The sequence below is a fragment of the Crinia signifera genome, chromosome 1, assembly GCF_055691185.1.
Source record: "Crinia signifera chromosome 1, ASM5569118v1, whole genome shotgun sequence".
In the NCBI taxonomy this organism is placed as follows: domain Eukaryota; kingdom Metazoa; phylum Chordata; class Amphibia; order Anura; family Myobatrachidae; genus Crinia; species Crinia signifera.
Genome location: NC_139217.1, coordinates 474,971,224 through 475,115,402, shown reverse-complemented (window position 1 = coordinate 475,115,402; position 144,179 = coordinate 474,971,224). Strand labels below are relative to the sequence as shown.

Here is a 144,179-nt window from a genome sequence, read left to right as displayed (position 1 = left end):
TGGATCTGACTGATCTGATGGATCTGACTGATACAGTATTATGGATCTGACTGATATGACGGATCTGACTGATATGACGGATCTGACTGATATGACGGATCTGACTGATATGATGGATCTGACTGATACAGTATGATGGATCTGACTGATATGATGGATCTGACTGATACAGTATGATGGATCTGACTGATATGACGGATCTGACTGATATGACGGATCTGACTGATCCGTGCAGGCTAAAGCCAAATACGCCTGGAAAATTCAATGTATTTTCCAGACGTATTTGTCCCGCTAATTAGCAGCCATATTGAAAATTAGTAAATTAGAAATCACCATTCTTTTCAATGGTGATTCCTATAAGTATTGTTTCGATGGCGTATACATTCGTATTTGTAAATACAAATACGAATGTGCCATGAATACGAATTAACGTATTTTCAGGATAATAAATCCTGAAAATATGAATAAGAATATTTTTGGGGGTGTATTTGCCTTAGTAAATCTCCCCCATTGAGTGTACTTTAATATTACCATAATGCAGTGTGAAGTTGGATTACTATAATGTTTCACACCACACAGCGCTGTCTCGTATGTTGGCATCTCCTTAATAATACAAATACAGTAGCGTTTGGCTTTTTTTTTTTTTTTAATCTTGAAATACTTCAAGTGGACTCCAGTGACATCTAGGGGCAGTAAGGGAGTATAGCACCCACCCAGAGGCTAGGACTCTACGATAACATAATTTCTGTTCTATTTACACTTCAATTGCACAAAAGGGAGAACCAATTGTCCGTGCTTTCTGGGTGGAACAGAACAAGGTGCAACTGTAATAATGTGCCCCGGTGCTGGGACAGCTTCCATGTTCCCAGCACCAGAGCCCCACTGGCAGGCAGAGGAGATGGAGCTGTGACCCCAGCGGGACGCAGCTCCAGATAACAGTGGGATCAAAGAACCAATCCCAGCGCTGTCAGTCCGAGCGGGGGAGCAGAGGAGAGAGGCGGCGATTTGAAATTGGCACCTTTGTGGCCGCCAATGGAAAATGCCGCCCTAGGTGTTTAAACACTGGTGCCATTTGGGAGCCAATTACGGCTCCTGAATGGCGAGCCAATAGGAAACGGCCGCGGCGAGCCAATCAGCGCTCGCCGTGCCGTACTCCGCTCCGCCCACGGCGTCTGACGTCAGATACCGCCGGGAGGCGAAGGTGGAGGGAACCACGCCGGTGGAGTGCAGGAGCGCCCCGGCTGAAGCAAGAAGACGCCAGGAGAAGGAGACCGCGACGGCGGAGGAGAGAATAGGAGAGAAGAGGCCAGAAGACGCCTGGATCAAGAAAGAAGATCTCCGGCGCCTTCTGCAGGAAGAGGAGAAGCGCCGCCGCCGCTGGCCAGGCCAGCAGCAGAAGATGGCGGCCGCCCACGGAGAGGCCAGCGGGAGTGGGAAGCATCAGAGATGAGGAAGCTCCCCCCCCCGCAGCCTCTCCCAACATCAGGTAGGCGGCCCCAGGCCACCTACCCCTACCCTAGACCACCAGGTATCGGGCATTAGGCCCGTGAGTACTTTTAGGCCCCTCCGGCCTGTGGGCAAGTAATTGTTGGGCCCTCCAGGCCCCTGGGCTTCCCCCCCAATTAGCCGGGCACTAGGCCCGTAGCCCCATCACCGGGCACAAGGCCCGAGGCCCCCCTATAGCTTGGGGGCTAATTGATTCAGGCATAAGCCTGTGGCCATTGAAAGGCATTAGGCCCGGGAGCAGCTAGGAGGGTGGTAAGTAACCCTGCCACTAGGCCAGAGTCACTTGTGTAATCGATTAGTCAGGCTCTAGGCCTGCGCAACTGCTAAAGGCTTGTTAGTTAATTTAGGCCTCTTGAAAGAAAGGGTGATTATCACCCTCTTGAGAGGTCCTGCCCCTGGGAACAGTGGGCTCCGCAGTCGCTCTTCCCTGGGCCCGGACCTAGTAAAGAAAGGGGGAACGGCTGTTCGCGAATATTGCCGGTTCTAGGTAAGGGGAGGTAGGTAAGTAAAAATCTATTGTATTCTCTGTCCCTATTGTTACTGTTTGGGTGTTTTTGACGGGATGCAGTTAAAATCCCGGCGGTCGGGATCCCGGCGTTCAGAATCCCGACGCCGGAATCCCGACACATTCTCCCTCCTGGGGAGAATAAATTAGTGTGCCGAGCGTAGCGAGGCACCGGGCCCGCTGCGTGGCGAGCGCAGCGAGCCCGCAAGGGGGGGCGATCCACGTCCCTCCCTTGTCGGGATTTTGGCTGTCGGGATTCCGGCGTCGGGATTCTGAACGCCGGGATCCCGACCGCCGGGATTCAATACTGAATCCGTTTTTGACATGTTACTGTTTTGCCTATTAGTCACTAGACTAGATACCTGAGGCTTAATGTATTGTTGTTGAGTGATCGTAGGGCAGTTATGCCCCTTTCCCACTGCAGCTCAAAAACGGTAAATTGCTGATTTTTTTTTTTAAGGCTGCAGTGGGAAAGCGCCAGAGTTGAAATACCGTTTTAAAGTTAAATGGTATTTCAACCCGTTTTTAAAGCAGAGTCCTACATGGCTAAATAACGTTTAAGAGGCAGTGGGAATGCAGCATTAGAGGCAGTGGGAATGCAGCATTAGAGGCAGTGGGAATGCAGCATTAGAGGCAGTGGGAATGCCTCTTAAACGTTATTTATCCTCCAGGCAGTCCCAGTGCCTGATGAGACCTAGTAGTTCTCACTTTGTGCATGTGTAATGAGTGCACGTGCATAATAAAGAGCCGCTCATTACATATGCGCAAAGTGAGAACTACTAGTTCTCATCAGGCACTGGGACTGCCTGGACCCCGCATGGACCCTGCATGGACCCCCGCTGCCTCCCCACTGCCCTGCATCCCCGCCTGGATCCCCGTGCAGGTAAGTACAAGAGGAGGGGAGGTGGGGGCACAGGGCAGGTACGGGGGGGGGGGGTTGGGGTTTAGGAACTCTTTACACTGGGGGGGGGGGGGGGGGGGATTAGGCACTCTTTACACTGGGGGGGGGGGGGGGGGTTTAGGCACTCTACATTTTACACGGTTCACTGCAATGGGAATGGTACTTAAATGGTATTTAAAACGGTAATCTGCTGCAGTGGGAATGCTAATACTGTTTTAAATACCATTTAAGATTACCAGTACTTTAAACTGGTCTGCAGTGGGAAAGCAGCATTAGTCTCGTGTTAGGGAAAGTTATAGGATAGGGAGGTTGTGTTTCCCCTACAGGTGCTGGAGAGGTGACAAGAGCCCGGGAGTGAGTAGTCTTTACGTTTGTCTGTCTCCCCTCCCCCTACGTATCGGCTTAGGGACTGTACACAGACGTCTGAGTCCCCTATCTAAGCACCTGGGTGCGCAAGCGCCTATAGGTGAAACTGGGTGACTGAGGCTCCGGCCAATGATGACATTCACCCAGCCGGTGAAGGTCACGGCCACCCATAACCCCCTCCACCTTCACCTCCCTGTGAGTATGACGGTGGAGCCTTCTTTACCACCCTTTTGTTCCTGACAGTACGGCGAGGAACATCGGGAGAGGAATCCATCGGGAAGAAGATCCATCGTGTCCGGGTGCGGGAGAATTCCAGGACCGTGGTTTGTAACGGCCTGAAGGTAAGAGGGTGCGGCGCCAGGTAAGTGATCTGATGACACCTGCACGGCAACAGGCACCACACCGCCCCTACACCCCTCTCACACAGCGCCAACCACAGCATCATGGAGGTATTCAGCCGACTTAGCCATCCATGTGAACGCTACAACATACCATACAGGCTGGAATAACACTTGGCGGAGAGGTTCACTGAGAAGACTTTAAAATAAAGTTAGGACACTTTAGCTAAATGAGGACCATAAAGACAATAATACTCATGAGTCGCCCGAAGCTGTCCAACATCCTGAGCTGTCCGCGTCCTGATCTGTCCAACATCCTGAGCTGTCCGCGTCCTGATCTGTCCAACATCCTGATCTGTCCGCGTCCTGATCTGCTGCTATGGTTTAGAATATAATTCATGGATACTTTACCGTACAGAAGGCCTCTGTCCAGAGTAGCAGTCTGAAGCAAGTTGCTGCCAACTCCCCGACACAAGGCGGGCATCCTCCCTTGGCATGTGTAACGATCAGATCAGGTGATCGATCAAATTAACGTATGCCTCCTGTTAGGATTATCTGTCCGGTCAATGTATGTCTGATATTGGTGTAATAGTTATGTCTCCTGTGAGTATTGGAATCAGGACATGTCTTGTATGTAAACTGTAGGTGACCCTGGTTTGAGTTTGAGGCCTGTATTCCCTCAGTGTGACATCTGTGGACTCCTCCGGAGTTAGGATGTAAGATAAGATCTGAGCCCCTCATAAACCATGGTCCAGAAGAAGAGGTTAGAGTTTGTCCCCTTCCTTAACATCTCTTATCAGTGGGTCTGCTATGCAAGGAAAGAGGATCAATCACTTTGAAAACAGCAGACTGTAGATTGCCAGGGACCTTCCACACTCCTTCAGCATGGAAAGAGTGGAATCCCAAGGGTGGGAGGGATGAGGGAGTCTGCAAGGTATAACTAAGACTCTTCTCCCTATAGTCAATGTCACTACCTGGGGGTCTAGCAATCAGGCTGTAGGCGACGAGAGATTTCTTGTGGAGAACCCCCCCACTTCAGGATTGTAAGATACGGTTCTGTCTTTTTTACCTTTTTATTTTATTTCTGAAATTTGCATTTAAAAAACTTGTGTGTACTTTTAAAATCATTGTAATGTCTTGTAACCATTTTGTTTAAAGCTCTGTAGTATTTCTAGGAATAAATAATACATATTCCCAGTTCTGGTTCTGTGTTCTTAAGACTCATTAGCCTCAGGAGAGAAAGGCTGGAAAGCGTTACCATTGTTATCTTGTATTGTGTGGTCAGGGGCGAGCCAAGCCGCCCCTTGCGCAGTTTCAGGCGCTAAAATCAGGTTTTGGCTGGTGGCAGTGTACCTCAAGGAAAGGACCCGAGTGTCCTGAGTGAACCCCAGTCACGGCCGGCGCTGCTCAGATTGACGTATCGGAGCAGGCGACCGGTGGGTCCGTGACATTTGGCGGCAAGCGGTGGGGTGGAGAATTCATTTTTCTCATTAAGAACTTAAGTGAGTGTGGGTAGAATTTTGTGAGAAATACCCACATCACCAGAATCAGAACTCAGAGCTTTACTATAGTTTTAAAAGTCACACAGTGGATGCAATTTCTGTTCCCTCCCTTCTCTTGTTTTTCTTTCCTATCATTTTATTTGACAAGTGTGAGACTCCGGATGGCTGATTACCAGCAGATGAGGAGAGATGACCTGGCGGTCGTGTGTATGCAGAGGAATATCCCTTGGTCTGGCCAGAGTAGAAAACGTATGATTCAGGCACTAGTGGATGCCGATCGGACTCTAGCTGCTGGAGGAAACCAGTCCATGGACAATCCTACCCCAGGGGCTCAGTCAGCACTGGACAGTACTAACGATTCCGCGCCAGGGTCAAACACTTCTGCTGGACCCAGCAAGTCTACACTGCAGAGCGACCTTCTAGCTGCTAGCAGGCAATTGAAGAATGTGAACCCCGTATTCGCTTTGCAGCTGGTGCAGTTCTGCCAAGCCATTGTCGACAGAGAGGCTGCGGAGCGCAAAGCCACTGTGGACAGAGGGGCTGCGGAGTGCAAAGCCAGACGAGAGGCTGAGGAGCGCAAAGCCGTACGTGAGGCTGCAGAGCGTCAGGCTGAGCGTGAGCACCAGTTGGTGCTGGGGAGGCTCAGAGGCCTGATCGCTGTTGGTGAACCAGTGGAGGATGATACAGGGCATTATGATGGCGAACCTTTACGTGAGACTTTATCTGCCGTGGCTACTGAGTTAGCAGGAGATGGGCTTCGTACTGAACTTTTACTGTCTGCGGAAGTAAATAATGTGTTGGATCATGATGTGGACTCTGTTATCAATCATGGGGAGCCTAACAAGGGACAGAGGTCCCAAATGATCGCTGACGCGAATTTCACCGGACCGCGTCATGCACAGTTTCCTGTCTTGGAAGCAGACAGAGGAAGCCAAGTGAGTGTCAGCTTGGTTGTGAGTAATGAGCTGGCCCTGGACACTACAACCGATGCTCAGAGAGGTGACATCTCTGCTAGCACCAGGGAGACTGTAGGATGTGTGGCAGTCAGGGAGACTGCAGAGTACCAATCCCCTACAGCACCAGAAGAGCCCAGTGGGTATATTGACCCAGTGGAGGATGATGATATGTTTACCCTACTGAGCACAGAGGAACTAACGGAAGAATGCCAGCTGCAAGGTATCTCCTGCCACAACCATACTCGTGGGGAGATGATCACGCAGCTCACCCAGGCCAGGGACGATGAGTGCAATGCCTTCAGCCAGTATCGTGCAGCATTTCGTTTCTGGGGTCCATCCGCGTCTCCTTGGGTGCTGCTGAGAGAACTGGGACAATGTTACAAATTTGCGCAGCAGGAGGTCGATGCTTGGAGGAAGCTGGATACCCCATTTTGGGGAGATCAGTGCCGCCGGATAGGTGTGGAGTGGCGTCGCCTAGAACAGCTGTTGTTACCAGCTCTGGAAGCAGAGTTCCAGTTTAAACGGTTGGGAGAAGCAGAATCTGAGAATGTCAGCAGCTTGCTCTCACCAGGGGTGCCCCACCAGGGCAAGGTGCCTCTGCCTACTACAGCAGTCATGGAACCTGCTCAGGAGACCTCACATCACAAGGCCCAGTTTAAACTGCTGGAAGATGTGAGCAGCATGTTCCCACCCGTTGCTCCAGATTTGTTGCCGGAAGAGGCTGGCTGCATAGTGAAAGTATGCAGGGGAGAGACTATGTCGGAAATAGGAATGGGACTTTCTGACGGTATGCACACAAGTATGTGTGGGACTACTGATGTGGGACTTTTATTAACTCCACACATATCTGTCACTAACCCTTCTGAACCATATGATGCATCTCAGGTAGTATGTAACCATGCTGAACATTGCAATGTTGGTATTTTGTGTGAAGCCCCTGGGATGATCTGTGATAGTGCCGTACCTTCGGTAGAGGTGGAGGGTGAGTTAGAGACAGGTATAGTGGGTAATCCTTGCCAGTTTGTGGGGTTAAATGAATGCCCTAATCTAGTTGGGAATGAGACACCCTCACTCACCAGTGGTAGGAGTGCTGCTGGTGATGTCATTAAGGTTGCTGTGCTAGACGTTAAAAGAGAGTGAGCTGCAAATAGCAGCGAACGAAGATAAAAACTTAGCCTGTGTCCCACAAAATAGAGACATAGGTGCTGCAGGGGGGGGAAGGGGACAGATTAGGGCAAAAAGGAGATAGGAAAAAGACAATGGAATAGGCAGCCCACCCCCCAGGGCATAAGCCATACTTAAGGAGGGGGGAGGACAGGGGTCAGCACACTCAGTCATCTCAGCAAGGATTGGAAGCAGGTTGAAGCAGCAGCGTTGTTTGAGAAAAATAAAATTTCTACAATGGAGCGGCCTAAGAGATCCAGGGAAGCCCCAGCGAGATTCCGCTTACCCGTGGATCAGCAGAAGGAGAAGAGGCCAGCAGCAGGAGGTCGGAGGTCGGCGGCAGGACGGGGACCGGAGGAAGCACCCAGAGAAGAGGCGAAGAGAAGGAGAGGCGGGGATACGGAAGACGGCGGCCAGCGGCGGCGGGGAGAGACAGCGTCGCAAGTCCCGGTAATTGCCAGCACATCCCCGCTCTACCCGACACCCAGCAGCAGCGGTCAGGAGCAAGCCACCGCTCCCCGCAGCGCCCACACTAACTTTCGCCGCCGACGCCAGGATCAAGGCTCTGCTCACCTCATCACTCCCCCTGAAGGTGAGGCAGAGCCCGGGCGGCAGACTGAACGCCGTACAGCCGCCTTCCCCCGCATCACGGCACTTACACAGCCAGAGTCCCGGAAGCAGAAACCGGGCACCGCCCCCCCCAGCGCCCGCACTGATCCCCTGCATCAGCCGGAGCTCCGGCAGCAGGACACAGCCACCGGGTCCTGCAGCGCTTCCCCAGAGCTCAGCCAGCATGATACTGCCGCCGTCCCCCATAGCTCCCCTGCTGACGGAGAGCCAGAACTTCTCAGTCAGCCGGGGCCCCAATACACCACTCCTTTTGGGGGACAGGGAGACGGAGGCAATTATCAGCGCCAGCTCCCATCCTCAACCCAGCACACCAGGGACCCCCAGGCAAATTACCCTCCCCCAGGGGCAGCTTCACCCATCCCCAGCCAGCAGTCCCCAGAACTATTCACACACCGGGACCCAACCCCCCCCAGCAGCCAACTCAATAACAGGCAGCAGCAACATACCCAGCTGCAGCAGCATACCCCTTCCCCCCGTATTCAGGTGCCCAGTCAGCAATATCTGCACACAGTGGGGGAGGTCACTTTCACAATGAACCAGCCCACCAGCCCGCCCCTTACACCAGTAACAACCAGTTGCTAGGCAACCCCCACCTGCAGCCCCCACAAAGCGACTTGCAACCAGTTATGGCTGCAGGTGAATCCGCTGAGCCCCTGCAGCAAACCCAACCCCCACAGCAGGGACACCCGTACGAGCAGCAGGGGCGGGTCCCCCAAGCACAGTCCGCGCCCATTCCACATGGACACAACCCCAACACCTGGCCCACGCCCACATTACCCATGCAGCAATCCACCGATGCACTCGGGCGCAGCCCGGCAAATATATGGCCTCCTCCCATCCACCCGCCATGCCCACAGGGAAACCTCCCATACCCCACCCAGGCAGCAAATTACCCCCCGCAGCCAGGATTCCCCAATTACGGGCAGCAAGGGTATGGACACCTTTCGCAGCACCCAGGCCCCCAGTATCAGGTGGCCAACTACCAGGGACCACATTACCCAGCCCCAACCCATTCTGAGCCACGCTACCCTTATTCACACCAGCCCCACAACATATACCCAGGGCAGGGGTATTACCCCCAGCCATGGCAGCATTACCAGTCAGCGCAGCCATCGCTTGCCCAACAGCAGTGCGCACAGCAAGTAGTGCCACCCAGAGGGTACCCACTTCAGAGAGACACTATGACCATGGATCGACCGCCACAAAGGGAACAAGGACAAGCCACAGGACTACAACCAAGGGGGGAGGCCCAGGGGCATCTGGCTACAGGACAGACAAGCAAATCAACAGACAGCAATACCACAGTGCCAAGCACCCTTCAGACACCGGCGGGCGATCAAGTTGGACAAGAGAGTGGAGCAATAATACAGCAAAGAGAAGAGTCCCAAACACGTCACGAAGATGGAAATACAAGCGGGAGTAATGGTGAGTCAAACGCAGGGTCTTCGGACTCCGACTCTGATTCAAGTGACAATGATAGCGATGCAAACACATCTAACCAAGGCCAGGCCAAGCTCCTTAGAATGGTCAGGCAGATCAGGAATGGGAAAAAGGGCAGCCGTAAGGGACGGGAGAAGAAGAGGAAGAGCAAGGAACTAGATGCACAGGAGTCACTTACATGCGCATCCACCACAATCGACACGGGTGTACGCAGCGCAGTAGTAAAGGATATAAAAACTGGTAAATACGTGGACATCTTCGCCATGACAAAGGAGACCAGGAAGGCAAGTGAGCTGGCAGCTACCAAAGGCCCAGGGGCGGAGGCAGCTTATAGAACATACAACAGATGGTTAAGCGGGATGTACAAATTTGCAGCATGTTACCTTAAGACCAGACCTGGGGAAAACATGAATGTTTTAAAATACATGAATATGATACATGACATGGTGGAGAACAGTAAGGCAAACACCTGGAGGGAGTACGACGAAGCCTTCCGTAGGAAACACAGCGGGAGGAAAGTGCTAACATTGGGGGCAAAGGATGTGGAAATATGGCTGGTGGTTACACAGCCCAAAGAAGAGGAGCCGCCCAGCGATTGGGGGAGTCGGGCGGGGAGGCCTAGTTTACAGGAAAAACCGGGAGGAAAATGCTTCGCGTACAACAACACATACTGCACCAGGGGCCAGTACTGCAAATTCCGACACACATGCACACACTGCGGCAAAGGACACCCAGCAAAGGAATGCTACAGGAAGGCAGGAGGTCTCACCGTGCCCAAAAAGGAAGGGGAAAGGCGCAATAAGTAAGGCAGCGTCTCCAATACAACTAAAAAACATGCAAAAATGGCTAGGATGGTACCACAACAAGGAAGATGCAGAGTTTCTAGAAAAGGGGTTCAGAGACGGTTTTAAGTTACCCATTGAAGGAACAGTCAGAGGCGCAGTAATAACGCGTAATTTAAAATCAGCCACAGAATTCCCCCACATAGTAAGAAAAAAATTGTTTAAAGAAATAGAAGCGGGTCGCATAGCAGGCCCCTTCCAAGAACCCCCTTTACAGCAGCTAGTAGTGTCCCCCTTGGGGGTAGTACCAAAGAAGGCGCCTGGAAAATTCAGGCTAATACAGCACATGTCATACCCCGCAGGAGGGTCGGTAAATGACGCCATAGAAAAACAGCAGTGCAGCGTGGCTTACCAGTCCTTTGAGGATGCGCTCAAAATAGTGCGCAGCTGCGGGGAAGGGGCCCTCATGGGGAAGGTAGACATTGCATCGGCATTCAGGCTCCTTCCACTTCATCCCCGGAGTCAAAAATTCATGGGCCTCAAATTTGAAGGCAGTTATTTCATTGACCTATGCTTACCGATGGGCTGCGCCATTCCATGCGCTTTCTTCGAAAAATTCAGCACGTTCCTGCACTGGTGTGTGGAAGCAGGAACAGGCAGCAAGACTATGGCACACTACTTGGACGACTTTCTGCTGGTCGGCCAGGCTAATACCGATAGATGCGAGCAGCTGCTCAAATTCACCCAGGCACTATTCCACACATTCGGGGTACCAATAGCAACGAAAAAAACGGAAGGACCAACAACAAGGCTCTCCTACCTGGGCATTGAAATAGACACCTCAGACAAGCTATGCAGGTTACCGGAAGACAAGGTGTCCAACCTCCTGGGGCAGATTAGCGAGCACGCAAAGGCAAGGAAACTGACACTAAAACAGCTCCAATCATTGCTGGGGTCACTAAACTTTGCCTGCAGGGTGATCCCCATGGGCAGAATCTTCTGCCGCAAACTGGAAAGGGCCACAGCGGGGGTGAAGAAGGCGCACCACTTGGTGACGTTAACGGCAGAAATTAGAGAAGACATGCTCATGTGGGAAACCTTTTTGCAAACATTCAACGGAGTACGGATCTGGACGGCACCGTCGGTGCCCAACAAGAAGCTGCAACTATACACCGATGCAGCGGGGTCATGGGGCTTCGGTGCTTACCTAGAAGGAGAATGGTGCGCGGCGCTGTGGCCCCCTAGCTGGGCAGAGGAGGGGCTGACAAAGAACTTGCTGCTATTGGAGCTTTTCCCAATAATAGTAGCAGTGGAATTGTGGGGCAGCAGGTTAGCCAATAAGGAGATAACTTTCTGGTGTGACTTGGGGGTGGTGCAGTCGGTCAACAAGCAAAGTGCCTCCTCCCCGCCAGCGATTAACCTGATCAGGCACCTGGTTTTGGGTTGCCTACAAAACAACATAAACTTCCGCGCCAAGCACGTGCCTGGGATAGACAACACAATAGCCGACGCCCTCTCCCGGGGAAAATGCAAAGCCTTTAGGGAGGCGGCACCGCAGGCTCAGCTGCAAGGTCTAACCTGTCCTCCTCACTTATGGCAGATTGTGAAGACGGGGTGAACAAGATGGTGAGGGATTCACTAGCGCCGGTGACATGGAGAAACTACAATGCAGCTTGGGAAAAGTGGGAGAAGCATAGAGAAACGCCAGCAAGAGAGGGTAAGAAAAAGAGGGAGGAGAACGAATCGCTAAAGGCATTTCTGTGGGACATGTACAAAGACGGCAAATCCAGAGCGCAGGCAAGGGTGGCGCTAGCCGGCATCGCCTTCTTCTCCAAGATGTCGGGGAGAGCCGACATAACTAAGAACTTTACCATCAGCAGGATGATGAAAGGATGGGGCAGGCGAAGACCAGCCGAACCGGACTCCAGACGGCCCATTACAGAGCCCATGTTAGAACAGCTCATGTCGGCAGCGAGCGAAGTTTGCAAGGGTGAACACGAAACAGCGCTGCTGAGGGCGGCTTTTGCAATGGCTTTTTACGGGGCTTTTAGAGTGAGCGAGCTGGTGGCCGCATCAAAGAGGTGCAAGACATCGGGCATGTTGGCAAGCAACGTATCGATTAGCGAAACAATGGTGATCTGCAAAATTCACAGGTCCAAGACGGACCAGCAAGGGAAAGGAAAATGGGTGACGCTGAAGGAAGGAAGCAACCCAACAACATGCCCAGTCAAGCGGGTAAAAGATTTCTTGGGGCACAGAACGGGGGAGGGCACATCATTCCTAGATCATGCAGACGCAACTCCACTCACCATTTACCAGTTCAGAACATTGTTCAAGCGCTGCGTGGTAACAAGCGGCAGGAAGGAAAAGGATTATGGCACGCACTCTTTTAGAATTGGAGCAGCCACGTCGGCATCCGAAGCAGGGTGCTCAGAGAAAACTATAAAAGACATTGGCAGATGGCAATCGGCAAGTTACAAAAAGTATATACGGTCAACAAAGGAAATGTTACACAACTAACACCCATCTGAGCATCCCATAACCCAACCCGGATTACCACGGCAACAAGCAAGAAACTTCTGGACAGCGAGTAAACAGGGGATTAGGACACGGGCAGGCATCAGGGGACAGGAAACCAAATAGAGTAGGTCCCAGGGCGAGACAGGGTCACGGTTGGGTGGCGGGCTACGGTCATAGGACCTAGCGTTGGCGGAAGTACTGCGGGCCAGCCAATGGAGGGCGCCAGGCCTGGTGTCGGGGGGCAAAACGGGATCACCCACGGGTACAAGTCGCCAGTTGCGAGAAGGGGATCCCGGTCTCCAAGGCGGTTACATGATTCAGTTGATAAGGGGCTGGTGGACCGCAGTGCTATCTTTGCCACCCAAAATTAAGTAACAGAGAATTTGTAAACAAGTTAATAAATTGTGACCAATTAATTCGCCAAATTTACTTGACTCCGAATGGTTATTTCAGGTACAAGGGGAAGGTTACAAAAGGGGAAGAATTGTGAGGAGACAAGTCACGGGGTTCAAGGTGTTGAGTGGTGAGGGGCATCAGGCGATCAGTGGTTTACCCTGTTCCTCCAGTGATGTCTGGTTGTGACATGGTGCCCGGGGACGCTAACTACACAAATGGGACCGATCTGAGTTGGTTGCAGGCAGCGCATGTACCTGCCAATAAGTTACTGGTGACAACATGCTCAGATAAACCCATTCCTGCTCAGAGACAATGGGATCCAGATATAGATGTTTTGCCATGGTGCAATTGTAAGCCAGCAGGATGGGCCCCATGTGTTGTGGAAGATGCACAGGCTAATTTGCAGGTATTGCAGGATGTCTCCCCAGGTTATGATAGTGATGTTGCTGTTGATAATGTGATGTCTTGCGCTACTGTGGGAACTGTGGTACCAGGTATAATAAGTGACCTGGTGGGCCCTGTGTGCACTGTAGACCTGTCAGATAGGGAGAGAGTGTCCCTTACTGCAGCTTTCCCCCCAAACCCCCCTCCTTACTGTAGCCACACAAGAACAGATACAGGAACACAGCAGGGGTTCCCTCCAGACACTGAGAACCCTCCAGAGAGTGCATTTTTCCAGCGTCACTGGATAACGGATGCCTCTCCTGAGAACCTCAGTGGCACCACCCCAGCCACAGAACCTGCGGGTCTGGGAGGGAAGGTCAGGCTCAGGAAGGTGTCCTGGACTGCCATGGAAAGCTCGGCTTTCCACGCAGAACTGAGAATCAACCCTGCACAGGCTGCCCCATACCTGGGAAGTGGGAAAGATACCCCTGGGTACAGTGAGAGGGTTGTGTCAGGAATAGAGCCAGTGGCTAGTAGGGAAGCTGCTGTGTGTAACCAGAAGGGTGGGAGGGCCCGCGAAGCACAGGTAAACTCAGCTATATTAACCTCAGAAAAGCTGAGCTGGGATGTTCCCAAGACAGGGGACAATGACCTGCTGGTATTCCCCCTTGCAGAAACGTGCCCCCCTTCACAATTCACACACACAGGCACAGAGGGCGAATCTCCTCACAAAAGGATGAGGTGTGAGGTGTTGAGTGAGTGGACCTTCCCCCCAGTGAAGGGGAGGGGGGGTCAGTCAGCTCAGGAGAGGTGCTGGGAAGACATTTTTAAGTCTGTATATAGTGCTGGGAGAATGCCCCACACCTGTGGTATAGTTAAACGTGCCGAGTTACGAGTCCCAGGGGGATGGCCGTTTGGGGTGTGGAGGAATGGTCTGGTACTGATCTCAGTGAGTAAGGCCAAACTGCCAGCTGCAGGGGAGAATCCGTGCCCAGGAGTCCGACGCACAGCTGTGGTGGGCTGTGTCAATACCAGCCGGGATGGACACAGCTCCCCCTATATCAGTGTGCTCACAGACTATGGGTTCGAGGACACCTGTGTGCTTTTAGTTTGCCATCTCCTGCGAGAGGGACAGGGACTATGCCCATTGCCCACCCTAGCCACGGCTATGGCGTCAGGTGGTGCCATGACAGACGTCAAGTATAGTGAAGTGTTAGTACAGATCCCGCAGAATCAGTGGCAGTCTGTCTCAGCACAGAGACCACTGCTACCTGTCCAGGTGATGTAGTTAATAGCGCACTGATGAGACGGTGACGTGGGTCACCGCCTCTGTGCGCCATTTTAAAAGGGGGAGGTGTAACGATCAGATCAGGTGATCGATCAAATTAACGTATGCCTCCTGTTAGGATTATCTGTCCGGTCAATGTATGTCTGATATTGGTGTAATAGTTATGTCTCCTGTGAGTATTGGAATCAGGACATGTCTTGTATGTAAACTGTAGGTGACCCTGGTTTGAGTTTGAGGCCTGTATTCCCTCAGTGTGACATCTGTGGACTCCTCCGGAGTTAGGATGTAAGATAAGATCTGAGCCCCTCATAAACCATGGTCCAGAAGAAGAGGTTAGAGTTTGTCCCCTTCCTTAACATCTCTTATCAGTGGGTCTGCTATGCAAGGAAAGAGGATCAATCACTTTGAAAACAGCAGACTGTAGATTGCCAGGGACCTTCCACACTCCTTCAGCATGGAAAGAGTGGAATCCCAAGGGTGGGAGGGATGAGGGAGTCTGCAAGGTATAACTAAGACTCTTCTCCCTATAGTCAATGTCACTACCTGGGGGTCTAGCAATCAGGCTGTAGGCGACGAGAGATTTCTTGTGGAGAACCCCCCCACTTCAGGATTGTAAGATACGGTTCTGTCTTTTTTACCTTTTTATTTTATTTCTGAAATTTGCATTTAAAAAACTTGTGTGTACTTTTAAAATCATTGTAATGTCTTGTAACCATTTTGTTTAAAGCTCTGTAGTATTTCTAGGAATAAATAATACATATTCCCAGTTCTGGTTCTGTGTTCTTAAGACTCATTAGCCTCAGGAGAGAAAGGCTGGAAAGCGTTACCATTGTTATCTTGTATTGTGTGGTCAGGGGCGAGCCAAGCCGCCCCTTGCGCAGTTTCAGGCGCTAAAATCAGGTTTTGGCTGGTGACAGTGTACCTCAAGGAAAGGACCCGAGTGTCCTGAGTGAACCCCAGTCACGGCCGGCGCTGCTCAGATTGACGTATCGGAGCAGGCGACCGGTGGGTCCGTGACAGAACTCCTTTAGATTTGCCATCAGCCGCGGCTCTCAGCTTAGAAGGAACGAGCATGGAGTAGCCGAATTCGAGATACAAAAGTTGTCATTTTAATTAGAAGGAACTTGGTTTGCGGCACCTGAACTGTAAAGTCATGGAATACCAAAATGATCACCTCATTGCATTGTACAGGTCCCTTAGTATGGGCCGGAGAAAGCCCCAAGCTCCCTAGCAAGCACATAAACTGAACCTCCTCGGTACCAATGTCAGGGGATGTACGTGAACACACCCCGCGCATGTGGCTGAAGGGGAGAGAAATGATACGGTGGCCATGTGACATCTGCAGCTCGACCCGAGCAGGCATCGGCCTAGGGGATTGTCCAGCATGGGGACTCCCATAAAACATTCCTCTGCTTCGGGCCGTAGTTTTACACATTTTTTAAGGTGTCATACGCCAACATGGACACCGCATAAATGTACCGCTTCGCTCGCCATGATTCCGCCATGATGCCTCGCTACGCGCGCCACTCTATTATATCCCCGCTCTATGTCAACTTACATAGTAAAGAATGAAAGAAACATGTTTTGGGGGAGAAAATGTGAAAAACTAACTTTGACCTTTTTCACGTCGACCATTCCCATGTCAACCTAAGGCATGTCGACATTTCATGTGTTACCCTATTGATTGTTGCCCTTTTTATTGTCAACCTGCCAACCGCATCCCATGGTGTGCTCCTCAGGGGGCCCAAAAGGAACTGAGAGCCAATCTATAATTGGGGTGACAGGACAGTCCCCTTTCTCCAGCTCTCTCCAGGTGGGAAGATCCACTTTGATATAGAGAGATATTAACCCATTTATGGATATCGGCAGCTCCCTAGACGCCGATTCATCCTTAACTATTTCATATGGCGCTTGTCTGAAGGCCACAATGGCGTCCTTATTCCAATGGAGCTTGGAAGCGACAGAGCCACGTAATGTACAGGATATTAGCCCATGGATTGGTGCTGACCTCACTCACTAGAATCATCTCCCCCCATAGAGGGAGGACCAGGCTGAGGCCTGTGGGGACAACAAGGAATTGATAAAGGCCACCAGACGGGCGATACCAGGGATCAGAAGAACAGTCAGTGTCAGAAACAGGAGAATCATCAGAGGGACTGGATCAGAAGATTGGGGATAGACTGGAAAGAGAGGCAGGTTAGCCATTACCCAGGACGACATCATCATCATAATCATCATCATGGTCCCAACCTTTATGCATCATGGCCATCAGGACGTTCCTCAGACACCAGCAGGCGGTCTGGCTTCTCTACCAGCAAATGCATTGTAAAAATGGGTGGGACCGGCAGAGAGGAAACGTGGTCAGAGCGGCAGCCAGCGCAGGGAGGAAGGAGCCAAGTTCACAGGTCCGGGGGGGCACCTCAGGGACGGGGGGCACCTCAGGGACGGGGGACACCTCAGGGACGGGGGACACCTCAGGGACGGGGGACACCTCAGGGACGGGGGACACCTCAGGGACGGGGGGCATCTCAGGGACGGGGGACACCTCAGGGACGGGGGACACCTCAGGGACGGGGGACACCTCAGGGACGGGGGGTCACCTCAGGGACGGGGGAGCATCTGAAAGTGCAGCAAACATTTGATCAGATTTACATTGGGCAGGGTTATTGCTCCGTTCCGCTGGGCCCATTCTACAATTACCATAAGTGCAGGGTGGGTGTGGATCATCTTACTGCCCCATCTGCAGTGCAGTATGGCGTTACCAAGGTGCGCATTTTAAATCAGTCCCACCTGCAGTGATGCTACCCAGGTGCATATGTTACATCTGCCCCACCTGCAGTGCAGCATGGTGTTACCCAGGTGCACAATACATCTGCCCCACCTGCAGTGCAGATTGGCGTTACCCAGGTGCACATGTTACATCTGCCCCACTGCAGTGCAGCATGGTTTTGTACATTAGAAAAAACATTTGCTTTGTGATCTGGTCTAAATCAGGCCCCAAATGTGAAGAATAAATGTTTGTGATAAAGACAGAGAATGTAGAATACCCACATAATCGTATAGTACATATGAAGTGCACAATGAGCATTATCCGAGAGCAACAATGGCTTACCTGAGCTAGGAGCAATGCTTGCCATGTGACACTGAGGCCGGTAGGACATCAGGACGGGGAGGTCCTACAGCAGGAGCAGAGCACGCCATATGACGCTAATGCTGGGAGGACATCAGGACTGTGAGGTCCTAAACTAGGAGCAGAGCTCTCCATCTGACGCTGAGGCAGCGAGGACCTCAGGACTGTGAGGTCCTACACCAGGAGCCGAGTTCGCAATCTGACACTGAGGCCGGGAGGACATCAGGACTGGGAGGTCCTACAGCAGGAGCAGAGTTCGCCATCTGACGCTGAGGCCGGGAGGACATCAGGACTGGGAGGTCCTACACCAGGAGCAGAGCTCTCCATCTGACGCTGAGGCCGGGGGGACATCAGGACTGTGAGGTCCTACACCAGGAGCAGAGCTCTCCATCTGACACTGAGGCCGGGGGGACATCAGGACTGTGAGGTCCTACACCAGGAGCAGAGCTCGCCATCTGACGCTGAGGCCGGGAAGACATCAGGACTATGAGGTCCTACAGCAGGAGCAGAGCTCGCCATCTGACGCTGAGGCCACGAGGACATCAAGACTGGGAGGTCCTACACCAGGAGCAGAGCTCGCCATCTGACGCTAAGGCCAGGAGGACAACAGGACTGGGAGGTCCTACACCAGGAGCAGAGCTCACCATCTGACGCTGAGGCCGGTAGGGCAGCAGGACTGGGATGTCCTACACCAGGAGCAGAGCTCACCATCTGACGCTGAGGCCCGGAGGACATCAGGACTGGGAAGTTCTACACCAGGAGCAGAGCTCTCCATCTGACACAGAGGCCAGGAGGACATCAGGACTGGGAGGTCCTACACCAGGAGCAGAGCTCTCCATCTGATGCTGAGGCCCGGAGGACATCAGGACTGGGAGGTCCTACATGAGGAGCAGAGCTCACCATCTGACGCTGAGGCCGGGAGGACATCAGGACTGGGAGGTCCTACTCCTGGAGCAGAGCTTGCCATCTGACACAGAGGCCAGGAGGACATCAGGACTGGGAGGTCCTACACCAGGAGCATAGCTCGCCATCTGACGCTGAGGCAGGGAGGACCTCAGGACTGTGAGGTCCTACACCAGGAGCAGAGCTCGCCATCTGACACTGAGGCCGGGAGGACATCAGGACTGGGAGGTCCTACAGCAGGAGCAGAGTTCGCCATCTGACGCTGAGGCCGGGAGGACATCAGGACTGGGAGGTCCTACACCAGCAGCAGAGCTCTCCATCTGACGCTGAGGTCGGGAGGACATCAGGACTGTGAGGTCCTACACCAGGAGCAGAGCTTGCCATCTGATGCTGAGGCCGGGAGCACAACAGGACTGGGAGGTCCTACAGCAGGAACAGAGCTCACCATCTGACGCTGAGGCCGGGAGGACATCAGGACTGGGAGGACATTAGGACTGGGAGGTCCTACATGAGGAGCAGAGCTCACCATCTGAAGCTGAGGCCGGGAGGACATCAGGACTGGGAGGTCCTACTCCTGGAGCAGAGCTTGCCATCTGACACAGAGGCCAGGAGGACATCAGGACTGGGAGGTCCTACACCAGGAGCAGAGCTCGTCATCTGACGCTGAGGCCAGGAGGACATCAGGACTGGGAGGACATTAGGACTGGGAGGTCCTACATGAGGAGCAGAGCTCTCCATCTGATGCTGAGGCCAGGAGGACATCAGGACTGGGAGGTCCTACACCAGGAGAAGAACTCGCCATCTGACGCTAAGGCCAGGAGTACATCAGGACTGGGAGGTCCTACACCAGGAGCAGAGCTCTCCATCTGATGCTGAGGCCGGGAGGACATCAGGACTGGAAGGTCCTACACCAGGAGCAGGAGCTACCTCCCAGCATGCCCCTCTCCAGGAGGACACAATGCTCTCTTCCTGGGCTTCCCTGGTAATGTATGATTGCCAGCACCTGTGGTGACACCTTTCTTATCAGTTACCTAAATCCTCACAGGTGCTGGCAATCATACATTATCCATACCTCCCAGCATGCCCCTCTCCAGGAGGACACCATGCTCTGTTCCTCTGTGGGGAGCTGGGTAACTGCTAAGAAAGGTGTCACCACAGGTGCTGGCAATCCTACATTACCAGGAAAGTCCAGGGATAGAGCATTGCGTCCTCCTGGAGAGGGGCATGCTGGGAGGTATGGATAATGTATGATTGCCAGCACCTGTGAGGATTTAGGTAACTGATAAGAAAGGTGTCACCACAGGTGCTGGCAATCATACATTACCAGGGAAGTCCAGGAAGAGAGCATTGTGTCCTCCTGGAGAGGGGCATGCTGGGAGGTATGGATAATGTATGATTGCCAGCACCTGTGGGGAGCTAGGTAACTGATAAGAAAGGTGTCACCACAGGTGCTGGCAATCATACATTACCAGGGAAGCCCTGGAGCAGGGCATTTTCTCCCGCATGGAGACGGTCAGGTAGGCAAGTATGTTCCCAACCCTGGTCCTCACGTACCCCCAACAGTGAGCGTTTTGCAGGTCTCCACACAGAATCACAAGTGACATAATTAACTCCTCCTGTGGATCTTTTCAAATGTTCCTGAATAATACCCAGTTGTTTACTATTATAAAGCACAACGGAATCTGCTGCGCTATATAAGACACTGTAACGGAATCTGCTGCGCTATATAAGACACTGTAACGGAACCTGCTGTGCTATATAAGAAGCTGTAACGGAATCTGCTGCGCTATACAAGACACTGTAAACGGAATCTGCTGCACTGTATAAGACACTGTAAAGGAATCTGCTGCGCTATATGAGACACTGTAACGGAATCTGCTGCGCTATATAAGACGCTGTAACGGAATCTGCTGCGCTATATAAGACACTGTAACGGAATCTGCTGCGCTATATAAGACCCTGTAACGGAATCTGCTGCGCTATATAAGACACTGTAATGGAATCTGCTGCCCTATATGAGACACTGTAACGGAATCTGCTGCGCTATATCAGACACTGTAACGGAATCTGCTGCGCTATATGAGACGCTGTAACGGAATCTGCTGCCCTACATAAGACACTGTAACGGAATCTGCTGCGCTATATAAGACACTGTAACAGAATCTGCTGCGTTATATAAGACACTGTAACAGAATCTACTGCCCTATATAAGACACTGTAACGGAATCTGCTGCCCTACATAAGACGCTGTAACGGAATCTGCTGCGCTATATAAGACACTGTAACGGAATCTGCTGCGCTATATAAGAACGGAATCTGCTGCACTATATAAGACACTGTAACGGAATCTGCTGAGCTATATAAGACTGTAATGGAATCTGCTGCGCTATATAAGACACTGTAACGGAATCTGCTGCACTATATAAGACGCTGTAACGGAATCTGCTGCGCTATATAAGACACTAACGGAATCTGCTGCGCTATATAAGACACTAACGGAATCTGCTGCGCTATATAAGAACGGAATCTGCTGCGCTATATAAGACACTGTAACGGAATCTGCTGAGCTATATAAGACACTGTAATGGAATCTGCTGCGCTATATAAGACACTAACGGAATCTGCTGCACTATATAAGACGCTGTAACGGAATCTGCTGCGCTATATAAGACACTGTAACGGAATCTGCTGCACTATATAAGACACTGTAACAGAATCTGCTGCCCTATATAAGACACTGTAACAGAATCTGCCGCGCTATATAAGACACTGTAACGGAATCTGCTGCGCTATATAAGACACTGTAACGGAATCTGCTGCGCTATATAAGACACTGTAACGGAACCTGCTGTGCTATATAAGAAGCTGTAACGGAATCTGCTGCGCTATACAAGACACTGTAAACGGAATCTGCTGCACTGTATAAGACACTGTAAAGGAATCTGCTGCGCTATATGAGACACTGTAACGGAATCTGCTGCGCTATATAAGACGCTGTAACGGAATCTGCTGCACTATATAAGACACTGTAACGGAATCTGCTGCGCTATATAAGACCCTGTAACGGAATCTGCTGCGCTATATAAGACACTGTAATGGAATCTGCTGCCCTATATGAGACACTGTAACGGAATCTGCTGCGCTATATGAGACACTGTAACGGAATCTGCTGCGCTATATGAGACGCTGTAACGGAATCTGCTGCCCTACATAAGACACTGTAACGGAATCTGCTGCGCTATATAAGACACTGTAACAGAATCTGCTGCGTTATATAAGACACTGTAACAGAATCTACTGCCCTATATAAGACACTGTAACGGAATCTGCTGCCCTACATAAGACGCTGTAACGGAATCTGCTGCGCTATATAAGACACTGTAACGGAATCTGCTGCGCTATATAAGAACGGAATCTGCTGCACTATATAAGACACTGTAACGGAATCTGCTGAGCTATATAAGACTGTAATGGAATCTGCTGCGCTATATAAGACACTGTAACGGAATCTGCTGCACTATATAAGACGCTGTAACGGAATCTGCTGCGCTATATAAGACACTAACGGAATCTGCTGCGCTATATAAGACACTAACGGAATCTGCTGCGCTATATAAGAACGGAATCTGCTGCGCTATATAAGACACTGTAACGGAATCTGCTGAGCTATATAAGACACTGTAATGGAATCTGCTGCGCTATATAAGACACTAACGGAATCTGCTGCACTATATAAGACGCTGTAACGGAATCTGCTGCGCTATATAAGACACTGTAACGGAATCTGCTGCACTATATAAGACACTGTAACAGAATCTGCTGCCCTATATAAGACACTGTAACAGAATCTGCCGCGCTATATAAGACACTGTAACGGAATCTGCTGCGCTATATAAGACACTGTAACGGAATCTGCTGCGCTATATAAGACACTGTAACGGAATCTGCTGCGCTATATAAGACGCTGTAATGGAATCTGCTACGCTATACAAGACACTGTAACGGAATCTGCTGCGCTATATAAGACACTAACGGAATCTGCTGCGCTATATAATACACTGTAACGGAATCTGCTGCGCTATATAATACACTGTAACGGAATCTGCTGCGCTATATAAGAATATGTCACAGGAGCAATGTGTGTAGTGATGTCACAGGAGCAATGTGTGTAGTGATGTCACAGGAGCAATGTGTGTAGTGATGTCACAGGAGCAATGTGTGTAGTGATGTCACAGGAGCAATGTGTGTAGTGATGTCACAGGAGCAATGTGTGTAGTGATGTCACAAGTGCAGGGTGTGTAGTGATGTCACAAGTGCAGGGTGTGTAGTGATGTCACAGGAGCAATGTGTGTAGTGATGTCACAAGTAAAGGGTGTGTAGTGATGTCACTGGAGCAATGTGTGTAGTGATGTCACAGGAGCAATGTGTGTAGTGATGTCACAAGTAAAGGGTGTGTAGTGATGTCACAAGAGCAATGTGTGTAGTGATGTCACACGTGCAGGGTGTGTAGTGATGTCACAGGAGAAATGTGTGTAGTGATGTTACAGGAGCAATGTGTGTAGTGATGTCACGTGAAGTGTGTGTAGTGATGTCACAGGAGCAATGTGTAGTGATGTCACTGTAGCGATGTGTGTAGTGATGTTACAGGAGCAATGTGTGTAGTGATGTCACTGGAGCGATGTGTGTAGTGATGTCACAGGAGCAATGTGTGTAGTGATGTCACAAGTGAAGGGTGTGTAGTGATGTCACTGGAGCAATGTGTGTAGTGATGTTACAGGAGCAATGTGTGTAGTGATGTTACAGGAGCAATGTGTGTAGTGATGTCACTGGAGCGATGTGTGTAGTGATGTCACTGGAGCGATGTGTGTAGTGATGTTACAGGAGCAATGTGTGTAGTGATGTCACAGGAGCAATGTGTGCAGTGATGTCACAAGTAAAGGGTGTGTAGTGATGTCACAGGAGCAATGTGTGTAGTGATGTCACAGGAGCAATGTGTGTAGTGATGTCACAGGAGCAATGTGTGTAGTGATGTCACAAGTAAAGGGTGTGTAGTGATGTCACAGGAGCAATGTGTGTAGTGATGTCATAAAATAGTCTGTACTAATGTCACAGGAGCAATGTGTGTAGTGATGTCATAAAATAGTCTGTACTAATGTCACAGGAGCATGTCTCTGTAGTGATTGTAAGGGAGCAGGGCCGGCTCTACCATTAGGCAGCTTTAGGCATATGCCTAGGGCGCCAGAATCTGGGGGCGCAAATCAAAAAAGAGGGATTTTGTACTTACCGTAAATCCTTTTCTCCGAGTCCACAGGTGTCACTGGAGTTACACTGGGGAATAGAAGGCGACCGCAGGGAGCATGGGCACTTTAAAATAATTAATACATGTGACCAACTCCTCCCCTTCTACTTCCCCTCCCAGGCAGTCATAAAGATCGTGCCCGAAAGGGAGCAGAGAGATACAACACACATCCGAGAGGAGGTTCATCACAACATAACATCATTCAACACGTATAGTGGAAAAAGATATATATATATATATATATATATAAGAATAAATGAAAAAAACAACAGACACACAGAGTCAAACCAGACAAGACCTGTGTGTAATAAACATGTTAACTGACCCTGACAAGGGAAAACTCCAGAGGTTACCCAATAGGAACCTAACACTGAACGAAACAGGTGGAGAACAGCGCTGAGGTGGGCGTCCAGTGACACCTGTGGACTCGGAGAAAAGGATTTACGGTAAGTACAAAATCCCTCTTTCTCCTTCATCCACTAGGTGTCACTGGAGTTACACTGGGGACGTCCCAGAGCTTTCAACCCGGGTGGGTGAGCGCTGAGATCCCCTTAAAACAGAGCGGCCAAACTGAGAAGCTGGAGCCGCAAAGGTGTCAAACCTATAAAAGCGCGCAAAGGTATGACGACCTGACCATGTCGCAGCCCGACAGAGCTGTTGCAGGGAGACCCCACGGGCAGCCGCCCATGAAGGACCCACCGATCTGGTGGAGTGCGCACCTATGTTAGCCGGAGGCGTTTGAGCCTCAGCAAGGTATGCCTGACGAATTGTCAGACGTATCCATCTGGCCAGTGTTTGCTTTGACGCTGGCCATCCACGGCGCACTGGGTCGTAGGTAACAAACAGGACATCCGTCCTGCGAAGAGAGGCTGTGCGAGAAACATAAATTCGCAAAGCCCTTACCACATCCAAAGACCTATCCTCAGATGAAGCCTCTGCAAAAGCTGGAACCACAATGGGTTGGTTTGCGTGAAACGCTGAGACCACCTTTGGAAGGAAGGAAAGACTGGTACGGAGCTCCGCTCTGTCCGAGTGAAACTGGAGGAATGGAGAGCGACAAGAAAGCGCTCCCAATTCAGAAACGCGTCTGGCCGAGGCCAGAGCCAAAAGAAGAACCACCTTCCATGTGAGGTAACGAAGATCTACCTCCTCTAATGGTTCAAATGTTGAAGACCTCAAATACCTGAGGACCAACTCAAGGTCCCAGGGAGCCGTAGGTGGGCGGATAGGGGGCTGAAGCCTCAGCACCCCCTGGAAAAAGGTGTGGACTTCCGGAATGAGCGCTATACGCTTCTGGAAAAAAACTGAAAGTGCTGAAACCTGCACTTTAAGTGTATTCAGTTTAAGTCCGGAGTTAAACCCCTCCTGTAAAAACAGGAGCAATCTAGCCTTTTTGAACAGAGTAGCAGGTACTCTGCGTCTTTCGCACCACGCCACATAGGATCTCCAAATACGATGATAGTGTTTGGAGGTGACTTCCTTCCTGGCCCTCATCATGGTAGGTATCACAGCCCTCGGAATACCTGCATGTCTCAAGATGGACCTCTCAGCAGCCACGCCGTCAAATGTAGACGTCCTAAATCTGGGTAGATGAAGGGACCCTGACTGAGGAGGTCTTCCTGAAGAGGTAGCGGCCACGGTTCGTCGACTAGAAGATCCGTCAGGTTGGTGTACCACGAGCGCCGTGGCCAATCCGGCGCTATCAGAAGCGCTGTTACCCCCTCCCTGCGAATGCGCTGTAATACCCGAGGTATCAGCGGAAAGGGAGGAAAGAGGTAAACGAACCGGAACGGCCAAGGGGCGACCAGGGCGTCTACTCCTGCGGCCTGAGGATCTCGGGTCCGCGCAAAGTACGTTGGGAGCTGGAAGTTGTGGCGGGACGCCATCAGATCCGCCTGCGGACAGCCCCAACGATGTACTAGGGACTGAAATACCTGAGGATTGAGGCACCACTCCCCCTGGTGGGCATGCTGCCGACTTAGAAAGTCGGCCTCCCAATTGTCTACTCCGGGGATGAACACCGCTGACAGGGCCTGAGCATGGTTCTGAGCCCAGAGGATGATCCTGCTTACTTCCTTCATCGCCGCTTTGCTCCGAGTGCCGCCCTGCTTGTTGATGTAGGCGACGGCTGTGGCGTTGTCGGACTGAACTCTGATTGCCCTGCTCCGCAGCAGGTTTCCCGCCTGCAAGAGAGCATAGTAGACCGCTCTGAGTTCGAGCACATTGATGGAGAGTAAGCTCTCCTGCCTCGTCCATAACCCCTGGAACTGGTGTTCCAGTGTTACCGCCCCCCAGCCCCGAAGGCTGGCGTCTGTGGTGAGGAGAGTCCACTCCCATATGCCGAACCTCCTGCCCCTTTGCAGGTTTTCGGAGTTGAGCCACCACAACAGAGACAGACGGGCTCGAGGAGACAGGGTCACCCGCTGCTGAAGATGCAGGTGAGACCCCTGACCACTGGTGAAGGAGCGACAACTGGAATGGGCGCGAGTGGAAGCGGCCATATTGTACCGCCTCGAAGGAGGACACCATCTTCCCCAAGAGTCTGGTGCAAAGGTGCACCGTTACCTGTGGCCGTCGCAAGACCGACCTGACCAGGACCTGCAGGGACTGAACCTTGTCGGGCGGTAGAAAAACCTTCATTTGCTGGGTGTCGAGAATCATCCCCAAAAAAAAGAAGGCGTTGGGACGGCTGTAGCTGAGACTTTGCAAAGTTCAGAATCCACCCATGCCTGATGAGAGTCTCCTGAGTGACCCGAATGTTGGACAACAGAGCCTCCCTCGAGCGATTCTTCAGAAGAAGATCGTCCAAGTAGGGGATAATGGTGATTCCCTGAGCCCTGAGGACCTCCATCATCACCGCCATCACCTTGGTGAAGACCCTGGGGGCCGATGAGAGGCCGAATGGCAGGGCCTGGAACTGCCAATGATGTTCCTGTATGGCGAACCGGAGGAAGGCCTGGTGAGGGGGCCAGATGGGAATGTGCAGGTATGCATCCCTGATATCCAAAGATACCAGGAACTCTCCCTGTTCCAGTCCCTGAATCACCGACTGCAGGGACTCCATCTTGAATTTGACCGCCTTTAAAAACGGATTCAAATCCTTTAGATTTAATATAGGTCTTACCGAGCCGTCCGGCTTCGGCACCAGGAAGAGACTGGAGTAGTATCCCTGAGTACGCTGCTCCTCGGGTACTGGAATCACAACTGCCGTTGTCCGCAGCTTGTTTATTGCTGACAACAGGAGTTGCGCCTTGTCTCCTGAGACTGGGAGACCGGTCTTGAAAAACCTGTTTGGGGGGACTAATTTGAAATGGATCTTGTAGCCCTGGGTTACCAGATCCCTTACCCACAAGTCCTGACAAGACTGCAGCCAGATGTGACAGAAGGACAGCAGTCGAGCCCCGACTCTGGGATCCCCCAGATGAGACCGTGGACAGTCATGCGGCTGGCTTGGAGGACTTGGGCTCCTGGACGGCTGCCGAGGCGCCTCTGCCTCTCCCTCTGGAGCCTCTAGATGGGGCTCCGCCTCTGGAACGACCTCTGAATCTGGTCGAAGGCCGAAAGGACCGAAAGGAGGGCCTTTGAGGGGTCCTGCGTGTAGCTGGAGGAGCCGCTGAGGGAAGGAAGTGGGACTTACCCCCAGTTGCTTGGGAGATCCACTTGTCGAGCTCTGGCCCGAAAAGAACCTCTCCATTGAACGCCAGGGCCTCCACAGCACGCTTGGACTCTGCGTCAGCCTGCCACTGGCGCAACCAGAGAGCTCTGCGAGCTGAAATAGATAAGGCCGAAACCCTGGCTGCAACCATGCAGACGTCAGAAGAGGCCTCTATTAAATAATTGGATGCCTCCTGGATCTGTTCAGCCAGCTGAACAATAGAAGCAGGGTCAGAGCCCTCACGGACCTCTGTTAGGATCTGAGAAGCCCATACCCCCATGGCTTTGTTTACCCAGCACCCGACCTGGGCCGGACGCTGAATAATTCCAGCTGCTGAGAAAATGTTCTTAAGAGTTACTTCCAACTTTCGGTCAGAAGTATCCTTAAGAGTGGTTGCACCCGGAACCGGGAGAACCGTCTTTTTGGACAAACGTGAGACTGAAGAGTCCACTACAGGAGGTATCTCTACCTTCTTTCTACCGTCTGGTGGAAGAGGATAAGCAGCCAGGAACCTCTGAGGTACCTGGAATTTTTTATCAGGATGATTCCAAGCCTGCAAAATATGTTCATCCAACTCCTCTGCTGGGGGGAAGGTGGGTGACTGCCTTTGTCTCTTCCCAAAGAAAGAAGGACGAGCAGGGATATCTGTGTCATCTGACACCTTGCAGGCAACCTTTACCATATGTATAAGGTCTTCCAGACCCGGAGTGGCTGATGCCGGCTCCTGTGTGCCTAACACCTGAGGCTCAGGTTCCACATCGTCATCATCATCATCATCACCATTATCTGGAAAGGCAAACTCGCCTTCCTCCAGATCAGGCATATCATCATAATCTCCAGCATCCCCAGAGGGCTGTAATACCCTTTTTCTGAGTAAGGGAGGGGGATTTTGCCTAGAAGATGAAGCAATGGCGCCATCTGCTGGTGTCAAGGCCCTTGTTAGACTCTGCACAGCAGAAGTCAAGGAAGCCTGTTGAGTTCTGGAAGTTTCTCTGTCCTTTTGAGCAGCAGAGAGCTCACCAGCTAAATGAGACATCACATCAGCTAATTGTGATGCCCAAACAGGGGTATGCACGGGGGACTCTGGAGCTGGGGGTAAAGCAGCGCATTTATCACATACAGAGTCTCCCTCCTGAGAAGGTGTAAATTTACTGCACACTTCTTGCAAGTAACCTTTTTGGAGTTACCCCCTGCCATGGTTCAACAGAACACCCAGCAATCACCACACACTAGCAAACTGATTACAGAAAGTAGGTATAGGATAGGCAGCAATATATTATGCTGGAAGGGAGAGACAGTGAAAGTAAAGAGCTGTCACAGAGCTTTGTACAGCGCTATGGCATATACCTAAGAGCGCTATAGCTCTAATTTTGAGACACAGCCCAATCTGTCTTCACCTAGCTCTAATCCCCACTGTAACTCACAGACCGGATAGAGCGTTCAGCAGGACGGTCACCAGGGGACAGGAATCGCCCAGCTGCAGTCAGGATAGATCTGCAGCGCAACTATGGAGCCTCCAGCAGCGTGTTCAAACGGCGCCAAATGTCCAAGATGGCCGCCGCGACTTGCAGGAACGCTGGGGTATGCCAAGGCTGCTGGGAAGTACCGCGCGGTAACTCCGCCCCCCGCCTGGCAGCTCCGTCACCCATAATGGCGCCAGGTTTAAAAAACCCTCTGCTGCACCGCCGTTTGTGTCCCTGACCTTCCTCTAATAGGAAGGCAGGGTAATACTCACAGTGCTGCGGCCATGCCGTCGGCGGTGGGGCTGGGGGAGGATCGGGTGCACGCTGCGTGAGAGCGGCGCCCGTTACAGCTCCAGAGACGGTGGTCTCTGTCAGCCAGGGAGCCGGGCGCAAACCCTATGAGCAGCAGCCGGCTCCCTCCGGCAGGCTCCCACGTCGCAGGCAGATAGTAGCAGCAACTATCTGCCTGTCCTCAAAGGCAAACTTGCTGCTTTATGCCCTAATATTAAAAAAGCCCAGGAGATGAGCCAAATGTGACCTGCTCCCTTTTGGGCACGATCTAAGACTGCCTGGGAGGGGAAGTAGAAGGGGAGGAGTTGGTCACATGTATTAATTATTTTAAAGTGCCCATGCTCCCTGCGGTCGCCTTCTATTCCCCAGTGTAACTCCAGTGACACCTAGTGGATGAAGGAGAAATCAGACTCCTCCTTGTACTCTGTTGTGGGTGGCAAAGGGGAGGGTGCAGAGGGCCTCCCGGGGGGACTGGGTGGACCACATGATGGGGGGGGGGGGGGGGTAGTGATGTAACAGAAGCAGTCTGTGAAGGGATATCACAGAAGCAGGGTGTACAATGAAGTCACAGGAGCACTCGGTGTAGTAAGGTCACAGGAGCAGGGTGTGTAGTGATGTCACGAGAACAATGTGGGTAGTAATGTCACAGGAGGTGATCCGGTCATTTGGTCTACAGCATATTGGTTGACAAGCATTGGGTCGACATGGAGATAGGTTGATATGGTTCTAGGTCGACACGGGTTTAGGTCGACACAAGCATTAGGTCGTCAGTCAAAAGGTTGACAGGGTTTTTCACTGTTTATTGAGCAGACATGTGCCGACAGGCGGTATTCTATGCCCTACCATCCACTGGGGCGTGGTGGGAGAATAGGTACTTGTGGAGTATCACGGCTCCCATCGTATGGCATCGTATGCCATATGTAGTGGCATACGATGGCATGCGATGCAATGCGATTTTTAGCATACAATCAGCATACGATGAAGGTCGTGGGAGCCGTGATACTCCACAAGTAACGGAGAATAAAATAGTGTGACGAGTGCAACAGGGCACCGCGCCGGATACATAGCGAGCGAAGCGAGGGGATGCGGTGCACTTCAAACTGTGTCCATGTCGACTGTGTAAACATTCGGATCAAAAAAAGTGAAAAACCCCATGTCAACCTTTTGACTGTCGACATAATGCGTGTGTCGACCTAATGACCTGTCAACCTACACCCATGTCGACCTACACCCATGTTGACCTTGTACCATGTGGACCTAGTGGTGTCATCCTAATGCTTGTTGACAAAGAAGCTGTAGACCAAATGATCCACACCCCACAGGAGCGGGGTGTGCAGTGATGTCATGGTAGTTAGGAAATGAGTTATGTCACAAGAGTAGGTCATACTATTAAGTAACACGAGTACTCGGTGTAGTGATGTCACAGGAGCATTGTGTGGTGATATTATAGAAACAGGCTGCATAGTGATGTCATGGGAGCAGGGCGTGTAGTGATGTCACAGGAGCATTGTGTGGTGATATCATAGAAACAGGCTGCACAGTGATGTCATGGGAGCAGGGCGTGTAGTGATGTCACTGTAACAGTGAGCTTAGAAGCCAGTACTGAATGCAGCCATATTGTATCCACGGCCCATCAGAAATAAGGCTGCGAGAGGCTACAGACACTGGACCTATATTTGGAGACAGTGATAAAGTGCCACTAATTGGATGGGAGTTTTCTCTCCCTACATCTGCTGTGCTGACATTAAACTATTGATGCTCTGCCCAGAAAAACATGTAAAGATTGCTCACGCTAATGTTATTTAGCAGCAATATTTCCGTAATACCAGAAATCAATAAGGCAGAGAAAATAAGCTGTCCGGGATTTGATTTTCTAATTTTAATGGAATACTTATTTACTTCCAGCGGTTTGTTCATTGGATTTTCATTACAGAAGTCTCGCTGTAAGTGGGGCTATTGATGTGTGCTGCTGACATCAGCTGTGTTTGTGTAGACACAAATTACTCACATTCCGCCCCAGCTCCTGTGTTAAATGACTGGAGCCGGACTGTGCGCAGAGATTGGCCGCTGTGGTGTCAGTGATGACACCGGCCAGGGGACTATACATCCCCTATCAGTTTCAGCTCCATGCATGAACTACGTATATGTGTGTCAGGGGAGATACGCGTACATCTAGGAGAGCTTCACAGTGTCCCCGGGGTGTGATAGTGAGGAGGGCGGGAGCAGAGCAAAGCTTCGGCGTAAGTGCTGGACACCGGGGGGGCATAGTGAGGAGGGCGGCTACAGAGCAAAGCCTACGCGTACGTGCTGGACAGCGGGGGGGCCATACTGAGGAGGGCGGCTACAGAGCAAAGCTTTGGCGCAAGTGCTGGACACCAGGGGGGCCATAGTGAGGAGGGCGGCTACAGAGCAAAGCCTACGCGTACGTGCTGGGCCCCGGGGGGGCCATAGTGAGGAGGGTGGCTACAGAGCAAAGCTTACGCGTACGTGCTGGACACCGGGGGGGCATAGTGAGGAGGGCGGCTACAGTGCAGATCAAAGCGTTGACATAAGTGCTGGACACAGGGGGGGGCCATAGTGAGGAGGGCGGCTACAGAGCAGATCAAAGCGTTGACATAAGTGCTGGACACCGGGGGCTGATAGCGAGGAGGGTGACTACAGAGCAGAGCAAAGCCTTGGTGTAAGCGCTGGACACTGGGGGGCTCATAGTGAGGGGGCGGCTACAGAGCAGATCAAAGCCTCGGGAGAAGCGATGGACACCGGGGGGCTGATAGTGAGGAGGGCGACTACAGAACAGATCAAAGCCTCGGCGGAAGCACTGGACACCAGGGGGGGGGGGGGCCTCATAGTGAGGAGGGCGGCTACAAAGCAGATCAAAGCCTCAAAGGAAGCGCTGATCACCAGGGGGCTGATAGTGGGCAAGTTATTACCAAGGGCACTACTACGGGGCAAGTTATTACCTAGGGCACTACTACGGGGCAAGTTATTACCTAGGGCACTACTACGGGGCAAGTTATTACCTAGGGCACTACTACGGGGCAAGCTATTACCTAGGGCACTACTACGGGGCAAGCTATTACCTAGGGCACTACTACGGGGCAAGTTATTACCTAGGGCACTACTACGGGGCAAGTTATTACCTAGGGCACTACTACGGGGCAAATTATTACCTAAGGCACTACTACTGGGCAAGTTATTACCTAAGGCACTACTACGGGGCAAGTCATTACCTAAGGCACTACTGCAGATGATGGCAAACACTGCCTTGTGATGACCATGACCAGACATGGCCAGGCCCGTGCAGTGTACTACAGAACAGGAAGGAGGGGGGGCCTCATAGTGAGGAGGGTGGCTACAAAGCAGATCAAAGCCTCAAAGGAAGCGCTGATCACCAGGGGGCTGATAGTCGACAAGTTATTACCTAGGGCACTACTACGGGGCAAGTTATTACCTAGGGCACTACTACGGGGCAAGTTATTACCTAGGGCACTACTACGGGGCAAGTTATTACCTAAGGCACTACTACGGGGCAAGTCATTACCTAAGGCACTACTTCGGGGCAAGTCATTACCTAAGGCATTACTGCAGATGATGGCAAACACTGCCTTGTGATGACCATGATCAGACATGGCCAGGCCCGTGCAGTGTACTACAGAACAGGAAGGATCACGACGCGCAGCAGAAGAGGTTTTCCTGCATTGGTAATGTCTGAGGGTCCACAGTCCAATGGCCTATTGTATAGCGCACCCACTGATGGGCTGGCGCATCATTCAGTAACAGAAGGGCCACTGCTATCACTGTCTAACAACTCATGTTTATGCTGAGCGACCATATTGCCCGCAATGGGAGTGTGCACCGGCGATATATCGCCGGGCGCGCACTCCCGTTTTTGCCCCTGTGGTGATCGCTGGTCGCAGGAACATGCTCCTGCGACCAGCTGATTACCACTGCCGGGTTCCCCCGGCAGTTTCTTTTTCATCAGCGACCATCTCTGGTCACTGATGAAAAGAAGAAACTGAGCAATATATCTCCCCCGTGTGTACACAGCATAACTCACTCTGCACGTTACATCTGCCCCACCTGCAGTGCACATGGTTTTGTCTATTGCTTTTGAAAACCAACCAGACTCACCCTCTATGTGTCCTGCCAATGGGCACAGCCTGCAGACCAATCCCGGCCCACGCAGGCACAAAAGCTAAATCTAGTCAAAATAAGCTGCGTAAAGATAAATAATGAATAGATTTCCACTTATTTGTCGTCGATATACTCTGTAGATGATTATGGGGATCTCCTATTTTAATCATCATCTGAATTTCAAGAACCAGCTCTTTGAGCCCGGGCTGGGGGGACCTCATGTGGTTTTTCTTTTTAAATTATTTTATTTTTACTGATGTGACGGGTCGGACTGATGTGACGGGTCGGACTGATGTGACGGGTCGGACTGATCCGTGAAGACTAAAGCCAAATACGCCTGGAAACTAAGTATTTTCCAGGCTTATTTTCGTGGCAACTACCGCCCGTATATTACACATGGCCATTTAGTAAATTAGGAAACACCATTCTACTGATTAGGAATACAAACCCGCCTGTCAAAAGAATACAAATGGGTGTATTTTGGGCATAGTAAATCCAACAAATACATGTATGCAGTTGTATTTCTACATTTCAGGCGTATTCTCCTTAGTCAATTTCCCCCATGAATTAAATTTTAGGACTTGGTTGAAATTAGTTAGAACCAATGAACAGGTCACTGCTGCCACCTAGTGGCTGAGCTGCAAATGAATATTCACAGGTGATCAGAAAAGTTATGGCAGGCTTTGAATACAGAAAAGTTACAATAGAGAGGTCGCTACAGGGGGGCGGTGCTCATGGGTTTGGTGGTGGAGGTCTGACAGCACGGGGGGGGAGGTCTGACACTACCGGGGAGGGGCAGCTGGTGGAGGTCGGACACTACTGGGGAGGGGCAGGTGGTGGAGGTCTGACACTACCGGGGGGGAGGTTGTTGTTGACAGCTGGTAGTGTGACCGCACGGGGCAATGTAAAAAAAAAAGTTAATAAAAAAAAAACAGAAATCTGTGACACGCCAAATACTTCATAATGATTTTATTTCTGGTTCTTTAAAAATATAGTTGGTGACAAAACACACATGAATTATTTAATTAGAAAATGTAAAACACACAAACACCAGGAAACACACAAAGGGCAACGGATCAGCGACACAGGTCAATGAAATAATGACCTTGGAGAGGCCGCCCCACGATCACCCTGCATCGCTCTGGAGAACCAGACAGTGGCACAGGTAGTGCACTGACACCGCTGTGGCACAGGTAGTGCACCGACACCGCTGTGTCTCTGCTATGGTGTGTTGTGGGATTCATCTGTCGGAGAATGGGCCCTACATCCCAACTGTATCCATGCGGTGTAATGTGTGTGCCTGTCAGTCTCCTCTCCTAACCCGCAGGCTGCATACGCCGAGCGTCCTTGTGATTTACAGCACAGTGTAGACATCACACAGAATTATTGCCCAGTAACATTGGTTTATAAGCACAAAGGACACGCGTGTAACCCGAGGGACACCAGATTGCAGCACATAGACAAGACACGCGAGTTACACAACACTGGACCACATATGGAGAGTACATATGTGTAATCAGAGTGACACCAGACTGCAGCACAGACAGAACATGCGTGTTACACCAGACTGCAGCACAGACATATAGGGAACACATTACACCAGACTGGAGCCCACATGGACAGAACACGCGTGTATAAGTGATGTCAGGCTGGAGCACAGTAAAAGCGTGAAAACCAACACACAGAAGTTTTATAATGAGCGGCAGCAGAGTCTCGCCCGGCAGCAGAGTCTCGCCCGGCAGAGACCGGCAGCAGAGTCTCGCCCCTCGCACAGATGACAGCGGTTTAGGTGTAGCGCAGGGTCAGTAATGCCTCCACCTGCACCGCACAAGCAGCATAACCAGAACCTCCGGCTCCCCAGCAGTCACACTGCCTCCCGCAGCATGCTGGGGCCTGTAGTTCCAAACATGATGGAAAGCAAGAGGTTACCCCATCCTGGCCTGGAGTCAACAGATCATTTCTACAAGAAGGAATGAAGACAACATGAAGCGCGGCGCACAGCGGCTAGGCCAGACAGACCCCATCCCCCGACATAGTCACTGAGCGCCATGAGGTCACAGCAGCATTATTGCATAGATCAGCGTGGCTCCTATACAGGCAGCCGGCACAGTATGGAGGAGACACATTAACCACATCCATCATCTACAGTATGCACCACAAGAACCGGCCTGGATCATGTCAGGATCTCCCAATTCCTATACAACGGTAATAAAGACTCTGGGAAGTCACGGACAGATTCCATGGTAACCCTGTTACAGGCGTTCTCCTCCTGTGTTATATGGATTGGCGGAGCAATCAGCACCTTCTACAGCAAGGAGAGCCGTGTCCGCGTTACCTGCGATAGTAATCAGGGGGTGCGGCATTATGCGACGGCCGGCTGGGGCTCTTGTACTGCCCAGAGGGAGATGACGTCCATGTCCTACACTCCTATTCTCTGACAATATATGGATTTGCTTGTTCACGGTACTCGGAATTGTTGTATTGAATACTTCACATATCTGAACTTGTATCCCCGACAGTTATGTGCAAAGCAGAGAACAATACACATAGGTCATAGAACAGAGACATTGTCTAGAGCAGGACGATACATACATACTGATTATAACGATGAGACGCAGATTATATAATCATATATAGCACCCTGCATCTTCCAATATCCATGCAGTTCCTCCTACCTGCCTGAGGTGTCGCACCCAGCACAGGTCTAATCTACAGGTCAGTGCTGAAATACAGACCACACTGTGCTAGAACCACCACCCCAGGCAGGAAGAGGAACAGCACGGGTTCGCACAGGACATGGAACCTGCACATGCGCCATCAGCATTTATCGCCAATCGCACAGATCATCGCTAAGAACCCAAATCCCCGGCCGAGGCTGAATGATTTCCAGAAACAAATTCAGGAGAGGGCGGAGTGACCCCGACATGTTCCCGTCTCATAACAAAGGCTAAAATAAGCGACAATCAGGTACCCGGTGCTATTCATAGTCCCAGGCAGCTCATGGATCCCTGCGCAGAGTAACAGGAGAGGGGCAGCCAGATGGTAACATGGGGGGTGTGGGGGGGGGGGGGGGCAGGACAGAGTCTCCTCATAAAACAGATTTGGCAACAGGATGACAGAACACTGGGGAGTCCCGGGTTAGAAGACCCCCAGCTCGGACAGGTAGGTGCTGGCCTCCAGGAGCAGTCCTTTGCTGTACACTTTCACCGTGTAGAAGATGGTGAGAAAGTCCTGAGTGCTGAAGAGCGTGTCAGCCAGAGCAAAGCCCAACGTGGAGGGGATGAAACCACGGCCGTACTCCACCATCCACGTCCCGGCACTCCACTGCACGGCCGTGGCCTCTCCCACGTCATGTACGATAGTATCTCCTGCACAGAGAGAGAACACGGATGGTGAGTAATGACAGTGAGGGATCCCTCCGCTAAGCATTGTATAGGGGGCCGCACCTGGACGGCCCGCAGAGCCCAGCTGGCGGGATGAGCCACATGAACACGGAAGGTGAGTAATGACAGTGAGGGATCCCTCCGCTAGGCATTGTATAGGGGGCCGCACCTGGACGGCCCGCAGAGCGCAGCTGGCGGGATGAGCCACATGAACACGGATGGTGAGTAATGACAGTGAGGGATCCCTCCGCTAGGCATTGTATAGGGGGCCGCACCTGGACGGCCCGCAGAGCCCAGCTGGCGGGATGAGCCACATGAACACGGAAGGTGAGTAATGACAGTGAGGGATCCCTCCGCTAGGCATTGTATAGGGGGCCGCACCTGGACGGCCCGCAGAGCGCAGCTGGCGGGATGAGCCACAGGAACACGGATGGTAATGACAGTGAGGGATCCCTCCGCTAGGCATTGTATAGGGGGCCGCACCTGGACAGCCCGCAGAGCCCAGCTGGCGGGATGAGCCACATGAACACGGATGGTGAGTAATGACAGTGAGGGATCCCTCCGCTAGGCATTGTATAGGGGGCCACACCTGGACGGCCTGCAGAGCCCAGCTGGCGGGATGGGCCACATGAACACGGATGGTGAGTAATGACAGTGAGGGAACCCTCCGCTAGGCATTGTATAGGGGGCCGCACCTGGACGGCCTGCAGAGCCCAGCTGGCGGGATGAGCCACATGAACACGGATGGTGAGTAATGACAGTGAGGGATCCCTCCGCTAGGCATTGTATAGGGGGCCGCACCTGGACAGCCCGCAGAGCCCAGCTGGCGGGATGAGCCACATGAACACGGATGGTAATGACAGGGAGGGATCCCTCCGCTAGGCATTGTATAGGGGGCCGCACCTGGACAGCCCGCAGAGCCCAGCTGGCGGGATGAGCCACATGAACACGGATGGTGAGTAATGACAGTGAGGGAACCCTCCGCTAGGCATTGTATAGGGGGCCGCACCTGGACGGCCTGCAGAGCCCAGCTGGCGGATGAGCCACATGAACACGGATGGTGAGTAATGACAGTGAGGGATCCCTCCGCTAGGCATTGTATAGGGGGCCGCACCTGGACGGCCCGCAGAGCCCAGCTGGCGGGATGGGCCAGATGAACACGGATGGTAATGACAGGGAGAATTTCCCTCCGCTAGGCATTGTATAGGGGGCCGCACCTGGACAGCCCGCAGAGCCCAGCTGGCGGGATGAGCCACATGAACACGGATGGTGAGTAATGACAGTGAGGGATCCCTCCGCTAGGCATTGTAAAGGGGGCCGCACCTGGACGGCCCGCAGAGCGCAGCTGGCGGGATGGGCCACATGAACACGGATGGTGAGTAATGACAGTGAGGGATCCCTCCGCTAGGCATTGTATAGGGGGCCGCACCTGGACGGCCTGCAGAGCCCAGCTGGTGGGATGAGCCACATGAACACGGATGGAGAGTAATGACAGTGAGGGATCCCTCCGCTAGGCATTGTATAGGGGGCCGCACCTGGACAGCCCGCAGAGCCCAGCTGGCGGGATGGACCACATGAACACGGATGGTGAGTAATGACAGAGAGGGATCCCTCCGCTAGGCATTGTATAGGGGGCCGCACCTGGACAGCCCGCAGAGCCCAGCTGGCGGGATGAGCCACATGAACACGGATGGTGAGTAATGACAGTGAGGGAACCCTCCGCTAGGCATTGTATAGGGGGCCACACCTGGACGGCCCGCAGAGCCCAGCTGGCGGGATGAGCCACATGAACACGGATGGTGAGTAATGACAGTGAGGGATCCCTCCGCTAGGCATTGTATAGGGGGCCGCACCTGGACGGCCCGCAGAGCCCACATGGCGGGATGGGCCACATGAACACGGATGGTGAGTAATGACAGTGAGGGAACCCTCCGCTAAGCATTGTATAGGGGGCCGCACCTGGACGGCCTGCAGAGCCCAGCTGGCGGGATGGGCCACATGAACACGGATGGTGAGTAATGACAGTGAGGGATCCCTCCGCTAAGCATTGTATAGGGGGCTGCACCTGGACGGCCCGCAGAGCCCAGCTGGCGGGATGAGCCACATGAACACGGATGGTAATGACAGTGAGGGATCCCTCCGCTAGGCATTGTATAGGGGGCCGCACCTGGACGGCCCGCAGAGCCCAGCTGGCGGATGAGCCACATGAACACGGATGGTGAGTAATGACAGTGAGGGATCCCTCCGCTAGGCATTGTATAGGGGGCCGCACCTGGACGGCCCGCAGAGCCCAGCTGGCGGATGAGCCACATGAACACGGATGGTGAGTAATGACAGTGAGGGATCCCTCCGCTAGGCATTGTATAGGGGGCCGCACCTGGACGGCCCGCAGAGCGCAGCAGGCGGATGAGCCACATGAACACGGATGGTGAGTAATGACAGTGAGGGATCCCTCCGCTAGGCATTGTATAGGGGGCCGCACCTGGACGACCCGCAGAGCCCAGCTGGCGGGATGGGCCACATGAACACGGATGGTGAGTAATGACAGTGAGGGATGCCTCCATTGTATAGGGGGCCACGCCTGGACGACCCGCAGAGCCCAGCTGGCGGGATGAGCCACATGAACATGGATGGTGAGTAATGACAGTGAGGGATCCCTCCGCTAGGCATTGTATAGGGGGCCGCACCTGGACGGCCTGCAGAGCCCAGCTGGCGGATGAGCCACATGAACACGGATGGAGAGTAATGACAGTGAGGGATCCCTCCGCTAAGCATTGTATAGGGGGCCGCACCTGGACGGCCCGCAGAGCCCAGCTGGCGGGATGAGCCACATGAACACGGATGGAGAGTAATGACAGTGAGGGATCCCTCCGCTAGGCATTGTATAGGGGGCCGCACCTGGACGGCCCGCAGAGCCCAGCAGGCGGGATGGGCCACATGAACACGGATGGTGAGTAATGACAGTGAGGGAACCCTCCGCTAGGCATTGTATAGGGGGCCGCACCTGGACGACCCGCAGAGCGCAGCTGGCGGGATGAGCCTCAGGAACACGGATGGTGAGTAATGACAGTGAGGGATCCCTCCGCTAGGCATTGTATAGGGGGCCGCACCTGGACGGCCCGCAGAGCGCAGCTGGCGGATGAGCCACATGAACACGGATGGTAATGACAGTGAGGGAACCCTCCGCTAGGCATTGTATAGGGGGCCGCACCTGGACGGCCCGCAGAGCCCAGCTGGCGGGATGAGCCACATGAACACAGATGGTGAGTAATGACAGTGAGGGATCCCTCCGCTAAGCATTGTATAGGGGGCCGCACCTGGACGACCCGCAGAGCGCAGCTGGCGGGATGAGCCACAGGAACACGGATGGTGAGTAATGACAGTGAGGGATCCCTCCGCTAGGCATTGTATAGGGGGCCGCACCTGGACGGCCCGCAGAGCGCAGCTGGCGGATGAGCCACATGAACACGGATGGTGAGTAATGACAGTGAGGGATCCCTCCGCTAGGTATTGTATAGGGGGCCGCACCTGGACGGCCCGCAGAGCCCAGCTGGCGGGATGAGCCACATGAACACGGATGGTGAGTAATGACAGTGAGGGATCCCTCCGCTAGGCATTGTATAGGGGGCCGCATCTGGACGGCCTGCAGAGCCCAGCTGGCGGGATGGGCCACATGAACACGGATGGTGAGTAATGACAGTGAGGGATCCCTCCGCTAGGCATTGTATAGGGGGCCGCACCTGGACGGCCTGCAGAGCCCAGCTGGCGGGATGAGCCACATGAACACGGATGGTGAGTAATGACAGTGAGGGATCCCTCCGCTAGGCATTGTATAGGGGGCCGCACCTGGACGGCCTGCAGAGCCCAGCTGGCGGGATGGGCCACATGAACACGGATGGTGAGTAATGACAGTGAGGGATCCCTCCGCTAGGCATTGTATAGGGGGCCGCACCTGGACGGCCCGCAGAGCGCAGCTGGCGGATGAGCCACATGAACACGGATGGTGAGTAATGACAGTGAGGGATCCCTCCGCTAGGCATTGTATAGGGGGCCACACCTGGACGACCCGCAGAGCCCAGCTGGCGGGATGGGCCATATGAACACGGATGGTGAGTAATGACAGTGTGGGATGCCTCCATTGTATAGGGGGCCGCACCTGGACGGCCTGCAGAGCCCAGCTGGCGGGATGGGCCACAGGAACACGGATGGTGAGTAATGACAGTGAGGGATCCCTCCGCTAGGCATTGTATAGGGGGCCGCACCTGGACGGCCCGCAGAGCCCAGCTGGCGGGATGAGCCACATGAACACGGATGGTGAGTAATGACAGTGAGGGATCCCTCCGCTAAGCATTGTATAGGGGGCCGCACCTGGACGACCCGCAGAGCGCAGCTGGCGGGATGGGCCACATGAACACGGATGGTAATGACAGTGAGGGATCCCTCCGCTAGGCATTGTATAGGGGGCCGCACCTGGACAGCCCGCAGAGCCCAGCTGGCGGGATGAGCCACATGAACACGGATGGTGAGTAATGACAGTGAGGGATCCCTCCGCTAAGCATTGTATAGGGGGCCGCACCTGGACGGCCTGCAGAGCCCAGCTGGCGGGATGAGCCACATGAACACGGATGGTGAGTAATGACAGTGAGGGATCCCTCCGCTAAGCATTGTATAGGGGGCCGCACCTGGACAGCCCGCAGAGCCCAGCTGGCGGGATGAGCCACATGAACACGGATGGTGAGTAATGACAGTGAGGGATCCCTCCGCTAAGCATTGTATAGGGGGCCGCACCTGGACGGCCCGCAGAGCCCAGCTGGCGGGATGAGCCACATGAACACGGATGGAGAGTAATGACAGTGAGGGATCCCTCCGCTAGGCATTGTATAGGGGGCCGCACCTGGACGGCCCGCAGAGCGCAGCTGGCGGGATGGGCCACATGAACACGGATGGTGAGTAATGACAGTGAGGGATCCCTCCACTAGGCATTATATAGGGGGCCGCACCTGGACGGCCTGCAGAGCCCAGCTGGCGGGATGAGCCACATGAACACGGATGGTAATGACAGTGAGGGATCCCTCCGCTAAGCATTGTATAGGGGGCCGCACCTGGACGACCCGCAGAGCGCAGCTGGCGGGATGGGCCACATGAACACGGATGGTAATGACAGTGAGGGATCCCTCCGCTAGGCATTGTATAGGGGGCCGCACCTGGACGACCCGCAGAGCGCAGCTGGCGGGATGGGCCACATGAACACGGATGGTAATGACAGTGAGGGATCCCTCCGCTAGGCATTGTATAGGGGGCCGCACCTGGACGGCCCGCAGAGCCCAGCAGGCGGGATGGGCCACATGAACACGGATGGTGAGTAATGACAGTGAGGGATCCCTCCGCTAAGCATTGTATAGGGGGCCGCACCTGGACGGCCCGCAGAGCCCAGCTGGCGGGATGAGCCACATGAACACGGATGGTGAGTAATGACAGTGAGGGATCCCTCCGCTAGGCACTGGATAGGGGGCCGCACCTGGACGGCCCGCAGAGCGCAGCTGGCGGGATGAGCCTCAGGAACACGGATGGTGAGTAATGACAGTGAGGGATCCCTCCGCTAGGCATTGTATAGGGGGCCGCACCTGGACGGCCCGCAGAGCGCAGCTGGCGGGATGAGCCACATGAACACGGATGGTGAGTAATGACAGTGAGGGATCCCTCCGCTAGGCACTGGATAGGGGGCCGCACCTGGACGGCCCGCAGAGCCCAGCTGGCAGGATGGGCCACATGAACACGGATGGTGAGTAATGACAGTGAGGGATCCCTCCGCTAGGCATTGTATAGGGGGCCGCACCTGGACGGCCCGCAGAGCGCAGCTGGCGGGATGAGCCACATGAACACGGATGGTGAGTAATGACAGTGAGGGATCCCTCCGCTAGGCATTGTATAGGGGGCCGCACCTGGACGGCCCGCAGAGCGCAGCTGGCGGGATGAGCCACATGAACACGGATGGTGAGTAATGACAGTGAGGGATCCCTCCGCTAGGCACTGGATAGGGGGCCGCACCTGGACGGCCCGCAGAGCCCAGCTGGCAGGATGGGCCACATGAACACGGATGGTGAGTAATGACAGTGAGGGATCCCTTCGCTAGGCATTGTATAGGGGGCCGCACCTGGACGGCCCGCAGAGCCCAGCTGGCGGGATGGGCCTCAGGAACACGGATGGTGAGTAATGACAGTGAGGGATCCCTCCGCTAGGCATTGTATAGGGGGCCGCACCTGGACGGCCCGCAGAGCGCAGCTGGCGGGATGGGCCACATGAACACGGATGGTGAGTAATGACAGTGAGGGATCCCTCCACTAGGCATTATATAGGGGGCCGCACCTGGACGGCCTGCAGAGCCCAGCTGGCGGGATGAGCCACATGAACACGGATGGTAATGACAGTGAGGGATCCCTCCGCTAAGCATTGTATAGGGGGCCGCACCTGGACGACCCGCAGAGCGCAGCTGGCGGGATGGGCCACATGAACACGGATGGTAATGACAGTGAGGGATCCCTCCGCTAGGCATTGTATAGGGGGCCGCACCTGGACGACCCGCAGAGCGCAGCTGGCGGGATGGGCCACATGAACACGGATGGTAATGACAGTGAGGGAACCCTCCGCTAGGCATTGTATAGGGGGCCGCACCTGGACGGCCCGCAGAGCGCAGCTGGCGGATGAGCCACATGAACACGGATGGTAATGACAGTGAGGGAACCCTCCGCTAGGCATTGTATAGGGGGCCGCACCTGGACAGCCCGCAGAGCCCAGCTGGCGGGATGGGACACATGAACACGGATGGTGAGTAATGACAGTGAGGGATCCCTCCGCTAGGCATTGTATAGGGGGCCGCACCTGGACGGCCCGCAGAGCCCAGCTGGCGGGATGGGCCACATGAACACGGATGGTGAGTAATGACAGTGAGGGATCCCTCCGCTAAGCATTGTATAGGGGGCCGCACCTGGACGGCCCGCAGAGCCCAGCTGGCGGGATGGGCCACAGGAACACGGATGGTGAGTAATGACAGTGAGGGATCCCTCCGCTAAGCATTGTATAGGGGGCCGCACCTGGACGGCCCGCAGAGCCCAGCTGGCGGGATGAGCCACATGAACACGGATGGTGAGTAATGACAGTGAAGGATCCCTCCGCTAGGCATTGTATAGGGGGCCGCACCTGGACAGCCCGCAGAGCCCAGCTGGTGGGATGAGCCACATGAACACGGATGGTAATGACAGGGAGGGATCCCTCCGCTAGGCATTGTATAGGGGGCCGCACCTGGACGGCCTGCAGAGCCCAGCTGGCGGGATGAGCCACATGAACACGGATGGTAATGACAGTGAGGGATCCCTCCGCTAGGCATTGTATAGGGGGCCGCACCTGGACGGCCCGCAGAGCCCAGCTGGCGGGATGAGCCACATGAACACGGATGGTGAGTAATGACAGTGAGGGATCCCTCCGCTAGGCATTGTATAGGGGGCCGCACCTGGACGGCCCGCAGAGCCCAGCTGGCGGGATGAGCCACATGAACACGGATGGTGAGTAATGACAGTGAGGGATCCCTCCGCTAGGCATTGTATAGGGGGGCGCACCTGGACGGCCCACATCTTTCTGTGGTTGGACCAGTAGAAATGCCCCAACAGACACAAACTCAGGCTCAGCTGGGGAATACAATGCGGGTGTTCTGCCAGCTGCAGGGTGTGTGTGTGTGCCAGTGTGCGTGCGTGCGAGAGCCAGGGCGCGTGCGTGCGAGAGCCAGGGCGCGTGCGTGCGAGAGCCAGGGCGCGTGCGTGCGAGAGCCAGGGCGCGTGCGTGCGAGAGCCAGGGCGCGTGCGTGCGAGAGCCAGGGCGCGTGCGTGCGAGAGCCAGGGCGCGTGCGTGCGAGAGCCAGGGCGCGTGCGTGCGAGAGCCAGGGCGCGTGTGTGCGAGAGTGTGCGTGGTTTATTAGAGAAAGTGTTTCTCTGGGACTGGAGAGCTTTAGAACGGTTCCCAGTATAACCCCAGGCAGGGTTCTCACGCTAGTGACACGTAACCGATACTGGAGCAGATGCATTCAGTCTGGTGAAGAGATAATGTGGACGGACATAACGCACCAGTCAATCAACTCCCCCAACTGTCATTTTTCTAACACAGTTGATTGGCTGGTGCGTGATCTCCTTCCACTTTCTCTCTTTACCAGGCTGAATACATCTGCACCAATAACAGATGAGACTGTCGGAACATGGTGTACCAATACATTATACTAGTAAGCCCACTCAAAGCTAGTCTGCTACCTTGTACAAACACGTGTGTGTGTGTGTATGTCTCTCTATGTGTGCCTGTGTGTGTGTGTGTGTCTATGTCTCTCTATGTGTGCCTGTGTGTGTGTCTATGTCTCTCTATGTGTGCCTGAGTGTGCCTGTGTGTGTGTCTATGTCTCTCTATGTGTGCCTGAGTGTGTCTCTATGTGTGTGTGTGTCTATGTCTCTCTATGTGTGCCTGTGTGTGTGTCTATGTCTCTCTATGTGTGCCTGAGTGTGCCTGTGTGTGTGTCTATGTCTCTCTATGTGTGCCTGAGTGTGTCTCTATGTGTGTGTGTGTGTGTCTATGTCTCTCTATGTGTGCGTGTGTGTGTGTGAGAGAAAGAGATGTAGTTTCACTATCTGTCAGATGGTAGACCGTGTGCCGTATGTATGTAATGTATACATGGAATAACTTTACAATGGTGTAATATCCTATAAATCGAATCGGGATCTAATGGAATGTTCCGCAAAATGCATCCAGTCCGAACTGGACAGAGCGTGCAAATACGTTTGAGACTACCCTGCGACGCTGTGCGCACACACATGTGTGCGCTATGGGATGCGGTTAATTTGCCGGCGGTCGGGATCCCGGCGGTCAGAATCCCGACCGCCAAAATCCCGAAACTTTCTCCCTCTGTGGGTGTCCACGACACCCATAGAGGGAGAATAAAATAGCGTGCCGAGCGTAGCGAGGCACCGGGCCCGCTGCGTGGCGAGCACAGCGAGCCCGCAAGGGGGGGCGATCCATGTCCCCCCCTTGTCGGGATTTCGGCAGTCGGGATTCCGACCGCCGGGATCCTGACCGCCGGCATATCGTATCGGATCCGTGCGCTATGCGACTTGTTAGCAAAATCAGCAACCATGTGCGTGAATGCTGGGACTGCATCCAATCAGACGTGTGATATTACTGTGAGGACACAGGCATTACCTACTGACACGCTAGTGGTCCACCCTGACACTAGGGGGCGCTCTTACCAGGATAAAAGATCTCGCTCTTAGTCGTCCCTTCTTTCCACCGCCGGAAAGTTCCTGTAATTAATGTGTCGGAGATTTCCGCCCAGTACCGTCCTGCAACACATCAAGAGTAACACATGTTACACCACACATCGGGGGGCGGCGACGACACGCGTTACACCACACATCGGGGGGCGGCGACGACACGCGTTACACCACACACCGGGGGGCGGCGACGCGCGTTACACCACACACCGGGGGGCGGCGACGCGCGTTACACCACACACCGGGGGGCGGCGACGCGCGTTACACCACACACCGGGGGGCGGCGACGCGCGTTACACCACACATCGGGGGGCGGCGACGCGCGTTACACCACACATCGGGGGGCGGCGACGCGCGTTACACCACACATCGGGGGGCGGCGACGCGCGTTACACCACACATCGGGGGGCGGCGACGACACGCGTTACACCACACATCACATAAACAACAACCGGTCATATAGCCGCATCCTGCTCTGTGCTTGGGGTGCAGGAGCAGAGAAACTGATATCTGATCACATAAACACCTTCCTGAGATAGATTATATATATATGTTGTTACGTAACTCCAGCCCCCACAGCGCACATCGTCAGGGAGAACACAGTCACCAATCAGCCGGGGCAGAGACTCCGTGTGACACGTTATCTTCATCACCTGCACAATCAGCAATGTCCCGATCCACGCTCAAAGTGCAAGTACAGGGGGGAAGGTCACTGCCACTCGTACCATAGGGAAGGGAGAGCAAAGGCCAAGGAGGCACTACACCAGCGCCCTTATACAGACAACCACCGCCCTCACCATACACTACACCAGCGCCCTTATACAGACAACCACCGCCCTCACCATACACTACACCAGCGCCCTTATACAGACAACCACCGCCCTCACCATACACTACACCAGCGCCCTTATACAGACAACCACCGCCCTCACCATACACTACACCAGCGCCCTTATACAGACAACCACCGCCCTCATCATACACTACACCAGCGCCCGTATACAGACAACCACCGCCCTCATCATACACTACACCAGCGCCCTTATACAGACAACCACCGCCCTCACCATACACTACACCAGCGCCCTTATACAGACAACCACCGCCCTCATCATACACTACACCAGCGCCCGTATACAGACAACCACCGCCCTCACCATACACTACACCAGCGCCCTTATACAGACAACCACCGCCCTCACCATACACTACACCAGCGCCCTTATACAGACAACCACCGCCCTCACCATACACTACACCAGCGCCCTTATACAGACAACCACCGCCCTCACCATACACTACACCAGCGCCCTTATACAGACAACCACCGCCCACACCATACATTACACCACCGCCCTCATCATACATTACACCACCGCCCTCATCATACACTACACCAGCGCCCTTATACAGACAACCACCGCCCTCACCATACACTACACCAGCGCCCGTATACAGACAACCACCGCCCTCACCATACACTACACCAGCGCCCTTATACAGACAACCACCGCCCTCACCATACACTACACCAGCGCCCTTATACAGACAACCACCGCCCTCACCATACACTACACCAGCGCCCTTATACAGACAACCACCGCCCTCACCATACACTACACCAGCGCCCTTATACAGACAACCACCGCCCTCACCATACACTACACCAGCGCCCTTATACAGACAACCAGCGCCCTCATACAGACAACCACCGCCCTCCTCATACACTACAGCAGCGCCCTTATACAGACAACCACCGCCCTCACCATACACTACACCAGCGCCCTTATACAGACAACCACCGCCCTCACCATACACTACACCAGCGCCCTTATACAGACAACCACCGCCCTCACCATACACTACACCAGCGCCCTTATACAGACAACCACCGCCCTCACCATACACTACACCAGCGCCCTTATACAGACAACCACCGCCCTCATACAGACAACCACCGCCCTCATACAGACAACCACCGCCCTCATACAGACAACCACCGCCCTCATACAGACAACCATCGCCCTCATACAGACAACCATCGCCCTCATACAGACAACCATCGCCCTCATACAGACAACCATCGCCCTCATACAGACAACCACCGCCCTCATCATACACTACACCAGCGCCCTTATACAGACAACCACCGCCCTCATACAGACAACCACCGCCCTCATACAGACAACCACCGCCCTCATACAGACAACCACCGCCCTCATACAGACAACCATCGCCCTCATACAGACAACCATCGCCCTCATACAGACAACCATCGCCCTCATACAGACAACCATCGCCCTCATACAGACAACCACCGCCCTCACCATACACTACACCAGCGCCCTTATACAGACAACCACCGCCCTCATCATACACTACACCAGCGCCCTTATACAGACAACCACCGCCCTCATCATACACTACACCACCGCCCTTATACAGACAACCACCGCCCTCATCATACACTACACCAGCGCCCTTATACAGACAACCACCGCCCTCATCATACACTACACCAGCGCCTGTATACAGACAACCACCGCCCTCACCATACACTACACCACCGCCCTCACCATACACTACACCAGCGCCCTCACCATACACTACACCACCGCCCTCACCATACACTACACCACCGCCCTCATCATACACTACACCAGCACCCTTATACAGACAACCACCACCCTCATCATACACTACACCAGCGCCTGTATACAGACAACCACCGCCCTCATCATACACTACACCAGCGCCTGTATACAGACAACCACCGCCCTCATCATACACTACACCAGCGCCCGTATACAGACAACCACCGCCCTCACCATACACTACACCAGCGCCTGTATACAGACAACCACCGCCCTCACCATACACTACACCAGCGCCTGTATACAGACAACCACCGCCCTCACCATACACTACACCAGCGCCCTTATACAGACAACCACCGCCCTCATCAAACACTACACCAGCGCCCTTATACAGACAACCACCGCCCTCACCATACACTACACCAGCGCCCTTATACAGACAACCACCGCCCTCACCATAGACTACACCAGCGCCCGTATACAGACAACCACCGCCCTCACCATACACTACACCAGCGCCCTTATACAGACAACCACCGCCCTCACCATACACTACACCAGCGCCCTTATACAGACAACCACCGCCCTCACCATACACTACACCAGCGCCCTTATACAGACAACCACCGCCCTCACCATACACTACACCAGCGCCCTTATACAGACAACCACCGCCCTCACCATAGACTACACCAGCGCCCGTATACAGACAACCACCGCCCTCACCATACACTACACCAGCGCCCTTATACAGACAACCACCGCCCTCACCATACACTACACCAGCGCCCTTATACAGACAACCACCGCCCTCACCATACACTACACCAGCGCCCTTATACAGACAACCACCGCCCTCACCATACACTACACCAGCGCCCTTATACAGACAACCACCGCCCTCACCATACACTACACCACCGCCCTTATACAGACAACCACCGCCCTCACCATACACTACACCAGCGCCCTCATCATACACTACACCAGCGCCCTTAGACAGACGACCACCGCCCTCATCATACACTACACCAGCGCCCTTATACAGACAACCACCGCCCTCACCATACACTACACCAGCGCCCTTATACAGACGACCACCGCCCTCACCATACACTACACCAGCGCCCTTATACAGATGACCACCGCCCTCATCATACACTACACCAGCGCCCTTATACAGACAACCACCGCCCTCACCATACACTACACCAGCGCCCTCATCATACACTACACCAGCGCCCTTAGACAGACGACCACCGCCCTCATCATACACTACACCAGCGCCCTTATACAGACAACCACCGCCCTCACCATACACTACACCAGCGCCCTTATACAGACAACCACCGCCCTCACCATACACTACACCAGCGCCCTTATACAGACGACCACCGCCCTCACCATACACTACACCAGCGCCCTTATACAGACAACCACCGCCCTCACCATACACTACACCAGCGCCCTTATACAGACGACCACCGCCCTCACCATACACTACACCAGCGCCCTTATACAGACGACCACCGCCCTCATCATACACTACACCAGCGCCCTTATACAGACGACCACCGCCCTCACCATACACTACACCAGCGCCCTTATACAGACGACCACCGCCCTCACCATACACTACACCAGCGCCCTTATACAGACGACCACCGCCCTCATCATACACTACACCAGCGCCCTTATACAGACGACCACCGCCCTCATCATACACTACACCAGCGCCCTTATACAGACAACCACCGCCCTCATCATACACTACACCAGCGCCCGTATACAGACAACCACCGCCCTCATCATACACTACACCAGCGCCCTTATACAGACGACCACCGCCCTCATCATACACTACACCAGCGCCCTTATACAGACAACCACCGCCCTCCTCATACACTACACCAGCGCCCTTATACAGACAACCACCGCCCTCATACAGACAACCACCGCCCTCACCATACACTACACCAGCGCCCTTATACAGACAACCACCGCCCTCACCATACACTACACCACCGCCCTTATACAGACAACCACCGCCCTCACCATACACTACACCAGCGCCCTCATCATACACTACACCAGCGCCCTTAGACAGACGACCACCGCCCTCATCATACACTACACCAGCGCCCTTATACAGACAACCACCGCCCTCACCATACACTACACCAGCGCCCTTATACAGACAACCACCGCCCTCATCATACACTACACCAGCGCCCGTATACAGACGACCACCGCCCTCATCATACACTACACCAGCGCCCTTATACAGACAACCACCGCCCTCACCATACACTACACCAGCGCCCTTATACAGACAACCACCGCCCTCACCATACACTACACCAGCGCCCTTATACAGACAACCAGCGCCCTCATACAGACAACCACCGCCCTCCTCATACACTACAGCAGCGCCCTTATACAGACAACCACCGCCCTCACCATACACTACACCAGCGCCCTTATACAGACAACCACCGCCCTCACCATACACTACACCAGCGCCCTTATACAGACAACCACCGCCCTCACCATACACTACACCAGCGCCCTTATACAGACAACCACCGCCCTCACCATACACTACACCACCGCCCTTATACAGACAACCACCGCCCTCACCATACACTACACCAGTGCCCTTATACAGACGACCACCGCCCTCATCATACACTATATTCATCACAGGACCCACACCCAGACCACGACACTCTCACACCCTGGGCACATAACATATACCCATCCCAAGACCCACACCACGTGATGGGTATATGACAGGTGGCCACCTGTCATATACCCATCACAGGATCCACACCCAGGCCACGTGTCACTCCCACAACCTGGCCACCTGTCATATACCCATCACCGGACCCACACCCAGGCCACGTGACACACTCATACCCTGGCCACATGACATATACCCATCACAGGACCCACACCAAGGCCACGTGTCACTCCCACAACCTGGCCACCTGTCATATACCCATCACCGGACCCACACCCAGGCCACGTGTCACTCCCACAACCTGGCCACCTGTCATATACCCATCACCGGACCCACACCCAGGCCACGTGACACACTCATACCCTGGCCACCTGTCATATACCCATCACAGGACCCACACCAAGGCCACGTGTCACTCCCACAACCTGGCCACCTGTCATATACCCATCACCGGACCCACACCCAGGCCACGTGACACTCCCATACCCTGGTCACATGTCATATACCCATCACAGGACCCACACCCAGGCCACGTGACACTCCCATACCCTGGTCACATGTCATATACCCATCACAGGACCCACACCCAGGCCACGTGTCACTCCCATACCCTGGTCACATGTCATATACCCATCACAGGACCCACACCCAGGCCACGTGACACTCCCACAACCTGGCCACCTGTCATATACCCATCACCGGACCCACACCCAGGCCACGTGACACTCTCATACCCTGGTCACATGTCATATACCCATCACAGGACCCACACCCAGGCCACGTGACACTCCCATACCCTGGTCACATGTCATATACCCATCACAGGACCCACACCCAGGCCACGTGACACTCCCATAACCAGGCCACCTGTCATATACCCATCATAGGACCCACACCCAGGCCACGTGACACTCTCATACCCTGGTCACATGTCATATACCCATCACAGGACCCACACCCAGGCCACGTGACACTCCCATAACCAGGCCACCTGTCATATACCCATCATAGGACCCACACCCAGGCCACGTGACACTCTCATACCCTGGTCACATGTCATATACCCATCACAGGACCCACACCCAGGCCACGTGACACTCCCATACCCTGGTCACATGTCATATACCCATCACAGGACCCACACACAGGCCACGTGATACTCTCATACCCTGGTCACATGTCATATACCCATCACCGGACCCACACCCAGGCCACGTGACACTCTCATACCCAGGCCACATGTCATATACCCATCACAGGACCCACACCCAGGCCACGTGACACTCCCATACCCTGGTCACATGTCATATACCCATCACAGGACCCACACCCAGTGGGTCACTGTATTACCTGAATGTCCGCTGGTGTCCACCGCTGTCCCAAAAAAGAGTATGTACTCTGTGAGCGAGGCGTGCAAGAGGCACATGGACCCCATCCAGCCCCCAGCATTAACAAACACCCACTGCAGGTCCTCATCCGGCAAAATGTGTCCCGGGTGCTTCTTCCGCAGCTCCAGGATTATCTTGGTGAAGGCGACCTCATAATCTAGACCTGAGAAGAAACGGCAGGAAATGTGGATGGGGATCACCCTTGTCTCTCCCCATGCCCTGAGCCCCACACTGCCTCTCCCCCACTGACCCTCCAGCCGCAGTACCCCCCCCATCCCCTGAGCCCCACAGTGCCTCTCCCCCACTGACCCTCCAGCCGCAGTACCCCCCCCATGTCTCTCCCCATCCCCTGAGCCCCACAGTGCCTCTCCCCCACTGACTCTCCAGCCGCAGTACCCCCCCATGTCTCTCCCCATCCCCTGAGCCCCACAGTGCCTGTCCCCCACTGACCCTCCAGCCGCAGTACCCCCCGTGTCTCTCCCCATCCCCTGAGCCCCACAGTGCCTCTCCCCCACTAACCCTCCAGCCGCAGTACCCCCCCATTCCCTGAGCCCCACAGTGCCTCTCCCCCACTGACCCTCCAGCCGCAGTACCCCCCCATCCACTGAGCCCCACAGTGCCTCTCCCCCACTGACCCTCCAGCTGCAGTACCCCCCCCCATGACTCTCCCCATCCCCTGAGCCCCACAGTGCCTCTCCCCCACTGACCCTCCAGCTGCAGTACCCCCCCATGACTCTCCCCATACCGAGCCCCACAGTGCCCCCCCATGTCTCTCCCCATCCCCTGAGCCCCACAGTGCCTCTCCCCCACTGACCCTCCAGCTGCAGTACCCCCCCATCCCCTGAGCCCCACAGTGCCTCTCCCCCACTGACCCTCCAGCCGCAGTACCCCCCCATCCCCTGAGCCCCACAGTGCCTCTACCCCACTGACCCTCCAGCTGCAGTACCCCCCCCCATGTCTCTCCCCATCCCCTGAGCCCCACAGTGCCTCTCCCCCACTGACCCTCCAGCCGCAGTACCCCCCCCCCATGTCTATCCCCATCCCCTGAGCCCCACAGTGCCTCTCCCCCACTGACCCTCCAGCTGCAGTACCCCCCCATCCCCTGAGCCCCACAGTGCCTCTCCCCCACTGACCCTCCAGCCGCAGTACCCCCCATCCCCTGAGCCCCACAGTGCCTCTACCCCACTGACCCTCCAGCTGCAGTACCCCCCCATGTCTCTCCCCATCCCCTGAGCCCCACAGTGCCTCTCCCCCACTGACCCTCCAGCCGCAGTACCCCCCCCCATGTCTATCCCCATCCCCTGAGCCCCACAGTGCCTCTCCCCCACTGACCCTCCAGCTGCAGTACCCCCCCATCCCCTGAGCGCCTCTCCCCCACTGACCCTCCAGCCGCAGTACCCCCCCATGTCTCTCCCCATCCCCTGAGCCCCACAGTGCCTCTCCCCCACTGACCCTCCAGCTGCAGTACCCCCCCCATGTCTCTCCCCATCCCCTGAGCCCCACAGTGCCTCTCCCCCACTGACCCTGCAGCCGCAGTACCCCCCCCATGTCTATCCCCATCCCCTGAGCCCCACAGTGCCTCTCCCCCACTGACCCTCCAGCTGCAGTACCCCCCCATCCCCTGAGCCCCACAGTGCCTCTCCCCCACTGACCCTCCAGCCACAGTACCCCCCCATGACTCTCCCCATCCCCTGAGCCCCACAGTGCCTCTCCCCCACTGACCCTCCAGCCGCAGTACCCCCCCATCCCCTGAGCCCCACAGTGCCTCTCCCCACTGACCCTCCAGCCGCAGTACCCCCCCCATGACTCTCCCCATCCCCTGAGCCCCACAGTGCCTCTCCCCACTGACCCACCAGCCCCAGTACCCCCCCCATGACTCTCCCCATCCCCTGAGCCCCACAGTGTTTCTCCGTCCCCAGTATCAGCCCCCTCCCCCCGGCCCCACAGTGTTTCTCCCCATTCCACTCCCAAAGTCTCCAGCCGCAGTACCCCCCCCCCATGTCTATCCCCATCCCCTGAGCCCCACAGTGCCTCTCCCCCACTGACCCTCCAGCTGCAGTACCCCCCCATCCCCTGAGCGCCTCTCCCCCACTGACCCTCCAGCCGCAGTACCCCCCCATGTCTCTCCCCATCCCCTGAGCCCCACAGTGCCTCTCCCCCACTGACCCTCCAGCTGCAGTACCCCCCCCCATGTCTCTCCCCATCCCCTGAGCCCCACAGTGCCTCTCCCCCACTGACCCTGCAGCCGCAGTACCCCCCCCATGTCTATCCCCATCCCCTGAGCCCCACAGTGCCTCTCCCCCACTGACCCTCCAGCTGCAGTACCCCCCCATCCCGAGCCCCACAGTGCCTCTCCCCCACTGACCCTCCAGCCACAGTACCCCCCCATGACTCTCCCCATCCCCTGAGCCCCACAGTGCCTCTCCCCCACTGACCCTCCAGCCGCAGTACCCCCCCATCCCCTGAGCCCCACAGTGCCTCTCCCCACTGACCCTCCAGCCGCAGTACCCCCCCCCCCCATGACTCTCCCCATCCCCTGAGCCCCACAGTGCCTCTCCCCACTGACCCACCAGCCCCAGTACCCCCCCCCCCATGACTCTCCCCATCCCCTGAGCCCCACAGTGTTTCTCCGTCCCCAGTATCAGCCCCCTCCCCCCGGCCCCACAGTGTTTCTCCCCATTCCACTCCCAAAGTCTCCTTCCCACCCCATAACTCTCAGAATCACCTGAGCCCCCTAGTGTCTCCACCACTGACCCCAACACCCCCCCCCCCCACCCCCACTGTCTTCCCCGTCCCCTCCGATGACACCCCTCGTCCCCTAGTTCCCTGAGCACCCCAGTGCCAGTGTCTCCCCACGACCCCCGGAGTCTCCCCTCAGGTTGCGGTTACCAGAGTGGCCCTTGGCCAGGCCGGCGATCTCCTCCCGGCTGAAGACGTAGGACTTGGAGCTGAGCCAGGCCCGGACCACCTGCACCAGGACGGCGGCCACGGCGATGAGAGCTGCGGCCTTCACGGCCCGGGAGAACCCGAACAGCATGACGGGAAATACCGGGAGCGGTGCAGTAACCGGGAGACACACGGCTGCTGCTGCATCAACACCACGCCCCCTCACAGACAGCCAATCACAGCGCCGCAGCCGGGACTTTGCTACATACAGAGCACACAGCGCCACCTGCCCGCAGCGCGGCTGTACTACACTCACTCAGCGCACTATGGGGGGGGGGGGGGGGGGGGGGGACCCCCCGTGGCATGTGGACCTATTTCTTGTGTCGACCTTTTGTCAATCTTATCCTATTGACTATCGACCTAACCACCGCAATTACATCTTACATACACATTCATACCTCCCGGCTTTAGAGATGTGCATGCTTGAAATTTGGGGGCCCTAGCGGCCAGGGGCGTCACGAAAAAAGTGATGGTCCCGCAAAATCGAGACAGTCGTGAGGTATTGGTGCCCCCACATACCTGTGTGTATGTTTGTATGTGTAGATTTTACATGGTTGCCTACCCTCCCATGTGTAAATAAAAGCCACAGCGGGGCTCTGTGAGTAGCGCTGGATACAGCAGCTACACAGTGGCTTGAAGCATGGAGAGCAGGAGCAGCGGCAGCGGGAGAAGTGGCACAAGCAGCGGTGAGCGTATTCTGCTTCTGCTGAAATTACATGGTTTTTGTTGTTGTTGTTGAGATCCGCCCCTGGCTCCGCCCCCTTTTTTTCATCACAGCGTTCAGCCACGCTCAAAAGTCGGAAACGCTGAGATTGCAAGCTTGCGAGCAGGGCCCTCCTACCTTTTGTCTGTAAATATCCTGTTTGTTGTATCACTGTCTCCTTTGAATCTGCTGCGCTATATAAGAACCTGTTTATAAATACATAATATTGTATGTATTAATTTCCTATGCAGGAGCACATAGCTCAATAATACCCCTTTTACACCACCGCAAATACATGGGTTTTTCCCTTGTGGACCTGGGTCAGTGGTGGTATAAACAGGGTTAACCCGTGTCCCTTTACACAGGACTTCTACCCAGGTCCTGACCAGGGTAGAACACAGACAGGACCTGGGTAGAGGGCAGTGTAAGGGGTACACCGGATCATCCGACCCAGCTTCCATTTACATCAATGGGGGAAGCCCAACCTCCGGACCGCACCATCTGCACATTGGACGGGGAGCGCACACAGCCTCCTGCTGTCTGCTGTACTGTGCAGACAGCAGCAGAGGCAGGGAGGAGATGAATGGATGCCTGTGTGCGGCATCCATTCACCTTGGGGGGTGCATGGTTGCTTGGGGCAGCCCAGCAGCTTACCTAGGTGCAGGGGGAGGGGGGTGCAGGTGCAGGTGGAATTTGTCGGGACAGACCAGTGTAAAAGGTAACAAATGCCGGGTCGCACCCGGGTTGAAGCTTGGTCCAATTACCCTGGTACGACCCGGTGTTTTGGTGTAGAAGGGGTCTAAGTATTGTTTCTGCTCCTAGGAGAACACGTCATGGCTTCTTATAAACGCTGTGACACTTTCATAAATTATGTTTCTTCTTCGGGTTCCATGGTCCCACGGGGTGACACTGGGGTTGTAGGCGGTTCAGAGGACCGTGGCACCAATCAGCGAAGCTTTCAGGATTCCCAGGATGCACGGCTCCTCTCCCCTATAACCCCGCCTCCATGCCTAGCTCATCAGTTTTTGGTTGGTGCCAGCAGGAAGCTGGAGCACCTTTATTCTCAGCAGGGATTGCCTCAGGCAATCCAGGCAATCCCAAAGAAGTTCTTTTTTAGGTTTTACACTGTGCAGCGTTACCGCTTCTGGGCTGCCTGCACCATCAGTCACATTGACGACAGCGTGGTAGAGTTGTATGCGGCGAGGTGGAGCCCGGCACCTAGCATTGCCGGGCATCGGTAACCTCTGACAGCGTGGCCGGGGCACAGGGACAGGTAAATCGCTGTCCTGCTGCGCACCGGGAAAAGGGCCGCAGAAGCTGGCATGGACACTGCTGCTTGTGGCAGGGTCTCCACTAGACCACCAGGGCATTAAGCACAGGCTGGGTGTAATCACTAGAACCAGGTGGGGGAAGACCTGCATACAGGGGCGGCTGTTCCAGCCTGTAGCTCCCTCCCCCGGCTTTGGGTGTCGATTCACTACATAATATACATGCAGTATAAATCTAGTCAGATGGTGAGAACACTGGTCCGCACAGATCGCGGGTGCATCGCATGTGTGTCAGCGATGAGTGCTGGGCGATCCGCGCTTAAGCATAGCTCCACCTCCTGACACCTGTGAAGCTCCACCCCCATCATTTTTTTCCTTGATCAGTCAAACAAAATGGATGACCATTGATAGGTAAAAATATTGATGGTCATCCATTACATAGTTTAACAGTATTGATGGACAGTTGCACTATTGCCGTCGACTGCGACGGGACAGTCTCATATTGGCGGACTGTCCTGTGTAATCGGCAGAGTTGAGAGGTATGGTTTAGGGTTGGGCTGCGGGGGTTGAAGAGGGTTGGTTAGGGGCAGGTTGTGGGCGAGAGAGGGTTAGGTTAGACACATAGAAGTTGGGTTTAGGCGGCGGGGTGCCGGGGTTAGGGTAATGACTAATGTACTAGGCACAGGTGGTGGGGGAGGTAAGGGATGGCTTGGAATTGCATTATAATCCAACAGGTGATTTCAGGTTGAGCTCACTTCCCCCAGCTGCCGGAGACCTCATCCAAAGGGGGGGGGGCACCCCTGATTTTTTGTGAGCCTATCGGCTGTTCCGGGTATTTAGGCATATACACTGTGTATACTATATGCACATGAAATTGTCAGAATTTTACATAAATCCATACATGCCCCCTCACAGCCCCCCCAGGAAGGTGGGCAATTCTTCCACATCGCCCAGCATCCCCCTTCCCCGCTGCACCAAATACCAGGTTTTGCAGGTCCCTGGTGAGGGGGCTGGGCTAATATGACCTGAATCGCATCATTTTGAATCAATGGATGTAGCAGGCATGGAAAGTGTATTTACTGTACATTAATAATAATAATAATAATAATAATCACTGGGGAGATGAGCAGTGACCTCTGTACTTAGGGTACAGGGAACACTGGCCATGATCCTGTGTGTGGCAGGCAGGCAGGCCACTGCTGCTGCTAGGACTTGTGTTACACACTGGTTGCCTGGAGACACCACCAGGACTTCCTGTTTGTAGTCATGTGATCACAAGACTGCAGTCACATGACTCCTGCCATACTCAATGTCAGGCTAGTAGCAGTCACATGACCGTCTCCCATGTAAGGCTATGGGGCTGAGGGCGAGGCTTGGAACACAACATTCACTTCCTGGTACTGGGGAGAGGCATGGAGGAGCCAGATGGTGACACTGCCTTTCTGCCTGGTGGTATGGTGTACACTGTACTGTAATCTATCTATCTATCTATCTGTCTGTCTGATATCTGTCTATCTATCTATCTATCTATCTATCTATCTATCTATCTATCTATCTATCTATCCACCTGTCTGTCTGATATCTGTCTGTCTGATATCTATCTATCTATCTATCTATCTATCTATCTATCCACCTGTCTGTCTGATATCTATCTATCTATCTATCTATCTATCTATCTATCTATCTATCTATCTATCTATCTATCTATCCTGTATGCACTTGTATTTCACCCAGGTGTATAATGTACGAGTGATACTGATGTTTCCTGCTATAATGATTGGATGTCCGCTTTAGTATATGATGAGGACATTATTGAACAGTAGTGTATTATAGTTAGGGTTACTGTTCATGGGTAAATCCCTGCACCGGACCTAACCCTGGAACGCCGGACCGGCTCCATTCATCAATTGGTTAGGTTAAGTGGGCTAAGTGACCTTGTCACGTGACAGGGGAGGAGAGGGGGCGGAGAGAGGAGGAGCACGGTTGGAGCAAGGGATTTAAAAGGACACTCGCCACGCTTCACTCACGGTGATATTATTCCCCAAAGTGGTGCCCATAGCTAACATTATGCCCCCTAGTGGTGCCCATAGCTCACATTATGCCCTCTAGTGTTACCTCTGGTTTATATTATGCCCCCTAGTTGTGCTTTTAGGTCACATTATGCCCCCTAGTGGTGCTTATAGGTCACATTATGTCCGGTGGATACAGGTAAGCCCTGATATGATGCTGGACAGGCAGACACTAGAGGTCACGTGATGCTGGACAAGCAGACCCTAGGGTGTAATACCATTTTGATATTGCAGTGTAAATGATTGCTGCTTTAAAAATAAAAACCTGGAGATTTCTTCCCAAATGTCTGACTTTCTGATTCTCTCATCCTGTTACATTTCCCCCTAGAGGTCACAGATGTATATGATCAGTACATTAGTATTGTGTCTGTCAGTGCTGAAACTGGTACTGTTATTGCTGTTCCCTGGTTAGAGCACCAGCACATCCGGTATAACCCCCTGCACGATGACTGGGTCCTGGTGTCTGCCCACCGGATGCGGCGTCCCTGGCAGGGGCAACTAGAGAAACCTCCAGAGGAAAATATCCCCAGACATGATGAGAAGAACCCGCTGTGCCCAGGAGCCCGGAGAGCTGGAGGGCAGGTACTGTGTACTGTACCGTGTATATGTAATGTATACAGTACCGTGTGTGTGTAATGTGTACCGTGTATATGTAATGTGTAATGTACCCTGTGTGTGTAATGTATCCTGTACCATGTGTGTGTAATGTGTAATGTACCCTGTGTGTGTAATGTATCCTGTACCATGTGTGTGTAATGTGTACCGTGTATATGTAATGTGTAATGTACCCTGTGTGTGTAATGTGAACTTTACCGTGTGTGTGTAATGTATCCTGTACCCTGTGTGTGTAATGTGTACTGTACCGTGTGTGTAATGTATCCTGTACCCTGTGTGTGTAATGTGTACTGTACCGTGTGTGTAATGTATACTGTACCCATGTGTGTGTAATGTGTACTGTACCGTGTGTGTAATGTATACTGTACCCATGTGTGTGTAATGTGTACTGTACCGTGTGTGTAATGTATACTGTACCCATGTGTGTGTAATGTGTACCGTGTGTGTGTAATGTGTAACGTGTATATGTAATGTATACTGTACCCATGTGTGTGTGTAATGTATACTGTACCGTGCGTGTAACATACCTCCCAACTGTCACGATTTTAGAGGGACAGTCCCGATTTTCGGGTCCTGTCCCGCTGTCCCACCCGCGGCAGGCATTGTCCCGCTGCGGGGGGTGGCAGTTGGGAGACCCCCCAATCTAGTAGAATAGACGCTGTGCGCATGCGCACAGCGTCTATTCTCGTATGAAAATGAGGTTGCGGCTAATTAGCATAAACCGCGCCCTCATTTGCATACGTCCCGCCCCCTTTTCGGGCGCTCGCGTGGCTTCGCCGCGCGAGTGTCCCTATTTCATCCGGACACAAGTTGGGAGGTATGGTGTAATGTCTACTGTACCGTGCATTTAATGTATACTGTACCGTGTATATATAATGTACTGTGTATGTAATTTCTACTGTACCGTGTGTGTAATGTATACTTTGTTTATGTAATGTATACTGTACCGTGCGTGTAATGTATACTGTACAGTGTATATATAATGTATAATATACCGTGTGTATGTAATGTATACTGTATGGTGTGTGTAATGTATACTGTACAGTGTATATATAATGTATAATATACCGTGTGTATGTAATGTATACTGTACGGTGTGTGTAATGTATACTGTACCGTGTGTGTGTAATGTCTACTGTATCGTGCGTGTAATGTATCATGTACAGTGTATATATAATGTATAATATACCGTGTGTATGTAATGTACACAATGTGTATGTAATGTCTACTGTATCATGCGTGTAATGTATACTGTACAGTGTGTATATATAATGTATACTGTACCGTGTGTATGTAATGTCTACTGTACGTGTGTGTGTAATGTGTACCGTGCGTGTAATGTAAACTGTATCGTGTGTGTGATGTGTACCGTGTGTGTGATGTGTACCGTGTGTGTGATGTGTACCGTGCGTGTAATGTATACTGTACCGTGTGTATGTAATGTCTACTGTACGGTGCGTGTAATGTATAATGTACCGTGTGTGTGTAATGTCTACTGTACGGTGCGTATAATGTACAGTGTATATATAATCTATAATATACCACGTGTATGTAATGTCTACTGTACGTGTGTGTATTGTATCCTGTACGTGTGTGTGTAATGTATACCATGTGTATGTAATGTCTACTGTATCGTGTGTGTAATGTATACTGTACAGTTTGTATATAATATACCGTGTGTATGTAATGTCTACTGTACGTGTGTGTGTGTGCAATGTCTACTGTACCGTGTGTATGTAATGTCTACTGTACAGTGTATATGTAATGCATACTGTAATGTGTACAGTGTATATGTAATGTATACTGTACCGTGTGTAATGTGTATGTAATGTCTACTGTACTGTGCGTGTAATGTATACTGTACAGTGTACATGTAATGTATACTGAACTGTGTGTGTAATGTGTCCCATTTGTGTGTAATATCTACTGAACCGTGTGTGTGTGTGTACTGTACTGTGGGGGTTATTCTAGTTCACTCGGAAAGGCACAATCACTCTCTTATTGACAAAACCATGTGCACTGCAGGCGGGGCTGATGTAACGTGCAGAGAGAGTTACATTTGGGTGTTTTATTGTTTCTGCGCAGGGAAAATACTGTCTGCTTTATTTTTACACTGCAATATAGATATCAGTTTGAAGTACAAACCCCACCCAAATCTAATCTCTCTGCGCATGTTACATCTGCCTCACCTGCAGTGCATATGGTTTTGTCCATAAGACAGTGATTGTACCTTTGCGAGTGAACTAGAATAACCCCCTGTGTGTAATGTGTACTGTACCGTGTGTGAGTGTAATGTGTACTGTACCGTGTGTGCTTGTAATGTGTACTGTACATTGTGTGTGTGTGTGTAATGTCTACTGTACAGTGTATATGTAATGTATACTGTACCGTGTATATGTAATGTATACTGTACTGTGTGTATGTAATGTCTACTGTATTGTGCGTGTAATGTCTACTGTACAGTGTATATGTAATGTATACTGTACCGTGTATATGTAATGTATACTGTACCATGTGTATGTAATGTCTACTGTACTGTGCGTGTAATGTATACTGTACAGTGTATATGTAATGTATACTGAACCGTGTGTGTAATGTGTATGTAATATCTACTGTACCATGAACCGTGTGTGTACTGTACTGTACCGTGTGTGAGTGTAATGTGTACTGTACCTTGTGTGTGTAATATGTAGTGTACATTGTGTGTGTAATGCATCCTGTACGTGTGTGTGTAATGTGTATTGTACCGTGTGTGCGTGTAATGTGTACTGTACATTGTGTGTAATGTATCCTGTGTGTAATGTGTACTGTACAGTGTGTGCTTGTAATGTGTACTGTACCTTGTGTGTGTATTGTGTACCGTGTGTGTGTAATGTCTACTGTACCGTGTATATGTAATGTATACTGTACCGTGTGTATGTAATGTCTACTGTACTGTGCGTGTAATGTATACTGTACCGTGTGTATGTAATGTCTACTGTACTGTGCGTGTAATGTATACTGTACAGTGTGTATGTAATGTATACTGAACCGTGTGTGTAATGTGTACCATGTGTATGTAATATCTACTATACCATGAACCGTGTGTGTGTGTAATGTGTACTGTACATTGTGTGTGTAATGTATCCTGTACAGTGTGTTCTTGTAATGTGTACTGTACAGTGTGTGCTTGTAATGTGTACTGTACCGTGTGTGAGTGTAATGTTTACTGTACATTGTGTGTAATGTATCCTGTGTGTGTGTACTGTAATGTGTACTGTACCTTGTGTGTGTGTCATGTGTACTGTACAGTGTGTGCTTGAAATGTGTACTGTACCATGTGTGAGTGTAATGTGTACTGTACCGCGTGTGAGTTTAATGTGTACTGTGCCATGCGTGTGAGTGTAATGTGTACTGTACCATGTGAGTGTAATGTGTACTGTACCATGTGAGTGTAATGTGTACTGTACCATGTGAGTGTAATGTGTACTGTACATTGTGTGTGTGTAATGTGTACTGTACCGTGTGTGAGTGTAATGTGTACTGTACAGTGTGTGTAATGTGTACTGTACCATGTGTACGACGAAACATGTTAGGCAGCACTTTCTTCATCTAACCATTGGACTCTGAAGGTTACTGGACTCACTGCTACACAATGCTCCTTGCTCATTCTGGGACCGCACTTTTGGAAGTCACCCGGATTTTGCACTGCCATATGGGACATTGCCATCAGTCCTTTGTGGATTACAATATCGCATTATCCTGAGGACATGTCTACATCTGAGGACAAGATCTTCCTCCAGCGGTATTCCTATATCCGGCACGGTATGTGACTCTTCCAATCCGTTTGTGGCTTCAAACCCAGCGGAACAATAAGCAGATTATCGCCACAGGAGCAGCACAAATGTGCAGAACTCCAGTAATACAATATATACCTTCTTTTCCCTTTTACTGTATTGATACACATGGAATCTATTTTAATATTATAAATTGTTATTACTCATGTTCATTTTTTTATAAATAATTTTTTATTGTACTATCCAATTGATCCACTCAGCGCTCCACCCAATAATTTTTTCTTCTTGTTTATACACCTTAAGGGGGTGACACCCCTTTTTCGTTGAAGCAGCTTGACACAGCACCCCGCTAGGCGCCTGTTCTACTGAGCCACATAATCTCCAGTATACCCTCCCTTCCTTTCTTCTTAGTCTCAAACGGGCAGCAAACATGGGGTGTTTTGCCAATTTTAAAGAACGTATCAATAGGAGGCAGACCTATTTTTCACAATGGGATAATCCAAGGGAAAGAGAAATTATAACTGAAAATGATCTTAAAGGAAATTTTGAAAATCTGGAAGATTTGTTGAAACAAGAGACCAGACACTGGCTTGATGGTGTAAACTTGCAGAAATACATCAGCCATAAAATGATACCTAGGAAGAAAATTCCTCTGAGGTTGTTTTTTTAGACCAACAGGTTCACAGGAACACGCAGAGAGAATCCCACTGGGACAGAGACACAATGCTCAGAAACCCCCATGAAAAGAGAAGAAACTCAGAGCTAGAGGAAAGAGGGGGGAGGAAATTAAAATTAAGATCTTCAAAATACAGAGTGGGATCACATATCAGAAAAATCTTTAATTTCTCCTCAAGAAACCTTACTAAGGGAGAAATACAGATTCTAAATAAGGGCCTCGGATTCTGCCCAACAACACCGCCCAATATGTTCTCATTATTCATAGAATTAAATCGATTTGTTAGGACCCTGTGCAGGAAGAAACATTTTGTCAAACAGAAACGGACTAGAGATAAAGACACCTCCTTTCCTATCATACTTGACCAGGAAGATCATCAATCATTAGCTGAATTAGAACAACTTCTAAGAGAGAACACTTCCAGTCCCTCACAAAAGCTACTTTTTGATTTAGATTCAGATAGAAAAAAGTTCAAATTACGATCTGAATTGTATCCGATTCGTTGTAAAGGGACAGCTATTGACACCTTTTATAAGGCAACTATGGAGGACTTTAAACATCTTTGCCTCAACTCTTCCACCACAAAAACTAACAAGAGAGATAATCTCAATAAATCGGAGAGATGAGCACTTGGAAGATTGCAAAAAGATTCCAAAATTACAATAAAGGAAGCAGACAAAGGGGGGGGGGGGTATTGTGCTTCAAGATACATTAGATTACCTTAATGAAGCTGTCATGATCCCCCCTCTGGGCACCCCCACCTGGATCATGAGGGGGTAGGCACCCCAAGATTCCTAAATATAGCCCAGAGACCCAGACACTCTCTTACCTGAATTAACAACATTTTCCCAATACAATTCCCTGCCTGCCATCTCATGGGAGCCGTGCCTCTCACACTAATAGAGCCTTCCACAGGACTGTGTGTTCTATAGTACTAGGACCGGACTTTATTACATACCAGATGTCTGCCTGCGATGGGAAATAGTACCGCGTGTTTATAAGTATTGCGCCCATCAGGGCATATACTCCTGAGCCTGATATGTCTCTATCACAGTAATGTATGGTTTATTGCATGTGTGTAATATCTTGTTGTCTAAATGCGGACAGCCGACACCCCCCCCTATCTCATCCCCCTCACAGGAAGCATCAGCAAGCTGAATAGGCTGAGACTTCACAACCAACAACAGGGTCTGTTTTGACTTCACACCTGGGCCGCCCCCTTATCAGCAATGGTTCCTGGCCTTTTGTTCTCCCCGGGGACTTGTTATAGACTGGCCGGCACCAGACCAGCAGGGGGCCAGAGAGTCCCAGAGAACAGCAATTTGGCAGGGCTACAGCAGCAGCCAATCCCTACACAGGACTCAGGTGCATTTACATCTCAGGCTTCAAGCAACAACCAATCCGGTCGCAGAACTCAAGGATAAAATGGGCTGAAACAACAGCTCTGGGTTAAACTTTCTGCATCCATCCAGGATCCCTGACCCGGCGAGGCAGGATCCCAGGGGAGGAAGCTGAGTTCCCTCCAGACCCCACCAGAACTTCAGCAGTGGGCAGTCGGCCCTGGCGCAGTGGACCCCATACCACAGCCAGCGGTTGCATCCAGCGTGCCAGCACCCCGACGGCACCCACAGGCCAAGCGGCTGGGATTCATCACCTGCAGGACCAGCAGTGGGCAGTCGGCCCTGGCGCAGTGGACCCCATACCACAGCCAGCGGTTGCCTCCAGCGTGCCAGCACCCCGACGGCACCCACAGGCCAAGCGGCTGGGATTCATCACCTGCAGGACCGGCAGCGGGCATCGGCCTTGGCTCAGTGGAGCCCGTACCTCCGCTGGGGTTCCGCATTCCCCCCTCACCAAGGCCCCACCAGCCTCAGCTCAGAGACTGCCCAAGGTGACTATTGTCTGTGGAAGGGAAGGGGAGGTGTTCACCTTTGTGTGGTTCTGATGTAGTTAGTGTGTGCTGTGTATATTGTAGGCTACCTGTATTGTGTAGTGTTAGTGGTGTGGTTATGGTTTTCATGTACTGTTAATATGAAATAAAGGTGCGTTTTGTACCTTGCTTTTGTGGCCTTACTGTGTGATCCGCGAACTGAAGTTCTCCCGGGACTGTGCAAATGCTGTAAACACTGCCTTTCTCAAGGCGGATACGAGCGATAGGCCCCTCCATGCACCCATGAGCCCGGGAGTCCTCACAATTGGTGGCAAGCAGTGGGGATCACACAGTCCTGTAGACCAGGCAGAACCAGGGGCCCGTATCGTTATACGGCCAGGTTCTGTTGGCGCAATAGCCCATAACCAGTAGTATAGAACCACACAGAGGTGAGCTCTTGTAACCCTAGCAGGGATGCCGGGGAGAAGAAAAAGGATAATGTGTGAGGGCAGTAAGCGAGGGAAGAATTCCGCTTAAGTGCCGGCTTGTCCAGGGGGACAATCCCTGCAAGCGAGGGAACAGTGGAGTGTGCCGTGGCCCGGGAACGGAAGCTGAAGTGAGGGGTCCAGCAAGTGACGCTGACCAAGCCCTACTTGTTCAGCACGTTTTGGAGAATGGTGCCAGGAATGGGAGAGAAGCGCCTGAGGAGAGGCAAGCAGTGCCCCAAGTCTCCTAGAGCAGTGAAGCTCAGGGCTGAGGACTGGCACCTGAAGAGTCCATCCACAAAGATGCAGCCTTTCTGGGAGCACTGGGAGGCAGCGTGCCTGTGGACTAGCTTGTGGACTGGAGCTACTATAGGGGAGAAAATTGCCTATCTAATAGATGAATTTGTGCAGTGTAAAAGTGATGCTGACGTGAGAAATCTGCCAGGAACTCTGGAATGGAGAACATTTGTTATGGAAGTGAGTAACTCCATGTCGCAGATAATGCAGAGAAGCCAGGTAGCTGAGGCCAGCGCGCCAGCACCTGGTGATCTGGGTCCTGGGAAGGAGCCCATGAAGAGAACCCAGAGGGAGGAGGAGCTGATGGTGCCACCTGGGTGGATGACCGAGGGGTCCACTACAGGAGAACTGCGGCATGCAGAAGGGGAAGCTCCATTAGCGAGAATGAGTCTGGAGGATTTACTTGCAGAATGGAAGCTACGATGCAGCCTCCCCACCGACGGCTGTTCCCACCGAACCCTTATTCGGTGGGTGTATGAGCAACAAGAGAACCCCCTACATGCATTCAGCGTGTATAGGAACTGTGTCCTGTGTCCAGGAGAACTGAGAAGTGTCCAGGAGCAGTTACAGTGTCTCCTGCACTGTTATGATAATGCAGAGAGGGTCGCCCTGGCACAGGGACAGCTGAATTCTCCAGAGTGGCTGGACCAGTGTCAGAGGGTGGAGGCAGAGGAACGTCGGCTGCTGCAGCTTATGCATCCTCAGAGAGCCACAGAACTAGATCCCCCACTGACACAGGGAGAAATCACAGAACTGTTCCCATTCAGTGAGTTGGGAAATGAGGAACTAGCTGTGGAGTGTCCCTGTGATTTCGCACCAGGGACCCCGGACTCTAAAGGAGCCCTAACATCATGGACTGTGATTGTGGCAGATGGATATCGTGGAGGGGATATTTATTCCCCCTGCATTTTGCCAAGTAGTGTGGCGGAGCTGGGCACTGTGGCCCCACATGGTGATGATAGACTGGTGCACACGGAGCCTGTCATAGATGGAGCAGTGCCAGTATACAGTGCAGGGGCTGCCCCAGAGAATAGCCCCAGAGCAGAGCATATCTTGGAGGCTGGGACTGTGATGGCGGAGTCCTCGCCACAGGAGGTACAAAGCAGTGGTCAGCCACTGCTCCAAGCAGCTAGCAAAAGGATGGGGGTGCACCCAAAAATGGCACCCCAGGAAGAATGGCAGTACATCTTCCCTTTTGCAGATGTGGGAGATGGAGACTTTGAAACTAGCGGCCAGGGGGTCTACAATGATTGTGCCCCAGCAGAGGGGGCAGTACTTCTCCCCTACATGACCACCAGCGGCCCAGCGAATGAGGGCATCTTGCCCCAGGAGCCCCAGCATATTCAGCAGGGGGAGATGGAAGGAAATGTGTCTGGTGTGTTCTCTGCCACTCTACCACCCCAGGAGGATTATCCAGGACTGTTCCCACTTAGCCATCAGAGCCAGGAGGATCTGAAGTCAAAAGGCAGGTATGTGACCGGGGTGCCAGAGCAGGGAGTAGAGGCTGGGGTGCAGCGCTTCTGTGAGTCCCCTGCAAGAGTGACTGACTGTAATTATGTGCCCGGGGAGCCGCTGCAGCAATCAGGCAGCCAAGCAAGCAAACATGGAGGGGATGGTCAGAGGCATAGCTCATCACCCCCCTGGGCCTCAGAGGAAGACACCTCACCACCCAGCATGGCACGAGCAAGAGAATGTGAGTTTGCACCTGGGGCTGTAAGGGAGATGCCAGCAGTGCTGCCGTACAATGCCACCCCACCAGTCCCTCTCATAGCCAGGCTGGGGAAGCAGTGCACCCTGGTGAAGATGGAAGTTTGCCCAGGGGAGGCCCAGCAGTTATTGTTCAAAGGGCTGGGGGAGGTGTTCGACCCAAGGGGGGGGATTGTGGGTAAATCAGGGGGAGACTCGCGGATACCCCCTGCTTCTCTGCAGCCATTGTGTGAAGGAGAATCCTCAGGACCGCTGCCTGCTGCTGAGGGCAGGTGGGGGCTGGGTGTGCTCAGGCCCTGGGAGGCGGGGGAGAAGGATCCCACCAGCATGGCCCTTCAAGCATCACGTAAGGGTCCAGAGGACCATCTAGAACTGGGGGAGGTGTTTGTGGGGGCTGTGGAGGGAAGAGCCGGGGAAGGATTGCGGATACCCCCTGCTCTTCTGCAGCCATGGTGTGAAGGAGAATTCCCTAGGCCACTGCCTACTGCGGAGGGCAGGTGGGGGCAGAGTGTGCTGAGGCCCTGCAAGGTGGATGAACAGACATGGATGGAAGGTTGCCCAGGGGAGGCCCAGCAGCTTCAGGTGCTGGGGGAGGTTTCAGGCCCAAGTGGGGTGACGGTGAAGGCTTCTGATGTTTTGGGAGAAGCATCGTTGTTACCCACTGCTCCCCTGCAGCCAACGTCGGCGCTGTTGTTAAGAGCAGAATCCGCAGCCAGGTTTCCGGATTGTAGCCTGTGTACACCGATCGGGCCCCTCCCAGTTGCGCCAGAGGCGGAGGGAGGAGGGCCAACCAAACAGGCAGGAGAGAAGGAAAGATTTCCACATGACAGGGGCAAACCCTGTAACTGGGGTACTGGAATGCGGGTTACACATGGTGAACTGCTGACCTCGGACCCCCCTCATCCAGAGCAGGAGGAGCGGAATCACGCCTCCAGGAGACCACTGGGCCCGGTCGTCCTGACTGGCTCCGATCCGGGAGCCAGCCCCTCGGACCGGATTTAGGAAGGGGGAGGTATGTCATGATCCCCCCTCTGGGCACCCCCACCTGGATCATGAGGGGGTAGGCACCCCAAGATTCCTAAATATAGCCCAGAGACCCAGACACTCTCTTACCTGAATTAACAACATTTTCCCAATACAATTCCCTGCCTGCCATCTCATGGGAGCCGTGCCTCTCACACTAATAGAGCCTTCCACAGGACTGTGTGTTCTATAGTACTAGGACCGGACTTTATTACATACCAGATGTCTGCCTGCGATGGGAAATAGTACCGCGTGTTTATAAGTATTGCGCCCATCAGGGCATATACTCCTGAGCCTGATATGTCTCTATCACAGTAATGTATGGTTTATTGCATGTGTGTAATATCTTGTTGTCTAAATGCGGACAGCCGACACCCCCCCCTATCTCATCCCCCTCACAGGAAGCATCAGCAAGCTGAATAGGCTGAGACTTCACAACCAACAACAGGGTCTGTTTTGACTTCACACCTGGGCCGCCCCCTTATCAGCAATGGTTCCTGGCCTTTTGTTCTCCCCGGGGACTTGTTATAGACTGGCCGGCACCAGACCAGCAGGGGGCCAGAGAGTCCCAGAGAACAGCAATTTGGCAGGGCTACAGCAGCAGCCAATCCCTACACAGGACTCAGGTGCATTTACATCTCAGGCTTCAAGCAACAACCAATCCGGTCGCAGAACTCAAGGATAAAATGGGCTGAAACAACAGCTCTGGGTTAAACTTTCTGCATCCATCCAGGATCCCTGACCCGGCGAGGCAGGATCCCAGGGGAGGAAGCTGAGTTCCCTCCAGACCCCACCAGAACTTCAGCAGTGGGCAGTCGGCCCTGGCGCAGTGGACCCCATACCACAGCCAGCGGTTGCATCCAGCGTGCCAGCACCCCGACGGCACCCACAGGCCAAGCGGCTGGGATTCATCACCTGCAGGACCAGCAGTGGGCAGTCGGCCCTGGCGCAGTGGACCCCATACCACAGCCAGCGGTTGCCTCCAGCGTGCCAGCACCCCGACGGCACCCACAGGCCAAGCGGCTGGGATTCATCACCTGCAGGACCGGCAGCGGGCATCGGCCTTGGCTCAGTGGAGCCCGTACCTCCGCTGGGGTTCCGCATTCCCCCCTCACCAAGGCCCCACCAGCCTCAGCTCAGAGACTGCCCAAGGTGACTATTGTCTGTGGAAGGGAAGGGGAGGTGTTCACCTTTGTGTGGTTCTGATGTAGTTAGTGTGTGCTGTGTATATTGTAGGCTACCTGTATTGTGTAGTGTTAGTGGTGTGGTTATGGTTTTCATGTACTGTTAATATGAAATAAAGGTGCGTTTTGTACCTTGCTTTTGTGGCCTTACTGTGTGATCCGCGAACTGAAGTTCTCCCGGGACTGTGCAAATGCTGTAAACACTGCCTTTCTCAAGGCGGATACGAGCGATAGGCCCCTCCATGCACCCATGAGCCCGGGAGTCCTCACAGAAGCATACAGACAACTCACCAACACAGAACATTACATCATTCTCCAACACGACCCCACATTACAATTCAACACCTCACTACACAATTTATGCTTTGGAACACCACCTTATCACCAAAGATGAATTTAATTTAATTTTTTCCAAACACTCCCATCTATTATCACCTTCCAAAGATTCACAAGACACTTACCTCACCCCCAGGGCGCCCTATAATTTTGGGAATTCACTCCATCACTTCTAATTTGTCAGCCTATGTGGATTCAATTTTACAAGCACGGGTAATGTCACTGAGGTCACACATCAAGGATACAGCCCACTTTCTGAATTTAATCAAAGACGTCGAGTGGAGGGAGAGCTACACTTTCCTTGCACTCAACTTCACAAGTTTATACACCAATATCCCCCATCATTTGGGCATCAAAGCCATATCTGATAAATTACGAGCAGATGGTGACCACAGTGACACACATATCATTTTTGGTGCTAATTGGTTCATTCTTCAACACAATTATTTTTTATTTAATTCCACTTATTATTTACAGGTGATGGGTACGGCCATGGGGACCAGGTTCACCCCGAGTTACGCCAACCTCTACATGGGTATGGTTGAAGACCAACTCGTGTGGGGGGCGGACACGGGGGGGGGGAGCCTGGTTCTCTATGGCCGTTACATTGATGATTTATTTTTCATTTGGGATGGGGATGCACAGTCAGCAAAGTCCTTTGTCACCTTCATGAACAATTATACCTACAACATGCACTTCACTCACACATATCACCCCACTCACATCAATTATCTGGACATCTCTTTAACCATTATTGACATCCATATACACACATCCAATTACACTAAAGATGTTAGCACCAATTCTTATTTACATTTTCAAAGCGCACACTACCCCTCCTGGAAGTCAAACATACCAAAAGGTCAGTTTATGCGATTGCACAGAAATTGTTCCGATCTTAAAACCTACAAGTCACAGAGCAGTACAGTACAATGGCCGACTCCTTTTTAGATAGGGGATATCCTCCAAATCTAATCTCAAAAGCATGTGAGGAAGTCGGAACATATGATAGATCAATGTTACTTACAAAAAAGAATAATGATAATATAACATATATAGAAAGGGGATGAGAATGATATTTCATACATCTCAACCTTTAATATTGAATACAGACAAATAAAAGGAATTATTAATAAAAACTTTGGTACTTATGTATTATCTGGGCTGCCGATTTTTTGATTGTATGCCTTAACTTAAGGCATACAATCAGATGCGATATCGCATGCATGCGATGCGATGACCCGATTTTTCCATAGGATTCAATGTTAAAATGGACTGAGTCCATTTTAACATGGAATTCAATGGGAAAAAGGGGTCCTTTTCATACCCCTACTATCCAAGTGGGCATGGAGTTGGATATAAACCTGTGGCAAGCGTAGCGAGGCGAGGGGACGGTATTCTGTGTCCCCTCGCAGGGCTCGCTACGCTCGCCACGCTTCGGGCTCGGTGGCTCGCTACGCTCGCCACAGGTTTATATCCAACTCCATGCCCACTTGGATAGTAGGGGTATGAAAAGGACCCCTTTTCCCATTGAATTCCATGTTAAAATGGACTCAGTCCATTTTAACATTGAATCCTATGGAAAAATCGGGTCCATCGCATCGCATCGCATGCGATATGGTCGGATGCAATGCGATGGACCCGATTTCAAAATCGGCAGCCCAGTTAGTACATAAGTACCAAAACTTTAATCTCCTTAAATGTGATCCCATTCTGAGAGATATTTTGCCTACAAGACCCATATTTATATTCAAAAGAAATAAAACGGTTAAAAACATCTTGGCTCCCAGCTTATTTAAAGGTATAATAAAAGAGAAGGATAGGGAGAAAACATCATGGCTACAACCACAAACTGGTTGCTACTGTCTAGATGCATCACCTGCAAACATATTCAGAACAGAATACAGGAAATATCTATTGGTAATGATAGTAAACCCTGCAAGAATAAAACATTCATCAATTGTGACACTGCATATGTCATATACCAACTGACCTATTCATGTGGTCTGAAATATATCGGACGCACAACACGTTCAATGAAAGAAAGATTCCGGGAGCATCGGAGAAACATAGTCAACAATATCACTAATCATAGTGTATCCAGACACTATTCCTCTCATCACAAAAGTGATCCTCTATATATACATATATACTGTTTTAGGTACTTCCTGTACATTCTTTGGATATATTGTATACAAGTTCTCTTTCTTATATAATTATTTAACCCTTAATTGTGTTCTTTTTCTTTTCTTCTTTCTTATTAGAACAATTAACCAACTTTTTCTCTAATTATGTTAACCATATATAATGTGTATGCTAAGGGTGTTTTTTAAACTAAAAAACTCCGCCCATATATCTATATAAATTAATCTTTCAATAAATCTTCCATTTATGGTAAATTGGTCGCCCACTATCACCCTATTTCCACTATACATTTCCACATGCACATGCGTCTCATCATTTGTTTTTGAAAGACACTTCCGGACCCTTTGACACGCATATGCGTTCCACCAGTGCCGTGGACGCTATGTGCACACTGTGAGGTGATCTCCGCCGGCTGAGGATCGCACAGCCGGAAACACGCAATGGGCGGAAGTGATATGCGTTCCAACAACCGGAAACTGGAGCACGGCGTGCGTTCCAGCTGGCGGGAACCTCTTTACATCACAATCTCTTTGTGTTCTATATATTTAAGGTATTTACTTGTTCTTTATATATAATTATTATTATAGGTCTGCCTCCTATCATTAAATTATGAATGTTTGTTTGTAACACACACGTTCTTGGATCAATTGGATAACTGATCAATTATGTAAATGTGTATTTCCTGCTTGTGGGTATATAAACCCAGACCCACTTACCACGTGCCATACCTTTGAAAAAGTCGTAAGGCATGGGTCCTCAAACTGCGGCCCTCCAGATGTTGTGAAACTACAAATCCCAGCATGCCTTTCCACAGTTTTGCTATAAGGGAGTGTTAAAACTGTGGCATGGCATGCTGGGATTTGTAGGGCCGCAGTTTGAGGACCCATGTCGTAATGTGTACGACGAAACATGTCAGGCAGCACTTGCTTCATCTAACTAACCATTGGACTCTGAAGGTTACTGGACTCACTGCTACACAATGCTCCTTGCTCATTCTGGGACCGCACTTTTGGAAGTCACCCGGACTTTGCACTGCCATATGGGACATTGCCATCAGCCCTTTGTGGATTACAATATCGCATTATCGTGAGGACAAGATCTTCCTCCAGCGGTATTACTACATCCGGCATGGTATGTGACTCTTCCAATCCGTTTGTGGCTTCAAACCCAGTGGAACAATAAGCAGATTATCTCCACAGGAGCAGCACAAAGTAGCAGAACTCCAGTAATACAATATATACCTTCTTTGTCCCTTTTACTGTATTGATACACATGGAATCTATTTTAATATTATACATTGTTATTACTCATGTTCATTTTTTAATAAATCATTTTTTATTGTACTATCCAATTGATCCACTCAGCGCTCCACCCAATAATTTTTTCTTCTTGTTTATACACCTTAAGGGGGTGACACCCCTTTTAGTCAGAGCAGCTTGACACAGCACCCCACTAGGCGCCTGTTCTACTGAGCCTCATTATCTCAAATATACCCTCCCTTCCTGTAATGTATACTGTACCGTGTGTGTAATGTGTACTGTACATTGTGTGTGTAATGTATCCTGTACGTGTGTGTGTGTGATATGTACTGTACAGTGTGTGCTTGTAATGTGTACTGTACTGTGTGTGTAATCTATCCTGTACCTTGTGTACTGTACCGTGTGTGTAATCTATCCTGTACGTGTGTGTAATGTGTACTGTACCGTGTGTGTGTGTAATGTGTACTGTACCGTGTGTGTGTGTAATGTGTACTGTACATTGTGTGTGTACTGTACCATGTGTGCTTGTAATGTGTACTGTACATTGTGTGTGTAATGTATCCTGTACGTGTGTGTGAGATGTGTACTGTACCTTGTGTGTAATGTGTACTGTACCGTGTGTGTAATCTATCCTGTACGTGTGTGTAATGTGTACCGTGTGTGTAATCTATCCTGTATGTGTGTGTAATGTGTACTGTACCGTGTGTGAGTGTAATGTGTACTGTACATTGTGTGTGTAATGTATCCTGTACGTGTGTGTGATATGTACTGTACAGTGTGTGCTTGTAATGTGTACTGTACTGTGTGTGTAATCTATCCTGTACCTTGTGTACTGTACCGTGTGTGTAATCTATCATGTACGTGTGTGTAATGTGTACTGTACCGTGTGTGTGTAATGTGTTCTGTACCGTGTGTGTGTGTAATGTGTACTGTACATTGTGTGTGTACTGTACCATGTGTGCTTGTAATGTGTACTGTACATTGTGTGTAATGTATCCTGTACGTGTGTGTGAGATGTGTACTGTACCTTGTGTGTAATGTGTACTGTACCGTGTGTGTAATCTATCCTGTACGTGTGTGTAATGTGTACCGTGTGTGTAATCTATCCTGTATGTGTGTGTAATGTGTACTGTACCGTGTGTGAGTGTAATGTGTACTGTACATTGTGTGTGTACTGTACCATGTGTGCTTGTAATGTGTACTGTACATTGTGTGTGTAATGTATCCTGTACGTGTGTGTGAGATGTGTACTGTACCTTGTGTGTAATGTGTACTGTACCGTGTGTGTAATCTATCCTGTACGTGTGTGTAATGTGTACCGTGTGTGTAATCTATCCTGTATGTGTGTGTAATGTGTACTGTACCGTGTGTGAGTGTAATGTGTACTGTACATTGTGTGTGTAATGTATCCTGTGTGTGTGTGATGTGTACTGTACAGTGTGTGCTTGTAATGTGTACTGAACCTTGGGTGTGTAATGTGTACTGAACCTTGTTTGTGTACTGTACCATGTGTGCTTGTAATGTGTACTGTACCTTGTGTGTAATGTGTACTGTACCTTGTGTGTAATGTGTACTGTACATTGTGTGTGTAATGTATCCTGTACGTGTGTGTGTGTGATGTGTACTGTACAGTGTGTGCTTGTAATGTGTACTGAACCTTGTTTGTGTAATGTGTACTGTACCTTGTGAGTGTAATGTGTACCGTGTGTGTACTGTACTGTACCTTGTGTGTAATGTGTACTGTACCATATTTGCTATCAATTGGGAGTAATGTGAAAAAGAGCAAACCCATGCTGCGCTGCAGGGGGGCAGATGTTACACAAGTGCAGAGATTTATACATTACAATGCGTAAAATGCTGTCCTTCATCTGTGAAAATTGGGGCAGATGTAACATGTGCAGAGAGTATAAAACTGTCCAGCATGTGTGGGCTACATGCAGAAACAGGCAATAACTGAGCAACTGGGTAACACCACGCTGCACTGCAGGGGGGCAGATGTAACATGTGCAGAGAGTTAGATGTGGGAGGGGTGTGTGTGTGAGAATAACGCTGCCCAGCATGTGTGGGCTACATGCAGAGGTCTCCTAGAATGCAGGCAGCCATTGTGCTTATACAGTATGTGCAGGCGGTGTCTTATACACTGTGTTATACAGTATGTGCAGGCGGTGTCTTATACACTGTGTTATACAGTATGTGCAGGCGGTGTCTTATACGCTGTGTTATACAGTATGTGCAGGCGGTGTCTTATACACTGTGTTATACAGTATGTGCAGGCAGTGTCTTATACACTGTGTTATACAGTATGTGCAGGCTGTGTCTTATACGCTGTGTTATACAATATGTGCAGGCGGTGTCTTATACACTGTGTTATACAGTATGTGCAGGAGGTGTCTTATACGCTGTGTTATACAGTATGTGCAGCCGGTGTCTTATACGCTGTGTTATACAGTATGTGCAGCCGGTGTCTTATACGCTGTGTTATACAGTATGTGCAGGCGGTGTCTTATACGCTGTGTTATACAATATGTGCAGGCGGTGTCTTATACGCTGTATTATACAGTATGTGCAGGCGGTGTCTTATACGCTGTGTTATACAATATGTGCAGGCGGTGTCTTATACACTGTGTTATACAATATGTGCAGGCGGTGTCTTATACACTGTGTTATACAGTATGTGCAGGCGGTGTCTTATACACTGTGTTATACAGTATGTGCAGGCGGTGTCTTATACACTGTGTTATACAGTATGTGCAGGCGGTGTCTTATACACTGTGTTATACAGTATGTGCAGGCGGTGTCTTATACACTGTGTTATACAGTATGTGCAGGCGGTGTCTTATACACTGTATTATACAGTATGTGCAGGCTGTGTCTTATACACTGTATTATACAGTATGTGCAGGCTGTGTCTTATACACTGTATTATATAGTATGTGCAGGCTGTGTCTTATACACTGTGTTATACACTATGTGCAGGCGGTGTCTTATACGCTGTATTATACAGTATGTGCAGGCGGTGTCTTATACGCTGTGTTATACAGTATGTGCAGGCGGTGTCTTATACGCTGTATTATACAGTATGTGCGGGCGGTGTCTTATACACTGTGTTATACAGTATGTGCAGGCGGCGGTGTCTTATACGCTGTATTATACAGTATGTGCAGGCGGCGGTGTCTTATACGCTGTATTATACAGTATGTGCAGGCGGTGTCTTATACACTGTATTATACAGTATGTGCAGGCTGTGTCTTATACGCTGTGTTATACAGTATGTGCAGGCTGTGTCTTATACACTGTATTATACAGTATGTGCAGGCGGTGTCTTATACGCTGTGTTATACAGTATGTGCAGGCGGTGTCTTATACGCTGTATTATACAGTATGTGCAGGCGGTGTCTTATACGCTGTATTATACAGTATGTGCAGGCTGTGTCTTATACACTGTGTTATACAGTATGTGCAGGCGGTGTCTTATACGCTGTATTATACAGTATGTGCAGGCGGTGTCTTATACGCTGTATTATACAGTATGTGCAGGCGGTGTCTTATACGCTGTATTATACAGTATGTGCAGGCGGTGTCTTATACGCTGTGTTATACAGTATGTGCAGGCGGTGTCTTATACGCTGTATTATACAGTATGTGCAGGCGGTGTCTTATACGCTGTATTATACAGTATGTGCAGGCGGTGTCTTATACGCTGTATTATACAGTATGTGCAGGCGGTGTCTTATACGCTGTGTTATACAGTATGTGCAGGCGGTGTCTTATACACTGTGTTATACAGTATGTGCAGGCGGTGTCTTATGCGCTGTGTTATACAACATGTGCAGGCGGTGTCTTATACGCTGTGTTATACAGTATGTGCAGGCGGTGTCTTATACGCTGTGTTATACAGTATGTGCAGGCGGTGTCTTATACGCTGTGTTATACAGTATGTGCAGGCTGTGTCTTATACGCTGTGTTATACAGTATGTGCAGGCGGTGTCTTATACACTGTGTTATACAGTATGTGTAGGCGGTGTCTTATACACTTTGTTATACAGTATGTGCAGGCGGTGTCTTATACGCTGTATTATACAGTATGTGCAGGCGGTGTCTTATACACTGTGTTATACAGTATGTGCAGGCGGTGTCTTATACGCTGTGTTATACAGTATGTGCAGGCTGTGTCTTATACGCTGTATTATACAGTATGTGCAGGCGGTGTCTTATACGCTGTGTTATACAGTATGTGCAGGCGGTGTCTTATACGCTGTATTATACAGTATGTGCAGGCGGTGTCTTATATGCTGTATTATACAGTATGTGCAGGCGTTGTCTTATACGCTGTATTATACAGTATGTGCAGGCGGTGTCTTATACACTGTGTTATACAGTATGTGCAGGCGGTGTCTTATACGCTGTGTTATACAGTATGTGCAGGCTGTGTCTTATACACTGTATTATACAGTATGTGCAGGCGGTGTCCTATACACTGTATTATACAGTATGTGCAGGCGGTGTCTTATACGCTGTATTATACAGTATGTGCAGGCTGTGTCTTATACGCTGTATTATACAGTATGTGCAGGCTGTGTCTTATACGCTGTATTATACAGTATGTGCAGGCGGTGTCTTATACGCTGTATTATACAGTATGTGCAGGCGGTGTCTTATACGCTGTATTATACAGTATGTGCAGGCGGTGTCTTATACGCTGTATTATACAGTATGTGCAGGCGGTGTCTTATACGCTGTATTATACAGTATGTGCAGGCGGTGTCTTATACGCTGTATTATACAGTATGTGCAGGCGGTGTCTTATACGCTGTATTATACAGTATGTGCAGGCGGTGTCTTATACGCTGTATTATACAGTATGTGCAGACGGTGTCTTATACGCTGTATTATACAGTATGTGCAGGCGGTGTCTTATACGCTGTATTATACAGTATGTGCAGGCGGTGTCTTATACACTGTATTATACAGTATGTGCAGGCGGTGTCTTATACACTGTGTTATACAGTATGTGCAGGCGGTGTCTTATACGCTGTATTATACAGTATGTGCAGGCGGTGTCTTATACGCTGTATTATACAGTATGTGCAGGCGGTGTCTTATACGCTGTATTATACAGTATGTGCAGGCGGTGTCTTATACGCTGTATTATACATGACAGGGTATTGTCTAATCGCTGTGCCCAATTATCCCCCCACAAATGACATAACTCTCTTGTTGGATAAAATTGGCCTCAGCAGCCATCTTTATTGAAACAATACAAAATTAACAATAATCCAAACATTCCCCACGGAAGGTGGTCCCCGAGGCCCTCAATAAATCAATCCACACCTCTAAGCACTTCCAGGAGTTGTTACCCCCAGCCGATAGCGATTGGCTCGAGGGCACCAATTGTCAACACCCAGTGCTCATTAATTAGCCTCACCCAGGGGAGTCCAGCCCCCTCATGGGGCCCTCCCCGCCGCATAATTAAGCCTCAATGCCACCAACCTCGAGGACCCCCCTCCGCACAGGCCACTGTGACAAAAGACAACCTATCAATAATTCTTCCTAAAAATTATAAAATTAGGGAGGGTGGGTGGGAGCTGTTCAGAAAAATCTCCCAGTGACCCCTATTTCCTGCCTGCACTCTGCTTATATACCCTTACTACACCCCGTTAAGCCCCTCCCCCTATGACCCTCTCCTTAGACACCCCTTCTATGACTGTCCAGCTAGTCAGCTCCCTACAAACCCTGTCAGGGGAGCCTACCCCCAGGCTTTGCCTCCAGTCCGGCTCCTACATGACAGGGTATTGTCTAATCGCTGTGCCCAATTATCCCCCCACAAATGACATAACTCTCTTGTTGGATAAAATTGGCCACAGCAGCCATCTTTATTGAAACAATACAAAATTAACAATAATCAAAACATTCCCCACGGAAGGTGGTCCCCGAGGCCCTCAATAAATCAATCCACACCTCTAAGCACTTCCAGGAGTTGTTACCCCCAGCCGATAGCGATTGGCTCGAGGGCACCAATTGTCAACACCCAGTGCTCATTAATTAGCCTCACCCAGGGGAGTCCAGCCCCCTCATGGGGCCCTCCCCGCCGCATAATTAAGCCTCAATGCCACCAACCTCGAGGACCCCCCTCCGCCACCAAGCACGGGGTTAAGCCCTTGACCCCGGGCGACCCCCCCCACATCCGGAACGCTGTTTCTATCCCTTCCTGTAGTCCCAAGGACCAAACATCGATCCCTACAGCGTTCAAATGCACACCGTCCCCTCTCCAAAAGGCACCGGTACCAGACTCGAGTTCCCTGTGCCTCACCACCACCGCGCCGTTTCTAGCCATAAAACGCCCAATTGCCCTGTTGACTTTTATCCGTGCCTTATTGAGCTTGTCAGCCGACCTCGCATCCCTCCAATAACGGCGCGGCACAATATCCGACCAAACTGTGATCACCTCTGGAAACATTGCCCATAAACGTAGGAGATCAAACTTGATATCCCGTATCAACTCCCTAAATGGTCTGCTCCCAAGGTCATTCCCTCCCACGTGCAACACTAATATGTCGGGAGCCCTATCGAGCCGAACAAAACGGTGAAATTCCTGTAACATTCCACTCCATACCATACCGCGCTTCCCCAGCCATCGAACCACTGCCTCCACTCTATCCAAACCTAGCTGGCGGCCGTTCGGTCTGACATCAGCCCGCAAAGCTCCCCAAAAGACATATGAATGTCCTAAAATCCAAATCAGGCACGGGGGATGCCCTAAAATTAGAAAGAACACAATCAGCCTCAACAATCCCCTAAACGAACATATGAACGAAAACGAGACGATTCCCATCGCCCAATGCGCTTAATCAGCTCATCTCCCAAACCCATCCTAGCAGCCTCAGTTGCGGCCCCGATGCGGAAAGAGTGACCCGCGTATTCCTCCCCCTTGAGGCCCAACGTCCGCAGGACTGCTCTAAACACGCTTGTGAACTGGAACCGTGATAAAAAGGACCCATTCGCATGCATCAGCAAAGGATCCCTTTCTCTGCCCACTCTGACTTCCTTAAATATCCTCAGCCATGCTACCGGGCACATATCTGAGCCCGGTACAGAGAAGAGAACTACCTTCTTCCCCCTCCCTAATTGATCCGTCTTAGACCTCCTCACCACTAGCTCCACCCTATCCGAGTATAAATCCACATCCTCCCCTAACAAACCTCCCGGCCTGGAGACGCTTGGACTCACGAGTTCACCAATCCGCAGTGCCCCGAAGAAGGCAAGCGAAAAGGCTACCCCGAACAACCTTTCCTCGAAATTGGAACTACAGACCTCACCCAACTTCCTGCCCATATTCTGCAACAACTGGAAGGACACCGGCCTTCTCTGATCCTGTACTACATGTCCTTTTTTCCAGCCTTTTAAAGCCTGCGCAATCAGGAAATTCTTTGTGACATCAGGCCTCCCACCTGCACGAAACCCAAAAGCTAAGCCCGCCATACAGCGCGTGATCTTAGCCACTGACCAACCAATCTCCTTACAATGGCCTATGTATAGCAAGACAGCCAACTCGTCATCATCCTCTCTCAAACCTACTACCTCACGCCATTCTAACCAGCTCCGCCATTCCTGATTGTATGCCGACCATGTATTTGGGGCCAAGGATTCCCTGATGAGCTGATCGACTACCCGTCCAGCAGAGCCCAGAGCCGACTCGGGAACCCGGTCCCCTCCCTGTCCGCCTCTGGCGCCAACTCCCGGAATCGTTCCCACTGTGAACGAGATAAAGAATCCGCAATGCCGTTAGAGACACCGGGAACGTGCCTAGCCACAACCCACAAATTCAAAGCCAGACATTCCAATACCAACTGCTGCAAAATAGTAACCACCGGAGGTGAAGATGCCGACAATTGATTAATAGCCATGACCACCCCCAAATTATCGCAGTAAAAACAAATCTTCCTATCGCGGAACAGCTCACCCCAAACAACAACTGCAACCAAAATAGGAAACAATTCCAACAATGCTAAATTTTTAACCAAGCCTCTCTGCACCCAAGACTCCGGCCACCGGCCCACACACCAATGTCCCTGGCAATAAGCCCCAAAACCGCCACTCCCAGCGCCGTCTGTGAAAAGGTCTAGCTCTGTAGCCACGCACGTGTCTGACATCCACAACACCCTGCCATTAAAGGTTTCCAGAAAAGATGCCCACACCCGCAAGTCCCCTTTCAACTCACTACCTAATCTGACAAAATGATGAGGAAGAACCACCCCTGCTGTCGCTGCTGCCAGCCTCCTGCTGAAAATGCGGCCCATCGGCATAATGCGACACGCAAAATTCAACTTACCCAGCAAGGACTGTAATTCCCTCAATCTGATTTTCTTCAACAGCAACGCCCTCCCTACCTCGGCCTTCAAACCCAGTAACTTTTCTTCAGGCAAGCGACACTCCATATTCACAGTATCAATGACAATACCAAAAAACTGATCACAGTCGCAGGGCCCTCCGTCTTTCCCGGAGCAAGCGGGACCCCAAAGTCTGCCGACACCCTTTCAACAGTCCTCAACAATAAATCACATACACCGGTCCCCCCGGGACCAATACATAAAAAATCATCTAGGTAATGAATAACTGAACTGCACCCAGAGACATCCTTAACCACCCACTCCAAAAAGGAACTAAAGGCCTCAAAATAAGCACACGACAAGGAGCACCCCATCGGTAAACAACGATCAACAAAAAACTCCCCATCCCAACAACATCCCAACAAGCGCAAACTGGTTGGATGAACAGGCAGCAACCGGAATGCCGATTCAATATCAGTCTTTGCCAACATGGCCCCTTTCCCAAACCGCTTCACCCACTTAACGGCCGCATCAAAGGATGTATAAACCACCGAGCAGATGTCGGGGTCAATGCCATCATTGACCGACGCCCCTTTTGGGAAGGATAAATGGTGTATCAGACGAAACTTGTTCGCCTCCTTTTTTGGCACCACCCCCAACGGAGAGACTATCAAATCTGGCCACGGTGCCGCCCTAAACGGTCCAGCCATACGACCCAGCTGCACCTCCTTAAACAGTTTTTCCTGCACCACTTCAGGATGCTCCCTAGCAGACTTCAAATTCCTCCTAAAACTTCCTGACACCTGCACGTCAGAAGGTATCTTAAAACCTTCCTTAAACCCCTCCTCCAACAAGGCGGCTGTCCGCTGGTCAGGATACCTACGCAGATAACCCAGCATCCTTTCCAGCCGAACTGGTGTCGCCCCCTTTTGAACTACTGTCTCGGGACTTCCCTCTGAAGCATTTATTTGCCCCATGGTTCCCTCCACATGATGAACATTCATGCTTGAATTTGCATTTTGCTCCAAACCGGCATGACCCGTCGTTGAAGGCAAAGCAGAGTCCCTTCTGCATGGCCGTCCCGCTTGTGGCCTCTCTCGCCCCCCCCCCATCCCCACGAAAGGGCTGCCCACTTTTTATGGGGGCCGTTACCTTTAACCATAAAGCAATATCCTTATGATCCCAACGAATGTTGGGGCGAACCGCCTTCCTCTGCCTAAACTGCTCGTCATACCTGAGCCAGGCCATGCCCCCATACACACGGTATGCCTCTCCTATCGCATCCATGTAACAGAATAAGCCTGAACAATTGTCAGGTGCCTTCTCCCCAATCACACTAGCTAAAATAGCAAATGCCTGTAACCAATTTGTGAATGACCGCGGTATCAGCCGATACCGCCGCCGTTCCTCCTCCTCCTTTTTCTCCTCCTTGCGGGGCCTATCCAGGTTAAAACACTCTAAGGGTAGTAATGAAAATATATCCACATATTCCCCTTTCCAAATCTTCTCCCTCACCTCCTGCTTCAGGTGGGCCCCCAATGGCCCCTCAAAACATACATACACCTCCCCTTTCGCAGTGTCACTAAGCCTCCCACTCTCATCCTGCGTCACCACACTGCCCCCTTCAGCCCCTGCCCTGCTGCTGCTTTGCTCCCCGCCGGATACCAGCACCACGCTGCTCCCCGGCACCCCACTGCTAACCGGCACCCCACTGCTAACCGGCACCCCACTGCTAACCGGCACCCCGCTAACAGGCACACTATTACTGACCGGCACACTAATGCTAGCTGGTGTGCCCGAATTCTGCGGTGCCCATGCTGCCGCCGGGGACGGCCCCGCCCCCTGCCGCAAACCCACCAGCCAATCTGCAAACCCACTCAATAATTCAGTAAAACCTCTACTCATTTCCCCCTGGGGGGCTAACCCTCCCCCCCCCTGACTTTGTGCTAAAGCATTAATAGACATAGAGACAGACTCACCAGGCTGCCTGGGGGCTGTGAACCCAGCAGCCGCAGGTCCAGTGTCCTGACGGGTCCCAGATGAAGAAGGACCAGGTATCTCTCCATCGTCTGCTGACGCTGCCATCTCTCTTCTCCTGTCCTCCCGACCTGCAGGTATAGCACCAGCCGGCGTGACCGCGTTGGAGGCGGAGCCAGCTGTGCGTCTCTCGCTCCGTGTACCAGGCCTGCGGTCCGCAGCCTGTACTTCTGCCCCCCTGGCACGACTCACCCCGCGCTGGGCAGCAGCATGCCCCGCATGCCCCGCCGCTCCAGGTCCAGACCCACGTGACGCCGGATCTTCTTGCACGTGGGGGGGGGGTTCCCCCCGCGCGGAGGGTTCCGCCTGCATGTTGGATTCCTCCCAGACCTGGTCCTGCGGGCGGAAGGTGCCCGGCCCGCAGCCTGGCCTGGAGGGTCCCTGACGGGGCTCCTAGAACGGCGCTGAACCCTGGGGGACACGGATGGGCTAAAGCGCTCCGGAGGCCTGGACCTCCGAGGCCGTGCGCCCGCTGGAGCAGCCTCCTGCGTTGCTGCTCCCAGTCCCCCCAGCAGACCTGACATCTGCTGCTGCAGCCACTCTGTCCCTCTGGTGCCTGCTGCCTCCCTGAGGGCAGCCAGCGCTGCAGATACCTCTGCATCAGCGTTTGGGGAAGCCATGGGAGATGCAGTGCTGCTTAGCTGTTCAGAAAAATCTCCCAGTGACCCCTATTTCCTGCCTGCACTCTGCTTATATACCCTTACTACACCCCGTTAAGCCCCTCCCCCTATGACCCTCTCCTTAGACACCCCTTCTATGACTGTCCAGCTAGTCAGCTCCCTACAAACCCTGTCAGGGGAGCCTACCCCCAGGCTTTGCCTCCAGTCCGGCTCCTACAGTATGTGCAGGCGGTGTCTTATACACTGTATTATACAGTATGTGCAGGCGGTGTCTTATACGCTGTATTATACAGTATGTGCAGGCGGTGTCTTATACGCTGTATTATACAGTATGTGCAGGCGGTGTCTTATACGCTGTATTATACAGTATGTGCAGGCGGTGTCTTATACGTTGTATTATACAGTATGTGCAGGCGGTGTCTTATACGCTGTGTTATACAGTATGTGCAGGCGGTGTCTTATACACTGTATTATACAGTATGTGCAGGCGGTGTCTTATACGCTGTGTTATACAGTATGTGCAGGCGGTGTCTTATACGCTGTGTTATACAGTATGTGCAGGCGGTGTCTTATACACTGTATTATACAGTATGTGCAGGCGGTGTCTTATACGCTGTATTATACAGTATGTGCAGGTGGTGTCTTATACACTGTGTTATACAGTATGTGCAGGCGGTGTCTTATACACTGTATTATACAGTATGTGCAGGCGGTGTCTTATACGCTGTATTATACAGTATGTGCAGGCGGTGTCTTATACGCTGTATTATACAGTATGTGCAGGCGGTGTCTTATACGCTGTATTATACAGTATGTGCAGGCGGTGTCTTATACGCTGTGTTATACAGTATGTGCAGGCGCGGTGTCTTATACGCTGTATTATACAGTATGTGCAGGCGGTGTCTTATACACTGTGTTATACAGTATGTGCAGGCTGTGTCTTATACACTGTGTTATACAATATGTGCAGGCGGTGTCTTATACACTGTGTTATACAGTATGTGCAGGCTGTGTCTTATACACTGTGTTATACAATATGTGCAGGCGGTGTCTTATACGCTGTATTATACAGTATGTGCAGGCGGTGTCTTATACACTATTATACAGTATGTGCAGGCGGTGTCTTATACACTGTATTATACAGTATGTGCAGGCGGTGTCTTATACGCTGTGTTATACAGTATGTGCAGGCGGTGTCTTATACGCTGTATTATACAGTATGTGCAGGTGGTGTCTTATACGCTGTATTATACAGTATGTGCAGGCGGTGTCTTATACACTGTGTTATACAGTATGTGCAGGCAATGTCTTATACGCTGTATTATACAGTATGTGCAGGCGGTGTCTTATACGCTGTGTTATACAGTATGTGCAGGCGGTGTCTTATACGCTGTATTATACAGTATGTGCAGGCGGTGTCTTATACGCTGTATTATACAGTATGTGCAGGCGGTGTCTTATACGCTGTGTTATACAATATGTGCAGGCGGTGTCTTATACACTGTATTATACAGTATGTGCAGGCGGTGTCTTATACGCTGTGTTATACAGTATGTGCAGGCGGTGTCTTATACGCTGTATTATACAGTATGTGCAGGCGGTGTCTTATACGCTGTGTTATACAGTATGTGCAGGCGGTGTCTTATACGCTGTGTTATACAGTATGTGCAGGCGGTGTCCTATACGCTGTATTATACAGTATGTGCAGGCGGTGTCTTATACGCTGTATTATACAGTATGTGCAGGCGGTGTCTTATACGCTGTATTATACAGTATGTGCAGGCGGTGTCTTATACGCTGTGTTATACAGTATGTGCAGGCGGTGTCTTATACGCTGTGTTATATAGTATGTGCAGGCGGTGTCTTATACGCTGTGTTATACAGTATGTGCAGGCGGTGTCTTATACACTGTGTTATACAGTATGTGCAGGCGGTGTCTTATACACTGTGTTATACAGTTTGTGCAGGCGGTGTCTTATACACTGTGTTATACAGTATGTGCAGGCGGTGTCTTATACGCTGTATTATACAGTATGTGCAGGCTGTGTCTTATACCCTGTGTTATACAGTATGTGCAGGCGGTGTCTTATACGCTGTGTTATACAGTATGTGCAGGCGGTGTCTTATACGCTGTATTATACAGTATGTGCAGGCGGTGTCTTATACGCTGTGTTATACAGTATGTGCAGGCGGTGTCTTATACGCTGTGTTATACAGTATGTGCAGGCGGTGTCCTATACGCTGTATTATACAGTATGTGCAGGCTGTGTCTTATACGCTGTATTATACAGTATGTGCAGGCGGTGTCTTATACGCTGTATTATACAGTATGTGCAGGCGGTGTCTTATACGCTGTGTTATACAGTATGTGCAGGCGGTGTCTTATACGCTGTGTTATACAGTATGTGCAGGCGGTGTCTTATACACTGTGTTATACAGTATGTGCAGGCGGTGTTTTATACGCTGTATTATACAGTATGTGCAGGCTGTGTCTTATACCCTGTGTTATACAGTATGTGCAGGCGGTGTCTTATACGCTGTGTTATACAGTATGTGCAGGCGGTGTCTTATACACTGTGTTATACAGTATGTGCAGGCGGTGTCTTATACACTGTGTTATACAGTATGTGCAGGCGGTGTCTTATACACTGTGTTATACAGTTTGTGCAGGCGGTGTCTTATACACTGTGTTATACAGTATGTGCAGGCGGTGTCTTATACGCTGTATTATACAGTATGTGCAGGCTGTATCTTATACCCTGTGTTATACAGTATGTGCAGGCGGTGTCTTATACGCTGTGTTATACAGTATGTGCAGGCGGTGTCTTATACACTGTGTTATACAGTATGTGCAGGCGGTGTCTTATACACTGTGTTATACAGTATGTGCAGGCGGTGTCTTATACACTGTGTTATACAGTATGTGCAGGCGGTGTCTTATACACTGTGTTATACAGTATGTGCAGGCGGTGTCTTATACGCTGTGTTATACAGTATGTTCAGGCGGTGTCTTATACGCTGTATTATACAGTATGTGCAGGCGGTGTCTTATACACTGTGTTATACAGTATGTGCAGGCAGCCATTGGTCTCATACAGTATGTGCAGGCTGTGTCTTATACCCTGTATTATACAGTATGTGCAGGCTGTGTCTTATACCCTGTATTATACAGTATGTGCAGGCTGTATCTTATACCCTGTGTTATACAGTATGTGCAGGCGGTGTCTTATACGCTGTGTTATACAGTATGTGCAGGCGGTGTCTTATACACTGTGTTATACAGTATGTGCAGGCGGTGTCTTATACACTGTGTTATACAGTATGTGCAGGCGGTGTCTTATACACTGTGTTATACAGTATGTGCAGGCGGTGTCTTATACACTGTGTTATACAGTATGTGCAGGCGGTGTCTTATACGCTGTGTTATACAGTATGTTCAGGCGGTGTCTTATACGCTGTATTATACAGTATGTGCAGGCGGTGTCTTATACACTGTGTTATACAGTATGTGCAGGCAGCCATTGGTCTCATACAGTATGTGCAGGCTGTGTCTTATACCCTGTATTATACAGTATGTGCAGGCTGTGTCTTATACCCTGTATTATACAGTATGTGCAGGCGGTGTCTTATACACTGTGTTATACAGTATGTGCAGGCGGTGTCTTATACGCTGTATTATACAGTATGTGCAGGCTGTGTCTTATACCCTGTATTATACAGTATGTGCAGGCGGTGTCTTATACACTGTATTATACAATATGTGCAGGCGGTGTCTTATACGCTGTATTATACAGTATGTGCAGGCGGTGTCTTATACACTGTGTTATACAATATGTGCAGGCGGTGTCTTATACACTGTGTTATACAGTATGTGCAGGCGGTGTCTTATACACTGTATTATACAGTATGTGCAGGCGGTGTCTTATACACTGTATTATACAGTATGTGCAGGCGGTGTCTTATACGCTGTATTATACAGTATGTGCAGGCGGTGTCTTATACGCTGTGTTATACAGTATGTGCAGGTGGTGTCTTATACACTGTATTATACAGTATGTGCAGGCGGTGTCTTATACACTGTGTTATACAGTATGTGCAGGCGGTGTCTTATACACTGTATTATACAGTATGTGTAGGCGGTGTCTTATACACTGTATTATACAGTATGTGCAGGCGGTGTCTTATACACTGTATTATACAGTATGTGCAGGCGGTGTCTTATACGCTGTATTATACAGTATGTGCAGGCGGTGTCTTATACACTGTGTTATACAGTATGTGCAGGCGGTGTCTTATACACTGTATTATACAGTATGTGCAGGCGGTGTCTTATACACTGTGTTATACAGTATGTGCAGGCGGTGTCTTATACACTGTGTTATACAGTATGTGTAGGCGGTGTCTTATACACTGTATTATACAGTATGTGCAGGCGGTGTCTTATACACTGTATTATACAGTATGTGCAGGCGGTGTCTTATACACTGTGTTATACAGTATGTGCAGGCGGTGTCTTATACACTGTGTTATACAGTATGTGCAGGCGGTGTCTTATACGCTGTATTATACAGTATGTGCAGGCTGTGTCTTATACCCTGTATTATACAGTATGTGCAGGCGGTGTCTTATACACTGTATTATACAATATGTGCAGGCGGTGTCTTATACGCTGTATTATACAGTATGTGCAGGCGGTGTCTTATACACTGTGTTATACAATATGTGCAGGCGGTGTCTTATACACTGTGTTATACAGTATGTGCAGGCGGTGTCTTATACACTGTATTATACAGTATGTGCAGGCGGTGTCTTATACACTGTATTATACAGTATGTGCAGGCGGTGTCTTATACGCTGTATTATACAGTATGTGCAGGCGGTGTCTTATACGCTGTGTTATACAGTATGTGCAGGTGGTGTCTTATACACTGTATTATACAGTATGTGCAGGCGGTGTCTTATACACTGTGTTATACAGTATGTGCAGGCGGTGTCTTATACACTGTGTTATACAGTATGTGTAGGCGGTGTCTTATACACTGTATTATACAGTATGTGCAGGCGGTGTCTTATACACTGTGTTATACAGCATGTGCAGGCGGTGTCTTATACACTGTGTTATACAGTATGTGCAGGCGGTGTCTTATACACTGTGTTATACAGTATGTGCAGGCGGTGTCTTATACACTGTGTTATACAGTATGTGCAGGCGGTGTCTTATACACTGTATTATACAGTATGTGCAGGCGGTGTCTTATACGCTGTATTATACAGTATGTGCAGGCGGTGTCTTATACGCTGTGTTATACAGTATGTGCAGGCGGTGTCTTATACGCTGTATTATACAGTATGTGCAGGCGGTGTCTTATACGCTGTATTATACAGTATGTGCAGGCGGTGTCTTATACGCTGTATTATACAGGATGTGCAGGCGGTGTCTTATACACTGTGTTATACAGTATGTGTAGGCGGTGTCTCATCCTCTCCATTCTATCTCCTGGTGAAGGTGAATCCAGACTATGACGGAACATTTACATTTGGAAATGACTTTCCTGCCTTACAGCCTGATGCTCCCGAACCAGGTAACGATCCATAGTCTGCTGCTTACAGGAAGGGGCTCAGCAATGCATTATGGGAAGCAGGACATTGTCTCTGATTGGTGGAATTACTATTAATGGCTTCTCCTTCTCTCTCCCTCTCAGGTCCCAGTGAGCACCCGCTGCTGCAGGCGAGGTCGGCCAGAGGAGTCTGGTAATCATTGTGCTATAGATGCGGTTAAATGTCGCAGTGTGTGTAAGGGTGTGACGCCAGCCATGGGTATATGTAGCCACGCCAACTGCGCATTGTGTGTCAGGGTGTGATGCAGCCACGCCTCTTGCGAAGTTAGGGTGTGATGCAGCAAGGCCTCTTGCGCAGGGTGTGATGCAGCCACGCCTCCTGCGCAGTGTGTGTCAGGGTGTGATGCAGCCACGACTCTTGCGCAGTCTGTGTCATGGTGTGATGCAGCCACGCCTCTTGCGCAGTCTGTGTCATGGTGTGATGCAGCCACGCCTCTTGCGCAGTCTGTGTCATGGTGTGATGCAGCCACGCCTCTTGCGCAGTCTGTGTCATGGTGTGATGCAGCCACGCCTCTTGCGCAGTTTGTGTCAAGGTGTGATGCAGCCACGCCTGTTGCGCAGTCTGTGTCAGGGTGTGATGCAGCCACGCCTCTTGCGCAGTCTGTGTCATGGTGTGATGCAGCCACGCCTCTTGCGCAGTCTGTGTCATGGTGTGATGCAGCCACGCCTCTTGCGCAGTCTGTGTCAGGGTGTGATGCAGCCACGCCTCTTGCGCAGTCTGTGTCATGGTGTGATGCAGCCACGCCTCTTGCGCAGTCTGTGTCATGGTGTGATGCAGCCACACCTCTTGCGCAGTCTGTGTCATGGTGTGATGCAGCCACACCTCTTGCGCAGTCTGTGTCAGGGTGTGATGCAGCCACGCCTCTTGCGCAGTCTGTGTCACGGTGTGATGCAGCCACGCCTCTTGCGCAGTCTGTGTCACGGTGTGATGCAGCCACGCCTCTTGCGCAGTCTGTGTCATGGTGTGATGCAGCCACACCTCTTGCGCAGTCTGTGTCAGGGTGTGATGCAGCCACGCCTCTTGCGCAGTGTGTGTCAGGTTGTGATGCAGCCACGCCTCTTGCGCAGTCTGTGTCAGGGTGTGATGCAGCCACGCCTCTTGCGCAGTCTGTGTCAGGGTGTGATGCAGCCACGCCTCTTGCGCAGCCAGTGTCAGGTTGTGATGCAGCCACGCCTCTTGCGCAGTCTGTGTCAGGTCGTGATGAAGCCACGCCTCTTGCGCAGTCTGTGTCAGGGTGTGATGCAGCCACGCCTCTTGCGCAGTCTGTGTCAGGGTGTGATGCAGCCACGCCTCTTGCACAGTGTGTGTCAGGGTGTGATGCAGCCACGCCTACTGCGCAGTGTGTGTCAGGGTGTGATGCAGCCACGCCTCTTGCGCAGTGTGTGTCAGGTTGTGATGCAGCCACGCCTCTTGCGCAGTCTGTGTCAGGGTGTGATGCAGCCACGCCTCTTGCGCAGTCTGTGTCAGGGTGTGATGCAGCCACGCCTCTTGCGCAGCCAGTGTCAGGTTGTGATGCAGCCACGCCTCTTGCGCAGTCTGTGTCAGGTCGTGATGAAGCCACGCCTCTTGCGCAGTCTGTGTCACGGTGTGATGCAGCCACGCCTCTTGCGCAGTCTGTGTCATGGTGTGATGCAGCCACGCCTCTTGCGCAGTCTGTGTCAGGGTGTGATGCAGCCACGCCTCTTGCGCAGTGTGTGTCAGGTTGTGATGCAGCCACGCCTCTTGCGCAGTCTGTGTCAGGGTGTGATGCAGCCACGCCTCTTGCGCAGTCTGTGTCAGGGTGTGATGCAGCCACGCCTCTTGCGCAGCCAGTGTCAGGTTGTGATGCAGCCACGCCTCTTGCGCAGCCAGTGTCAGGTCGTGATGCAGCCACGCCTCTTGCGCAGTCTGTGTCAGGGTGTGATGCAGCCACGCCTCTTGCGCAGTCTGTGTCAGGGTGTGATGCAGCCACGCCTCTTGCGCAGTCTGTGTCAGGGTGTGATGCAGCCACGCCTCTTGCGCAGTCTGTGTCAGGGTGTGATGCAGCCACGCCTCTTGCGCAGTGTGTGTCAGGTTGTGATGCAGCCACGCCTCTTGCGCAGTCTGTGTCAGGGTGTGATGCAGCCACGCCTCTTGCGCAGTCTGTGTCAGGGTGTGATGCAGCCACGCCTCTTGCGCAGCCAGTGTCAGGTTGTGATGCAGCCACGCCTCTTGCGCAGTCTGTGTTAGGTCGTGATGAAGCCACGCCTCTTGCGCAGTCTGTGTCAGGGTGTGATGCAGCCACGCCTCTTGCGCAGTCTGTGTCAGGGTGTGATGCAGCCACGCCTCTTGCACAGTGTGTGTCAGGGTGTGATGCAGCCACGCCTACTGCGCAGTGTGTGTCAGGGTGTGATGCAGCCACGCCTACTGCGCAGTGTGTGTCAGGGTGTGATGCAGCCACGCCTCTTGCGCAGTCTGTGTCAGGGTGTGATGCAGCCACGCCTCTTGCACAGTGTGTGTCAGGGTGTGATGCAGCCACGCCTCCTGCGCAGTCTGTGTCAGGGTGTGATGCAGCCACGCCTCTTGCGCAGTCTGTGTCAGGGTGTGATGCAGCCACGCCTCTTGCGCAGTCTGTGTCATGGTGTGATGCAGCCACACCTCTTGCGCAGTCTGTGTCATGGTGTGATGCAGCCACACCTCTTGCGCAGTCTGTGTCATGGTGTGATGCAGCCACGCCTCTTGCGCAGTCTGTGTCAGGGTGTGATGCAGCCACGCCTCTTGCGCAGTCTGTGTCAGGGTGTGATGCAGCCACGCCTCTTGCGCAGTCTGTGTCACGGTGTGATGCAGCCACGCCTCTTGCGCAGTCTGTGTCACGGTGTGATGCAGCCACGCCTCTTGCGCAGTCTGTGTCATGGTGTGATGCAGCCACGCCTCTTGCGCAGTCTGTGTCAGGTTGTGATGCAGCCACGCCTCTTGCGCAGCCAGTGTCAGGTCGTGATGCAGCCACGCCTCTTGCGCAGTCTGTGTCAGGGTGTGATGCAGCCACGCCTCTTGCGTAGTGTGTGTCAGGGTGTGATGCAGCCACGCCTCTTGCGCAGTGTGTGTCAGGGTGTGATGCAGCCACGCCTCTTGCGCAGTCTGTGTCAGGGTGTGATGCAGCCACGCCTCTTGCGCAGTCTGTGTCAGGGTGTGATGCAGCCACGCCTCTTGCGCAGTGTGTGTCAGGGTGTGAAGCAGCCACGCCTCCTGCGCAGTGTGTGTCAGGGTGTGATGCAGCCACGCCTCTTGCGCAGTCTGTGTCAGGGTGTGATGCAGCCACGCCTCTTGCGCAGTCAGTGTCTGGTTGTGATGCAGCCGCGCCTCTTGCGCAGCCAGTGTCAGGGTGTGATGTAGCCACGCCTCTTGCGCAGCCAGTGTCATGTTGTGATGCAGCCAGTGTCAGGTTGTGATGCAGCCGCGCCTCTTGCGCAGCCAGTGTCAGGTTGTGATGCAGCCACGCCTCTTGCGCAGCCAGTGTCAGGTTGTGATGCAGCCACGCCTCTTGCGCAGCCAGTGTCAGGGTGTGATGCAGCCACGCCTGTTGCGCAGCCAGTGTCAGGGTGTGATGCAGCCACGCCTGTTGCGCAGCCAGTGTCAGGGTGTGATGCAGCCACGCCTGTTGCGCAGTCTGTGTCTGGTTGTGATGCAGCCACGCCTCTTGCGCAGCCAGTGTCAGGTTGTGATGCAGCCACGCCTCTTGCGCAGCCAGTGTCAGGTCGTGATGCAGCTACGCCTCCTGCGCAGTGTGTGTCAGGATGTGATGCAGCCACGCCTCCTGCGCAGTGTGTGTGTGAGGGTGTGATGCAGCCACGCCTCCTGCGCAGTGTGTGTCAGGGTGTGACGTTCTCTGTCTTTCCTCAGCCAGGTGATGTGCTTTCACCCTTGGTCAGACATCACTCTGCCTCTGATGTCCCTGCAGGAGGTCCGAGCTGTGATTGACAAGTGGGCGGAGATAAACACTGACTTGGGTGCCACATACCCCTGGGTACAGGTGAGGACACATCCATAGTATATCATTATGTCACACATTCCTGCCCCAGCTCACATGAATACGTGGTTCCCCCCTATCTCCTCGCTGGTGACTGCTCCATCTGTCTCCTTACTGGCCCTGACGTGGTGGGGCCACCAGAAGACCACGTGATCTGTTGGTGCTTTGGGACCTTGCTGGATAAAGCAGGGTATACTGGGGGCACCTGACCATCCTATCCTGTCAGTATAGGCTGGTTAGGGGCACCCTAAGCATACACAGCTCTGATGGGAAGGGTGTGATGAATACTTCTCTGTGATGTCATTTCCTGAGCTTTATATTGTATCTCCTGTGACACTATGATGTCATTTCCTGCCCATTATCTCTGCAGGAACATCGGAGTGTTGTAGAGCACCGATGTTCTCTGCTGGAACATCGGAGTACTGTAGAGCACCAACACTCACCGGAACAACGGAGTGTTGGAGGTCGGACCTGTAAGTGATGGGCATATGATGGATGTCTCGGTCAACATTCAAAAGGTCGACACAGAAAAGATCAACGTGAATTTTTCATGATTTCTTTAATTTTTTGGACTTTCATTTACTTACCCATCCATGTGGACTCTGATGGGAAGCGATGAAGCGCCAAGCACAGCAGTTGGGGGGCGAGGGGATGCAGTACACTAACTGGCACTTAAAAATCGTTGACCTTTCAACGTGTCAACAGTTTCCATTCCAACATTTGCTTGTGTCGACCTTTTGTTGTGACCTAGACATGGTCTGTGAGTTATATCACGCCGTCACATGATGGGTCACTGTGGGACCGCAATCTGCCGCTGCAGTCACCAGGAGCAGGCACGTCACTGCTGGGCCTCCAGGGAAGACATGTCGGCAGTCTAACGTGTCAACATATCCTACTACACTGCAGTCCATGAGGGATACGTAGGAGGACTGGTCCCTATAGGGGTATAGATGGTGTCCCAGAGGTCTGTATGAGGTATATACGGCCTGATTTAGAGTTGATTGCAAAAGCAAAATCTCTCTCTAACAGGCAAAACCATGCTGCACTGCAGGGGGGCAGATGTCACCGGTGCAGAGAGAGTTAGATTTGGGTGAGTTATATTGTTTCTGTGCAGGGTAAAAACTGACCGCTTTATTCTTACACTGCAATTTACATTTCATTTTGAACACACCCCACCCAAATCTAACTCTCTCTGCAGCTCTGACCGTCCGGTATATCGCCACCAGGGGGCACTGCTGACCCCACCGCATGTCACAATACATCTGTACGGCTTCCATACTGTCCTGTACATACATCATGCAGGCGTATCCCGGTACGGACACCTCCAGCTCTGACCATCTGGTATACCGCCACCAGGGGGCACTGCTTACCCCACCGCATGTCACAATACATATGTACGGCTTCCTTACTGTACTGTACATACAGGACGTATCCCGGTACACCTCCTACTCTGACCATCTGGTATACTGCCAACAGGGGGCACTGCTGACCCCACCGCATGTCACAATACATATGTACGGGGCTTCCTTACTGTACTGTACATACAGGACGTATCCCGATACACCTCCAGCTCTGACCATCAGATATACCGCAACTAGGGGGCACTGCTGACCCCACCGCATGTCACAATACATATGTACGGCTTCCTTACTGTCCTGTACATACATCATGCAGGCGTGTGCCGGTACGGACACCTCCAGCTCTGACCGTCCGGTATATCGCCACCAGGGGGCACTGCTGACCCCACCGCATGTCACAATACATATGTATGGCTTCCTTACTGTACTTTACATACATCATGCAGACTTATCCCGGTACGGACACCTCCAGCTCTGACCATCTGGTATACCGCCACCAGGGGGCACTGCTTACCCCACCGCATGTCACAATACATATGTACGGCTTCCTTACTGTACTGTACATACAGGACGTATCCCGGTACACCTCCTACTCTGACCATCTGGTATACTGCCAACAGGGGGCACTGCTGACCCCACCGCATGTCACAATACATATGTACGGGGCTTCCTTACTGTACTGTACATACAGGACGTATCCCGATACACCTCCAGCTCTGACCATCAGATATACCGCAACTAGGGGGCACTGCTGACCCCACCGCATGTCACAATACATATGTACGGCTTCCTTACTGTCCTGTACATACATCATGCAGGCGTGTGCCGGTACGGACACCTCCAGCTCTGACCGTCCGGTATATCGCCACCAGGGGGCACTGCTGACCCCACCGCATGTCACAATACATATGTATGGCTTCCTTACTGTACTTTACATACATCATGCAGACTTATCCCGGTACGGACACCTCCAGCTCTGACCATCTGGTATACCGCCACCAGGGGGCACTGCTGACCCCACCGCATGTCACAATACATATGTATGGCTTCCATACTGTCCTGTACATACATCATGCAGGCGTATCCCGGTACGGACACCTCCAGCTCTGACCATCTGGTATACCGCCACCAGGGGGCACTGCTGACCCCACCGCATGTCACAATACATATGTACGGCTTCCATACTGTACTGTACATACATCATGCAGGCGTATCCCGGTACGGACACCTCCAGCTCTGAGCGTCTGGTATACCGCCACTAGGGGGCACTGCTGACCCCACCGCATGTCACAATACATATGTACGGCTTCCATACTGTACTGTACATACATCATGCAGGCGTATCCCGGTACACCTCCAGCTCTGACCGTCTGGTATACCGCCACCAGGGGGCACTGCTGACCCCACCGCATGTCACAATACATATGTATGGCTTCCTTACTGTACTGTACATACATCATGCAGACTTATCCCGGTACGGACACCTCCAGCTCTGACCGTCCGGTATACCGCCACCAGGGGGCACTGCTGACCCCACCGCATGTCACAATACATATGTACGGCTTCCTTACTGTACTGTACATACATCATGCAGAAGTATCCCGGTACGGACACCTCCAGCTCTGACCGTCTGGTATACCGCCACCAGGGGGCACTGCTGACCCCACCGCATGTCACAATACATATGTATGGCTTCCTTACTGTACTGTACATACATCATGCAGGCGTATCCCGGTACGGACACCTCCAGCTCTGAGCGTCTGGTATACCGCCACCAGGGGGCACTGCTGACCCCACCGCATGTCACAATACATATGTATGGCTTTCATACTGTCCTGTACATACATCATGCAGAAGTATTCCGGTTACGGACACCTCCAGCTCTGACCAACTGGTATACCGCCACCAGGGGGCATTGCTGACCACACCGCATGTCACAATACATATGTACGGCTTCCATACTGTACTGTACATACATCATGCAGACGTATCCCGGTACGGACACCTCCAGCTCTGACTATATGGTATACCGCCACCAGGGGGCACTGCTGACCCCACCGCATGTCACAATACATATGTACGGCTTCCATACTGTACTGTACATACATCATGCAGGCGTATCCCGGTACGGACACCTCCAGCTCTGAGCATCTGGTATACCGCCACCAGGGGGCACTGCTGACCCCACCGCATGTCACAATACATATGTACGGCTTTCTTACTGTACTATACATACTGTACATCATGCAGGGGTATCCTGGTACGGACTACTCCAGCTCTGACCAACTGGTATACCGCCACCAGGGGGCACTGCTGACCACACCGCATGTCACAATACATATGTACGGCTTCCTTACTGTACTGTACATACATCATGCAGGCGTATCCCGGTACGGACACCTCCAGCTCTGAGCGTCTGGTATACCGCCACCAGGGTGCACTGCTGACCCCACCGCATGTCACAATACATTTAGACGGCTTCCTTACTGTACTGTACATACATCATGCAGGCGTATCCCGGTACACCTCCAGCTCTGACCATCTGGTATACCGCCACCAGGGGGCACTGCTGACCCCACCGCATGTCACAATACATATGTAAGGCTTCCTTACTGTACTGTACATACATCATGCAGACTTATCCCGGTACGGACACCTCCAGTTCTGACCGTCCGGTATACCGCCACCAGGGGGCACTGCTGACCCCACCGCATGTCACAATACATATGTACGGCTTCCTTACTGTACTGTACATACATCATGCAGGCGTATCCCGGTACGGACACCTCCAGCTCTGACCATCTGGTATACCGCCACCAGGGGGCACTGCTGACCCCACTGCATGTCACAATACATATGTACGGCTTCCTTACTGTACTGTACATACATCATGCAGAAGTATCCTGGTACGGACACCTCCAGCTCTGACCATCTGATATACCGCCACCAGGGGGCACTGCTGACCCCACCGCATGTCACAATACATATGTACGGCTTCCTTACTGTACTGTACATATATCATGCAGAAGTATCCCGGTTACGGACACCTCCAGCTCTGACCAACTGGTATACCACCACCAGGGGGCACTGCTGACCCCACCGCATGTCACAATACATATGTACGGCTTCCATACTGTACTGTACATACATCATGCAGGCGTATCCCGGTACGGACACCTCCAGCTCTGAGCGTCTGGTATACCGCCACCAGGGGGCACTGCTGACCCCACCGCATGTCACAATACATATGTACGGCTTCCTTACTGTACTGTACATACATCATGCAGACATATCCCGATACGGACACCTCCAGCTCTGACTATATGGTATACCGCCACCAGGGGGCACTGCTGACCCCACCGCATGTCACAATACATATGTACGGCTTCCATACTGTACTGTACATACATCATGCAGGCGTATCCCGGTACGGACACCTCCAGCTCTGAACGTCTGGTATACCGCCACCAGGGGGCACTGCTGACCCCACCGCATGTCGCAATACATATGTACGGCTTCCTTACTGTACTGTACATACTGTACATCATGCAGGGGTATCCTGGTACGGACGCCTCCAGCTCTGACCAACTGGTATACCGCCACCAGGGGGCACTGCTGACCACACCGCATGTCACAATACATATGTACGGCTTCCTTACTGTACTGTACATACATCAAGCAGGCGTATCCCGGTACGGACACCTCCAGCTCTGAGCGTCTGGTATACCGCCACCAGGGTGCACTGCTGACCCCACCGCATGTCACAATACATTTGGACGGCTTCCTTACTGTACTGTACATACATCATGCAGGCGTATCCCGGTACGGACACCTCCAGCTCTGACCATCTGGTATACCGCCACCAGGGGGCACTGCTTACCCCACCGCATGTCACAATACATATGTACGGCTTCCTTACTGTACTGTACATACAGGACGTATCCCGGTACACCTCCTACTCTGACCATCTGGTATACTGCCACCAGGGGGCACTGCTGACCCCACCGCATGTCACAATACATATGTACGGCTTCCTTACTGTACTGTACATACTGTACATCATGCAGGGGTATCCTGGTACGGACGCCTCCAGCTCTGACCAACTGGTATACCGCCACCAGGGGGCACTGCTGACCACACCGCATGTCACAATACATATGTACGGCTTCCTTACTGTACTGTACATACATCAAGCAGGCGTATCCCGGTACGGACACCTCCAGCTCTGAGCGTCTGGTATACCGCCACCAGGGGGCACTGCTGACCCCACCGCATGTCACAATACATATGGACGGCTTCCTTACTGTACTGTACATATATCATGCAGGCGTATCCCGGTACACCTCCAGCTCTGACCGTCTGGTATACCGCCACCAGGGGGCACTGCTGACCCCACCGCATGTCACAATACATATGTACGGCTTCCATACTGTACTGTACATACATCATGCAGATGTATCCCGGTACGGACACCTCCAGCTCTGAGCGTCTGGTATACCGCCACCAGGGGGCACTGCTGACCCCACCGCATGTCACAATACATATGGACGGCTTCCTTACTGTACTGTACATATATCATGCAGGCGTATCCCGGTACGGACACCTCCAGCTCTGACCATCTGGTATACCGCCACCAGGGGGCACTGCTGACCCCACCGCATGTCACAATACATATGTACGGCTTCCTTACTGTACTGTACATACATCATGCAGACTTATCCCGGTACGGACACCTCCAGCTCTGAGCATCTGGTATACCGCCACCAGGGGGCACTGCTGACCCCACCGCATGTCACAATACATATGTACGGCTTCCATACTGTACTGTACATATATCATGCAGACTTATCACGGTACGGACGCCTCCAGCTCTGACCAACTGGTATACCGCCACCAGGGGGCACTGCTGACCCCACCGCATGTCACAATACATATGGACGGCTTCCTTACTGTTATTATCTCTGTGATGTATTTTATGTATATTCTTTTCAGTTTTGTTCATCTCTTGCCATCTCTATAGATCTTTGAGAACAAAGGAGCCATGATGGGCTGTTCCAACCCTCACCCACACTGCCAGGTAAGGACTAGCGCCATCTTGTGGTAAGATGACTAATTGCAGATACTCCAGAGTCTTCACATATTGTCCATGTATAAAATACACTCTTACATCCAAGCACCGACTATTATAAATGGTTGCCTTTCCCTCCCATATAATAACGCATACAGCAGTGGTTCCCAAACTTTTATGAATCATGGCACCTTAGAGTATCAATATTTTTTTCGCTGCACCCCAATGCCAAAATTCTTACTATGAATTTCAGTAAATTGTCTTCGCTTGTCATCCTAAGGGCCAGATGTATCAAGCTGCAAACAGTGATAAAATAGAGAGTGACAAACAGCCAATCAGCCCCTAACTGTCATCTCACAGGTTGGGTTTGAAAAATGACAGGTAGGAGCCGGTTGATTCTCACTCTCCATTTTGTCACATCTGGGTCAGTTATGTGGTGAGGGACAGGATGTTTGTCCGCATACTTTAGGATTGGAAGCCACAAATAGTGGTTTTGCCTATTAAAGTGACCATAAGTAATTTGATTTGGTCCTGGTATGTTACACTCTGCATGTGCAGAGAGACCTGGGTAACACCATGGTGCGCTGCAGGTGGGGCAGACGTAATGTGCAGAGAGACCTGGGTAACACCATGGAGCGCTGCAGGTGGGGCAGACGTAATGTGCAGAGAGACCTGGGTAACACCATGGTGCGCTGCAGGTGGGGCAGATGTAATGTGCAGAGAGACCTGGGTAACACCATGGTGCGCTGCAGGTGGGGCAGATGTAATGTGCAGAGAGACCTGGGTAACACCATGGTGCGCTGCAGGTGGGGCAGACGTAATGTGCAGAGAGACCTGGGTAACACCATGGTGCGCTGCAGAGGGGCCAGACGTAATGTGCAGAGAGACCTCGGTAACACCATGGAGCGCTGCAGGTGGGGCAGACGTAATGTGCAGAGAGACCTGGGTAACACCATGGTGCGCTGCAGAGGGGCCAGACGTAATGTGCAGAGAGACCTCGGTAACACCATGGTGCGCTGCAGGTGAGGCAGGCGTAATGTGCAGAGAGACCTGGGTAACACCATGGTGCGCTGCAGAGGGGCCAGACGTAATGTGCAGAGAGACCTCGGTAACACCATGGAGCGCTGCAGGTGGGGCAGACGTAATGTGCAGAGAGACCTCGGTAACACCATGGAGCGCTGCAGGTGGGGCAGACGTAATGTGCAGAGAGACCTCGGTAACACCATGGAGCGCTGCAGGTGGGCCAGACGTAATGTGCAGAGAGACCTGGGTAACACCATGGTGCGCTGCAGGTGGGGCAGACGTAATGTGCAGAGAGACCTCGGTAACACCATGGTGCGCTGCAGAGGGGCCAGACGTAATGTGCAGAGAGACCTCGGTAACACCATGGTGCGCTGCAGGTGGGGCAGACGTAATGTGCAGAGAGACCTGGGTAACACCATGGAGGGCTGCAGAGGGGCCAGACGTAATGTGCAGAGAGACCTGGGTAACACCATGGAGGGCTGCAGAGGGGCCAGACGTAATGTGCAGAGAGACCTGGGTAACACCATGGAGCGCTGCAGAGGGGCCAGACGTAATGTGCAGAGAGACCTGGGTAACAACATGGAGGGCTGCAGAGGGGCCAGGCGTAATGTGCAGAGAGACCTGGGTAACCCATGGTGCGCTGCAGGTGAGGCAGGCGTAATGTGCAGAGAGACCTGGGTAACCCATGGTGCGCTGCAGAGGGGCCAGACGTAATGTGCAGAGAGACCTGGGTAACAACATGGAGCGCTGCAGGTGGGGCAGACGTAATGTGCAGAGAGACCTCGGTAACACCATGGAGCGCTGCAGGTGGGGCAGACGTAATGTGCAGAGAGACCTGGGTAACACCATGGTGCGCTGCAGGTGGGGCAGATGTAATGTGCAGAGAGACCTGGGTAGCACCATGCTGCGCTGCAGGTGGGGCAGACGTAATGTGCAGAGAGACCTGGGTAACACCATGGTGCGCTGCAGGTGAGGCAGGCGTAATGTGCAGAGAGACCTGGGTAACCCATGGTGCGCTGCAGGTGAGGCAGGCGTAATGTGCAGAGAGACCTGGGTAACCCATGGTGCGCTGCAGAGGGGCCAGACGTAATGTGCAGAGAGACCTGGGTAACACCATGGTGCGCTGCAGAGGGGCCAGACGTAATGTGCAGAGAGACCTGGGTAACACCATGGTGCGCTGCAGAGGGGCCAGACGTAATGTGCAGAGAGACCTGGGTAACACCATGGTGCGCTGCAGAGGGGCCAGACGTAATGTGCAGAGAGACCTGGGTAACAACATGCTATGTTGCAAGTTCAATCAATGAATTACAGTGCAGCAAGAGGCGGACTCTGACATCTTTCCCTTTTCCCTCATTTCTCTGTATGAGCACCATGTCCGGATGTATGTGATTGTAACTCTTTATTTCACCTAGAACGATTTATTCCCCTTGTTCCTATATAAATAAAGGAATCACAACAAGGGTATTTTTAGTAATAAATTTATTAAGTTTAATTTGATAGAATTTGCAAATAAAATACAACCAATCAGGATATACTACAACATTACTTCTTTGTGTGCACTCAACCAGTGTAACTACTTCCCTGCACAATCCTCTGTGCTCCCGCTTTCCTATGTTGCAAGTGGGGCAGATGTAATGTGTAGAGCGACCTGGGTAAAACCATGCTGCAATGCAGGTGGGGCAGATGTAAGATGTGCACAGAGATCCAGGGAACACCATGCTGCGCTGCTGATGGGCCAGACGTAAAGTGCAGAGAGACCTGGGTAACCTCATTCTGTGCTGCAGGTGGGGCAGATGTAACATGCACAGAGAGATCCAGGGAACACCATGCTGCACTGCAGGTGGGGCAGATGTAATGTGCAGAGAGACCTGGGTAACACCGTGCTGCACTGCAGGTGGGGCAGATGTAACCTGTGCAGAGAGACCTGGGTAACACCATGCTGCACTGCAGGTGGGGCAGATGGAACATGTGCAGAGAGACCTGGGTAACACCGTCCTGCACTGCAGGTGGGGCAGATGGAACATGTGCAGAGAGACCTCGGGTAACACCATGCTGCACTGCAGGTGGGGCAGATGTAACATGTGCAGAGAGACCTGGGTAACACCATGATGCACTGCAGGTGGGGCAGATGTAACATGTGCAGAGATACTTTGGTTACACCATGCTGCACTGCAGGTGGGCAGATGTAACAGGTGCAGAGAGATCCAGGTAACACCATGCTGCACTGCAGGTGGGGCAGATGTAACATGTGCAGAGAGACTTGGGTAACACCATGCTGCGCTGCAGGTGGGGCAGATGTAACATGCACAGAGAGACCTGGGTAACACCATGCTGCGCTGCAGGTGGGGCAGATGTAATGTGCAGAGAGACCTGGGTAACACCGTACTGCACTGCAGGTGGGGCAGATGTAACATGTACAGAGAGACCAACACCATGCTGCGCTGCAGGTGGGGCAGATGTAACATGCACAGAGATACCTGGGTAACACTCTGCTGCGCTGCAGATGGGTCAGATGTAACGTGTAGAGCGACCTGGCCTCCATCCTTAATGTGCGTGCCGAGGGCTGACATTACATTACTGAGATGAGTGATGATGAAACGGAGGATTGTTCTGTCTCCCGCATAGATCTGGGCCAGTAACTTCCTTCCCAACGAGGCTGAGACGGAGCAGCGGACACAGCGGGAGCATTACCGGAAGCACGGCACGCCCATGTTACTGGAGTACGGCCGGCTGGAAGAGGAGCGCAAGGTGTGGGCTGCTTGTTCCTATGTGTATCGCCATCGCTGTCAGCACATGGCGGAGATAACGCACCCTCCCCCTGTCTCCCCAGGAGCGCGTGGTGCTGAGTAACCAGGACTGGCTGGTGGTTGTCCCTTACTGGGCGGTTTGGCCGTTTCAGACCCTTCTTCTGCCGCGCCGCCATGTGACACGACTACAAGACCTCCGCAGTGCAGAGAGAGACAGTGCGTAATGCCAGTGGTGCTCTAATACCTGTTATCCTGTCCCGCTGGTACCGGTACCCCCTCTGTACACTGATACCGCGGGCGCGGGTACCCCCTCTGTACACTGATACCGCAACACCGGTACCCCCTCTGTACACTGATACAGCAGCACCGGTACCCCTCTGTACACTGATACCGCGGGCGCGGGTACCCCCTCTGTACACTGATACCGCAACACCGGTACCCCCTCTGTACACTGATACAGCGGCACCGGTACCCCTCTGTACACTGATACCGCAACACCGGTACCCCCTCTGTACACTGATACCGCGGGCACGGGTACCCCCTCTGTACACTGATACCGCGGGCACCGGTACCCCCTCTGTACACTGATACCGCGGGCACGGGTACCCCCTCTGTACACTGATACCGCGGGCACCGGTACCCCCTCTGTACACTGATACCGCGGGCACTAATACCCCCTCTGTACACTGATACCGCGGGCACCGGTACCCCCTCTGTACACTGATACCGCGGGCACGGGTACCCCCTCTGTACACTGATACCGCGGGCTCCGGTACCCCCTCTGTACACTGATACCGCGGCACCGGTACCCCCTCTGTACACTGATACTGCGGGCACCGGTACCCCCTCTGTACACTGATACCGCAACACCGGTACCCCCTCTGTACACTGATACAGCGGCACCGGTACCCCTCTGTACACTGATACCGCAACACCGGTACCCCTCTGTACACTGATACCGCGGCTCCGGTACCCCCTCTGTACACTGATACCGCGGCACCGGTACCCCCTCTGTACACTGATACCGCAACACCGGTACCCCCTCTGTACACTGATACCGCGGGCACCGGTACCCCCTCTGTACACTGATACCGCAACACCGGTACCCCCTCTGTACACTGATACAGCAGCACCGGTACCCCTCTGTACACTGATACCGCAACACCGGTACCCCCTCTGTACACTGATACCGCAACACCGGTACCCCCTCTGTACACTGATACAGCGGCACCGGTACCCCTCTGTACACTGATACCGCAACACCGGTACCCCCTCTGTACACTGATACCGCGGGCACCGGTACCCCCTTTGTACACTGATACCGTGGGCGCGGGTACCCCCTCTATACACTGATACCGCGGGCGCGGGTACCCCCTCTGTACACTGATACCGCGGGCACCGGTACCCACTCTGTACACTGATACCGCGGGCACGGGTACCCCCTCTGTACACTGATACAGCAGCACCGGTACCTCCTCTGTACACTGATACCTCGGCACCGGTACCCCTCCTGTACACTTATACCGCAACACCGGTACCCCCTCTGTACACTGATACCGCAACACCGGTACCCCCTCTGTACACTGATACCGTGGGCACTGGTACCCCCTCTGTACACTGATTCCTAAGGCACTAGTACCTCTCTGTACACTGATACCATGGGCACCAGTACCCCGTCTGTACACTGATACCGTGGGCACTGGTACCTCCTCTGTACACTGATTCCTAAGGCACTAGTACCTCTGTACACTGATACCGTGGGCACCAGTACCCCGTCTGTACACTGATAGCGTGGGCACAAATACCCCTCTGTACACTGGTACCGCAACACCGGTACCCCCTCTGTACACTGATACCTCAGGCACTAGTACCTCCTCTGTACACTGATACCGTGCTTCAGTACCCCTCTGTACACTGATACCGCATGCACCGGTACCCCTCTGTACATTTATATCGCGGGCACCGGTGCCCCTCTGTACACTGATTCCTCAGGCACCGGTACCCCTCTGTACACTGATACCACGGGCACGGTACTCCCTCTGTACACTGATACCGCGGGCACGGTACTCCCTCTGTACACTGATACCGCGAGCACTGGTACCCCTCTGTACACTGATACCGCGAGCACCGGTACCCCTCTGTATGCTGATACCACGGGCACCGGTACCCCCTCTGTACACTGATAACGTGGGCACCATTACCCTAAGCTGGGGACTGTTGCCTGTTGGTACAGTATTACATTATATCAGGAGTTTGGGGTTAGTGCTGCACCAGAGCAGGGCAATAATTGGCCAGGATGGCATTTGTCAGGGATGCCCAAACTCCTAGGTACAGCCCTGTGGAGGAGCAGGAATTTATGGTGACCTCTATCCTGAGGAAAATATACCTGTTACTCCCTGTATAGGAGCGCCATCGGAGCAGTGACTAGTATCAGTGTCCGTTCTGCCTGTTACTCCCGGTATAGGAGCGCCATCGGAGCGGTGACTAGTATCGGTGTCCGTTCTGCCTGTTACTCCCGGTATAGGAGCGCCATCGGAGCGGTGACTAGTATCGGTCTCCGTTCTGTCTGTTACTCCCGGTATTGGACCGACATCGGAGCGGTGACTAGTATCGGTGTCCGTTCTGCCTGTTACTCCCGGTATTGGACCGACATCGGAGCGGTGACTAGTATCGGTGTCCGTTCTGTCTGTTACTCCCGGTATAGGAGCGCCATCGGAGCGGTGACTAGTATCGGTGTCCGTTCTGTCTGTTACTCCCGGTATAGGAGCGCCATCGGAGCGGTGACTAGTATCGGTGTCCGTTCTGCCTGTTACTCCCGGTATAGGAGCGCCATCGGAGCGGTGACTAGTATCGGTGTCCGTTCTGTCTGTTACTCCCGGTATAGGAGCGCCATCGGGGCGTTGACAAGTATCGGTGTCCGTTCTGCCTGTTACTCCCGGTATAGGAGCGCCATCGGAGCGGTGACTAGTATCGGTGTCCGTTCTGTCTGTTACTCCCGGTATAGGAGCGCCATCGGAGCGGTGACTAGTATCGGTGTCCGTTCTGCCTGTTACTCCCGGTATAGGAGTGCCATCGGAGCGGTGACTAGTATCGGTGTCCGTTCTGCCTGTTACTCCCGGTATAGGACCGCCATCGGAGCGGTGACTAGTATCGGTGTCCGTTCTGCGTGTTACTCCCGGTATAGGAGCGCCATCGGAGCGGTGACTAGTATCGGTGTCCGTTCTGCCTGTTACTCCCGGTATAGGACCGCCATCGGAGCGTTGACAAGTATCGGTGTCCGTTCTGCCTGTTACTCCCGGTATAGGAGCGCCATCGGAGCGGTGACTAGTATCGGTGTCCGTTCTGTCTGTTACTCCCGGTATAGGAGCGCCATCGGAGCGGTGACTAGTATCGGTGTCCGTTCTGCCTGTTACTCCCGGTATAGGAGTGCCATCGGAGCGGTGACTAGTATCGGTGTCCGTTCTGCCTGTTACTCCCGGTATAGGACCGCCATCGGAGCGGTGACTAGTATCGGTGTCCGTTCTGCGTGTTACTCCCGGTATAGGAGCGCCATCGGAGCGGTGACTAGTATCGGTGTCCGTTCTGCCTGTTACTCCCGGTATAGGACCGCCATCGGAGCGGTGACTAGTGTCGGTGTCCGTTCTGCCTGTTACTCACTGTATAGGACCGCCATCGGAGCGGTGACTAGTATCGGTGTCCGTTCTGTCTGTTACTCCCGGTATAGGACCGCCATCGGAGCGGTGACTAGTATCGGTGTCCGTTCTGCGTCTTACGCCCGGTATAGGAGCGCCATCGGAGCGGTGACTAGTATCGGTGTCCGTTCTGCCTGTTACTCCCGGTATAGGAGCGCCATCGGAGCGGTGACTAGTATCGGTGTCCGTTCTGCGTCTTACGCACGGTATTGGAGCGCCATCGGAGCGGTGACTAGTATCGGTGTCCGTACTGCCTGTTACTCCCGGTATAGGAGCGCCATCGGTGCGGTGACTAGTATCGGTGTCCGTTCTGCCTGTTACTCCGGGTATAGGACCGCCATCGGAGCGGTGACTAGTATCCGTGTCCGTTCTGCCTGTTACTCCCGGGATAGGAGCGCCATCGGAGCGTTGACTAGTATCGGTGTCCGTTCTGCCTGTTACTCCCGGTATAGGAGCGCCATCGGAGCGGTGACTAGTATCGGTGTCCGTTCTGCCTGTTACTCCCGGTATAGGACCGCCATCGGAGCGGTGACTAGTATCGGTGTCCGTTCTGCCTGTTACTCCCGGTATAGGACCGCCATCGGAGCGGTGACTAGTATCGGTGTCCGTTCTGCTTGTTACTCCCTGTATAGGACCGCCATCGGAGCGGTGACTAGTATCGGTGTCCGTTCTGCCTGTTACTCCCGGTATAGGACCGCCATCGGAGCGGTGACTAGTATCGGTGTCCGTTCTGCCTGTTACTCTCGGTATAGGAGCGCCATCGGAGCGGTGACTAGTATCGGTCCGTTGTGCCTGTTACTCCCGGTATAGGAGCGCCATCGGAGAGGTGACTAGTATCGGTGTCCGTTCTGCCTGTTACTCCCGGTATAGGACCGCCATCGGAGCGGTGACTAGTATCGGTGTCCGTTCTGCCTGTTACTCCCGGTATAGGAGCGCCATCGGAGCGGTGACTAGTATCGGTCTCCGTTGTGCCTGTTACTCACTGTATAGGACCGCCATCGGAGCGGTGACTAGTATCGGTGTCCGTTCTGTCTGTTACTCCCGGTATAGGACCGCCATCGGAGCGGTGACTAGTATCGGTGTCCGTTCTGCGTCTTACGCCCGGTATAGGAGCGCCATCGGAGCGGTGACTAGTATCGGTGTCCGTTCTGTCTGTTACTCCCGGTATAGGAGCGCCATCGGAGCGGTGACTAGTATCGGTGTCCGTTCTGCCTGTTACTCCCGGTATAGGAGCGCCATCGGAGCGGTGACTAGTATCGGTGTCCGTTCTGTCTGTTACTCCCGGTATAGGAGCGCCATCGGAGCGTTGACAAGTATCGGTGTCCGTTCTGCCTGTTACTCCCGGTATAGGAGCGCCATCGGAGCGGTGACTAGTATCGGTGTCCGTTCTGTCTGTTACTCCCGGTATAGGAGCGCCATCGGAGCGGTGACTAGTATCGGTGTCCGTTCTGCCTGTTACTCCCGGTATAGGAGCGCCATCGGAGCGGTGACTAGTATCGGTGTCCGTTCTGCCTGTTACTCCCGGTATAGGACCGCCATCGGAGCGGTGACTAGTGTCGGTGTCCGTTCTGCCTGTTACTCACTGTATAGGACCGCCATCGGAGCGGTGACTAGTGTCGGTGTCCGTTCTGTCTGTTACTCCCGGTATAGGACCGCCATCGGAGCGGTGACTAGTATCGGTGTCCGTTCTGCGTCTTACGCCCGGTATAGGAGCGCCATCGGAGCGGTGACTAGTATCGGTGTCCGTTCTGCCTGTTACTCCCGGTATAGGAGCGCCATCGGAGCGGTGACTAGTATCGGTGTCCGTTCTGCGTCTTACGCCCGGTATTGGAGCGCCATCGGAGCGGTGACTAGTATCGGTGTCCGTACTGCCTGTTACTCCCGGTATAGGAGCGCCATCGGTGCGGTGACTAGTATCGGTGTCCGTTCTGCCTGTTACTCCGGGATAGGAGCGCCATCGGAGCGTTGACTAGTATCGGTGTCCGTTCTGCCTGTTACTCCCCGTATAGGAGCGCCATCGGAGCGGTGACTAGTATCGGTGTCCGTTCTGCCTGTTACTCCCGGTATAGGACCGCCATCGGAGCGGTGACTAGTATCGGTGTCCGTTCTGCCTGTTACTCCCGGTATAGGACCGCCATCGGAGCTGTGACTAGTATCGGTGTCCGTTCTGCCTGTTACTCCCTGTATAGGACCGCCATCGGAGCGGTGACTAGTATCGGTGTCCGTTCTGCCTGTTACTCCCGGTATAGGACCGCCATCGGAGCGGTGACTAGTATCGGTGTCCGTTCTGCCTGTTACTCCCGGTATAGGAGCGCCATCGGAGCGGTGACTAGTATCGGTCTCCGTTGTGCCTGTTACTCCCGGTATAGGAGCGCCATCGGAGAGGTGACTAGTATCGGTGTCCGTTCTGCCTGTTACTCCCGGTATAGGACCGCCATCGGAGCGGTGACTAGTATCGGTGTCCGTTCTGCCTGTTACTCCCGGTATAGGAGCGCCATCGGAGCGGTGACTAGTATCGGTGTCCGTTCTGCCTGTTACTCCCGGGATAGGAGCGCCATCGGAGCGGTGACTAGTATCGGTGTCCGTTCTGCCTGTTACTCCCGGTATAGGACCGCCATCGGAGCGGTGACTAGTATCGGTGTCCGTTCTGCCTGTTACTCCCGGTATAGGACCGCCATCGGAGCGGTGACTAGTATCGGTGTCCGTTCTGCCTGTTACTCCCGGTATAGGAGCGCCATCGGAGCGGTGACTAGTATCGGTGTCCGTTCTGCCTGTTACTCCCGGTATAGGACCGCCATCGGAGCGGTGACTAGTATCGGTGTCCGTTCTGCCTGTTACTCCCGGTATAGGAGCGCCATCGGAGCGGTGACTAGTATCGGTGTCCGTTCTGCCTGTTACTCCCGGTATAGGACCGACATCGGAGCGGTGACTAGTATCGGTGTCCGTTCTGCCTGTTACTCCCTGTATAGGACCGCCATCGGAGCGGTGACTAGTATCGGTGTCCGTTCTGCCTGTTACTCCCGGTATAGGACCGCCATCGGAGCGGTGACTAGTATCGGTGTCCGTTCTGCCTGTTACTCCCGGTATAGGACCGCCATCGGAGCGGTGACTAGTATCGGTGTCCGTTCTGCCTGTTACTCCCGGTATAGGACCGCCATCGGAGCGGTGACTAGTATCGGTGTCCGTTCTGCCTGTTACTCCCGGTATAGGACCGCCATTGGAGCGGTGACTAGTATCGGTGTCCGTTCTGCCTGTTACTCCCGGTATAGGACCGCCATCGGAGCGGTGACTAGTATCGGTGTCCGTTCTGCCTGTTACTCCCGGTATAGGAGCGCCATCGGAGCGGTGACTAGTATCGGTGTCCGTTCTGCCTGTTACTCCCGGTATAGGAGCGCCATCGGAGCGGTGACTAGTATCGGTGTCCGTTCTGCCTGTTACTCCCGGTATAGGAGCGCCATCGGAGCGGTGACTAGTATCGGTGTCCGTTCTGCCTGTTACTCCCGGGATAGGACCGCCATCGGAGCGGTGACTAGTATCGGTGTCCGTTTTGCCTGTTACTCCCGGTATAGGAGCGCCATCGGAGCGGTGACTAGTATCGGTGTCCGTTCTGCCTGTTACTCCCGGTATAGGACCGCCATCGGAGCGGTGACTAGTATCGGTGTCCGTTCTGCCTGTTACTCCCGGTATAGGACCGCCATCGGAGCGGTGACTAGTATCGGTGTCCGTTCTGCCTGTTACTCCCGGTTTAGGAGCGCCATCGGAGCGGTGACTAGTATCGGTGTCCGTTCTGCCTGTCACTCCCGGTATAGGAGCGCCATCGGAGCGGTGACTAGTATCGGTGTCCGTTCTGCCTGTTACTCCCGGTTTAGGAGCGCCATCGGAGCGGTGACTAGTATCGGTGTCCGTTCTGCCTGTTACTTCCGGTATAGGACCGCCATCGGAGCGGTGACTAGTATCGGTCTCCGTTCTCCCTGTTACTCCCTCTATAGGACCGCCATCGGAGCGGTGACTAGTATCGGTGTCCGTTCTGCCTGTTACTCCCGGTATAGGACCGCCATCGGAGCGGTGACTAGTATCGGTGTCCGTTCTGCCTGTTACTCCCGGTATAGGAGCGCCATCGGAGCGGTGACTAGTATCGGTGTCCGTTCTGCCTGTTACTCCCGGTATAGGAGCGCCATCGGTGCGGTGACTAGTATCGGTGTCCGTTCTGCCTGTTACTCCCGGGATAGGAGCGCCATCGGAGCGTTGACTAGTATCGGTGTCCGTTCTGCCTGTTACTCCCGGTATAGGACCGCCATCGGAGCGGTGACTAGTATCGGTGTCCGTTCTGCCTGTTACTCCCGGTATAGGACCGCCATCGGAGCGGTGGCTAGTATCGGTGTCCGTTCTGCCTGTTACTCCCGGGATACGAGCGCCATCGGAGCGTTGACTAGTATCGGTGTCCGTTCTGCCTGTTACTCCCGGTATAGGAGCGCCATCGGAGCGGTGACTAGTATCGGTGTCCGTTCTGCCTGTTACTCCCGGTATAGGACCGCCATCGGAGCGGTGACTAGTATCGGTGTCCGTTCTGCCTGTTACTCCCGGTATAGGACCGCCATCGGAGCGGTGACTAGTATCGGTGTCCGTTCTGCCTGTTACTCCCGGTATAGGAGCGCCATCGGAGAGGTGACTAGTATCGGTGTCCGTTCTGCCTGTTACTCCCTGTATAGGAGCGCCATCGGAGCGGTGACTAGTATCGGTGTCCGTTCTGCCTGTTACTCCCTGTATAGGAGCGCCATCGGAGAGGTGACTAGTATCGGTGTCCGTTCTGCCTGTTACTCCCGGTATAGGAGCGCCATCGGAGCGGTGACTAGTATCGGTGTCCGTTCTGTTGTTACTCCCGGTATAGGAGCGCCATCGGAGCGGTGACTAGTATTGGTGTCCGTTCTGCCTGTTACTCCCGGTATAGGACCGCCATCGGAGCGGTGACTAGTATCGGTGTCCGTTCTGCCTGTTACTCCCGGTATAGGAGCGCCATCGGAGCGGTGACTAGTATCGGTGTCTGTTCTGCCTGTTACTCCCGGTATAGGACCGCCATCGGAGCGGTGACTAGTATCGGTGTCTGTTCTGCCTGTTACTCCCGGGATAGGAGCGCCATCGGAGCGTTGACTAGTATCGGTGTCCGTTCTGCCTGTTACTCCCGGTATAGGAGCGCCACTGGAGCGGTGACTAGTATTGGTGTCCGTTCTGCCTGTTACTCCCGGTATAGGAGCGCCATCGGAGCGGTGACTAGTATCGGTGTCCGTTCTGCCTGTTACTCCCTGTATAGGAGCGCCATCGGAGAGGTGACTCGTATCGGTGTCCGTTCTGCCTGTTACTCCCGGTATAGGAGCGCCATCGGAGCGGTGACTAGTATCGGTGTCCGTTCTGTTGTTACTCCCGGTATAGGAGCGCCATCGGAGCGGTGACTAGTATTGGTGTCCGTTCTGCCTGTTACTCCTGGTATAGGACCGCCATCGGAGCGGTGACTAGTATCGGTGTCCGTTCTGCCTGTTACTCCCGGTATAGGACCGCCATCGGAGAGGTGACTAGTATCGGTGTCCGTTCTGCCTGTTACTCCCTGTATAGGAGCGCCATCGGAGCGGTGACTAGTATCGGTGTCCGTTCTGCCTGTTACTCCCTGTATAGGAGCGCCATCGGAGAGGTGACTAGTATCGGTGTCCGTTCTGCCTGTTACTCCCGGTATAGGAGCGCCATCGGAGCGGTGACTAGTATCGGTGTCCGTTCTGCCTGTTACTCCCGGTATAGGACCGCCATCGGAGCGGTGACTAGTATCGGTGTCCGTTCTGCCTGTTACTCCCGGTATAGGACCGCCATCGGAGCGGTGACTAGTATCGGTGTCCGTTCTGCCTGTTACTCCCGGTATAGGAGCGCCATCGGAGAGGTGACTAGTATCGGTGCCCGTTCTGCCTGTTACTCCCTGTATAGGAGCGCCATCGGAGCGGTGACTAGTATCGGTGTCCGTTCTGCCTGTTACTCCCTGTATAGGAGCGCCATCGGAGAGGTGACTAGTATCGGTGTCCGTTCTGCCTGTTACTCCCGGTATAGGAGCGCCATCGGAGCGGTGACTAGTATCGGTGTCCGTTCTGTTGTTACTCCCGGTATAGGAGCGCCATCGGAGCGGTGACTAGTATTGGTGTCCGTTCTGCATGTTACTCCTGGTATAGGACCGCCATCGGAGCGGTGACTAGTATCGGTGTCCGTTCTGCCTGTTACTCCCGGTATAGGAGCGCCATCGGAGCGGTGACTAGTATCGGTGTCCGTTCTGCCTGTTACTCCCGGTATAGGAGCGCCATCGGAGCGGTGACTAGTATCGGTGTCTGTTCTGCCTGTTACTCCCGGTATAGGAGCGCCATCGGAGCGGTGACTAGTATCGGTCTCCGTTCTGCCTGTTACTCCCGGTATAGGAGCGCCATCGGAGCGGTGACTAGTATCGTTGTCCGTTCTGCCTGTTACTCCCGGTATAGGACCGCCATCGGAGCGGTGACTAGTATCGGTGTCCGTTCTGCCTGTTACTCCCGGTATAGGACCGCCATCGGAGCGGTGACTAGTATCGGTGTCCGTTCTGCGTCTTACGCCCGGTATAGGACCGCCATCGGAGCGGTGACTAGTATTGGTGTCCGTTCTGCCTGTTACTCTCGGTATAGGAGCGCCATCGGAGCGGTGACTAGTATCGGTGTCCGTTCTGTCTGTTACTCCCGGTATAGGACCGCCATCGGAGCGTTGACAAGTATCGGTGTCCGTTCTGCCTGTTACTCCCGGTATAGGAGCGCCATCGGAGCGGTGACTAGTATCGGTCTCCGTTCTGCCTGTTACTCCCGGTATAGGAGCGCCATCGGAGCGGTGACTAGTATCGGTCTCCGTTCTGCCTGTTACTCCCGGTATAGGACCGCCATCGGAGCGGTGACTAGTATCGGTGTCCGTTCTGCTTGTTACTCCCGGTATAGGACCGCCATCGGAGCGGTGACTAGTATCGGTGTCCGTTCTGCGTCTTACGCCCGGTATAGGACCGCCATCGGAGCGGTGACTAGTATTGGTGTCCGTTCTGCCTGTTACTCTCGGTATAGGAGCGCCATCGGAGCGGTGACTAGTATCTGTGTCCGTTCTGCCTGTTACTCCCGGTATAGGACCGACATCGGAGCGGTGACTAGTATCGGTGTCCGTTCTGCCTGTAACTCCCGGTATAGGGCCGCCATCGGATCGGTGACTAGTATCGGTGTCCGTTCTGCCTGTTACTCCCGGTATAGGAGCGCCATCGGAGCGGTGACTAGTATCGGTGTCCGTTCTGCCTGTAACTCCCGGTATAGGTGCGCCATCGGAGCGGTGACTAGTATCGGTGTCCGTTCTGCCTGTTACTCCCGGTATAGGTGCGCCATCGGAGCCGTGACTGGTATCGGTGTCCGTTCTGCCTGTTACTCCCGGTATAGGACCGCCATCGGAGCCGTGACTGGTATCGGTGTCCGTTCTGCCTGTTACTCCCGGTATAGGAGCGCCATCGGAGCGGTGACTAGTATCGCTGTCTGTTCTGCCTGTTACTCCCGGTATAGGACCGCCATCAATGCGGTGACTAGTATCGGTGTCCGTTCTGCCCGTTACTCCCGGTATAGGACCGACATCGGAGCGGTGACTAGTATCGGTGTCCGTTCTGCCCGTTACTCCCGGTATAGGACCGCCATCGGAGCGGTGACTAGTATCGGTGTCAGTTCTACCTGTTACTCCCGGTATAGGACCGCCATCGGAGCGGTGACTAGTGTCGGTGTCCGTTCTGTCTGTTACTCCCGGTATAAGACTGCCATCGGAGCGGTGGCTAGTATCGGTGTCCGTTCTGCCGCTCTGATGTTCAGCAGTGTTTGGGCGATGTAATGGAGGCTGTCATCCAGGTGCCTCTGGGCAGGGAATTGGGTGATATGGGGGCTGTGAGGACTACGCCGGTATTAGCTCTGTGAGGGGATATATTACATCACCGCGCGGTGCAGAGGAGCCGCCAGGACTGTGTAAGCAGAACACTCATATATCTACCACATCATGTACAGCATGGTCAGTACTAGTGATAGGGGCACCAGTATAAGGAACGTCCTCTCCCACCACAGAACTGACTGTCTGTTCCGTCCCCAGGTCTGGCCTCCATCATGAAGCGGCTGCTCTGCAAGTACGACAACCTGTTTGAGATCTCCTTCCCCTACTCCATGGGCTGGCACGGTGCGTAAGACCGGCGGGTAATAGCGCAAAGCCCCGGGAACCTTCTATATACTTCTATACGCTCTCAGGTGTAATAACGGAGGCTGCCTTCGCGGCTGCGGTAATATGTACATGTTGGGTTTCGCCTTCCACTTGTGTTTGCCAGAATATGTGAGCCGACAACATCAATGCAGCGTCTCCTTGGGAACATGGCCTCCGTAGCTGCGCACACACCGCGACACCCCCATGATACATGCGGCTGCCATTCTTGTATGCACTTCATGCTACCTCCCATGGTTTAACCTCTCTGTCTAATGACGCAATCCCGTACGCTGCAGAATATTGAGGCACGCAGTCGGTGAAACGCGTGCAATGTTGGGGGGTCATAGGTCATCTCCTGCATGCGCAGTAAATAATCGCTGAGCTGCGCACACGCTCGGCCATTGTGGAAACATCACCGCTGTGAATGCCCCACATATTAGGCCTAATTCTGTACCGCTCGCTAAGCAGCGAGAGGCTTAATGCCGCCCGGTCGAACGCCCCTTTAATTTCCATCAGAGTCCACTGAAGAGCAGACGGGTGACATCAGCCGCCTATCTGGGTTCTCCGGCTCGGCGAACGTGTGACTCGCCGAAGCCATTTGGTGCTGGGGTTTGCACATACGCAGAAACGACTGTCAGGGCTGCGAGCGCTCCTGAATCGGCCCCATTGTGTATTATTCCCGTGCGGTAACATAAAAGAGCCATTCTGTCCTGTTCCCATCTCTTCCAGGAGCCCCGACCGGGTGTCATCTCACGGAGGACTGCAGCCACTGGCAGCTCCATGCTCATTATTACCCCCCGCTGCTGCGTTCCGCCTCCGTGCGCAAGTTCATGGTGGGGTACGAGATGTTGGCTCAGGCTCAGAGGGATCTGACTGCAGAGCAGGTGAGTGGGTGCTGTGCTGGTAACACATCGAGTGGGCATTGTACTGGAGACACAGCCACGGGCTCTGGCACTCAATGTATATTGCTGTAATACTATATATATATAGATATAATATACTGTGCTGTATACAGTATATATATATATAATGTGATGTGTATTTTTGATGTGTTTGGCAGGCAGCGGAACGACTCCGGAATCTTCCAGAAGAACATTATAAGCTGCGGAGATCAGCGGAGCCGCGGGTGCCGGGTACAGAGTGACACCGCTTGTACTGGTGAGACGGTCTCAGCCCTAAAATCACAAGGAACACTTCAGCCAACACGCACCTGCATGTGAAGAGCATGTCATGGACACGCGTGTACAGGAACAGTCTAAGCACTTTCTCTGCATATGATCCAATAGTTAGGGTTTAATACGGTGCTGGTATGTCTGTGTCATCTGTATGTATGATGCATGTGTATCTGATACATATATGTCTGTGCTACATGTATGTATGTGACCTTTGTGGCTATGGGAAGTTTATTAAAGAGACATTATATACAAACATTATTTTTCCAATATTTGGATTTTAGAATCCTTCTTCTCAAAAAAATATGGACACGATCCTGAGTACTAGAATATCCTTCCTTTTGCTCTTTCACGTCGGCTGCTCACCTGTCCCTTTATCTTCCCAGGATTCAGGCCCCTCCATACCACAGTTCCCTCCAAAACCCAGACATGAGCGCAGCCATCTTGGAGGAAGTCACCTGATCAATCTCCACCACTCCAGACAGCAGATCACAGTAACTGGCACCTATAATAGCTGCCTGACTAATCCCAGAGCAGCTGGGAGGAATCCTATAAGAGGACAGTGTGGGAGTACAGTCTGGAAAGGGGAGGAGTCTATAGTGTCTGGAGTACATCTGATGCTAGAGGACCTATACTAAGCCTTGACAAAGCTTATAGAGAGCGAAATGCGCATTGGCAGATCGCTGTAAACTGTTTGTTTGTTTGTACCAGTGTTTGCTTTATTAACTGTAAAAAAAAAAATTGACTCAATGTATTGTGGTTAGAGGTAGCGGGATAAGAGAGCGAGTACTAGCTGCAGGCAGCGTGAATAAACATGCTAGCACACGCTGTGACGACCCCAGGCTCATAATGTGCATTACTTTTGCCTCATGTGTTTTCCGCCTTGAGAAAGGCAGCGTTTAGAGCTTTGCACGGGTCCTGGGGCCACACACGATTCTGCGATCACACAGAAAGCACGCAATAGCAAGGTCCAATGGAACCTTTATTACATAGAGACTAAATAAAACATGTAAACCGTAACCACACTATGTACATATATATACAGGTAGCATTAACATTAAACACAGTTATGAATAGACCAATATGACTAGAACCACACAAAGCAAGAACCCCTGCCCCTATACCGGGAATATGCACCTCAGGGAATACTTGCGTCTGCTGGATGTTGGTTGCTGGGAGGGCGATGATGGTGTCTTGCTGATCTTGGCCTGCGCCAATCACTACTCCTGGGAGTAGGGCACCCTGCAAAAGTCACCCAGCTCCTGCTGGCACACTTAAGCCCGGCACCTGTGATGCTCTGGTGGGGGCAGTATGCTTGGCTGTGTCCCCATCTACCAGCACCAGGCGGACAGGCTTGGTTCCTGGCAGCCGCCTCTCTCTGCAGTCTCTCAAACTCAACCACAACCCCCACCCCTGGTGCGTGCCCTCTTCAAAACTTCCATCCTCCCAGAATGCTCCGCTCCCCTGGTGACCTCACGGAGTGTCCTGATTGGAGGGATTTCAATCCTGCTCTTTAGAAGGTGTCTCAGAGCTATGTGGAGACCCCCTGTGGTTTTGGAGACATGTAGTCTGCAATGATTCCCCTTAGAACAAAGGCCAGGTAATTATGCTGATAAGGAAAATGTCCACTTTGGGATTGTATAATGAGCCATGTTAACCCCTTGTAGTCATTTGTGATGTCACAGCCCCCTCAGCTGATTGCTGCTTCCTGTGCAGGGGGGTTGTGAGCACAGGGGGAGAGGGGGGGTCAGTCCTGGCTGTCCCATGTATCACTCACACACTGGATGGCAGGAAATTGCACACATGCAATAAACAGTACATTACGGAGACAGACATCTATCAGGCTCAGGGGTATATGCCCTGATAGGCACAACACTTATAAGAACAAGGGACTACTTCCCGAAACATCTGGTATCTAATAAAGTCACATTCTATTACTATAGAACACACAGTCCTGTGGATGGCTCCATTAGTGTGAGAGGCACAGCTCCCAGGAGGTTGCAGTCTATGAATTCAGCTAAGAGGGTGTCTGTGTCTCTGGGCTGTATTTAGGAATTTTGGGGTGTCTACCCCCTCATGATCCAGGTGCGGGGGTGCCCAAATGATGGTTCATGACACACCTCCCCCTTCCTAAATCCGGTCAGAGGGGCTAGCTCCGCGATCGGAGCCAGTCAGGATGACCGGGCCCAGAGATCGCATGCGGGCATGATCCCGCTCATCCTGTCGGGACAACCCACAACCCTTTGGGTGTTCCTTCTTCCTCTTGGGTTTGGCGAATCGTCCCAGGTGCTGCGGGTCAGGTATAACCACTACTTCTGTGGCCTGGGCCGACATCACCCCTTTCCCGCCTGGGTCACCCCAAGGTGTGCATATGTTACCCTTGGGGAGGACCGGCTCCTGGTCCGGGTGAGTGGGGTCTGAGGTCAGCAGTTTACCATTTGTAACACACCTTCCCGCATCCCCGTGACCGGGTTTTCCCCTGTCATGTGGAAAGCTTTCCTCCTCGCCTTCCCTTTTGGTTGTTCCTCCTCCCTCCGCCTCTGGCGCAACTGGGAGGGGCCTGATCTGCGCACTCAGACCAGCATCATGGAACCTGGCCGCTCTCAACAACAGTGCTGATGTTGGCTGTAGAGGAGTGGTGGGTACCGACAATGTTCCTCCCTCCAATGCCTTCACATCCACCCCACTTGGGTCGGAAACCTCCCCCAGCCCCGGAAACTGCTGGGCCTCCACTGGGCAACCTTCCATCCCTGTCTGTTCATCCACCTCGCAGGGCTTCCGCACACTCTGCCCCCACCTGCCCCTAGCAATAGGCAGTGGCCCAGGGAATTCTCCTCCACCCCATGGCTGCAGAAGAGCAGGGGGTATCCGCAATCCTTCACTTGCTCTTCCCTCAAAAGCTCCCCCCTTTGGGTCGAACACCTCCCCCAGCCCTTGGAACAACAACTGCTGGGCCTCCCCTGGGCAAACTTCCATCTTCCCCAGGGTGCACTGCTTCCCCAGCCTGGCTATGAGAGGGACTGGTGGGGTGGCATTGTACAGCAGCACTGCTGGCATCTCCCTTACAGCCCCAGGTGCAAACTCACATTCTCTTGCTCGTGCCATGCTGGGTGGTGAGGTGTCTTCCTCTGAGGCGCAGGGGGGTGATGAGCTATGCCTCTGACCATCCCCTCCATGTTTGCTTGCTTGGCTGCCTGTTTGCTGCAGTGGCTCCCCGGGCACATAATTACAGTTAGTCACTCTTGCAGGGGACTCACAGTAGCGCTGCACCCCAGCCTCTACTCCCTGCTCTGGCACCCCGGTCACATACCTGCCTTTTAACTTCAGATCCTCCTGGCTCTGATGGCTAAGTGGGAACAGTCCTGGATAATCCTCCTGGGGGGGTGGAGCGGCGGAGCACACACCAGACACATTTTCTTCCATCTCCCCCTGCTGAATATGCTGGGGATCCTGTGGCAAGATGCCCTCATTCGCTGGGCCGCTGGTGGTCCTGTAAGGGAGAATTACTGCCCCCTCGGCTGGGGCACAATCATTGCAGACCCCCTGGCCGCTAGTTTCAAAGTCTCCATCTCCCACATCTGCAAAAGGGAAGATGTACTGCCATTCTTCCTGGGGTGCCATTTTTGGGTGCACCCCCATCCTTTGGCTAGCTGCTTGGAGCAGTGGCTGACCACTGCTTTGTACCTCCTGTGGCGAGGACTCAGCAATCACAGTCCCAGCCTCCGAGGTCTGCTCTGCTCTGGGGCTATTCTCTGGGGCAGCCCCTGCACTGTATACTGGCACTGCTCCATCTATCACGGGCTCCGTGTGCACCAGTCCATCATCACCATGTGGGGCCACAGTGCCCAGCTCTGCCACACTACTTGGCACAATGCAGGGGGAATAAATATCCCCTTCCCAATGTCCATCTGCAACAGACACAGTCCATGATGATAGGGCTCCTTGGGAGTCCCAGGTCCCTGGTGCGAAATCGCAGGGACACTCCACAGCTTGTTCCTCATTTCCCAACTCACTGACTGGGAACAGTTCTGTGATTTCTCCCGGTGTCAGAGGGGAATTTAGTTCAGTGTCTCTGTGCGGATGCACAAGCTGCAGCAGCCGACGTTCCTCTGCCTCTACCCTCTGACACTGGTCCAGCCACTCTGGAGAATTCAGCTGCCCCTGTGCTAGGGCGACTCTCTCTGCATTCTCATAGCAATGCAGGAGACACTGCAACTGCTCCTGGACACTTCTCAGTTCCCCTGGACACAGGACCCAGTTTCTATACGCGCTGAACGCATGTAGCGGGTCCTCTTGCTGCTCGTACACCCATCGAATAAGAGTGCAGTGTGAGCGGCCTTCAGGGGGTGTGCTGCATCGTAGCCTCCATTCTGCAATTAGGTCCTCCAGACTCATTCTTGCTAATGGAGCTCCAGATTCTGCAGGCCACAGATCCTCCGCCTCCCCCCCTGGGATCTCGGTAGTGGACCCCTCGGTCATCCACCCCGGTGGCACCATCAACTCCTCCTCCCTTTGAGTTCTCTTCGCGGGCTCCTTCCCAGGACCCACTTTACCCGGTGCTGGCACGCTGGCCTCAGCGACCCGGCTTCTGTGCATTAGCTGATGCGTGGCGTTACTTACTTCTGTGACAAAAGCCTTCCACGCCACCGTATGCAGCAGGTTCCCTGCAGCAGCCTCAGATACATACTGCTCAAATTCATCGGTCAGGTAAGCTGCTTTCTCCTCTGTAGTAGCTCCTGTCCATACATTAATCCACCGATATGCTGCTTCCCAATCCTCCCAGAGGGGCTGCATCAGCGTGGATGGACTGCTCAGGTCCCATTCCTCAGCCAGACGACTCCATGACGATTCCTCATCTATGAGCCTCACTGCTCTGGGCAACTGTGGGCACCTCTTGCCTCTCTTTAGACGTTTCTGTCCTTTTCCTGGCCCCATTCTCCAAACGTGCTGCACTAGTAGGGCTTGGCCAGCGTCACTTGCTGAACCCCCTCACTTCAGCTTCCGTTTCTGGGCCACGGCACACTCCACCGTTCTCACGCTTGCAGGGAAAGTCCCCTGGACAAGCAGGCACTTAAGCGGAATTCTTCCCTCGCGTAATGCCCTCGCACAGGAACCTTTTTCTTCCTCCCCGGTGTTCCAGCTAGGTTTATAAGAGCTCTGCTCTGTGTGGTTCTATACTACTGGGTTACGGACTATTGCGCCTTTAGAGCTTGGCCGCATACCGATACGGACCCCTGGCTCTGCCCGGACGTCGGGCCTGTGTGATCCCCACTGCTTGCCACCAATTGTGACGACCCCAGGCTCATAATGTGCATTACTTTTGCCTCATGTGTTTTCCGCCTTGAGAAAGGCAGCGTTTAGAGCTTTGCACGGGTCCTGGGGCCACACACGATTCTGCGATCACACAGAAAGCACGCAATAGCAAGGTCCAATGGAACCTTTATTACATAGAGACTAAATAAAACATGTAAACCGTAACCACACTATGTACATATATATACAGGTAGCATTAACATTAAACACAGTTATGAATAGACCAATATGACTAGAACCACACAAAGCAAGAACCCCTGCCCCTATACCGGGAATATGCACCTCAGGGAATACTTGCGTCTGCTGGATGTTGGTTGCTGGGAGGGCGATGATGGTGTCTTGCTGATCTTGGCCTGCGCCAATCACTACTCCTGGGAGTAGGGCACCCTGCAAAAGTCACCCAGCTCCTGCTGGCACACTTAAGCCCGGCACCTGTGATGCTCTGGTGGGGGCAGTATGCTTGGCTGTGTCCCCATCTACCAGCACCAGGCGGACAGGCTTGGTTCCTGGCAGCCGCCTCTCTCTGCAGTCTCTCAAACTCAACCACAACCCCCACCCCTGGTGCGTGCCCTCTTCAAAACTTCCATCCTCCCAGAATGCTCCGCTCCCCTGGTGACCTCACGGAGTGTCCTGATTGGAGGGATTTCAATCCTGCTCTTTAGAAGGTGTCTCAGAGCTATGTGGAGACCCCCTGTGGTTTTGGAGACATGTAGTCTGCAATGATTCCCCTTAGAACAAAGGCCAGGTAATTATGCTGATAAGGAAAATGTCCACTTTGGGATTGTATAATGAGCCATGTTAACCCCTTGTAGTCATTTGTGATGTCACAGCCCCCTCAGCTGATTGCTGCTTCCTGTGCAGGGGGGTTGTGAGCACAGGGGGAGAGGGGGGGTCAGTCCTGGCTGTCCCATGTATCACTCACACACTGGATGGCAGGAAATTGCACACATGCAATAAACAGTACATTACGGAGACAGACATCTATCAGGCTCAGGGGTATATGCCCTGATAGGCACAACACTTATAAGAACAAGGGACTACTTCCCGAAACATCTGGTATCTAATAAAGTCACATTCTATTACTATAGAACACACAGTCCTGTGGATGGCTCCATTAGTGTGAGAGGCACAGCTCCCAGGAGGTTGCAGTCTATGAATTCAGCTAAGAGGGTGTCTGTGTCTCTGGGCTGTATTTAGGAATTTTGGGGTGTCTACCCCCTCATGATCCAGGTGCGGGGGTGCCCAAATGATGGTTCATGACACACGCAGTGTACTAGTGGGAATATACCCCCTGATTGTGAAGGCACAGTATTGCAACGGAGAATCACCACAGATCTCCGGCTGCTAACTGAGCACACACGCTGACACGCGCGGCGAGTACAAAGGGAACAATCCCTGACAGAGACTTCTGTACTCAAGCCCGCCACCTTACCCGCATATTTAACTTGCCCTAGGTGTATATATATAACTAAGAATTGGGTATGAAGATACACACGGACGCACCCTAAATATCCACGTGTATACTACTGCCATAACTAAATAACAGTGCCTGCTTCATGATACCAGAGCATATGCTATCTTAAGCCACTCAATTGCAGACACCCAGAACTGGCTATATCAGTACAAATCAGTGTTTGGAAGCTGCGTGTTTTTGAGTGGCCTAATATCTATAAAAATGCATGAGTAGTATGTCAAACCGCCTGCAGTATGAATAAACGGGAATCCCTCTGCACACTACAGTAAATTACTCCACCCGTTATAGCGGTAATTTAACGCACAGAGAAAGCCAGCACTAACTAACTAAGCTTGCTTCTGTGGCCGCAATATCTCGGATGGAATAGGAGACAACATTACCATGATTAAATACTGTATTTGAGTGATATGCAGAGCGTATACGCAGAAACACGCAATTAATACTGCGGGAACACTCCCAAACGGTGGGATTATTGGATTATACTTACTACTTTATCTGTCTTATCAGCTAGCCTGCAGATGCATATATAATAGATGACATACTGTGAATGTGTATAATCAGACATCCCACATTGTCGATATATGCATCAAAGCATAACCACTAAACAGTGCTTGCTATAAGGTGCAATAATATAGGTGGACCAAAGCCATAATAGCGCAATATTTAAAACCAGCTATACCAGCACAATCAAGGTTTTAAAGTCACATATATATGAAAGCACACCTTATGGTCTGACACAGATACCCTGCATGCACATTGGCAACGCTATCTCCACATCAGTAGCGGAAACTATAGTATTAAACCGTCATAGCGGTAATTATATATTCATACAGACTCAGCAGGCACACATGTACTGTAGCCCGTTTCTGTAGCCGCAATATTCTTGACGGGGAAATAAATAGCAGTGTTCTCATGAATTGCATAGTAGCTACTGTTACAAGTGTAGAATAATTACTTCTGAAGGCAACAGTGTCCTTTAGCAACAACAATAGTTGCGAAAACATATAAACCCACACATTCAGTGAATATATACCCCTGACCACACTAGTACTCACTGGTACAATACCACTGATAGTTATCACCAAACTATCAGAGCAAACCTGATTAAAACAACAGTTTACAGATTTTAATCTTCTTATTTTTCTTTTCTTATCTATATTCATTACTTTATTTTAATACTTCGCTATCAATATCCCTGCCACAGGGACTCGTTATACCAGGTCACCAGAAAATTAATAAAATTGACCAAATGGAATAATAAATGATGGCCTTTTACCTTTAATTGCATACCAATAAAGAACATGTACTAATTTTTATGTCCCATGGGACAATGTGGATGAGGAGTGCATCCCAGTGAAAACTGATTTCTTTCCTTCTTTTTCTGAACTGATGCCAGAGGAGCCTGTGACTTGGGAGAGTCTCATTTGGGAGCTTCTGTGAGGAGCTGGATCTTTGTCCGTGCCTTGTATGAACACTGACTATGAATGATATTGGTCTGCGCCCATCCTGACCAATAGTCAGTGATGGGCGCAGTGATGGGCGTGTCACTGTAGTCAGTGATGGGCGTGTCACTAGTCAGTGATGGGCGTGTCACTGTAGGCAGTGATGGGCGTGTCACTGTAGTCAGTGATGGGCGCAGTGATGGGCGTGTCACTGTAGTCAGTGATGGGCGCAGTAAAGGGTGTGTCACTGTAGTCAGTGATGGGCGTGTCACTGTAGTCAGTGATGAGCGCAGTGATGGGCGTGTCACTAGTCAGTGATGGGCGTGTCACTGTAGTCAGTGATGGGCGCAGTGATGGGCGTGTCACTGTAGTCAGTGATGGGCGCAGTGATAGGCGTGTCACTGTAGTCAGTGATGGGCGCAGTGATGGGCGTGTCACTGTAGTCAGTGATGGGCGCAGTAAAGGGTGTGTCACTGTAGTCAGTGATGGGCGTGTCACTGTAGTCAGTGATGAGCGCAGTGATGGGCGTGTCACTAGTCAGTGATGGGCGTGTCACTGTAGTCAGTGATGGGCGCAGTGATGGGCGTGTCACTGTAGTCAGTGATGGGCGCAGTGATGGGCGTGTCACTGTAGTCAGTGATGAGCGCAGTGATGGGCGTTCCACTGTAATCAGTGATGAGCGTGTCACTGTAGTCAGTGATGGGCGTGTCACTGTAGTCAGTGATGGGCGCAGTGATGGGCGTGTCACTGTAGTCAGTGATGGGCGTGTCACTGTAGTCAGTAATGAGCGCAGTGATGGGCGTGTTACTGTAGTCAGTGATGGGCGCAGTGATGGGCGTGTCACTGTAGTCAGTGATGGGCGCAGTGATGGGCGTGTCACTAGTCAGTGATGGGCGTGTCACTGTAGTCAGTGATGGGCGCAGTGATGGGCGTGTCACTGTAGTCAGTGATGGGCGCAGTGATGGGCGTGTCACTGTAGTCAGTGATGAGCGCAGTGATGGGCGTTCCACTGTAATCAGTGATGAGCGTGTCACTGTAGTCAGTGATGGGCGTGTCACTGTAGTCAGTGATGGGCGCAGTGATGGGCGTTCCACTGTAATCAGTGATGGGCGTGTCACTAGTCAGTGATGGGCGTGTTACTGTAGTCAGTGATGGGCGCAGTGATGGGCGTGTCACTGTAGTCAGTGATGGGCGTGTTACTGTAGTCAGTGATGGGCGCAGTGATGGGCGTGGCACTGTAGTCAGTGCCTCTACTACACAGCTTCATTTGCACAAGTGCTGTCAGTGCGTGGAACGGAAGCGAGTGTCGGCTTTCCAACCCACTATGGTTACCAATGAATGACTGCTGGTGAAGACCCCTGTCTGGTGAAGCGGAGAACCTGACGCTGGCTATGTGCTGTGTATGTGAGGTGCCCAGACACACCTGGACGCTGCCCATGGGACGGGACCACTGAGGGCATTGAGGCGTGCTTGTTAACCAGAGTGCGGCCCTGGCCTAGGTGGACACCGGCAGGGAACTCACCTTGTTTTCAGTCTGGGGCCACGTATCCCACTGGAGCCAGCACCCCGGTCCTGTGTATTAATGGAAGATCTGAGGACAGATGTACTTGGGAAGAGATAACTCACCAGCCAATCAGCTGTTTTTGAATAATGACAGTTGGCAGTTAATTGTCTGGTTCATTATTTCTCTCCACTTTATCTCTTCACCAGGCTTAAAACATCTGCCCCTATGATACCCCTTTCACACCAGCCTAAAATCCGGGAAATTTTGCCGGGATTTCAACCCTGCTAGCTGGCAGGGTTGTTCCCGGGGTCCTGGCCGGTGTGAAAGGGGTAGGGGTACTAACCTGGGTTGCCAGTCCACAGTGCGGGGGGGGTCAGGCAAGGGATCCACATAAGCGGCAGGCGCAGATGACAGGAGAGGTGGCGGATGAAGATGATGCAGCTCTCCAGAGCCCTCACTGCCCACTGTCTGACCTGTCATCTGCGCCCGCCGCCTGTGTGGGTCCCCGACCTGCACCGAGGACCGGGTGAGTACTGTCCACTGCCTCTGCCGCCATTCCGCCACCATCCCACCTCCTGCCCACACCAGAAAATGCAGGGACTTTTCTGGTGTGAAAGGGGCCTACCCAGGAATGCCCCAGTATGATCCCTGGGCCGTATTCCCGGCTGGGTCCCTGCATTTTCTGATGTGAAAGGGGTATAAGAGGAACTGCCTTCCAGTAACCTTAGGACCATTTGGGCCGTGTCAGCAATATCTCCTAAACTCCTGTATCCACGACTTTCCCGTATTCCTAGAGCGAATCCCACCGGGCATACCAGCAATTTCACTGACTGAGTCTTTGGTCCTAAAGGAGCTGTGACAGTTTTTCCTTTTGACTTTGAGCTGTGACAGTTTTTAGCCCACAAACTCTCCACACCACCACCCCCAAGTCCCTTTCTGCTCCTACTTCCAATCTCTGTCCTCACTGCTCCCTCTCTCCATATCCATCAAGTGTGAAACAGATCAGTGTCCCTGCAAAAATTGCTTTTACTTTCTGTCATGACATCTTTCAGCACACAAAGGAGTAATTTGATCCATTGAGTGGCCTCTAGTGGTCAGTGGTGGTACTTCACCCCATAGAGGTAGATGTCTGCAGCGCTTGCGCCCCCTACGTGCAGCCTTATTTGACTGGCTGTTAGCGCCTGCTCCGTATGTGCTGGTCACATATCTTGCTGTTCCCACTATAAGACCTTGTTGTACAGCGCAATGTTATATGCTGGCGCTACTGTAACGGCTAATAAATGTTCAGTCCCGTTCTGTCCTCACCACGAGGATTATTATTCCATAGGCCGCATAGATCCGGATTTATAATCATCCTAGAAGTAGCACGGCCTGATGACGGTCTGTGGGAGACTTATTATGAGGCCGGGTTGTTAAGTGGAATTACAGAGTTATTGGGAAGGGTAATTATCGCAGAGTATCTGGTGGTGAAGTGCCCCCCGCGGCTCCGTGATACGGGGGGGGGGGGGGGGTGATGAGTCAGCGCTGTGTAATCTCTGTGATGAATTAGTGCTCAGTACATCTGCTCCCGCAGACGCCTCTGATGAGGGACAACGCTAAGAGGCATACTGCGAGATTCGGGGAGAACATGGCGGCGCGCAGAGAACCCGCAGGAGGCAGGCGTCACGCAGCGTCTTCTCCGCCAGGTGCAGCCTCCAGAAACTTCTCTCATTTCACACAAACTTTCCCACAAATCCTCTGTCGGCTGTGGAAGCGGCTGGAAGTAATTTATTTCTGGGTGTGTAAATGTGTCTTCTTCTCCGTAAGCCACTGGCGGAGGGAGCGGGGGTACCTCGTGCCGCGACCTCGCGGAGAAACGTAATAGCGAAGGTAAATTGTTCCTGCCAACGTGTATATACTGAGACCTCACTCCGAGTCGCACGCTGGTCCGTATTCTGAATGCAAATGGACGGATAGAGGAATGCTAACGCCGCTGTAATGCGTACACTCACCTCGCTATGTCTGTACAAGAGCCGCTGTCGTCATCACTGACCGCACCCTAGGCGCGAGAGGCTGAAATAGTCCCGCCTTTGCCGTACACACAGCTCTGGCCGCAACTGAGATGGTTCCTCTCTGTGTGTTGTGAACCTTCACTATAAACCCAGTTATTGCTGTCAGGAGGAATAGCGCAAAGAGCGCAGGTGGCGAATACGTGCGGCCAATTCATCGGAACCTACCATTCAGAGCAAAGAAGGAACCGGATGGTACAGTCCTTAGTTTGAGAGGTTATTTATTGAAATCATGCGCTAGCTACACAAAGGTGTTTCTGCGTATCGCGGCTATATAGACTCTGGTTCCGCCAACACTGGACCCAAGGGAAATCCTGCAAAGGAGCTTCCCAGCAGCCCTGCCCACGTGGCACATGTAACGCCACCCTAATGGGCCACCCTGTGTGTCCTCAGGGTTCCAGTGAGATCCCGCCATGACATCACATCTGCGAGTGGGCGCATTATTGCCTTCCCGCCACTTTACCACCAACATGGCCTCTCGCCTGCTTTATGGCCCATAAAGCTTTTGTGTGGCAGCTGAGGTACAAGTCTCACTAATACTCCATTGGTGGCAGCGAATCGCTTCTCACTGCTGCCACGCTGGGTCCCGAACCAGGTGGCACAAAAATCCTGCATAAGATGAAGATTCAGCAGGAAAGTGCTTCGGCCATCTTGTAAAATGGCCGACATCCCATCCTGTGGGCTCCGCACATGAGGTGGGGTTAGGAGAGAGACTGAAACCCCTCACTAGCATGTACACGAACACATCCCTTCACATGTGGCCGCCCGGATGAAGAACCATTCCATGGTCGCTGATCATCAAATCATTGTTCCTCCGTTCTCAGTCTATACTTTATTTTATGCTGCACAGAGATGGCCGAAAAGGGGGTGGGTGCTAGCATCATGTGACGCCAGTGCCCGCCCCACGCAGGCATCGTCACGCCTATGTTCCCATGGTAACACCCAGTGTTCTTATGGGGGAGCCCATTAAACGCTGGGTATTCCCCTGCTGCCGTCCCCTTCCTGCCCCCGGACCTTGTTGTCCAGCTCTGGATTTCATGCATGAGCAAACCCCAAGCATCGGGTAAGGGGCTGAATTCGGCCCTTTGGAAGGGGTCTGAAGTTTCTTATCGTTGGCAAAACTGAGCTGGGAAAAAGGAAAGAAATAAGAAAGTTATTAAGGTTAAATACGAGGTGTAACCAGCAGGTGGCGCTATGAGCCCATCCATTCTCTATGAGCAGCTGCGAGACTGATGTACACCAGTAACTGGATCTGTCAGGCAGCATCGGGGGACAGTCTGTGTGCACCCTGCACCTCTATCATGTTCCCGGGGGACAGTCTGTGTCCACCCTGCACCTCTATCATGTTCCCGGGGGACAGTCTGTGTCCACCCTGCACCTCTATCATGTTCCCGGGGGACAGTCTGTGTCCACCCTGCACCTCTATCATGTTCCCGGGGGACAGTCTGTGTCCACCCTGCACCTCTATCATGTTCCCGGGGGACAGTCTGTGTCCACCCTGCACCTCTATCATGTTCCCGGGGGACAGTCTGTGTGCACCCTGCACCTCTATCATGTTCCCGGGGGACAGTCTGTGTCCACCCTGCACCTCTATCATGTTCCCGGGGGACAGTCTGTGTCCACCCTGCACCTCTATCATGTTCCCGGGGGACAGTCTGTGTGCACCTTGCACCTCTATCATGTTCCCGGGGGACAGTCTGTGTCCACACTGCACCTCTATCATGTTCCCGGGGGACAGTCTGTGTGCACCCTGCACCTCTATCATGTTCCCGGGGGACATTCTGTGACTGTGTGCACCCTGCACCTCTATCATGTTCCCGGGGGACAGTCTGTGTCCACCCTGCACCTCTATCATGTTCCCGGGGGACAGTCTGTGTGCACACTGCACCTCTATCATGTTCCCGGGGGACAGTCTGTGTCCACCCTGCACCTCTATCATGTTCCCGGGGGACAGTCTGTGTGCACCCTGCACCTCTATCATGTTCCCGGGGGACAGTCTGTGTCCACCCTGCACCTCTATCATGTTCTCGGGGGACAGTCTGTGTGCACACTGCACCTCTATCATGTTCCCGGGGGACAGTCTGTGTCCACACTGCACCTCTATCATGTTCCCGGGGGACAGTCCGTGTCCACCCTGCACCTCTATCATGTTCCCGGGGGACAGTCCGTGTGCACCCTGCACCTCTATCATGTTCCCGGGGGACAGTCCGTGTCCACCCTGCACCTCTATCATGTTCCCGGGGGACAGTCTGTGTCCACACTGCACCTCTATCATGTTCCCGGGGGACAGTCTGTGTGCACCCTGCACCTCTATCATGTTCCCGGGGGACAGTCTGTGTCCACACTGCACCCCTATCATGTTCCCGGGGGACAGTCTGTGTCCACCCTGCACCTCTATCATGTTCCCGGGGGACAGTCTGTGTCCACACTGCACCTCTATCATGTTCCCGGGGGACAGTCTGTGTCCACACTGCACCTCTATCATGTTCCCGGGGGACGGTCTGTGTGCACACTGCACCTCTATCATGTTCCCGGGGGACGGTCTGTGTGCACACTGCACCTCTATCATGTTCCCGGGGGACAGTCTGTGTCCACTCTGCACCTCTATCATGTTCCCGGGGGACAGTCTGTGTCCACCCTGCACCTCTATCATGTTCCCGGTGGACAGTCTGTGTCCACCCTGCACCTCTATCATGTTCCCGGGGGACGGTCTGTGTCCACACTACACCTCTATCATGTTCCCGGGGGACGGTCTGTGTCCACACTGCACCTCTATCATGTTCCCGGGGGACATTCTGTGACTGTGTTCACCCTGCACCTCTATCATGTTCCCGGGGGACAGTCTGTGTCCACCCTGCACCTCTATCATGTTCCCGGGGGACAGTCTGTGTGCACACTGCACCTCTATCATGTTCCCTGGGGACAGTCTGTGTCCACACTGCACCTCTATCATGTTCCCGGGGGACAGTCTGTGTCCACCCTGCACCTCTATCATGTTCCCGGGGGATAGTCCGTGTGCACCCTGCACCTCTATCATGTTCCCGGGGGACAGTCTGTGTCCACACTGCACCTCTATCATGTTCCCGGGGGACAGTCTGTGTCCACACTGCACCTCTATCATGTTCCCGGGGGACAGTCTGTGTGCACCCTGCACCTCTATCATGTTCCCGGGGGACAGTCTGTGTCCACACTGCACCTCTATCATGTTCCCGGGGGACAGTCTGTGTCCACCCTGCACCTCTATCATGTTCCCGGGGGACAGTCTGTGTCCACACTGCACCTCTATCATGTTCCCGGGGGACAGTCTGTGTCCACACTGCACCTCTATCATGTTCCCGGGGGACAGTCTAGGTCCACCCTGCACCTCTATCATGTTCCCGGGGGACAGTCTGTGTCCACACTGCACCTCTATCATGTTCCCGGGGGACAGTCTGTGTCCACCCTGCACCTCTATCATGTTCCCGGGGGACAGTCTGTGTCCACACTGCACCTCTATCATGTTCCCGGGGGACAGTCTGTGTCCACACTGCACCTCTATCATGTTCCCGGGGGACAGTCTATGTCCACCCTGCACCTCTATCATGTTCCCGGGGGACAGTCTATGTGCACCCTGCACCTCTATCATGTTCCCGGGGGACAGTCCGTGTGCACACTGCACCTCTATCATGTTCCCGGGGGACAGTCTGTGTCCACCCTGCACCTCTATCATGTTCCCGGGGGACAGTCTATGTCCACCCTGCACCTCTATCATGTTCCCGGGGGACAGTCCGTGTGCACACTGCACCTCTATCATGTTCCCGGGGGACAGTCTATGTCCACCCTGCACCTCTATCATGTTCCCGGGGGACAGTCTATGTCCACCCTGCACCTCTATCATGTTCCCTCCTTGTGTCCCCCACTGTCTGCTCCGTACCCCTCTATCGCTCTAACTTCCATCTGTACCAGCCACGTAGGGGCTATGGTATAAGTCACAGACAGTCATATGGTCGGCCACTAATAGTCGACAGGGTCAAAAGTTCAACAGGGTCTTAAGGTCGACAGGTAAAATTTTGACATGGTTAAAAGGTCGACATGAGTTTTAAATGTTTTTAGGGTGTCTATGTTGACATAGGTTGACATGGACACTCGCTGCGCTCGCCATGCTTCGGGCACATTATTATATTCTCGAGGGAGGGGGAGTGCAGTGGGACACGGGCGAGTGGGCCGCTGCTGAGCGGGTGGGTATTCATGAATTTCCGTGGGTGCTCGGGTCCTCAAGCACCCACAGAATCGGCACCTATGCTTGTCACTCCCAGAAAACAGGGCAACGCGCCACCACTTCCAGAAATGCCGGCTGCCCGCTCCACGTATCGTCCCCCAGAGGCAGAGGGGCACGCACATGCACAGAACAGGACCTGCGTAGATTCCTGACCATCGGGAAACTGCGCATTTCGATGCATCATCTTGCAAGGATCCAACACGAGGAGACGCTATTATCTGTGATGTCCCTAACCCCGTCTGTGACATCTTCCTCGCCACGTAATAGTTATTCCTGCAATACATGTTCCCCCGGGCCTTCCTATACGGCATGGGGTACTGGTGCACCCCTGTAACGATCTAACACTCTGCATTCATACATGACAATCAATACACAACCAAAAATATAATCCGCTATTCCAGGAACAAAAACCAGCAGCGCTTGCTCGTCCCCCGCTGCCCACTAGGGGGAGCTGTAAGGCAGCAGACGGGGGAGCTCTCTTGTTCCTCTTCAGCTTTATTAAATTACAAAGAGAAAACTTCCACTAAAACCACTTCTAAGAAGTCGGAGGGAAGAATTATTCCTCCTTTATGTGGAGTCCTTACAAGTAAAAGGCTTCTTTGTAGCTATTCTTGGTGCGCTGAGTGCAGGGGGATAATTGGCTGTGGCCGGGATCTTACACTTGTCGCTGCGGCAGACAGGTCAGGATGGAATGTTAATTAGTGGCAATCTGATGGGTAGAGGACATAACCTGCTGTATCCGTGCGGTTCCTCGCTAAGAAAAGATAGGTCGCTGGTCGCTGCTGACCGACCGCCGCGTTCCGCTCTGCAGATAACTGTTACAATGTGAGGCGCTGAACTAATGGTGCCAGGGCTTCCGATCACCAGAGGACCGTTCCCGGGGGGTAATACTATTGTCAGAAACCGTCCCGAGATGTAGGCGTTAGGAAGTAGATAAATCCAATATATGTTACAACTAGTAAATCCGCTAGAAGCAAAAGCTTCGAAAGGTAGTCTGCTACCTTCTGTGTCTGTGCATGTGTGAGAAAGAGATGTAATGTCACTCTCTGCCAGCAGATGGTGGTGTTTTGCACACTCATGGACACTTTTCTCTTTACACACAGAGTGACTGACTATAGATTTTGAATACATAGATAACAAGTTAGTCAAAATCGCGCTGTTTGCCTGCATCCGATCCCAATGTGCGGCCCTGCGGCGCAGAATCTACAGCAGAAATAGACTGTGCAGCATGGTCTATGGGAACAAGGGCCATTCTGCCCAATGACGCATGGTCTAGGTTTGTTCACTGGGAGGTTAGGCTGCGGGATGGGAGGATAAAACAATTTCTGTATACAGAAAAGCATATACAGTATGGTCATGCCCCAATGTCCTTTTGAAGCGTTATCAGAGGGTCTTTAAATACCTGTCTAGGTAGTTTCCAATTATTGTTCTAGATCAGTGGTTCCCAACCCTGGTCCTCAAGTACTCCCAACAGTGCACGTTTTCCAGGTCACCCAGCAGGTGCACTCATTACTCAGGCACATTTGAAAAGATCCACAGGTGGAGCTAATTATAGCACTTGTGATTCTGTGTGGAGACCTGCAAAACATGCACTGTTGGGGGTACTTGAGGACCAGGGTTGGGAACCACTGTTCTAGATTGAACTGATGGTGTATTCTGCAGCTCGGATCCGGGCCTGTAAGATGTACGAATACACACTCACCTGTAGACTCTGGGACTCTGTGTGTCTCTCCTGGACTCCATTGGGCGCAGTCCAGCCTCTGTCTCTCCTGGACTCCATTGGGCGCAGTCCAGCCTCTGTCTCTCCTGGACGCCATTGGGTGTAGATCAGCCTCTGTCTCTCCTGGACTCCGTTGGGTGTAGATCAGCCTCTGTCTCTCTTGGATGCCGTTGGGTGTAGATCAGCCTCTGTCTCTCCTGGATGCCGTTGGGTGTAGATCAGCCTCTGTCTCTCCTGGATGCCGTTGGGTGTAGATCAGTCTCTGTCTCTCCTGAATGCCGTTGGGCGCAGGTCAGACTCTGTCTCTCCTGGACGCCGTTGGGTGTAGATCAGCCTCTGTCTCTCCTGGACGCCATTGGGTGTAGGTCAGACTCTGTCTCTCCTGGACGCCGTTGGGTGTAGATCAGCCTCTGTCTCTCCTGGACGCCGTTGGGTGTAGATCAGCCTCTGTCTCTCCTGGACGCCGTTGGGCGCAGGTCAGCCTCTGTCTCTCCTGGACGCTGTTGGGTGTAGGTCAGACTCTGTCTCTCCTGGACGCTGTTGGGTGTAGGTGAGCATCTGGATGCTGTTTGCGATGAATTGAGTCATCCTGGGCCCATCCTACTTAAATGACGTGAATTGTGGGTGACAGGGCTAATTTGAAGCAATAACAGTACCACCCCCCACCACATGCACACCTGGTGGGGAATCCGATCTGTCTAGTGGTTGCTCTGGATGTGTGTCATTCGGGTACAACGGTGGTGAATAGGTGACCAGGGCACTACCTCAGCATGTAGTGCACACATGTGAGATGCAGCGCTCAGATCTGTGATGCCAGCAGGGGGCATCATTTCCCCTCAGATGCCCACCGCTGCAGTAACATATTTTTCTGGGACACAGCAGATATGTGTACTGCATCCGTCACTAAATCAGACCACAAGAGCCTACATTGTATTTCCATATAGAATAGTGAGCGCAGAATCGTGGCTTCTGATTGGCTTATGGGAGTGTATTGGGGGAATTTGAAGTCTTTTTATTTTCAGCTAGTTACCAGCTTATGAAAATGACGGACACTGGTGACACCCTGGGATGCGGTCATCTGGTCTAGAGCATGATGGTCGACAGTCATTAGGTCGACACCATTAGGCCGACATGGGAAGAGGTTGACATAAGAAAAGATCGACATGGGTCTAGGTCGACATAGGAAAAGATCGACATGGGTCTAGGTCGATATGGGAAAAGGTTGACATGGTTCTAGGTCGAAAGGTCATTAGTTTGACAGGTCATTAGTTCGACAATGTCTAGGTCGACATTCAAAAGGTGGACATGGGGTTTTTCACTGGTTTTTGAGCCGACATGAGCCAACAGGCGGTATTTCATGCCCTACCATCCAGTAGGGTGTGGTGGAAGAATAAAACTGCCCGACGCATAGCGAGCATTGCGAGGGAATGCGTGCACTTGAAACTGTGCCCATGTCGACTGTGTTGACATTCAGGTAAAAAAAAAACCAGTGAAAAACCCCATGTCAACCTTTTCACTGTCGACCTAGACTATTGACCTGTCGAACTAACGACCTGTCGAACTAATGAACTTTCAACCTACAACCATGTCGACCTTTTCCCATGTCGACCTAACCATGTCGATCTAATGACTGTCGACCATCATGCTGTAGACCAAATGATCCCAACCTGACACCCCTACAGCACTGACCACACCCACACATCAGTGGTCACACCCACATTACATTGACCACACCCACACAACAGCGACCACGGCTTCTCTGCTTCTCACAGTAAGCCCTGCAGTTACAGGCGCAGGTCCCCATACGGGGCTGTTACTTTGGGACGGAACGCTGCGGATACAGAAGGTTCTCTTCCCTTTTCCAATTGAAGCTAGAAATGTATATAATAAAGTTGCACGATGACACAAAATAATAACATCTGATCTTCTACAGGAGATGTCAGTTAGTAGACAGATATTTTATCATTCAGTCATTGATCACACAGATATTCATTATTTCCCCTCCCCCACTACATGTGAAAGGGCCACAGGGCCCCTCCTGTTGGCCACCGAGTTCTAGGCATTGGCAGGCCCTGAAGTGAGACAGATGTTTGAGAGCTTTCGCCTGTACATCAGCGCCCGCTCGGGGCTGCACTCAATCCATCAGAAGATAAACATTCGTCTCCCACAGGGCACTGCGCTAAGTACCTGGGCACAGAGGCTGGCACTCCCATTTATTATCATCGCCAGCTAAGTGACAGCAGCCCGTCTGCCGGGCCTATCTGGGGCTGTGACAGGTAGAATAGAGATGGATGGAGCACATTGGGTTGGGTAAGCTGTAATGGCTGGTGAACAAGACAAGTATACGACCCGCTGTAACCAATTACATCCCATTCCGCTTCCAGCGCTGTCTCCTGTTCCAGTCGGCTGCAATTAAAGGAAACAACAAACATCATTTTCTTGCAGAGAATCGCTCTGTTCTGAAGAGGCGAGGTCTGCGGACAGGAATGGGTTAACTAAATATATGTTCTGGGTTTTATGCAAGGTTCCCGGTGTATATCTGTAATACGCTCATTAATACAGGAATATAAGAATCAGGGAGCTGTTTCTGAGTAGCTACAAATGGCTACATTTATTGTCATCATCCCGGGATGAATCGGTATCACCGCACCTGCTTTACAACCCCAAGCTGGGGCTTTAGTGACGTCTCGCCCTACGCTGCCCGCTGTTACACTGACACGCACTTACATCCCGCCCCACGCTGCCTGCTGTTACACTGACACACACTTACATCCCGCCCCACGCTGCCCGCTGTTACACTGACACACACTTACATCCTGCCCTGCTCTGCCCGCTGTTACACTGACACACACTTACATCCCGCCCCACGCTGCCCGCTGTTACACTGACACACACTTACATCCTGCCCTGCTCTGCCCGCTGTTACACTGACACACACTTACATCCCGCCCCACGCTGCCCGCTGTTACACTGACACACACTTACATCCTGCCCTGCTCTGCCCGCTGTTACACTGACACACACTTACATCCCGCCCCACGCTGCCCGCTGTTACACTGACACGCACTTACATCCCGCCCCACGCTGCCCGCTGTTACACTGACACACACTTACATCCTGCCCTGCTCTGCCCGCTGTTACACTGACACACACTTACATCCCGCCCCACGCTGCCCGCTGTTACACTGACACGCACTTACATCCCGCCCTGCTCTGCCCGCTGTTACACTGACACACACTTACATCCCGCCCTACGCTGCCCGCTGTTACACTGACACGCACTTACATCCCGCCCCACGCTGCCTGCTGTTACACTGACACACACTTACAACCCGCCCCACGCTGCCCGCTGTTACACTGACACACACTTACATCCTGCCCTGCTCTGCCCGCTGTTACACTGACACACACTTACATCCCGCCCCACGCTGCCCGCTGTTACACTGACACACACTTACATCCTGCCCTGCTCTGCCCGCTGTTACACTGACACACACTTACATCCCGCCCCACGCTGCCCGCTGTTACACTGACACACACTTACATCCTGCCCTGCTCTGCCCGCTGTTACACTGACACACACTTACATCCCGCCCCACGCTGCCCGCTGTTACACTGACACGCACTTACATCCCGCCCCACGCTGCCCGCTGTTACACTGACACACACTTACATCCTGCCCTGCTCTGCCCGCTGTTACACTGACACACACTTACATCCCGCCCCACGCTGCCCGCTGTTACACTGACACGCACTTACATCCCGCCCTGCTCTGCCCGCTGTTACACTGACACACACTTACATCCCGCCCTACGCTGCCCGCTGTTACACTGACACACACTTACATCCCGCCCCACGCTGCCCGCTGTTACACTGACACGCACTTACATCCCGCCCCACGCTGCCTGCTGTTACACTGACACACACTTACATCCCGCCCCACGCTGCCCGCTGTTACACTGACACACACTTACATCCTGCCCTGCTCTGCCCGCTGTTACACTGACACACACTTACATCCCGCCCCACGCTGCCCGCTGTTACACTGACACACACTTACATCCTGCCCTGCTCTGCCCGCTGTTACACTGACACACACTTACATCCCGCCCCACGCTGCCCGCTGTTACACTGACACACACTTACATCCTGCCCTGCTCTGCCCGCTGTTACACTGACACACACTTACATCCCGCCCCACGCTGCCCGCTGTTACACTGACACGCACTTACATCCCGCCCCACGCTGCCCGCTGTTACACTGACACACACTTACATCCTGCCCTGCTCTGCCCGCTGTTACACTGACACACACTTACATCCCGCCCCACGCTGCCCGCTGTAACACTGACACGCACTTACATCCCGCCCTGCTCTGCCCGCTGTTACACTGACACACACTTACATCCCGCCCCACGCTGCCCACTGTTACACTGACACGCACTTACATCCCGCCCCACGCTGCCCGCTGTTACACTGACACACACTTACATCCTGCCCTGCTCTGCCCGCTGTTACACTGACACACACTTACATCCCGCCCCACGCTGCCCGCTGTTACACTGACACGCACTTACATCCCGCCCTGCTCTGCCCGCTGTTACACTGACACGCACTTACATCCCGCCCCACGCTGCCCGCTGTTACACTGACACGCACTTACATCCCGCCCTATGCTGCCCGCTGTTACACTGACACGCACTTACATCCCGCCCTGCTCTGCCCGCAGTTACACTGACATGCACTTACATCCCGCCCTACGCTGCCCGCTGTTACACTGACACGCACTTACATCCCGCCCCACGCTGCCCGCTGTTACACTGACACACACTTACATCCCGCCCCACGCTGCCCGCTGTTACACTGACACACACTTACATCCCGCCCTGCTCTGCCCGCTGTTACACTGACACGCACTTACATCCCGCCCCACGCTGTTACACTGACACACACTTACATCCCGCCCCACGCTGCCCGCTGTTACACTGACACGCACTTACATCCCGCCCTGCTCTGCCCGCAGTTACACTGACATGCACTTACATCCCGCCCCGCTCTGCCCGCAGTTACACTGACATGCACTTACATCCCGCCCCACGCTGCCCGCTGTTACACTGACACACACTTACATCCCGCCCTGCTCTGCCCGCTGTTACACTGACACGCACTTACATCCCGCCCCACGCTGCCCGCTGTTACACTGACACACACTTACATCCCGCCCTGCTCTGCCCGCAGTTACACTGACATGCACTTACATCCCGCCCCACGCTGCCCACTGTTACACTGACACACACTTACATCCCGCCCTACGCTGCCCGCTGTTACACTGACACGCACTTACATCCCGCCCTACGCTGCCCGCTGTTACACCGACACGCACTTACATCCCGCCCTGCTCTGCCCGCTGTTACACTGACACACACTTACATCCCGCCCCACGCTGCCCGCTGTTACACTGACACGCACTTACATCCCGCCCTACGCTGCCTGCTGTTACACTGACACACACTTACATCCCGCCCTGCTCTGCCCGCTGTTACACTGACACACACTTACATCCCGCCCCACTCTGCCCGCTGTTACACTGACACACACTTACATCCCGCCCCACGCTGCCCGCTGTTACACTGACACACACTTACATCCCGCCCCACGCTGCCCGCTGTTACACTGACACGCACTTACATCCCGCCCTACGCTGCCTGCTGTTACACTGACACACACTTACATCCCGCCCTGCTCTGCCCGCTGTTACACTGACATGCACTTACATCCCGCCCTACGCTGCCTGCTGTTACACTGACACACACTTACATCCCGCCCCACGCTGCCCGCTGTTACACTGACACACACTTACATCCCGCCCTGCTCTGCCCGCAGTTACACTGACATGCACTTACATCCCGCCCCACGCTGCCCACTGTTACACTGACACACACTTACATCCCGCCCTACGCTGCCCGCTGTTACACTGACACGCACTTACATCCCGCCCTACGCTGCCCGCTGTTACACCGACACGCACTTACATCCCGCCCCACGCTGCCCGCTGTTACACTGACACGCACTTACATCCCGCCCTACGCTGCCTGCTGTTACACTGACACACACTTACATCCCGCCCCACTCTGCCCGCTGTTACACTGACACACACTTACATCCCGCCCCACGCTGCCCGCTGTTACACTGACACACACTTACATCCCGCCCCACGCTGCCCGCTGTTACACTGACACACACTTACATCCCGCCCCACGCTGCCCGCTGTTACACTGACACGCACTTACATCCCGCCCTACGCTGCCCGCTGTTACACTGACACGCACTTACATCCCGCCCTACGCTGCCCGCTGTTACACTGACACGCACTTACATCCCGCCCTACGCTGCCTGCTGTTACACTGACACACACTTACATCCCGCCCTGCTCTGCCCGCTGTTACACTGACACACACTTACATCCCGCCCCGCTCTGCCCGCTGTTACACTGACACACACTTACATCCCGCCCCACGCTGCCCGCTGTTACACTGACACACACTTACATCCCGCCCCACGCTGCCCGCTGTTACACTGACACGCACTTACATCCCGCCCTACGCTGCCCGCAGTTACACTGACACGCACTTACATCCCGCCCTGCTCTGCCCGCAGTTACACTGACATGCACTTACATCCCGCCCTGCTCTGCCCGCAGTTACACTGACATGCACTTACATCCCGCCCTGCTCTGCCCGCAGTTACACTGACATGCACTTACATCCCGCCCTGCTCTGCCCGCAGTTACACTGACACGCACTTACATCCCGCCCTGCTCTGCCCGCAGTTACACTGACATGCACTTACATCCCGCCCTGCTCTGCCCGCAGTTACACTGACATGCACTTACATCCCGCCCCACGCTGCCCGCTGTTACACTGACACACACTTACATCCCGCCCTGCTCTGCCCGCAGTTACACTGACATGCACTTACATCCCGCCCCACGCTGCCCGCTGTTACACTGACACACACTTACATCCCGCCCTACGCTGCCCGCTGTTACACTGACACGCACTTACATCCCGCCCTACGCTACCCGCTGTTACACCGACACGCACTTACATCCCGCCCTACGCTGCCTGCTGTTACACTGACACACACTTACATCCCGCCCCGCTCTGCCCGCTGTTACACTGACACACAC

General features: G+C 52.7%; 2 protein-coding genes across 6 annotated transcripts; one reads left to right on the top strand and one right to left on the bottom strand.

Annotated features, from left to right (window-relative positions):
* Positions 1 to 34,507: 34,507 nt before the first annotated feature.
* Positions 34,508 to 56,091, bottom strand: SIGMAR1 (sigma non-opioid intracellular receptor 1). 2 transcript variants are annotated; one of them, XM_083155448.1, is made up of 4 exons: positions 55,856 to 56,091; positions 52,929 to 53,129; positions 46,215 to 46,307; positions 34,508 to 36,921 (listed from the first exon to the last, which is right to left on the bottom strand). In XM_083155448.1, the coding sequence occupies exons 1-4, from the start codon at positions 56,001 to 56,003 to the stop codon at positions 36,692 to 36,694; spliced, it is 672 nt and encodes a 223-aa protein (XP_083011574.1). In that variant the 5' UTR covers positions 56,004 to 56,091; the 3' UTR covers positions 34,508 to 36,691. The 2 variants fall into 2 exon arrangements, with proteins under 2 accessions (XP_083011574.1, XP_083011575.1); XM_083155449.1 differs by lacking the exon at positions 55,856 to 56,091 and having other exon boundaries at positions 52,976 to 53,027.
* A 140-nt stretch (positions 56,092 to 56,231) lies between these two features.
* Positions 56,232 to 127,235, top strand: GALT (galactose-1-phosphate uridylyltransferase). 4 transcript variants are annotated; one of them, XM_083155445.1, is made up of 12 exons: positions 56,232 to 56,598; positions 60,365 to 60,534; positions 91,816 to 91,891; positions 92,012 to 92,060; positions 95,787 to 95,916; positions 102,292 to 102,348; positions 105,988 to 106,110; positions 106,193 to 106,325; positions 117,956 to 118,039; positions 118,790 to 118,944; positions 119,121 to 119,218; positions 119,619 to 127,235. In XM_083155445.1, the coding sequence occupies exons 1-11, from the start codon at positions 56,553 to 56,555 to the stop codon at positions 119,202 to 119,204; spliced, it is 1,107 nt and encodes a 368-aa protein (XP_083011571.1). In that variant the 5' UTR covers positions 56,232 to 56,552; the 3' UTR covers positions 119,205 to 119,218; positions 119,619 to 127,235. The 4 variants fall into 4 exon arrangements, with proteins under 4 accessions (XP_083011571.1, XP_083011570.1, XP_083011572.1 ...); XM_083155444.1 differs by lacking the exon at positions 119,619 to 127,235 and having other exon boundaries at positions 56,240 to 56,598; positions 119,121 to 119,493; XM_083155446.1 differs by lacking the exons at positions 56,232 to 56,598; positions 119,619 to 127,235 and adding an exon at positions 59,185 to 59,335 and having other exon boundaries at positions 119,121 to 119,493.
* The last annotated feature ends 16,944 nt before the right edge of the window (positions 127,236 to 144,179 follow it).

What these genes read in the sequence shown, in the direction of transcription:
- SIGMAR1 (XM_083155448.1), bottom strand. Translation starts at nt 56,003, where the DNA reads ATGCTGTTCGGGTTCTCCCGGGCCGTGAAGGCCGCAGCTCTCATCGCC. An exon ending in GGACACCAGCGGACATTCAG is followed by an intron (nt 46,308 to 52,928) that starts GTAATACAGTGA and finishes GATGTGTTGCAG; the next exon opens with GACGGTACTGGGCGGAAATC. An exon ending in GAGCGAGATCTTTTATCCTG is followed by an intron (nt 36,922 to 46,214) that starts GTAAGAGCGCCC and finishes CTCTCTGTGCAG; the next exon opens with GAGATACTATCGTACATGAC.
- GALT (XM_083155445.1), top strand. Translation starts at nt 56,553, where the DNA reads ATGGAGAGCAGGAGCAGCGGCAGCGGGAGAAGTGGCACAAGCAGCG. An exon ending in CCCGGAGAGCTGGAGGGCAG is followed by an intron (nt 60,535 to 91,815) that starts GTACTGTGTACT and finishes CTCCTGGTGAAG; the next exon opens with GTGAATCCAGACTATGACGG. An exon ending in CCACATACCCCTGGGTACAG is followed by an intron (nt 95,917 to 102,291) that starts GTGAGGACACAT and finishes CCATCTCTATAG; the next exon opens with ATCTTTGAGAACAAAGGAGC.